A 144,179-nucleotide genomic window follows, 5' to 3' on the forward strand; every position below is an offset into this window, starting at 1 on the left:
GCGAGAGAAGCTTGTGTGCATTTGTCTTCAGGTCAGCTCTATAAAGGAATATACTGATGCAGCCCTCAACAAAAATGCACGGGAGAAGCTATGAGCGAGAGAGAGCAGGAGCAAGTCCTAACTTTGTTCCCATCATGTGGTTTTCTGGAAATGAAAAGGCTGGGCACTGCTCTTCTGCTCTTTCACCAGAGGACTGGCTGTGCTCCAGTATTTATGTGGAGCGCTGGACTGGATCCTTCCACTCAGAGACAGGGAGTGTGACCACAGCCCGGCTGGAGGGACATTTGGAAAACAAAACCAGGTTCCAAAACCCTGTTCCCACCTGCCCCAGAACCTTGGGATGCCCTGGTTAAGTCAAGGACATTAAGCCAAACCTGTTAGAGCCGTCCACATAGAATGAGGTGAGAAAGGACGAGAAGCTCAAGGAAATGAAGGCACCAAGGGGCACAGTGTCCTAGTGGGGCAGCAAAAGAGGTTTCTGAAATGAAGCTGGACACTTGAGTTTCCATGTACTGCTTTGTAGGAGGAAGCAAAGAAATTCCTGCTGTCTTTCAGGTGCATTTAGCTTGAACCTGCCTATTGGGCATCAATTCCTTCAGACCTGGTCAGGATAAGACAAGAGGTCCATCCTGCAGCTCCTTGTGCATGGTCACAGAGCAGCAGTGCTCTGCTGTCCATCCCAGTGCTTATTGTGAAGCACAGAAATATTTGGGTTTCTTCAGCCAAGGGAGGATTAATTTTACCCAGTTTTAGTCCTGTAAAAGTTGAAATGTCTAAGCAAGTGCTCCATCCCTCTTGTACAGGCTGTGAGGAGAACAGGAGGAATCTCCAGAGCATGAGTCACCTCTTCTAATGTACAGTGTCTGAAGTGGGTGGGATGAGTCATTCTCCAAAGGTAACAGTCTCTTTCTGGCTTAAATGACTAGTTAAACTGAAAGCCTGACTTCGTGGTGGCAGAAGTTAGCCATCCTGTCTCACCAGCATTTGTCTCAAGTTATTTCCACAATTAGAGAGAGGTGAGGCGGCTTCCTTCTCACTTAATAGCACTTCAAAAGACTGTTTTTTTTGCTTTCTCCTGGAATCTGCACATCTTTGCCCTTCAAAAAATGGTGCTGAAACGGTTTGCTTATGTTTCATGGAGTCAGAGAAATTAAAGGCTGTTGGAAACAGAAAGTCACTTGACCCATCCCTAATCCACAGACAGAAAACTGCAGTTCAGTTTTGTTATTCTTAATGTTTTCTTCTTTCAACAATATCTCCCAACAGTCAGTAAGAAAATTTCAGTTGTTTTCAATGGGCTTTGATCCAAGCCTGCAGAGAGAGCAATAGAGGAAATTCAGCTGCAGAGGCAAATCAACAGAGGGGAAAGGTAATGGCGTGAGAGAGCTAAAAGACGTAATTGTGAGATGAGGGGAGAAAGGGGAACAAAGAGAGGTGCTTTAAAGCCTGAGCAGAGGAGGGGCACAGAGGTAGAACTCAGTGGAGAGGAGATCTGGGCACGGAGAGAGGGACAAACTCATACCCTTGAAACACACGTCTCTCCAGCACTGCAGCACTGCTTCAATTTGAAAATGCCTAACTGCTCTTCAGTTTAATCATTGCTGCACTTTTGGGTATAAGATGAATAATTAAGCCTGGGAGTAGAATACAGCAAGTGTTAATAGGGCAGAAGGTACTGCAAAGTCCTTATAAAAAGCTGTGCTTGCAGCACAAAGTGGCTGCTGCTCTCTGTGTCCCCAATCACGGAGTGAGGAGCAGCAAAGTACTAAATTTAATGAAGTGCATCTGTATCCATTCTGCTGGACTCTTTTCCCCCTGTGTTGGATACTATTTCTTGCTAAATAATACCCCATCTCTAGCAAAGGCTGAGCAGTGTAATTCTGAATTGTCCTTCCAAATCCAGCCAGGACACACATCCTGCACAGCCCTTCCTTCCATGCCTGCACCTGAGGGCTCCCACAGCCTTCTCCCTTATGTAACTCCATGTCTAAGGAAACTCTCTCTGGTGCCTTAAAGAAATAATTCAGTCTGAAGTGGCAGCGCTGTGAAATTCATCCTCTCCGAGGAGCTGGAGATTTCTTCCTGTTGCTGCCAGAAGATCAACATGAAGAAGTGAATGCCACTTCACAGTGTGAGAGACAACAATTAAACAAGGTCTGAGAGGACCTCTGGGATTACCCTGATTGAGCAGGGAGGTTGGGCCAGGTGACTTCACTGTGATCCCTTCCAGCCTGACCATTCTGTGGAGACACTGGGCCACGCACAGAGCAAGAAGAGGCACAGCCAGGAAAAGCTGCCCCTGGGATAAATACAGCCATAAATCCGTGTACAAAGGCAGTGATTGTGGTTTGCTGCTCTCTCTGCTCTGCCCTCCATCTGGAGTGCCTCCCTTTTCCTTAGCACCATCTTCCTCAGCAAAGCAGCAGCTCAAAGGACAGCAGGTCACCCAAAACTCACTGAACTACCCAGGGACAGTGTGCAGGGTTATTCAGATATTTGGATCACCCAAAACTCACTGAATTCACCGAATTGCCCGGGGACAGTGTACCCAAAACTCACTGAATCCACTGAATTACCCAGGGACAGTGTGCAGGGTGTTTCAGATATTTGGATCATTCAAAATTCACTGAATTGCCCAGGGACAGTGTGCAGGGTTAATAAGATATTTGGATCACCCAAAACTCACTGAATTCACTGAATTGCCCAGGGACAGTGTACCCAAAATTCACTGAATCCACTGAATTACCCAGGGACAGTGTGCAGGGTGTTTCAGATATCTGGATCATTCAAAATTCACTGAATTACCCAGGGACAGTGTGCAGGGTTAATCAGATATTTGTATCACCTAAAACTCACTGAATGCACTGAATTACCCAGGGACAGTGTGCAGGATGTTTTTCAGATATTTGTATCACCTAAAACTCACCGAATTCACTGAATTACCCAGGGACAGTGTGCAGGGTGATCCAGATATTTGAATTACCCAAACTCACTGAATTCACTGAATTACCCAGGGACAGTGTGCAGGGTTATTGAGATACTTGGATCACCCAAAACTCACTGAATTGCCCAGGGACCCTGTGCAGGGTGATTCAAATATTTGAATCACCCAAAACTCACTGAATCCACTGAATTAGCCAGGGACACCGTGCAGGGAGTGTTGTTCCCTCCTCTGGGAGGTCAGACCAATGATGCAATGCTCCTCTTTCAGGTCTTCATTTTCCACACACACCCAATTAAACAGAGCTGTGTACATTAATCAAATTAGGTGGGGAGGAAGAAAGGCAGATTGTTATTTTTAAATCCTTGGAAGATGTTTGGGAATGGGAGGTCATAAAAGTAAAGAGGGAGGTCAATAAATAGAAAGGAAGAAATTATTTTTAACCTTTGCAGATAAGGTATTTTTAGAGCAATCACCTGAAAGCTCCCTGAACTACACAGAGTGATAAGCACAGCTCAAACTGGAGCTGCAGCCTGGCTCAGACCCACCTTCCCTGGCTTCTTTAAAGTGAATTTTCAGTGTAAGAACTTTTTTCTTTCCCTTTTTCTCCTGTCTCCAATCCTTCCTGCTCTCGCTGAGGCACCTCAGAAAGTCTGGTGCTTGTATGGACATTTGAGATCTCCAGACATTGCTAAATGGATATTTCTCCTCCTCTTTGATTGGTTTTTCATCTCTTTTTTGTTGTCGTTTTTTTGTCTCCTCTCTCTTTCACAGGAGGTGGAAGGATGACAAACTGAGCTCCCCCAGGCCAGCAAGTTGGAAAAGAAACCAGAGGGGCCAGGAGGACACAGCTTTGGCTGAAACATCACAGATGGGGTGCCACATGTGGGGCAGTGGCTCCATCAGAGGCAGAAGACCCAGGCAGAGCTGCCTGAGGGGCCTGGGTGTGTTTGGAGAGGGGGACACAGATGGATTTTTAATTTTCTTTTTGCACACTCTGCCATACAGCTTCACCAATTATCCATGTCACACCTTGTCAGCGGGAGATGGGATCAATACCTTCATTTTCACAGCCTGGACAGCAGTCCAGGCAAATGTTGGTGCAGGAAAAGAGCTTTGGATCAGGATAAACTCAGGACAGACCTCACACAGACATTCCTCTCTAAAGCTGCAGACAAAAGCCTGGGATGCACTGACTACACTGCGTATAAAACACTTTTTTTTGGCTCTCTTCTCTTCTAGAAAGGGCCAGATCTTCAAAATAATTCAGCACAAACCACGCTGTGCCGTAACGTGTAAGCTGTGAATTTAAAACAGATCTTCTCAAAGGTAAGGGAAGATGTCCCAGCATCTTCCTCAACCTGAATTAGCATTTTTCCTGCCAGGATGCCAAGCTTTTGAATGTGTCAATATGTTGACATGTTGCCATAGTTTGGGAAAAACAATCATTTTTGGATCCATCTTCCCATCTGCTATGTGAATTTGATTGTCTTCCTGCATCCTGCTGGCCACTTCACTGAGAGCCACAGTGCCTCTGCCTTCATGGATTTCCAGATGAGGGCGAGAAAAAGGAATTTTCTCCCTTTCAGGGGTAAAAGTAAAGCATAGGAGATGCCGAAAGATAAATATTTGACTTTGGAACATGAAAATAAAAAGAGAAGAGGAAGAGCAGCATCATGGGAATAAATCTCTTGGGGTGTCCTGCAGTCTGGATGTACATTTGTATTGCAAAGACAGGAGCTGGGGATGTGGTGTGTAAAGATGTGGGTTTTACAAGAAAATAGAATCAGTTAGGAGACCTCTGGGAAATCACAGAATGTGTGTGCACTTTATGGTTTGTGTAAAATTAAATGCTTTTTTTTTTTTTTTCCTCCAAGATATTGATCCTTGTTCTTTTATTATTATTTATCATTATCATTTCTTTTCTTTCACTCTCCTTTGATTATCCATGTCCTGGTCTTTCTGGTGCCTTGTTTGAATTGGGCCTCTTTAGGTGAAACAGGCCTATAACTCTCATCTCTTCTCTCTTATGCTCTGAATAATTATAGGTTTCCCAGGAAATCTGGCCTTCAGTAGAAATTTTGCGGAGGTTTTGAAAGATTTTATTAGAAAACACTTGGATCCCGCACAATTATCAGCTCTGAAAGGTGCTTTGCCCACCCCCTCCCGTGGAAGGGCTATTGATCATCTCACAAAGGCAAGGCAGGTACTCACAGAGAGAGGAGTTGAGGTTTGGTTGTCTTTTCAACATCAATGATGAAATTGCATCTAATGTTCACCTCATTCACCTTAACTCCAGTGGTCTGCACTAATTAAGGTGAAGCAAGCAGTGCTGGTTAATAAAGAACACTGTAATTCAGCTTGTGCTGGGCAGTGATTGCAAAAAGAGCAAAAACTCAATAACTCATTTAAAAGATGGGCTTTGATTACCAGAAATATCTGGGGCTATTGTCCCCTGATTGCAGAGCACACACTGCAAAACCCTGCCACCCTCAATGGCTCTAATGTGACACTCAAAATACCTTCTCTGCCTTTCAAGCTGGGCTCCAACTTGTCAAATGGGGCTTTAAAATATTGTAGATGATCCTCACAATGCTGTCTTCTGTTTAGCAAAAACTGTTCTGCTTGGCCATATGTGCCACCATCCTGCTCCCAGGTCCTATATCCAGGGCCATCACATCCCACACAGTAGCCAGCTCCTTTTGGAGCAGCCACTTTGTTCCCTCCATATTGCACACTGCTGTAGTTTGCAGGAAATTCTGCTGCTAGGTCTATTTTGGATGCCCATATGTCTGCCAGGTTTGGTTCTCTCTATCCAGGACAGTTCTTTCCCCACTATCAGAACAGACTGTGCTGCTTCCTTCCCACCACGCCCAGCCATCCCTGAGATGCGTGCTCTGTGCTGGGACACAACCCTGCTACATCCACTGAGGTGAAAGATACACACATAAAATCGTTTTTAGAGCGGTGGCAAGAGCCAGTTTGGGTGAAGTGTAATGTATTGCCCTCATGGCTAATTCCCTCTCTGCAGCATTAGCCATGGAGATGTGTGATGGAGGGCAGCTTCTGCAGACTGCCCGATGATCAGGGTGGGAGTTTGTCACAGACATCTTTTATGGAAAATCCTTTCCTTAGAATTTTTCCTCCTGAGAAGCTGGGAGGCCTCAGGAACACAATGTAAACAATGATTATCTGCTGCTGTGGAATGCAACAGGTGCATCTGGGATTGGTCTCTTGTGGTTGTTTCTAATTAATGGCCAATCACAGTCAGCTGGCTCGGAGCCACAAACCTTTGTTATCATTCTTTTCTATTCTATTCTTAGCCAGCCTTCTGATGAAGCCTTTTCTTCAATTCTTTTAGTATAGTTTTAATATAATATATATCATAAAATAATAAATCAAGCCTTCTGAAACACAGAGTCAGATCCTCGTCTCTTCCCTCATTCTAAGAGCCCCTGTGAACACCGTCACAGGAGTTGGAAATACAGAAAGCAACCCCATGGGGTTTTTTACCCTCTATGCCTGTCTGGAGCTGCACATTCCAGCTGTGTAGACAGGAGACAGAGCAATCAAGGATCACTCCTTCCCCCCAAGCCTCTCAGGAGCACTAAGAAAGGTCTACATGTACTCAGCCAGGCCGAGTTTTCACACCCCATTAGGCCAGATGGGATGAACTTCACTTCTCAACTCTCTCTCTGCTGACAGAGCTGACCAATTCATTTTTCCCCAGCTGAACAGTTTTCTCTCACAGAAATGCAAATTCAGCAAAATATCATTTTTGTTGACGTTTGTAATGGGAAATTATTGAAACACTTCATTTCCAGTTTAGCATTTGGCTGGTTCTGTCTCATCTGGCATGAAGTAATCAAAACCCAGCAGAGAAGCCCTTGCCTCTTAAATCATTCACCAGACTTTCCCTTCAAGAAGCCTGTCCTGAAATCCCTGAGATGAAATAAGATGGAAGGTTGCCTTTTTACCCAAAACTTTGAGAACACTACTTTCCATTTAACTTTAGAACTTTCCTTCTTGGAATGAAACTATTGCTCCAGAAATATGCATTTTTAGGGAGAAAATGTGTCTTGCAGCAGCTGAATCACAGCAAGGATGGTTTGACTCAAGGCTTTTAAAGAATTAACAGTTGCCACAACAGGACTCCCTCTTAAGCAGCCAAGGCAGAGCAGAGAGGAGTTGGTACAGGGAGTCCTGCGTGGTTCAGGCTTTTTATAGTGACAGATTTCTTTGCATAATGTATTTTGGGTGAAGCTTCAGGTTTATTTTGTACTGATCTGATGGCAGAAAAGTATATGTTAAGTATTTTAAAGAAAAAAAAAAAAAAAAAGGGAAAGAAAGGTTTCTTAATCAGCTTATTCCAGCCTTCCATGTCTAATAAAGCACTTATATGGCTGTAAACCTGGAATCCTACAGGAGGTTGCTGTAAAGTGACAGATTCAGGTCAGAGCTGTTCGTGAGCAGCCAGATTGATTTGTGATGCATAACGATGGCAGAAATGGCATTATTGTTTTACAGAGAGTTAGAATATACCAGAGCCATTAGAACAGCTGGGTACCCTGGTCTGAAATACCTTGCCTCTGGCCAATGCCTGATATTTCAAATAAATTGGAGCTATTCCACAACTGGTGAGCTATTCCACAGCTAGTCACACAGTAGGTGTGGGTTTGGTTCCTTAGCTCCCTTCACCCTGGCAACAAAGCCTGAATTTCCCAGTTAACTGTTTCTCCTTTAGGTACAGGCTTTGAAAATCGCAGACATGGGATGGGTACAACCACAGCTGTCTGCAAGAGGTCAATTTTTAGATTTTCCTTCCTTTCCCTCTGTCACTGCCTAGCTCTGTGACCATGGGCAACTCTTTCAATATCTACTTCTGCACTCTTTCTTGTTTTAAACAAATCCTTTTTAGAGTGTGAGTTTATCCTGTGTGTGTAATATTTTATGTTATTTCTTGTTCTGAATTTGTTGGCCTTTATTTGTATTAACTGGATCCTGTAATAAATGCACAAGTAATGCTGACCTGAAGGAAATGCTGCTCACTCTATACAGATATCAGAGAGGTATAAAAACACTTTCTGAATGGAATTATACTGAAATGGTAAAAGCAATGGGTCCTGTCCAACATTTCCAGGGGCAGCAAAAAGCAGATGAAGGACTGGTCCACCTTTATGGGACTGACCCTTGAAAACCCACTGGGAACTTCAGATGGTGCCACATGCATCTTCCTCCTAATTAGTGCTCTTCTGAGAGACTTTGTGACACCAGATCTCCTTTTTCTTCCATCTCAGTGAAATGTCAGCTCCTATGGGGTCTTGGTGTGCGACTGAGGTGCCTCAGTGCTACATCAGAGATATTAATTCTCATTAAGAGATGATGCAATCAGTGCTCATTTGGACACGTGCTGTGCCCCTCGCTGGCTGCTGGGTGCACAGTGATGGTTCACCTGGGGATGGAAGGCTCTGTGCTCCTTCCTTCCATCACAGCTTCCCAGGCTCAGCTCACCCAACCAGCTGCTGAGAAGAACAAGCCAATTCAGGCTGGCAAGATGGGTTTTTGATCTTGGGACTCCTGGGCCTTTACAGCCCTGAGATCTGGGATTCTCCCTGTTACCAGTTATTGAGAACTCTGAATTCCAGTGTTGAAGATTGCAATGCAAGATGTTTCCCATTACCATCTGCATGGCAGATTACCTTTGCCAAGTGGGCAGTTTGCTTTATCTCTCTCTTGGAGTGACCACATTCACTCCTCCCTCAGGAGGGGACATTGCTGATAACAGCTATTGAATGTCCCTGCATGGCTGATAAGAACTACAGCATCCCATTGGGAGATGCCCCGCCCAGAGGGAGGAGCCAAGCATTGCTACCCAGATATAATCCAGAGGTTTTTGAGACACCAGCACGGCTTTCTGCACTGGATTCCCCAGAGGAACAGCAGCTGCCTCTCCTTCCACTGGATCTCCAGAGGAAGAATACATCCTTCTCTACAGGATCCCTGCTCCAGCAGAACCACCCCTGACACTGCAGGAGGGCTGCAGCCACATTTCCAATGGCACTGCCACCAACACCCTGACCCACAGGGTGTCAGGTTGGGTTCTGACTCTGTCAGTGTTGTTCTAGTGTACTGCATTGTTTATTTTATCCTTTTATTTTTTTATTTTCCTTATTAAATATGTTATTTCCTGCTCCCATATTTTTGCCTGAGAGCCCCTTAATTTAAAATTTATAGCAATATGGAGCGGTGGGAAGGGTTTACATTCTCCATCTCAGGGGAGGCTTCTGCCTTCCTTAGCAGACTCCTGTCTTTCCAAACCAAGACATCCAGCCAAAATATCTCTGAGGGGTTTGAGCAGTCCCTTTGACATCCATGCATCTGCCACACACATTCAGACCCTCAGTGTTGCAACTTCTTGTGCTCAGCACCTTGCAGGATTCAACCCCTCACTAATCCTCCTAAATCCAACTCTATTGACTTTCAAAGCAACCCGCCAGGGTTTCTTATCTACATTTCCTGAACAAGCTGCTTGCTTAAGCTGAGCCTTTTTGCATTAGTCTTCAACCAGAGTTGATTTTGAGCAATGAACATGATTAGATTTTCATACCAAGAGGGAATGAAAGTCTGGAGATAGTTCACAAGTATCCTGGAGTGAGGCAGGAGTGATCTACCTCAATTGAGTAGCTTGTGAAAACACAAAAGGTCAGAATTAGTGTCTAAATCCAGCTCAGGCAATATCCAGGTTTTTCTTTCTCACCCTGGAATGAATCTTAACAGAAGGCAGAGTCTAAATGTCTTAGGGAAGTTTGAGAGCCAGATCTCAGCCCTTAGATGGCTGACATTTGTAGAATAGGATCCTGTCACCACATGGCAGAATGAGATTCAGTCCTAAACTATGGCACAACCCACAAAGAGGGAGATACTGAATGAACTCAAGGAGTCTGCTCCAGAAAACAGGCTGAAATAAGGATTGCTTCATCTCCAGGAAATTTCTATTATGGGAAATTTACCCCATAATAGAAATTTCCTGGAGATGAAGTAGAATAGAAATTCACCCCAAAATCAGATGAAGACAGTCTTTCAGGCTAGACCTGAGCATTTGAGATGGCAGAAGTCTGAAACAAAACCTACATTGTGTTTGCACATCCCTGTGCATCTTTCTGAAGGTCATTGTCACTGCCTGTGTGATGGGGCACTCAGGAACTGGCTATGGAAATAAAGCACACCTGGAATAACCATTCCCACACTGACATTCTCCTCATCTTCACACAAAGGTCAGGCTTAGGCCTGAGACTCCAGAGAGACTCTGGCCACAGTTCTGTGCAGGCTTTGCCATAGCAAGTCACTCTCTGTACATTTTGGACTTCTTTTTCCCACCTCTAAAGTCAGAGCAGTCCTAAACTGACCATATCTGAGGCAACCTTGTTTTAATTCAGTGTATGCCCAGGAATAAACACAATGAGACTTGGATTGTCATGGAGCCCTCAAAATGTAGATTAATACATCAATTAATAGATCAATTAAAAGATCAATAATATACACCTATGAAAGCTTAACAAAAACCTGCATCTAGAAGCACAGAAGGTGTAATTGTGTTTCTGATGTCACAGTCAGCCTCTTGGCTCCCTCACTTGAATTCAGCAGCACCAAAATCCAGACGTTCTTTCCTCTGTTCCTGGCAGCAGCTTTGAGAACTCCTGACCTTCAGCTCCCCTTGGCACACCCTGTTTGAGGAGATGTGTGAGCATCTTGGAAAATCACCCCAGCTGAACTTCTCTTTCCTGTTCAAATCTATGTTCTAGACAACATGACTGACAGTATTAAAACACACGGCTAACTCAGATGTTCAAAAAGCAATAACCCTCCCACATTTGTCAGTCAAGAAATCTTTACCTAAAATTTCAGCCAAAATTATTCAGTTGGACAATTTTTACTGGGAGCTCTTGTGTAGTTAAAAATTAAGGTATCTCACAGAGATTTATCACTGGTAAAAACATCCCTAATAAACAAAATGAGCTGCTGTGTTTTTCCTATTTCATTTTGCTTTCTTTTTTTCAGTTTGATTTATTTGACTTTTTCAGCGTAGAAATATTATTTTAAGCTCTGCTTGCATGATGTGTGTTTTATATATCTATCTATATATATAAAATGGGCCGGCTTTGTTCATCACTGAGCCAAAACTGAAATGAGGAGGGGATGAGAGACAAGATGGGCTGGGGGAGTGGAAGGAGCCCCCCCTGAGCACTGAGGTCAATATTCCAATCTCTTTTGTGCCTGCCTGTATCTCTTCAGGGTCACCTCACCAGATTTCACTCCTCCACAGATTCTGCTGTTGTGGTGATTTTTTCCAGCTATTCCTTTTGTAGTTCTCCTGGGGAGGAACCCATGGCCTCTTTGTTTAAGGGCTTTACACAAGGTCAGATTTCCTTCTTGGCTTACAAGCAAGTGCTGGAGGTGGACAGGAGCCACCTGGAGATTGGACTGCTCTACAGATAAACACTCAGGATGGGGACACAAAGATAGGTAACAGCACCTGGGGCAGTTCCTGAAGATGCCTTTAATATCCAAGGGGCAGAGACTTGGAAAATTTGCCCTTTTTTTCTCGTTACACTGAAGGAAGGTTTGATCGAACAATGCTTTTGTACAAAGCACCCATCTCATTCCAGTTAAAAATTCAGGAGGAAGGACTGAAGTGTCCAATAAGGCTTTTATATAGTATTTAAGTCCTTGCTGATTTCCATATTTATTTAATTCACAGATGAATAGTAATTCTGGTGATATTATGAGAAGAATTAGATTAAGGCAAAGAAATTGTAAGGGTGAGATAATTGATATGTGCATTCTTGGACAAGAAGTCTATAATCTGACTGTCTCCAACAGGGTTAATCTACGATTTCAAATTTTCCAAGGCAGAAAGAACATGGAAATGCCTCTCCCATGACTTCCTTATGCCTTGTCTGCCGTGTCTCCCTTCATCCTCTCCCCAAAGCACACACCACAGATCATCCTCCTGTTCTCTGCTCTCAGACTTGCAGCACCTCCTCCTTGTGCCATTTCCTCCTTTCAACGAGGATAAATTCCTCAAGGGAAGTGTTTTAGGAGCACAGAGCTGGGACTGGCACCCAGCGTGTCTCCTGCAGCACTGGGGCTGAGCAGCCAGGCTGGGGACCTCGCTACACCCCTGTGCAGGAGGCACCATCTGCCAAATGCCCTCCTGAACCGTGCTTTAGCAAGTGGGCTAAAGAGCTGAAATGAACATCCCATCCATGGCAGCTGAAGTCCATCACAGCTTGCTTACAGGATTCTGGCTCTGAAGGGAGGCTGGGCAAGTGGCCAAGAAGCCTCTCTTACTTGCCCATGTTTCTCTTTGGGGAAAAGGGATGGATTCCTGGTTTAGCATGGCCTGAGCTGGCTTTAGGGAGCAGGATGGATTTAGGGAGCACTGGAGTTCCCTCATCCCAGGTGCAGCCCACCCAAGAGGATGCAAACTCCATTAATTGGATTTGCCAGGGCCTTGGGGCTGCTCTTGATGTCTTCAAGGTGACTGGCATGAGCCTTGTCAGCTCAAAAAGCAGCAGATCTCTTGTGTTCTTCTATGCAAGAGCAGCCAGGTGGGAAGGGAAGGGAAGGGAAGGGAAGGGAAGGGAAGGGAAGGGAAGGGAAGGGAAGGGAAGGGAAGGGAAGGGAAGGGAAGGGAAGGGAAGGGAAGGGAAGGGAAGGGAAGGGAAGGGAAGGGAAGGGAAGGGAAGGGAAGGGAAGGGAAGGGAAGGGAAGGGAAGGGAAGGGAAGGGAAGGGAAGGGAAGGGAAGGGAAGGGAAGGGAAGGGAAGGGAAGGGAAGGGAAGGGAAGGGAAGGGAAGGGAAGGGAAGGGGCAAGAAAAAGGGGAAATTATCTCCATGCTTTATCTCTGCTTGTTGCCCCCTCCCCTTTCTCATCCACCTACTTCTCATCCCTTCAAGAGGTGGTTTCTGCTCCAGGCTGTTCCTGGAGCTGTGCAGGGGTCACTGGGGGGGTCTCTGGGGCTGTGCCCTTTGCCCCTGAGGAGGCCAAAGCTGCTGAGGTCCAGATTCTTCCTGATGATTCCATGTGATAGCTAATTAATGGCCTCCCCCCACGTTTCCATGGCAACTTCATGCTGTGCTCTTAGCCCTGATCCAAATGGACATTCTGCACACTCCTGAAGCCATAGCATCAGCATGTTAATAAGACTTGCTGACGTCTCTTGCTTTCTGCCACACCGGCTGGTGGGTCTAAATTTGAATAATTTGAAAAGAGCAGATTTCTTAGGATGCTCCCAATTTCTGTCATGTGACTGGAGGGAAATGGTCCCAGAAGTCTTCTGCATCTGAAGGGAAGCAGGATTCTGCCCTATGTGCTGCTTTTTCCTTGCTTTAGCTTTGAGACATCTGGAATTGGCTTTTCTTTTTTTTTTTTTTTTTTCTCTGGGTTATTTGGAAGCTCCAAGCTTTCATGTAGTGCCTAATTTAATGACAGCAAGGGACAAGTATCTGTCCTGTATTGGTAGGAGCCTCTCTCTATTACCTGAGTTGGACAGTCTGATGGATTGCTCCTTAGCTCCTTCTCGAGCCAAGAAGGGAAGCTGGGTTTTGTTCTCATACAGTCAGAGGATGGTTAGTCTGACTTTAGAGTCTGAACATCCCTTTTATCATTAAACTCTGCTACAATGCCCACTGATCATGCAGGTTAGTGGGTTGAGTTTTGTGGTGAAGGGGTTCTCTGGGTCCCAGCCTAATTCTGCTCTGTTAATTGCCCTCCATTCCAGTCATTGTCTTGTCAAACACATTTTTATGGCCATCCTTTTTTCAGGAGCCCATTAACCCCACTGGAGCCCTGCTGTGGCCCCTCTGTGGGTCTGAACTGCTTGTTCTTGCTGAAGCAGATGTCAGATGCCTCCACATCTCCTCTTGCCTGCAGAACAAATTCCCTAAACCAAACCTAGGGGATGTTTCTGGATCTGTCTGTCACAGACTGCCCCTTGCCTGGGGAAGGGCTTTTGGGACTGAGCAGTGGAAGCAGAGCATGTGCCCTGTTTAATTTATTTCCTACCATCAAAAACAATCATCCACATTTGATTGGCTCGTTTGGGTTATTTCCCATTTTCTCAGTGAGCCCAAAATGGTGGTTGAGCCCAATAACTTCATCTTCCCTACCTTGAAGGACATGTGAGTTCCTTCTTGACATTTTCGCTGCGTTCCTTCACAAAATTTGATGTAGCCATGTTGGAACGTGGCCCCACTTTGTGGTGTTGATGTGCCACCATTTCCAGGTGCACCATCAGGTACTCCCAAGGTGAGTTCCATATGCTGACAGCATGGCTGTGCCAAAACTCCTTCCCTCTCCCTGCACTGCTTCCCCTTTCCCATGGGGAAATGTTCCCTCACGTGCCTCTCTCAGCATCCACTTGGTGTTAACTCCAGCCAGGATTTAATGTTGTGTTGGCACCCAAAACTTTTCTTAAGGTTTATGGAGCTGCCCCCATTGCTGAAGGCAGTAAATGCTGGGGGCTGCTCATCCCAAGGCATCATTAAAGATACATGAGGGCAATTGATTTGATCCCTACCAGGCGAGATTTAGGTAATGTGCTGCTAGTTACCCACGAGATCTGAGATTTAATTGCAGCTTCTTTGGCTTCCACTCACTAGACCTGGATTCTTATCTCAAAGGAAAGAATTTATCGAATTAATTTCACTCTGTGTTGGCACAGCCACTATTCCCAGCCATGAGCAAATCCCATCATTGCATGCAGGCTGCAGTCAGTATTTTTAGAGCTATAACCATAGTTCTTTCAAGTGTCAGCTCTTTGGGTCATACATGTAATTTAAACAGTACATTTCTATTCCCTGCTTAGATGGATGTAACTGTCAGGAACATTATTTCTACTGATAATTACAAATTTGACATTCATTTCCCATGAATACTCTCTACTATTTGCTTAAAACTCACCTCCATGCATACGATTGCTGCCAAATGTTCTCTTATCAGAAAGCTGAGGCAGAAATGTCACATCTATAAAGAACATTCTTGGAATGGTGAGGTCTAATATGATTTTCTGCTACACAAAGCAAAGACCAAGCAAATGAAAAACAAACACTGGGAAAAATGGGCAGCCCAAGGCCTCTTGTGTGGACTGACCAGGTGAGAGAGAGATCTTGATACAAGGTAGGGAAAAAAGCTCCCACTAAAGGAAATATCCTAAAAAACATCCTTGCTGTTTAATTCACCCAGCTCTTCTTCTGATATCAGACTTTGGTGACTAATCCCCCTTTTTGGAGTTTTACTGATTATCCAAATTACTTTTCTTATGCCCTCAACTGGTAGCTCAGCAGAAGAGTTCAGTGAATGTATATTTTCCTTAAGGTATCCAGTTCCTTCTCAGGAAATTTGGATGAGAACAAACCAAATCACACAAATTAAACCTGAAACCTGCCTTAATTGCCCAAGCCCCTGGCATCACATGGCCAACACCACAATGCATGAAGTGATGCTGCTCTCAGAATCTCAGCCAAAGTCTTCAAATAAAGTCAAAATTCCTACAAGACAATTTTGAACTCTGTTGAGTAAACATGCTAAATCTTGAGCTAGACCTGAATCTGGGTCTTTGGATCAGGACTGTGCCCCTTGCTCAGACCTGTTTTCCCCAGGATGCTCCTCCACCTCTGGAAGCCATCAGGATCAGAGATTTATTTCTCCCTTTCTGGAGGGCAGGAATTCCAGTCTCTCACTAGCACTTCTCAATCAACTTCAGCTAAAAAAACCAGTGAAATTAAGAGAAACACCTCACTACTCACCTCCCACAGTGTTCAGACTTCATCACCCAGCTCAGATGATCCTTCATTCACACACTCCATTCAACATCCTACTTTTTGTTTAAATCCAAACACATGTCCCCACACATTCAAAAAAATTTTACCCACCTTTTGGTTATTTTAGTATTTTTTTTGATAACTCAATTCTTTTTAATTTGGCTTTATCCTTGCAAACTCAGGGTAGGTTTGGTTGTTGTGCTCTTCCCTCCCACCCCTCCCTTTTACTAATTTTGCATATATTTTAATAAAATGTTCTCATATATTTGCTGTATTTTTTTTTTTGTGGACAAAGTGTAAGTGAGACAAGGATATTATTCACAGCCACACAAACATAAGAAAGTAAAAAGGATTTTTTCCTTTCCCAGTGAACAGAAATTACCTATGTACCCTTCAGTGTCTCCAGGTTTCCTTGGAAATGTATTCTCTTGCATTGTGCTTTAGTTTTTGTGGTGATGAGAGCTACTGGAAAACCCAGCACCTGAGGCAGAAAGACAAACTCAGCTTTGCCTTTATGATTTTGGCTTTCTCTGCTTTAGGGACTGTGTAGAAGGGCCTGAAAGATGAGTGAGTGAAGATTTACAGGTGCTGCTCCTCCTCTGGCACAACCGAAGGCAGCACCAGCCCAGGGCAGGGCACAAACTGCAGGTCAAGCTAAACAACCCAACACATCCCATTTTCCAGCATCTGCTGAGCCTCTACCTCTGGTGAGATGTCTTCCAAGATGGAAATCCCAAAAGGAGGAACACCTGAGCCCTGAACCCACCCTCCACCTGTCTCACCAAGGAGGTGAGAAAACTCATCAGTTGTAGTCCCCAAGGGCTGCCATCCCCTCCTGTCCTCCAGCAAAGCTCAGCACAGGCTGCAGGAATAACTCAACATAAAGCTGGCATAAATCTCAACAGAAGAAATATCTTTTATCTTTAACCATTTACTCCCACTATAGGAATAATGGTAGCTCTTTTACATTTACATATAACTCTTGTTTGTTTGTTTGTTTGCTTTGATTTTTTTTTCTGTATGTCTCTTTGTCTTGGCACCTGCATAGCAGAAAACTTGACAGTTCAGTACAGAAGTTTGCCCCTCTCTCTGCTCCTCCCTTTATTTCCTCTGCTGCCCCTGAGGACTCGCAAGCAACACCCCCAAGGTCAAGAGAGAGTACGGTGTTACCCTTTTATGACGGATTATAGAAATAACAAACATGCCTGACAGTCTTATACAGCGGCTAGAACGGGTTTAGTTTTCAACAAATGAAGAATTTCCTCTTTTCTTTTTTCCTCTTTTGTATATTAATTACATTTTACAAATCTTATTTTCCCCTTTTCTTTCCCCCCACTTTTACTTCTTCCTTTTTTACTTTTTTTTCCTCTTTCTCTTTTTTTCTTTTTTTTTTTCTTTTTTTTTTTTGTGGGTTTTTAGTTCGCTTGTTTGTTTTATTTTTCTTTTTTTTTTTTTTTTTTTTTTATACAGCAAAAGGATCAATCACCAAAGTGTCCATTGCTAAGTCCGGGGGTTAGCAGAGTTTGGCTGTCATCTGGTCGGACTGTTTGAGGATCTCGGTGTTGTACAGGTCCAGGGCGTGGTTCACGCGGATGATCTCGCTGTTGGTGAGCTTCAGGCGGTGCTTGAGCATACACGAGAAAAGATCCAGCTGCGGCTTCCCCGGGGCCACCGGAGGCGCCAGGCGGTTGATTCGGTCCCGAATATCCAGCAGCAAGAGCATGACGGAGGAGGAGGAGTAGAACTGCCCGCCCTGCGTGTAGGACTGGTTGACCTGCTGCACCGCGCTGCGCAGGAGGTCCGCGTTGAAGCGCAGGCTGTAGCCGTAGACCTGCACGTCTGAGATCTTGATGTAGAACTGGCGCTTGGTGGGGTCGGAAAGGTCCACGGGCCCTTGGCCAGTCTCGTTGCGCAGGAGGGAGGGCAGCCGAGTCCGGCTGCGTAGGTAGATGTGGACGGTCTCAAAAAAGGTTTTCCACCGGTTGCCCAGCAGCAGGGTCCAGTTGTAGCACTGGCTGTTTTGGAGGCGGATTTTCTCCCAGCGCGGGTAGCCGTACTCCCCGAAGGGCATGTTCCAGCCCTCCGAGTGGCTCCCGCTGAAGGGGTTGACGTAGACAAAGAACATGGGGTCCAGGCTGCTGTTGCGCATCTGGCAGATGCGCATGGAGATCCCGATCACCATGTGGATGAAGTCCATCCGGTTCTTGTTGCTCTTCAAGGTGAGGGACATGCGCTTGCGCCACCGCGGGTCGAAGAAGGTGTCCAGGCGGATCTCGTTGCTGATGAAAGTGGTGTGCACGTACAGGCGGGAGTCCATCTTCTGCAGCAGGTACTTCAGCTCCAGGTCCTGGAAGTCCAAGTCCGTCTCAAAGCTGATGAACTGCTCGCTCCGCTCCGAGTCCACGTTCTGGGGCTCGCAGCGGCCTCGGTAAAGCTTGTAGCCCTTGTTGCACGAGCCGCAGAGGGAGATGTTGGCAAGGCTGCACATGGCACAGCTGTTGTTGCCCCCGATGATGCAGGGGATGGGGCGCTGGCACAGACTGGTGCCACCGTGGCAAACGCAGCTCCGCTGGCTTTCCAGAAACGTCCCCCAGAACCCATTCTCATTGCAGTAGAGCAGGGACTGGACTCGGGTAAGCCATTCCTGTATCGTCCTGCAGGTGAGGAGAAGGGAGAATTAGCATTGTAAGGCCTCACAGGGAATCAGTGTTGGCATCTTGCTGGAGCTACAGTGTTTTCAGGGATATGTCTGAGGCAGAGCTCTCGGAACATCGGTACCCTGCCGTGGCATCTGGGAGCTATTCCAGTCTATTTCTAGACTGAATCTTTCATCTGCTGTTTACTCCTCTGGTGATGAGAAAAATCCTTCTAAGAAATTGCTACCAGTTAGAAATGCTCACCTGAGCGCTCTATCTTCACTCTGCACCAGGAGCCAAGACAGGCACTGTGTCCTGCCAAGGATCCCAGCAGCGCCACAGTGACATGGGAACGGAGCTGATAAAGCCATGCCAGAGACTGTGGGGCTATCAGGACATCACAAGGGCAGCAGAACTCCCAGGCTAGCAGGAGAAAACTGCTCTTCAGGTTACTGGCAATTGGCCCCACCCTCTATAAAGCAGACCCATAACAGGACAAGGCAAGCAAGCAGCAACCTCTGCTTATGAGCTCAGAACAGTAGAAAAGAGGGTGGAAGCCAGGATGCATAGAGACAAAGCTGCTAAAACTATTCCTCCCTAAAAAAAACCCCCAAAGTCTTCTGCTAATTAATCACTTCTTGAAGTCTCTTCCTTAAAATCAGCCCCGCTCACCCACCTCTGAGCCCCACCACTCCCACAGCTGCTGGATCAGCACTTTCAACCCCACATCCTGCAGCCCTGGAACGGCTCCTAGAAAATGACACTGCAGCCCACGTTCACTTTTTTTGCTCAACCCACTTGCCACGTTGCCTCGTTTCCCCCTTTTCCCCCTTCCCAGTGCCCCAGGAAAGCTGGGTACAGGGACTCCTTTCTCAGCAGCCCTAAGCAGAGCCCTGTGTGCAGCCGCTGCTCCCTCCCCTCCACCTCCCCCCTGGCTAATGAATACTTCATTGTCTCCTCTGGGCAAAAAGTTCTTGGTAGTGCTGCAGTGAGAGGACTGGCTAATGACAAATTAGGATTCAGCCCCTGTAGAACAGGAGGAGTGATTATGGACAGAGGCTCTCAGAGCTGGATTAGTGAAATTCATGGCACCTGCATCGCCTGACCTCCGAATAATCATTAAGCTGTGGGCTGTATCAAAGAAGGCATTAAATGATACAGCAGCAAAGAACAGCAAGATGATTAGGGGGAGGGAGCCAGTGGAGGGATGAGAGTGTAAAACAGAGGAAAGCACTGGAAGGAAAGAAATAATCAAGGAGCAGAAGCAGAAAGATTGGGAAAGAAAGAGAGGAAAATGTGCAGGTAAAAGGAAAAATGAGAGAGATAAACAGTGGGCAGGGTGGAGAAAGGGAAAAACTGCAACAGCAACAACTGAAAGAGAACAGGCAGGAATAAGAGTAGGAAGAAAAGGAGTAAAAGAAGGACAAGGAAAAAAGGAAGGGCATTAGAAGGAAAATTCTGAAGTGCTGGATATGGGAACAGACAATTTTTCATATTTTTTTCTGTGATACAGAGCTGCCAGGGTCTCTTCCCCCCTATTTCCAGCCAAGAGGAGCTCTTCTGCTGGTGGAAAGGACAAGGCTGGCTGGGGAGCTTGGGAGCAAGGCAGTGACCTCCATAAATATCTGCTGTAGAGGCAGACAGTCACACCCCTGGTCCCCAAAAAATGCACAGGGCTCCTCTTAATCCCTGGGACAGCTCAGCCTCAGAGGGGTGGGACTGCACAGCACAGTGTGGCTGTAAAACACAGCCACAAGCTGACAGCAACAAGCATTTCCAAACCATCCCAGGGGGCTGAGGCTGTCTTCTGCTCACAGGAGAATTTTTGCTCACTTTTCAGCAATACAAATATGTTTCCACCCTTCTGAATCTTTGTACATCCTGTTTGGAAAGCCAGTCGAATGCACCTGGATTTGTGCAGTGCTGGACTGAAGCTTTACACAGGTTTTAGGTGTTGATAATGCCCCTGAGTTGTTGAACCAAGGACTGCCAGGCCATAGGAATGGAATGAATTAGAGTCAGGTGATCACATTTTGTCCATTTTGGGTGTGTTCTGTCTTAGGAAAAAAAAAATCACTGGATAGTTCTGTCCTTCTTTATACTAACAGCCAGCAGAACAAAATGGGAAAGAAGCCTCAGCTGACATCTTACAATGGATACCAGTAAATTTCCTGTTCTCCAGATGAACTTTGTGGAGGATGGATGGGAGGTTGTTTGTTAACGTGTGTGTATGTCTTAGCTTTCAGCAAAGATAGAAGTAGGACTAAAAAAACCAAGAAGAAAATGAAACAGGAGACTACCCACCATCTGCTGATGGCAGCAATAAAGGATGTAATTAAATAAAAATGCAGAATCCAGGGCAGAGCTGGGCATCAGCTACAAACACGACAATGGGGAGTGTGAGAGAGCGAGAGAGAAGCAAAGTGGTATAAATTCCACCATTTTTTCTTGCAACTGGGACAGGTTAAGAATATACACAGGCCCAGTCGAAGCCCTTCAGCTGACAGGAGGTAACTTTTTAAAACACACCCCCCCGATGGCTCAGGCTCATGGCATTGTACCTAAGAGGTGTCAGAGCAAGAGGATGCTGGAAAAATCCACTGTTCAAGAGCTGGAAACCAGTACCAGAGTAGCCACTGATCTTCATTTAAAATATTCCCAGGGAGGTGCTGGAATCCCCACCCCTGGAGGTGTCCAAGGAGCGCCTGGATGTGGCACTCACTGCTCTGGCTGGGGTGACAAAACGGGCATCAAGCCCAGGCTGGACTCACTGATCTTGGAGGCCTTTTCCAACCTCAATGATTCCATGATTCTAAAGTGATAATAAATACGACCTGCAGGTCAAGCTCTGGGTGAGAATTACTTTGCAGTGTTCTCCGAATATTGCTCACTGGACATGTGGCTCCCTGGCAATGCTGGGAACAGGCAGCCAGAGAGATTTTGGTTTTTATTTGCAGGAAAAAAGGCAGGGACTTAAATAATTTCCTTTGTAAACTCACCTTTCACTTTCCAACCAGCACTAGCTGCTCTGGGGGTACTTTTGGGTTTTCTGTACAGAAGAGTGAAGTAAAAAATGCTACGTTTTTTCCTCAGCAGCTGTGAGATGTATTTTGGCTGCAAGCCAGAACATGTATAACCCTTCTCTCCATTGGATGTTATTTCTATTTTACATCCAGTGCTTTAAAATAAAACTACAGGTGATCATTCGACATCAAAGTTTTATTAACTGAGGAGTGGTCTCCTTTTTAAACCAACAGATTTGCCTCTGTTTTAAACCTGTAAACTTTCCTGGGTTTGGACAAAAGAAGTAGAGACCAAATATATCGGTATCTATATATCTATATTGATATATTTATATATTGATATATTTTTATATTTGTATATTTATATATATTTATCTATATTATATATTGATATATCTATATCTTTTTCTATATTTATATAGATAAAATATAGATATAAAGATATACAGAATTGTAGATATATAGATATATAGATATATAGATATATAGATATATAGATATATAGATATATAGATATATAGATATAGATATTTCTGTCTCCTTAGCCATTGCAAAGGGTCATGGAGAATCAGCCTAATTGCCAGAATCTCTACTCTTCTTTTCTTATTTTCCTTTTGGAAGCACCTATTCCTTTCCCTGAGGACAATCAACTGCAATCTATTTTTTTTTTTTAACATTGCCTTTGAATGTATAATGCAGACTTACAATTATGTGTATTAGAGAGAGAGAGGCTTGCTCTTAATAGAACCAAGCCATCCTTTCAAAGCCACTGGCATGCTTGATAAGCCTCTGTCATTCTGTACAGCAACAATTAGAAAATGAGAGTATTTCCCAGCTCTGTGAGGAGAAAGATGGGCTTCACCTCTTCCACTACACAGCTCCTACCACACTGCTCCCCTGCCTAGCTGCAGATGCAGAATGACAAACAAGAAAAGAAATTATAATATGCCTGCTGATGTTGACTTAAACAAATCAAGCACATCAGTCAGTTAAAAACCCATCTGCCATCATCCATTCCACCCTCCTTCCCCCACATTTCATTGTAGTACTTGGAGGCTCCCTTTCTGCTTGGCTGGGTTTTTAAAATAGATGATAAATGCCGAAGACATATTTGGTCTGAATCTTTTGGAGTAACATGGTTGGATGGAGATTTCCTCGCTGCTGCTTCATTTTGTTGTTGTTGTTGTTGTTGTTAAAAATTCAAAAACAACTCAAAATTCCAACTTGGACATGCCTGTGGCTCCTCCAGCACTCAGCGTGGTCAGAACAGCTCAGCCACTTGGCAGGGATGGGCCAGGTTTAGGAAGCTCTCCAAAGACTTTATTTCATAATCTCTTACATTTAATAGATATTTCTCCTCATCCCTAGTAAGTCCATCAAATTTTTGTCTAGAAACATGAGATTTCTTGGTAATTAAAGAGGTGTTAAGCCCTGGAAGAGTTTTCTGAGCTGAACAGTGATGAAATGAAAAGTCAGCGTGTTCAGGTGCCAGGGAGCTGGATGAGAGCTGTAGACAGCAGTCAATCTGTCCATTTTGTCTTGAAACAGAATATTTAGGTAATGAAGGAAATGGACAAACAGTTTCTCTTCAAATATTAACTTGGCCTGGCCCTTCCAAGAGAAGCATGGAAGAAAAGGCACTCAGACTCATTTTTCCCCCAAGATTTTCCATATTGCTTCTGTCCAGACAATGTAGAAGAACACAGCAAGAGATATTTATGAAAACATAGAAATGCAAGTCTCCAAAAATGACTTTAAGCAACTCAGCTACAGGTTAGGGCTGAAAGGAGCCAGCAGGAGGGGATTATTAGATATCAATAATTGCTGTAGCAGTGGAAAATGCTCTCTCCCCCTATAATAAATGGAAAATCTGCTTTCTCCACCTATAATAACCCTGCCAGGCTTCTGCTCAGTGAGGTTTTACAGGTTCACACTGAATCTCACAGCAAAAATGTGATGTATTCAAGTGAAACTAAAGCTTCTCCTTTCACTCTGGAGATATTGAGGAGCACAATCCAAGACTGGCTCTTGGACTTTGTGCTCCACATGTCTCTTTGAACAGCAAGTGGAAGCTGAAAGCTCAGCTGTGGATCTTGAGGGAAAACCACAAAAAAAGCAGAACAGACTGAAGATATTCTTGCAGAACTTAAAGAACAAGTGATGCCCTTCCCCTGGGTAGGTAAAACCACACAGAAGGGATATGAATGTGATCAGGGATGTGACAAAAGTTACCTACACCTCCAGGAACTTCCAGATTTTACCGTTTCCCCCAAACATCCGCGCCAACACCCCCTACATTCGAACACATCCTGCTGGGATTAATCCCAAAGCCAAGCCCAGCTCCACCAGCCCCTGAGCCCAGCTCCCCCATGCCTGAGGAAGGAAGGAGGTACCTTTCCCTAGGCAGCTGGTGGTTTGGATTGTGCCGACACCGGACACTGAGGCCAAAGATAGAAGCACCTTGTGCTCCACATGTCTCTTTGAGCAGCAAGAGGAGGCTGAAAGCTCAGCTGTGGATCTTGAGGGAAAACCACAAAAAAAGCAGAACGGACTGAAGGTATTCTTGCAGAACTTAAAGAATAAGTGATGCCCTTCCCCTGGGTAGGTAAAGCCACACAGAAGGGATATGAATGTAATCAAGAATGTGACAAAAGTTACCTACACCTCCAGGAACTTCCAGATTTTACCGTTTTCCCCAAACATCCACGCCAGCACCCCCCACAACCAAACACAGCCTGCTGGGATTAATCCCAAAGCCAAGCCCAGCTCCACCAGCCCCTGAGCCCAGCTCCCCCATGCCTGAGGAAGGATGGAGGTACCTTTCCCTAGGCAGCTGGTGGTTTGGATTGTGCCGACACCGGACACTGAGGCCAAAGAGTTTGCGGGCGGTGCGCTGGATCTTCTGGCGCTGGGCTTCCAGCGAGCTCTGCAGCAGCTTGTAGCGGTTCTGCAGGTCCCAGTCGTTCCCCCAGTGCTGGTGGATGCTCCCAATGGTCAGGAAGTGGTTGCTAGGTAGCCTTTTCATGAAGGATTTGAACTCATCTGGAACACAGACACGCACAAAAGAAATGGGGAGAAATGCGGAGGTTTCTGAGCTGTGACAAAGGTTTTGTTGGTAGGGTTGAGAAAGAGTGGTGGTGATGATGATGATGAGGCCATCAGCTCTGCCAGGGGAAGGTGATGTCCATTAACTCACTGCTCTCTCACTCTGCCCCAGGAAGTGACTAATCCCATTGCTGTTGCTGCACCCATATAGAAAAAAAAAACCCTATAGTGAATATCAAGGTGTAACAACACACTTAAAATGTACATGGTGGAAAAAAAACCCCAAAACCACAGAAATTCCCTGGAACATGGGGTTATAGTGTAAGGGTTATAAACAAAAAGCTGGGAGTTGTAATCATTTTCACTTAAAATGTTCTCATTTACATTGTTTTTCAGCTGGTCCTGAAATGCTGTTTGTTGTTGAAGGCAAAGTATTTTGCTGTGTAATTAAAAAAATAAAGGGGGAAAAACAAAGCTTTAAAAATTCCCCAGAGGAAAGGTTTGGATGCTGTTAAAATGTCCTGCTTTTGCATTTTTTAAAAAAGAACATTTTGATTCTTACCTCTCATTTAACTCCATTTGAAGATAAATGGGTTGCATTTTGTAATGAGGAAAATAAAAATAGTTTGCAGGGCTTGGGTGAGAATAAAAGGTGTCAATTTTAGACAAAGGAACAAATCCAATTGATCGAAAAATATATTTTTCAGTGCTGCTGTTTATTGTGTTTGTTGTTTTTTGATCACTTTATTTCCATTTTATTTTGTTTGATAATGAAAAAAAAACCACTGTTATGCAGGGTTTGTTTGAGGGTTTTTTTTTCATCACAATCAGAAATTCTGATGCTGTTTCTGATCAGCCCCTCCTTCCTACCCGGGAAGGGTGGTTTGCTCAGACTCTGATTACCAGGCTGGGACATCCTCAGATGAGGAAAAACCAGATGGTTCCAACTTTCTCAGGGGAAAATAACTCAATTTTTGATGCTAGAAAACCATATTTGACACAGTGAGACCTTGAGAAATGCAATGAGTGGGACAATAAGAACTCCATCAAATGTGATAACAACAACAGCAGTGTTTTGTACCAGGAGAGGAAAAACCCCAGGTGTCAGCACAGGCTTGGGAGGAAGGTCCTGGCGGCTGAGGTGGGTCAATATCCTGTTCTCACTGGAAAAAAAACTTCATATTGGGCTGAATCCTGCTTGGGGGAGTTGATATTCACCTTTTCTTGGCACTGCTACACCTGGGGCACCCACCTGAAAGGGATGGACAGGGACTGGGAGGGCAGAGCTGAGGGACACCGAGGTGCTCTGAGCTCTGCAAAGTCAGGTGTGGGGAGCTGCACTGGTCTCACTTGATAAAGAGGAGGCCAAGGGATATTTAATTACAGCAAAAGGTACTCACAGATATGAGCAAAACTCCTCTTTTGAGAGACACTCGCTATAACAAGGAGCAATACGCAGTTTGCAGCTTGAGAGATTAAAATGATTTACTGAAAAACTTCATCACTTGGAGGTAATGCAGTGCTGGAACATGATCAGAGATGTATAAAAATCTCTCATTTTACACTCTGCTAGGCAAAACCAAGGCTGACCTGACCTAGTGCTGGCTTTGGTCCTGCTTCTAGAGGGAAGCTGGACTAGGACCCTGCCATAAACTTCCCAAACAAGCCAACAAGAAGTATAGCCATCTTTTCCTCTACATTATCTACATTATTTCTGATCCTTTCCCAATCTTTTTTTTTTTTAATTCCTTCATCCTATTTTCAGAAGGAAAAGGAGAGTTCATAAAGCTGACATATTTTCAAATAAAAAAAGAAATAATCCATAGAATTAGCGAAAAAAAAAATCAGATAATTTAAATCCTATTGTACAAAGTCTAAGATATTTGCATAACAGATTTCCTATGCAGGAAATCTCCTACTTGCAGCTCCTGCTTAGCTGCCCAACAGAGGATATTTGTACATCAGTCAGTCCCATCCTGACATGGATGGTAAGTGGAAGTTCACATCCTACTCATAAAAATAATCATCATCATTGCACTACCAACATCCCTGGGACATGTGCTGGTCTCCTTTCTCCCCCAAAGACAACCAAGAGATTGTTTTTAGCCATCTCTCAGGTTTTCACTGTGTTTTTAGTGCTGCTGCCAGTGCCCTTCTCCTCCCCAACCCTGCCTGTGTGCCTCTGGAACCACCATCAGGTATAATTGCTTCTGTTGACCATGCTGATTACTCCGGGTACCTTTCAGCAGTAAAAGCCTTGCATTTGCTTCCCGCCCCTTATAAATCAATTTCCTCAAAAGCCTTTTTGTGCAGGAGCCCAGGCTCTTTTCCCTCTGATGATGAATGTGGTACATTTTTCATCGAGACGGGCGAGGCAGGAATTTCGGTGCAGTGTGCACATTTTGCTACCGCAGTGCAACGTCGGGGGAAAAACAAATGAGCAGCAAATCTGGCAAAATAAAAGCTGGATGGGGTTGTTTTAAAATTAGGGTGATGAAGAAAAAGAAAAGTACTTTAAAACCAACATAGTTTCTTCATTATTTATATTAATTTATAACTCTGCCTGAAAGCCAGTGGTATGCATGGGGATATTCCCTGTTTCTGGGAATGCTTCATTCTTAACCCTGAGAATTTCCAATTAATTAACATGTCTGTTTGCATTTGTGGTTATTTGATTCCTCTGCACAGCAAACCTTGCTGGTGGCTGGAACTACACCTCCCGTGATGCAGCTTGGCCCTCTTTCTGCTGAGTCACCCCATCCATCCCCAAGGCAGTCCCATGGCAGTGACTCAGCATCACAAGTGGCACCACGGGGAATTGACAGGTCAGACATCTCTTTCACAGAGGAAATTTTCCTTCTGCCAGTGTTAAAAAAAAAAAAAAAACAACAAACCCATTTACATCAGAAACCAATAGCCTTGACAAACAAACAAATTAACTCCACCAAATGACTTAATTAAAAGTTGGCATTTTTTTTTAATCCGCAATCACCGATTTTTTTGACCAGCCATTCTAAAATACCAAGAATGAGACAGTATTATTTTTCTCAATTTACCCACAAGCAGTGAAGCACAGGGAAAAAAATCTCCTGAGCTGATTCAAAGCAGCTTCAGTTCACTGCAGCCTCCTTGACTTTGAAGATACTATTCCAAATCACAGCAACTCTTGATTCGCCCTGCACAATTTTTTCAAATTAACAGAGGATCCAACACAGACCAGAAGCAGAATACAAATGTTTTGGGCTTTCAGTGGCTTCCTGTGCAAAATGGTATTTGCTTTCAGAGCACTCCTGTGCCTTTCAGTCCACTTTATTGGAAAAGCCTTCAGATGTCATCAGAGATTTCTCCTCTGCTGTTCATAATGAAGAAAATCCTCCAGTTATTGGGAATATTTATTAAAACAAAGAAGCAAAACACTAATACTGCAGTCTTTTGTGATAGCAACTTCTATCTCAGAGGATAAGTTCACGCATGATGCATCAAAGTGATGAATCAGATGCAGCAGCTTTAGACATAAAGATAATCACTCCATCTAGCCCTGAAAAGCCTCCAGCCCTGGGTGGAATATGGCAGAAATTGCACTGCAATATGTCACTTTAACATGGCAAATGAAAAACACCTTCCCCCATTCAAATCTCAAGGGGAGGGAGCCTGAATATAATTATCTACCCTGGTCTGTGCTAGGATTGAGTGCAGCAAGGACAGAATGTGGGACTGGAACCCCTCTTTCCACGGGGCTCCCACCTTCTCAGGGCTGGGTTAGAGCCCCTGGGATGGGAAGGGGTTTGCTGAGACCAACCTGAGGCTCTCGAGCCCCTTTTGTGAAGATGCTGTGACAGAGCTAACAACAGCTAACACACAACCAGTGACTGTGCTGGCAGGCACTGCCAGTAATACTTGAAAGCTTGTGTGGTACTGAGCTGGGAAAAGCTCCTGAAATCCACATTTCTGGTTTGCCCTGGGGTTACCCAGCCTGTCACCATGATATTTTCTGAAAAATCCCTTCGCCAGGATTTCTTCTCCCAGCAAGATGAGAAGCCTCAGCTTCTCCATGTTTTGCTGCTCTGGAATGTGGCCTGGATATTGTTTATCCAAACATGTGAATTGTGTTTTATTAATAACCAATCACAGCCAGCTGTGTCAGACTCTGAGGAGTCAGTCACAACCTTTCATTATCATTCTTGTTTAGCCATATGATGTATCCTTTCTCTTTGGTATAGTTTTAGTATAGCATTCTTTTAATATAATATAACATCATAAAATTATAAATCAGCCTTCTGAGAACATGGAGTCATTCATATTGTGGAAGTTTCTCCGTAGAACTATTAAAAGAGAGATTTGTAGATGGTTTGGTCTGAAAAATCAGATTTTTAACCAAACACATACTTCCATGGAAAATATCCCTGTACACATAATTCCATGTGTGGTGTGTGTTCCTGTCTGTGTGTTTAATAGAGGAAAAAAGAGTAAGACTTTCAAGACTAAGATCCTGGGTTTGGGTTAAAATCTTCTATTTTTTAGCCAAACTAGATCATTATACTGAGGGAATAAGAGATTTCTACCAAGTTGAAACTGCCACAAATTGAAAAAGCAAGTTTTTCTCAGTTACCTGAATTCTCCAGATCTTTGTAGGCTTCTGTCCAGGTCTTGGCCATGTTTGCCAGGGTGTACTCCATGATCTGGATGTCGGTGATGGGGCAGTTGCACTGGGGGAACTCCTCGGAGCACTGGCAGCCACACTGGCTGTCCCTGCAGATGTACTCGCCCTCGCCATTGCACATGATGTAACTCAAGGCAGACTGGACAAACTTCTCTTGTAAATACTGAGGGAAGATGATCTGGAGGCCTGGAGAGACAACAACAGGGTTATGGATGAAAAAAAAAAAAAAGTAAATTAAAAAGCAATTTCAGGTATTTGTTCCTCTTTTCAAAGTTATGGTGAAGAATTAAAAGCTGTCATGAATAAAGAAAGTACCAGTTGCATTCCTTAGGGCAAGTAGTGATTTAGCTGAGAACAGAGCCCATCTCCTCTGCAGGAGAAGGGTGACAAGAAACTTCCCCTTCCCCAAAACCCTTTCATCCCATTCCCAGATCCCAGCACAAGGCTCTGAATGCAAAGCCTCCCTTATTCCCAGATATGATGTTTTTTGTGTCCTGAAACTAAGTGCTAGTTCAGAAGCAATGCTGCTCTGACCTGTTTTGAGAGATACTAAATGGGTTTGGTTCTACAGAAAAAAGGAAAATGCACACTGAAAGGGAAAATAAGAAGCAACAGAAAACAGAAGAAAGGAAAATACCACGAGAGGGGATTTATAAAAGTCCCTTGCAGAGTTAAGTGCCCAGCTCCCACAGCATAAATACAGGAGCTGGGTACCTGAGCCTTCACAGCTTGCTCCCTGCTAGGAAGGCTACTTGCCAAATCCTATAAAAGTGCAAATGGATTTAGTGCCGATGATTTCAGTGTTGCTTGGCAGACTTACATTAGCAGGGAGATCTATCCCCTTGTCCCTTTCTGCATGGCAAGTGTTTGTGTATGCATCCATCTGTGCAGGCAGCACTGTAAGTGCCTCCTTGCTCAGGTACCCGAGGATGCAATAACAGTTTCAGTGTTTGCCCTGTGCACAGTGTACGTGGTTTTCCATCCCAGCCTCCCTGTGGATCTCCCTGAGGATTCCCAGCTGTTTGCTCCTACCTGCCCAGCGCTGCCTGTCAGCCCCTGTCAGTGTCTGCGGAGCACGAGGCAGGGGACAACAACTCCAAGCCTTTCAGGGACCTCTCGGGTTTCTGTGGTTGAGATGACCCCCAAGGTATTAAAAAGTCTTTTTTTCCCAGCCTTGCGACCAAAGAAGAAGTCGAGATTCCTTGGTTCTGCTTTTCAAGGTTGTTTATTTTCCCTTATCTATCACATTCTTTCTCTGACCTGCTGAGATCTGTCCAGCAGGTCGGGTTGTGGCACAGTCCCTGCCCTTGGGGTGGTGTTAGCTTTTTATACTAAGAACTACATGTACTTTATTTACAATAATTTTCCAATACCTATCACCTATGTTGGACAGCCTGTCTCTACATTAAACCAATCCAAAAGTGCCACCACCACAGCAGAAGATGGAGGAAAAGAAGAAGGGGAAGAAGAACAGGACATGCCCAGATTCCTCCATCTTGCCTCTTCTAAAAGGCAAAGATGCCCAAATTCCTCCATCTTGCCCACTCTAAAAACCCCAAAATTCTACTTTTTCACCCTGTGACAAATTCATTATCATTCTACTCAAATTCTTGTGGCTTGTAACTCCTCACACAAAGTTGGTTATTTTTTCCATGGGCTAAAATCAAAGGCACAGGTGTTTTTGACTCTGTGCCAAGGTCTCTGAGCCCCTTGCCAGGGTGTCAAATCACCCAGAGCAGCCAGGGGAATGTCCTGGATCCAACAGGGACCTCCCTTGGAAGAGGGCAGAGATGGAGTGGCAGTGTGAGGGGTTTGTGGCAGTGTGAGGGGTTTGTGGCAGTGTGAGCAGGTTATGGCAGTCCTGAGCTGCACTGTAATGAAGGCACGTGGGTCAATCACCCATCTGTTTGTGCTTCTGCTGCGCTGCATTACCAGAGCCATGCCTGACAGCTCACTGGAGTGGAATGAAAATCAGACAATAATTCAGAGGATGAGAGCGTGCGGGAATGCCAAAAAGGGTTGTGACCCCTCTCAGGAGTGCAGGCCCGTCTCTGATGGGTTGTGTTCACCTCAGACAAGAGAAAAACAGCAGGTGGTGACCCTGGGACCCCCATTACCCTTTTGCATTTGGATCCAGAGAAGCACCTCGGCCTTAATGAGGTCCCTCTGGAGGAGCAGGTGTGGGGGCTCAGGGGGCTCTGGGAGGCACAGGGAGCCCTGGTTCCTCTGCCCTGCTCCAGGTGAGCAGCAAGCTGCCCCTCTGCCTGACCCCACTGGCAGCCTCCAGGCAGGATGGGCTTGGAGCACCCTCCAGCTGGGAATGTGTTTGTGACACTGGCACAGGGAAGGATTTCCAGCCCAGGGACACTTCTGCATAGATCCTGCTGCCTTTTCTGCATTGCTGTTGGGGACTGGAAGGAACACACAAAGAGCTGGCCAGGACAGCATCCCTGCAAACACATCAAAACTGGCCTGCAGAGGATCATTATTCTGAGACCCCTTTGAGGTCTTTTCTGAGATATGTCTCAATAAGAAGCTCAGATTTCTTTCTGCTGTCTTCAGGAAGTCCTGAAGCTCAGCCTCTTCCAGGGATTGTAATGATAGGACGTGGGAGAGTGACTTAAACAGAAAGAGAGTAGGTTTAGATTTGATATTAGGAAGGAATTTTCCCCTGTGAGGGTTCTGAGGCCCTGGCACAGGGTGCCCAGAGCAGCTGTGGCTGCCCCTGGATCCCTGGCAGTGCCCAAGGCCAGGCTGGACAGGGCTGGGAGCAGCCTGGGACAGTGGGAGGTGTCCCTGCCATGGCAGGGGTGGGATGGGATAAGCTTTAAGGTCCCTTCCAATCCCACTCTGGAATTCTATGATTTATCTGAAACAACCACTACAGAGGGATGGCTCCTTGCCAAATCCTCACACTGATATTAGTGATCCCAAACCTTCCTTCAGGATGGAATCAGAGTGCAGTGCTGTGGGAGAACTGATCCACAAAGGGGACCAGAGAGCCTGAAGGCAGCTGCACTCACTGAGCTTTCAAGCTCACATGAGAGCAGAGCTGGACTTCTTGATGTGCACTGACTCTTCATTCATGGTCCAAGTCCCACGAACACATTTTCCACTCTGCTTCATGGAGGAGCAACCTGCTCTGGCTCTTTGAATATGATCAAATTACCTCAGGCTCTTCAGTTCTCCATAGTTTCTCTTTGAATTTGAATTTGGATAAAGCACAACAAGCTGCTTGGTACCAGCTACAAATGATCCTGGCTTTAGAGATTTTAATTTTTTTTTTTTTTTCTGGAGGGAATGGGGGTGAAAAAGCAGCTAAGTCTCAAGGAAAGCACCTCCCATTGCAAGGAGCATTCCAGCAGATGCAGAAGTGTGAATACTCTGTAATCTCCAAAACACATCGTATTTTAACACTGCAGTGCTTCACATGGATACTTGCTTTTTGCCCATAAAACTCATGGTTTCTGGAAAAAAAAAAATTCCAGGAAAATATCCTCTTGTAAGAAAGAATATCATGTTTAAGGGGCAATCAGACTGTACACTTAGCACCAACTCAACAAAACACTTTTATAAATATTTAACTTCATCAGAAAAGCAGTTTTGCTGGAACTCACCAGTTGCCTGAAGCATTTGACAAGAAGCCCACACTGAGAGCTGTGTTTGCACAAGTGCCACCCAAATCCAGCCACTCCAAACACAACCCCTGACTTCAAACAGGTTGCTGGGATTACAGGTGACTCACATCTTCCAGCCAGGAATTGCCTTTTGGAAGAAACCAATGTTTCTGGTTTCTTCCAGAAGAAACCAGAAACTTCATAGCTGAAATTTCTGGTGCTCAACCAGAAATTTCACAGCTGAAATACAGCTCTGCCTGTTTCCGCAGGAGTATTTTTTATATGTACATGTAAATAGTCACGGATTCTTCATCATCCCCAGACAAGGGCATGTCAATTTTTTTCATATCAATTACATTTATATCAATTTATTCATTTGAATTTTTTTTGCTTTAGTTCTGGGCATCTCTGTAATTGGATATCAGCAAGAGATTTTACAAGCTCTGTGCCAGCAGCAACACCTCATCCTGGCATCCTCTCCTTCATGTGTAGCTCTATCCTGTGCCCAGGGACTAAATATTTCTGGAATTCAGTGGGTTATGGTTGTCAGTAAACCACAAGTGGCATCAATCTTTTGAGACCACTGCTCTGGGTGCTTCTGTTGCTACCTGTAAAGCAGGAAAGCTGTAATCCCAAGAAATATTACAGCTGTAATCTCAAGGAATATAACAGCACCACTGAGCAGTTTGTGCTAGCAGGGAAAGCCCTGCTGCCAGTCACAACCCTAATAAAATACCCCAAATGCTGTGTTTGCTGTGTTTTTCTCTAAGAAATTTATTTGGACATTAAAAACATCCAAAAATCCACACACACATATATATATATATATATATATATATATATATATATATATATATATGTATTCAATATTTCACTGCTGTCTACTGATGAAACAACATCATGTCAACAGCCAAGAAGAAAGGCAAACTGGTCTTAAAATCTGGGATTTTGGATCATTTCCATGGGGAGAATCCCTCAGTCCAAGCCAGGGGGCACAAGGAAGGGGCTCATCCCCAACAGCAGCCTCAGGAGCTGATAATAGATGTATAATGGAAGTTTGCTGCTGATTGGATATGTTAGTTTTGAAGGTAATTGATTGATTAGAGGGGGAATTTTGCCACTTTGTAAAGCATGAAGTTCCTCTTTAAAAATGAAGAGCAGCACAGATTTGGTATAGGTTTGTCTTAGATAACTACAGGCAGAATATGAAGTGTCTGACAAGGGAACATGTCCTTAATTCACCCAGAAAAACTATTAGAGATAGATGTTTGGCTTTAGACTGTATATAAAAGGCTTCCTGCATTAAAAGAGGTAAATTTTCCCAGCTCTAAATTAGAGCTATTTGAAACATTTTCCACAGAAGAGTTCTCTGTTGAAAATGCAGTTCCATTGAAGCATTTTCCAAGAGCATGTTGACTCCAAAAGCACTTTTGACTTTCTAAATGTATTTTTTCATACTCCCTCATTTCACTGCAGTGAAAAGCTGAAATGTTTTGTGTTGCCATTACTGTTCTTTCTATCTTGGAAAAAGCTTTAATAGTAATTGTAATGTAAATTCTAATGTTATGCTATCATATATGCTATGCAGGTATATAATACATCTCTTTATGTAGTTATAGATGTATAATATATAAGGGTATTTACACATATATGACAATATAATATTACATATTGAAATTTAATATATTTAATATAAGTATTGTATACAACATGCATTATGTATAGAATATAATATATGACCACATTTGATGTAGAAAATGACCTGATATGCAACATTTGCTGTTTATTGTTGCACAGTTTGGAACAGCACAGAAGGATTGTACCTCATTGAAATATTGCAATGCTCTATTGACATATACTGTCAGTAACAGTATTGATACAACAAGCCATGCCTCTGAAATTTGGAGTTCCTGAAATTCTTCAAAATGTTGCTTTTAGTCAAATTTTCCAATTTCTGCCCAGGACACTTGGCCAGGGAACACAAATCCCCTTTTCTCAACAGGTTGCTGTAGAGCTGCTGGTAACCTGCCCTGCATCACCACAGAGATATTGCTCCAGGGAGGGCTGGGAAAAAAGGAGACCTTCTGTGATAAATATTATGCATATATATATATATATATGTATATATGCATATATATATACATACCTCAGAGCATGTCATGGATGCTGGGCCCACAAGGATACTGGTTTATAACTAGTATCTAGTTATAAATTATATATCAATTATAAATTATGTATATAACTAGTTTATAAATTAGTGATTATTTTTTGTCCCAAGTGCAGCACCAGACACCCTGCACCATCCTCCCCCAAAATCAACCTGCCCAAACCCAACGTGGGTTCATGGAATGATTTAGCTGGAAAAGACCACCATGATCACTGAGTCCTCCCCCAGAACCAACATTCCCAAACCCTACGTGGGTTCATGGAATCATTTAGGCTGGAAAAGACCACCAAGATCATCAAGTCCAGCTTTTGGCTGATCACCACCTTGCCAACTCAGTGCCACATTCCATCCCCTGTCTCTCCTGAAAGGCACAGCTTTGAAACCCCAAGTCCCAGGGCTGGGAGGCAGCAAGTTCAGACAGAGAAATTCTCCCTGTCACGAAGAAGCTGCTCTTTTATTGAGCCAGGCTCAGAGCTGGAGTGACACAAAGGCAGGAACATGGATTTCTGTCAGCAGCTCATGCTCGGCTGCTAATCAGATCAGGGGAGACTTGGTCACGATCCATTACCTGCTGCAGCCCTGTGACTAATTCGTAATGAGGCCTCTTAGAGCAGAGGAAGGATCCTGGGTAATTATCCCAAGAACCACACTCCAGATTAGGTGGAAAACTCAGGTGGAGCTTTAGAGGTCACTTTGTTCTATTAGGAAGAGCTCCTGCCTTCCTCCCTTCCCTCGCTGCCTCTTTGCCTTGGCTCCAGCCTCCCCCTGCACTCGGAGCTCCATGAAACCCATGTGTGGTTGGCCCCCAAGGTTCTCTGTCTATTCTCATCAGAGATCACAGCCTCATCCCCTCTCTCTCAATTTTTTCCCTTTTCCTCCACCTCCTTCCCCCTCCCTTGGTTTATCTCCTCTCTTGTAGGATCAGATAACCAATAGCACTCTATTGATTTACCCACTTGTCTGCCTATAACCTGAGCTGCCTACTGATTTAGCTGCTTCCCCACTTATCTCATGTGTCATCCTTGGGTTTTCATTACCAGCAGCTACCATCACAGTGTAAAACCCTCTCAAACTGCTTATTGTTAATTAGGTAAGAACCAGAACTCAGTGATTTGGATAATCACTGCCATAGTGAAAACAACCTGCATATTATTTTTAAAGGCAAATAATAACAACAATAATATTATATCCACAACATTACTTGGTAAATGAAACCCAGTTTCTGTGAAACCAAAGATTAAAACAGCACTTGCCAAATTATACTCAAAGCGGAAGATGTAATGTAGCCCATTCATCTGAAAAATTAAAATTTGTGCAAGTACAAGGATTTGAGAAATAAAACCATCTGGGCAAATTAGCAATTAAATCCCACATTTCCTTATTTTGTCAAAAAACTTGGGAATAACCTTCATGAATTACATGCCCAGTGAATTTCCTCCTTCTACTGAAGTTGACTTCTTGCTAACCAGCATGTATTTATTTATTAATTCAGCCATGACCTCTATCTGTTGACTTTTGGACTAGCTCCCCATCTGGGACTGAAGCCATGGCTTCTAGCATCCAAATAAAACCTCTGTGACTTTTCCCAAAGATTACGGCCATTAGAGAGCCCCGAAAGCTGATCTGCAAACCTCTTACACAAATCAGCAGTTTGGGAGGGACGGAGAGACGTGGGCAGAATTCTCCTTCAAAAGTGATGGAAGAGGTCACTTTTTTTTTTTAATGTTGGTGTGTGTATCATGCACAGAAGTCCATCAAAATTCAGTGGCAGAGAGGCATTTCATTGGGGTCAGCCCTAGCTCTGCTCAGCTGAGCCTTGTGTGCAGGGGGCTTCCAGACACAGCAGAATCACAGAAAAGAGAAGAGGGGGAAAGGCTCAGACAAAGGGCACTCCTGTCCCGTTTCCACCCCCTCCCTGGTCCCTGGGCCCTACCTTGCAGGTGGAGTTTGCTCTCAGTGCTTTGCAGAAGGACAGAACTCACAGAGTCCAGATTGTCATAGCTGTTACAGCCCAGGGGGCCGGTCCGAGTTTCTGTTACCTACAGAGGATGTAGAAAAGAGAGAATGTTCCCTTTGACTGCAGCACCGCACCTTCCCCAAGCTTTTTAAATCTTTTAATTCAAGGACTCCTTGTCACAAGCTGATATAACCCAAAACACGTCCTCCCTAGTTGGGAAAGAATGCCCCACCCTGCACAGACACTGCTAATGCTTGGTGCAGTCTCAAGCTAAAAAATCAGAAGGAATTGTGGCTGCTTTCTTTAGGGTACCTCAGGTTTGGCAATGGGGTCCTGCAGATTGATGTTTCTCACAGAGGATCTCCATTGGAGAGCATCAGAAGCCTGTAGAGGAATTATTCCCTGGCTTCTCTTATTGGAAAGCAAGAAACAGAGATGGATTGCCAGCCCACAGTGGTGCCTGGTGCTCCCACAGCAGATGTGAACAGCAGCCCTGTGCTGAGGATGGATGGAGGCACAGATGACCTGCAGTGCTGCTGCTGTTGGTTCCTGCCCTCCTGGAATTCACCACGGGTGATTATCTGCTGTCACTGTTTCAATATCTCAATACAATTTCCCATCCAGAAGGGAACAGCCTCAGCCATGAGACAGCACAGAACAATAACGAGAGCTGAAACCTTTCAGAAATGGCTAACAATGACGACTCCATCCACATCACCTTCCCTGGAGTGAACTCAGCAACAATAAAATCCCTGCCCAGTGTAGGATGATTGCTTTCAGAGAAGGCAGCCTTTGCAGAGCCATTTTCCCTGTTTTGTATTCTCTGAGCAGCTTCCCTTCCTTCCTGCTGCAACCCCCAAGCTGTCTCTCAGTCCGTTTCATTCCAGAAGCCTCAGTAATGCCACACTGAGTTTTTCACCATTTCTTGTTGCAAATTCAGCTGAGAGAGGTTTTGCAGCCTTACAGCCCCAGGAGACAAACACTCCTAGGTGGCACAGAGTTAATTTCCCAGACCTGCCTTTCCCTTCCAACCTCCATCACTGATCTGGCTCCTCTGCCCCCTCTCTCCCTTCCAGAAGTCACTGTCACACTTAGTGAAAGTCTCCTGTCCTACACAACCACCACGCTGAATGCCCACCTCTTTCCAGACATTAGTGACCCTGGGGAAATCAATTCTTCAACTGAATAAGAGCAAACCTAACCCTGGGAACAAAACAACTTGTGCTCAAAGAAGACATCAGTCTGGCAAAGCCTTGCCCCAAATCCCTAGAGAATCCATGGAAGGAAGCCAATCCTTTCCCTCTTCCTAAGGCAGGATGTGGTACCTTGATTGCTCCGGTAGAGATCTGGATCTCGTGGAGTCTCCTCATGGTGCCATCACGATCTACAAAGTAGGAGGAGGCGAGCTGGTGCAAGGCTTCAACGCTCTGGGTGGCGTTTCCTGACTTTCTGTCGAGGCGGCTTTTGTCCATGTACATGGTCAAGGCCTCCTCTCCTGCAGCGGGGAGAAAAGGAGATTTCAGGCTGCAAGCAGGGAGAAAATGGCGTCATCCACTGCACCTAAAGGAAGAAAAGTCCCACACCTAGAGCACTCTTGGAGGAATCCACCCTTCCACACCAGCACCATAGGAGGACATAGAGAAACCTCCTCCTCTATTCAGACAGCAAGGCCGAGTCCACCAGACAAGTAAAGCAGCTCCACTGAATTGACTAGACAACATTTTGGATATTTTTCAAGCCAGCAGAGCTTTGCCCATCTGTCCCACCTGAGGCAGGTTCTCTAGAATGATGCACACCTGTCAGGAGAAGATCTCACTTTGTGCAAGTCCCTGTCTGACCTGACTTCTAGAAGGGATGGACGATGACTGCACGTAGAACACAGTGTGCAGGTAGGTACAGTGGATAAACAAATGTTCCTTGGACCTCTTCAGCTCCCGGTGGCATTGCAAAAGGGGAGGGGAAAGGGGATGAGTAAAGGAAATTAATCAGAGGAAAGCACAAATAAGAAAATTTGAACTAACCCCCCTTGCTGCCTTCTTTCCTCCCAGAGAGCCTCATCCAGGTAATATAAGTAGAGAGTGAAAATACCATACAAGATAAGGGACAAAAGCAGGTGATTTTGAAATGGTAAGCTCAGAGAATCTGGGAGAGAAGTGGTTAAGAACCGACAAACATCAGCAGAGACCTTAATGTAACAAAACAGGTCTCTGCTGCTGAGAAGGACTATTTACCTAATAATTCAATTTGTGCTGGGTGAGACACATTAAAATCCAGGCCATTCTTTACAAAAGGCTGGCATTGTGAGAGGTCTTAAAAGGTGGAATGCCATCCTGCATCCTTAACACGTGAAACTTGGATTTAATAAATGAAGAGTAGACACAACTAGAGGAGGAATGTGCCATTTCTACAAAACTCTCTTAATGAGAAGAATGGTGCTTGTTCTTGTTTGATAGATGAACCACTGATGAATGCACTGCCTCTGGCAGTGATAGCATGGTCCAAAAATATGTACCACTGCTTTCAAGGCCAAAAAATGTTTCACTTTTCATCATCTTTGCATAATATTTTTTACGAGAACAAGGACTTACTTTTCTTTAAAATTCTTATTAGCTAAAACAATTTGATTCATCCAAATTATTTCTTTTATTGCATATATGAAAAAAATAACCCAAAATCGCAGTAAGCCCTCCCCCTCACTTTCCCTGGAAATTTTCCAGCTTTTATCTGAAAGCCAAATGCCTGAAAACAAACCAAAAATATTCTGGCGGAAAATCAAAATATTTTTATTAGATTTCAGTTTTTCAAGCAATAGTTATGTTGAGTATTCAGCCTTTGGCTTTGAGATGAAAAATTCCCTTTTTTTTTTTTCTTTTTTTGTGGAAAGAAGGTACTTTTCATCAAAAGAATTGATCAGTTGAAATCTTTTAATTAGTTTTGCAGGACCTAAGTGGAGAAGTTAGGCATGTAAAACTTTGTCTTTAATATTTTGTTAAAAATAACAGACTAGCCTTCCACCGCTTATCAAAGCTGTGGTGGTAACAATGTCATCATTGTTGCCTCTCACAAAAGCACTTTCCCTGGAAAATGACCAGCTTTGATTTCCTTTATCACCATTACCATTTTTTTATGTGTTGAGCTCGTGAGGAGACCTTGGCAGGGATCAAGGCTCTGCCACACCAGGCTCTGTCCACACAAACAAAGCCAATCCATTTTCCAGAGGATTGAACCCCCTGTATCCGATGAGGCACAACAGGTGAATACAGCAAACAGCCAAAGGCACAGGGGATAAATAAAATGTCTGTGATTACTGTGAGGAGCAGTGGTCACTGCACTGACCACTCAATGCAATTTTGAGTTTCATCTCTTTGTGTTTTTCAGGGAGATTTGAAGGAAATTTTATAAAAACTTTCAGTTTTTATGAATCAACTCATTTGCCACTGAAGAGGCTGGATCAGTGAGAAAGTGTATTTTGAGCCAGAATTTCTGGATCTCTCATGTAACAGAAGCATTTAACTTCAAGGAGATGCAGCAGAGAAAAATGAGAAATTATGTTTCGCCACCATTTTGTGAGGCTGTGGCAGGAGAAGGAAGATCTGGGATAATTTTCCCCTTAGCTATAACGCACAGTCATCAACTCTTCATCAATTGCACCAATAACTGGGAAAAAAACAAATTTCTTGGGAAAAAAGTCATGCCTTATATTAACAGCCAGGGCATAAAAATCAGGAGAGAGGAGAAGGAGAAGGAGAAGGAGAAGAAGGAGAAGGAGAAGGAGAAGGAGAAGAAGGAGAAGGAGAAGGAGAAGGAGAAGGAGAAGGAGAAGGAGAAGGAGAAGGAGAAGGAGAAGGAGAAGGAGAAGGAGAAGGAGAAGGAGAAGGAGAAGGAGAAGGAGAAGGAGAAGGAGAAGGAGAAGGAGAAGGAGAAGGAGAAGGAGAAGGAGAAGGAAAAGGAGAAGGAGAAGGAGAAGGAGAAGGAGAAGGAGAAGGAGAAGGAGAAGGAGAAGGAGAAGGAGAGAGAGAAGAGAAATCTGTTCTCTGGAGCAGTGAGGATTAGTGATTCCCCCACAGAAATTGTCAATTTTTTTCCTCCAAAGCAAGAAAACAGAGAAGTCCATGAGTGATGATGCTTTTTCCTGAAGGAGCAGTGCTGTCCCTAGGATTGAGGGGTGCTGAGCAGGAACACTGCTGCTGGAAACCTGTTTTGTGTAGCTCTGTGCAGAGCTGGAAAAGCACAGCATCCCCATGGAGGGGTCACATGGAGAAGCAACTCCTGGATCAAGAGAGGTTAACAGAATTTTCCTGCATTATTAAGCCTTAATTTCTCCTTTAATTAAGTGAATGATATGTTCAAAGTTGTTTTTCCTTGAGGGATTTTCCTGAAAATTGGCTCTCAGCTCTGTGCGCTCCATCCCAGAGCGTGGATGCCCTCAAAGCGACCCTTCACCAGTGCCTTTGTGTCAGAAGCAGGCTGGAGCAGAGCTGGGGTTTTTTTTTCTGGCTGCTCTGCAGGTTTGAAAGGCACCAGAGCTGTTCCTCCTGTGTCCAGGTGTGAAAATTGCAGCGTTCAGGTGCTGCTCCATGTCCCACCCTCGTGGGGACCAAGCAGCAGCTGGCATTTCAAAGCCAGCCAATTTCCTGCATTATTGTCACTCTCTGCCACCTCCTCGGGCACCAGGCTGAGCCACAAACGGCCACAACCCAGGGCAGAGCTGCCTGGAGCTCTGCTGGGGACACCCCAGCTCCTGGGAGAGCCAGGGCACTGCTCCGTCAGGAAAAAGCATCATCACTCACGGACTTCTCTGTTTTCTTCCTTTGGAGGAAAAAAAAAAAGACAATTTTTGTAGGGAAATCACTGATCCCCACTGCCCCAGAGCACAGGTTTTTCTTCTTTGCTGAGTTTCTTAGTGCCTGGTTGGTGCTGTGTAGGGACCAAATCCAAGAGGAGATCTGCTGGTGACCTGACAGCAGATGCTGATTCCACCCAGGCTTCCTGCCTGCCCTCTGGCCAAGGATTCCAGCCTCAGCATTCCTCTAGTGAAAATGAGCCAGGCTGGAATGAAAAAGTCCTGATTTTTGTGCCTTGGTTGTTAATATAAAGCATGATTTATTTTTTTTTAATTTTTTTTTTTTATGTCCCAGAGCTCTTGTTTAGCCCCCAGAATACAATTAGAACGTGTCCTCCATGCATGATGCATGCCCAGCTTCATCCACACTTTCCCTGGGACTGCCATTGCCAAGATAAATCCTCTTTTTCTCCCCACCATTGCTCACCATGCTCAGGGTTTGTGGGGTGTTTAGTTCCAACACCAGTTCTCATTACAAGTCTCTGCATATTTAAAGTTGTTGTGTTGTAAAATCAGGGGAAGAAACAAGCCCCCGTGAATAATTTACAACCTCAGCCAGGCAAAATTAAAAATATATTTTACCATCAAAGGTCTTTCTTATTTTGAGTTTTCAGGGATGTGAGTGGCAAGGAAAAGAGGAACGTCAATGGGAAAAAAGTAAACCAGCAGAAAAAAAATAAAATCTCTACTTGGCTGTCTTGGACTCTGTAAAACACAGTCTTGAAAAGTGAATTCCTCAATAAAAGGCAGTTTATCTTCACCCAGACTTCATTAAGGCCTGAAGAAAGCAGTCACATGTGCTCTTCAATGCTTGGAAACCTCCTTTATTTCACATTTCTTGCTGATGGGATGGACTTGTTTGGGTGCCTGGACTGGAAGAGCAGCCCAAGGATCTTTGAAGGACATCACCACACCAGAGGCCACTGGACTTCAGGGGAACTGTGCCAATTTATCTACCTGCCTAATTTGTGCATGAACCACATGCACACATGTAATCTCATGCCAGCGTCTGCAGAATGCTCTGGGAACAGACAGATGGCCAGAAATTCCTCAAAGTTCACTACAAACACAGCAATGTGGCAAGGCTGGAGGTGAGGTACGGTAGAAGAAGCAACCACAACAAATTTTGAAGTAAAATTGAGCCTTTACCACTGCAGAATCCTTCTCACAGATAGTCGTTCTTGGAAGAAAAGCATTTAAATGAAAGAAAGGCACACCCCAAAGGGGGAAAAGAGCCATGAAAATAATACAGAGTGGAAAAAAGAACCAGGAGTAAACATCAATAGGAGCTGCTGGTTTTCACCCCTCCAAATGTTCCTGCAGCACCACCAGCAGCGCCTGCTCAGGAGTTCATGGCCCTACAGGGCTCTCTCTGATGTCATCCCTGACACATTCTGTGCACACACAGACCTCTCTGCAGCCCTTGCATACACATTTTGAATTTTACTGAACTGCTGTTTTTCCAGAAGTCTGCTCCATGTTAATGCATTCAGCCTTCCGGCCATCTCTTCCCCTCTGTTCACGCTCCCTGCCCAACTCCTTGAACTCCCTTTTCCTGGAGCTCTTTAAAATTCCTCCAGTTCCAGCAAGAAAGGATGCTTTTCCCCCTCTGCATTTGTTTTCATCCTGTGAGAAAGAGGGATGGGCAGGTTCTGTTGTGAAGCTGAGGGCAGTGGTGCAGGGCTGGCAGGACAGGGACGTGTTTCTCCTGACAAACACATTTGGTCAGAGCAGCACAGGGGCACAGCTCCCACCTCACACTCTGAATTCATTTGCAAAGGCTCTTTGGGAGGGTGTGATGGTGTTCACAGGGGTTCTTGGATGAGGGAAGGCATGAGGATCTGACCCCATGTTTCAGAAGGCTTGATTTATTATTTTATGATATATTTTACATTAAAACTATACTAAAAGAATAGAAGAAAAAGTTTCATCAGAAGGCTAGCTAAGAACAGAATAGGAAAGAATTATAACAAAAGCTTCTGTCTCAGACTGTGAGATTGTGATTGACCATTAATTAGAAACAACCACATGAGACCAATCCCAGATGCACCTGTTGCATTCCACAGCAGCAGATAACCATTGTTTGCATTTTGTTCCTGAGGCCTTTCAGCTTCTCAGGAGGAAAAATCCTAAGGAAAGGATTTTTCATAAAAGATGTTTGTGACAGGAGGGGGAGCTGCAGCCTGGCCTGTGCCCCCACTGCTTTCAGAGCCTCAGGGTGGCTCAGACTGGAAAGGACCACACTGGGGCATTTGGTTCAGCCTCCCTGCTCTGTGGGTGATCCCAGAGCACATGGCACAGGACTGCATCCAGCTGGTTCTGGAATATCTTCTGTGAGGAGACCCCCCCCACCCTCCTTGGGCAATTTGTTCCAATATTCCCAAGAAATTCTTCCTCACGTTCAGCTGGAACTTCCAGGGCATCACTTTCTGCCTGTTCCTCTTGTCCTTGTGGCTGGCACCACCAAGATGAGCCTGATCCATGCTCTGGGGACCCCCTCTTTAGCCAGTCAAAAGTGTCTCTGGGGTGAAACACCACGATTTGGTTCAGCAGCAAGGGCCAGACAAGCTCAGGCACATCCCATCAGGTTATATTGGTATTTTTCCAACACCACCCCCCCATCACCAGCCCCAGGTGCCACCTACCTCCCAGGGTGGCAGAGATGAGCAGGTGGGTGCCGTACTTTTTGATGATGGTGTCAATGAACTGCTGCGTGGTGGGTCTCCTGCCCAGCAGGCGGATGCTCCTCTGGAACTCGGGCATCAGGGGCAGCGGGTTGTGGAGCAGGTCCCTCCTCTCGATGGCTGTGTTCCTCACCTTCCAACGGGCAAACTCCCTGCGCCACAACACAGGAAAACACAGCAGGGGTCAGGCTCCCGGTCTGCAGGGGCAGGGGGAGTCGCTGGGGTGGAGAAGGGGCCAGTGCTGTTGGACATCCCCATGTGGATGCACACATGAGGTCATGAGGTTGGATGGAGGGGAAGGGCAGGAGAAGAGGAAAAGTGAGACATTACTGAACAACAGCCATACACTACAAGGGTCAGGCTGGTGAGGAGGTGCCCTTGGCGTCTTCAGAGGTGTCTGTCAGAGAGCTGGACTGCCCTAAAATAAAAGCAGGCTGGTGTTTTCACCCTCCCACACTTTGAGGTCTTTCACTTCTCCATAAATTCTGGTCTCTGTCAGCAAATGGTCTCGATCACAGATCTAGCCCAAGCTGATCATTGCTATATCTCTAATGCCCACAAGCCTTCCTGGCACACTTTAGCAAAGCAAAGCTGAAGAAAATACATTTTCTCCAAACATCTTCATCTTTCAGCACTGTGAGTATGGCAAAAGAGCATTTTTGGAAAACAGTTTTTGAGATAAACAATGTAAGAGGATGGATTCAGATATAAGCAGAGTCCAGGATGAAAGTGGAGGTTTTGTTCATATTTTAGAAAAAAAAAAAACAACCAAGAAAGTGATTCTCAAATCCATGCTTTTAAACTGAGAGCAACTGGGAAAAAAATGAAGTTAATGTTTGCAAAAGCAGTTCTTTATTGCAGGTATCCATTTTGAAACGACACAGAGGGAAATGCCTAGAGAAAAGCTTGCACACCTGCAATCTAAAAATCAGGCCTCTGAAACATCACCAGCTGAGCACCTGAAAAATGAGAAACCTATTAATGTCTTTCAAAAAATATTGAGCAAAGCCTTCCTTAAAGGAGAGGATGTTATTTATACCCATTCTCCTACAATGCACCTGCTCCATCTTCAGCTATCTCCCAGACCATCAGCTCACAGGCTTCTCTGTTCACTTTTCATCCACCTATTCCTGTTACTTGCATTTGAGACAAATATTTTATTTAGATCATAGGTGTTGTGGTTTAATCCCAGCTGGCTTAGCCCCACAGAGCCACTCACTCCTCCTAGAGAAGAGAGTCAGAAAGGTGAAAGTGAGAGATAAAACAGTTCAGCAGATAAAGCAAAAGCTGCACAGGCAAGCAAAGCCAAGCCAGACAAGGAGTTCATTCCCCATTTCCCATCCCAGTCTGGAGTTCAGCCATCCACAGGGCTCCATCAGAGTGACTGGGGGAGACAGAATTCCTCACACTGTGTGGCCCTGGCCCTGAGGCAGCACTTCCCATCAGGGAGTGTCCTCCCAGCACACCAACCCCACCTGGCTGGCAGAGCCTGACACAGAGACACATTTAGAGGCTCAGTACAAAGCCAGGAGCACAAACCAGATTTTTTTCTGCCCAGGTTGATTCTAGACTCAGTCCACTCTGCGTGCGTTAGGTTATTTGACTTAATGTAATTATGCAGGTATTTATTTTGATTGTGCCCCTTCACAACACTCCACGCTGCCTGACAGCAGTTACATTCATCAAAACAGCAAAGTGCCAGCTATTTACCTCAAAATATCTCCTTACACCTGAGCTAATGCCCCCTCTGTAGTTCTTTGCTTTCACAAGCCAAGTGAAAATGCCAAAACAAAACACGCCTCCTACTACATTACAAGAGTCATTAGTGTCAAACCTTGCAATCTGAGGAAACATCCATCCTTCCTAGAAAAACCTCAGTCAAAAGGCAAAAAACCCCATGCAATGGGTTCTTAATACAAGGAGTGATTGAAACAGATCATTTGCTCCCAAGCTGTCTGCAGATAATAAATACATCCCCAATGCATTCCTTTTATGGAGCAGAGGGTGTTCTCTGCTGTCCCGGAATTGTGAAAAAGTTGATTTCCATGATAGATAAAACTTAAAAAGTAAAGACAAATAGTTGTTCTCTGACACCACAGAGAGGTTTCTCCAATCATCCCAGATTAGAGCTCCAATCCCAGACATTGCTCCACAAGGAAATCCCCTTTGAGGAAGGAATGGTCCCTTCAGCAGCTGCACTGCAAGGGAAGAGGCAGAGCTGGATGCTTAAAGACAGACAAGTTTTATAATAAATAAATAGATACACCCATGTTCCATCAGAATGATCACAACTAGCAAGCATAGGAACAATGCCACCTGTGCTTCCTCTCCAAAGAGACAATTTTTGCTTCCTGTAAAACTCAAGCACACATTCAGATTCCTGCTTCCTGCAGTATCCATAAAGTCAGGAGGGACCAGAGCACCCCAGAGCCAGCACGTGTTCAGAAAGGGCTGAGGGAATGTTTCATGCTCCCAATAAAGTACAGAGAGTTTGGTTTTGCTGCTTTGCAATAGATAATTTAGCAGCAAAGAGCTGAAATGTGCAGCTGGTCAGGCATTGATCCCTGCTCTCCTTCAGGGAAGCTGTGGCTGCCCCTGGATCCCTGGAAGTGCCCATGGACAGGGCTGGGAGCAGCCTGGGACAGTGGGAGGTGTCCCTGCCATGGCAGGGGTGGGACGGGATGAGCTGTAAGGTCCCTTCTGACTCAAACCACTCCAGGATTCCATCATATATCAGATCCAGTGTGTCTCCATTCAGGGCAAACTGGGAAGTGATGGGCAAGGAAGGCAGGAAAGGAGAATAACATTTGGATAAACAATGTGTCCAAAGGGAAAGGGGGTTCATTCTCTACATCAGGTCCAACATCACCCCTTGGCACCCCTGGCAGGAAGCAAAAACAGGAGTTTAGAAGGAATCACTGTCATATCTCCAGCCTTTCCTGCTGCCGAGGGACAATCCCAGTCCCCATTAATGCAGTAGAAGAGCCCTGAGCAGAATCTACATCTAAAGCATGACAGTTGTCAGGAGCCAGAACATCCCTCTGGCTGTCCTGAGCAGCCCAGACCCCTGCCAGGGGGCTCAGAGACCCTGGCACAGAGCCCAAAACACCTGTGGGTTTGATTATGACCTGTGGAACACCAACCTTAGATGAAGATCAGCAAGCCACAACAGTTTAAGTAGAATATTAGTGAAGTTATAACGGGGTGGAAAAATAGATTTTGGGGTTTTTAGAATGGGGATTTAGGGGGTAAGATGGAGGGAACTGGGTGTGCCCAGCCTTTCTCCTTCTTCTTCTTGGCCTCCATCTTCTGCTGTGATGGTGGCACTTTTGGATTGGTTTAGAGTAGAAGCTCACTGTCTAACATAGGTGATGGGTATTGGGAAGTAATTGTAAACATTGTACATGTAGTTTTTAGTATAAAGACATAACACCACCCTGGGGGCAGGCAGAGTGCCTGGAACTGTCCTGCTGGATGGACCTCAGTGGGGCAGGAGAAAGAATTTTATAGATAAGGAACAATAAACGTCCTTGAGAGTGAGAAATGAAGAGCTCTGACTCCTTCTTCAAGCACTGGGCTGGGAAAAGAGACTTTCCAATTTTTCTTGGGGTCACTGACCAGCAGAGATCCCAACAACGGTGAAGAAGACTTTTCCACCCAACTGTTATTGATGTCATCCCTCCCTAGGGCTCCCTGCTCCCAGGGCACATCAGCAGGTGAAAGCCCAGCTCTGCTCTGCTCTCCCTGTGCTTGGATGTGTGGCTTCCCCAGCTGACAAGAAAAGCTGAGCAAATATGTTAAGATGAATAATTTATGCAACTAAGTTAGATGTTTATCTTCTGCTCATAGAATATCCATGAACCAGTTGCAATTCCCTCTAAGTTATGCATTATTTGAATTTACTTAGTGACATTTTTCAGGCTTTTTTTATAGGTTTTACATAGCATTTGGCTGTTTTATCTCTTTGTGTGCTGTTGATGCATTGGGATTGGAAACAAAGGAAGGGAACACCAGTACGGTCATCTGCTCCAACCTCAACAGTCAAACAAATGATATGGCCTTGTTAAGCTTCCTTTTTAAAGTCCAAAAAACACAATTTAAACTTGGCTCACTGAATTCCAATATTTTACATGGAAAGCAAACTTCTAATTCCAGCAATCTTCCATGCAACCTACAGAACCCTCTGCTGCAAGACGCACCTGAGGCCAAGATTATGGTACAGTTTTGGAAAATAGACTTAACATTAATAGATATGGCTACTGAAATAATTTAGAATTATTGAGGTCATAAAAAAAAATTATATTTGCAGGGAACAGCATAGATCTGGCCTTAGGGAATGTTCCAGCCTGAAACTCCTGAAGTCTCTGAAGAAACACCTCCAAGAACAGGTTTTCTATTAGCTTTCAACTCTAGATTTAATTGCATTTTCTGCAGAAGCAGAAAATCGGCCAAAATGAATTCAGAGTGCTGGGTTAGGTAAGCAATACTCTTGTCTGTTTGTCACCACTGTATCCTTCCACCTGTGGCTCTTGGGAGGATTTACCAAGGCCTTGCATTTGTGGATAATGGGTGCAAAATGGTTTCCTCACAAAACCATCCTGGGCTGCATTTCACTCTTTATTTCTCTGAGACACCAGTGGCACCACAATCTCTGTGCCACCACCTGGGACACATAGCTGAGGCCTCTACAGCTGCTGAGACATTTTAAAAAGAGAAATATTGCCGTGTGCATCACTCGTTTTCCAGGTGAAGGAGTTGCAAAAGACTCCACTGGGATTAGGGGGCACCCCATGGTACAGCTGGGATCAGTACAGGGTTTTCTGATACTCAGGGGAAATCCCAAGAACCTGAATTTTGAACGGCTTTGGGAAGGTGAGAAAACTCTCAGCAAGGAGGAGAAGGGTCGGTATCCCTGAGGGAGATAGAATAAGGCAAAACTCTGACCCAAGGTCTGGTTAGTGGGGTGAGGCACTTGTTGGGGCTCTGTGTCAACAGGAAGCCCCAAGGGGATTTGGGCTGTGCTAGGAAATGCCCTCCAGGTCCTCAAGAGAAAACCCAGAGGAGCTTCTTTAAGGGCTGAAAGTGATGGGAGGTGCTGAAAGGGGAAGGGAGATGAGAGGGAAGAGGGATGAAGGGTGCAGTGCTGCCTCAAGGATGCACATGCACAGATTGAGGGCTTTCCTGCCTGTGCACCAGCAAGGGGACACACTTTATTTGAACAGGGCTGAGGATGAGAAAACCCTGCCCCTTCAAGCTGCATTAATGAGCCTCCATCAAGGCCAGCATGTCAGGGGCAGAAGGAGCCACTAGGAATGTCTCAGTGCTCATTAGCACTGTGACCCTCCAGGGAAACAGAAAAACGGGGGAAAAAACTACAGAAGAGGGAGGAAAAGTCAAGAGGCTGGAATAGGTACATCATGCAGGCCCACCATCAGAAAGGACAGCAGGATCCAAGGGCAGGAGCATCTCTACCCAGAGAGGGAAGTCTGAGGGAGAGGGGCCATCAGAGCAAATTAAATTCTCCATCACCACATGGCCAAGACAACTAAAGCATGTAAGTGAGGAAAGAGGTTCAACATAGACCTTGAGGGCTGGTGCTTGAAACAAAAAAAGAAATTAAATGTGTTAAATAATGAACAGGAAAGTTTTAAAAAGGAAAGAAAAATAGCAGAGTCATTGAACAAGCCTAAACAGAAGAGCCCAGCCCCTCCAGGTGCTGGATGTGCATCCTTCAGAGCATCCCACCAAGTGCACACTCAAACAGGAGCAGCCCCACCCCTCCCTGGGAACTGGGCACCAGCTCCTTTCTGCTCCATGGCTCTTTGCTTTTTTAATAAAATTTATCTTGAAAGCCACCCGTTGCTCCCAAAGGTGATGGGAGCACACTCTGCAGTAACAGCAGTACACAAACATTATTTCATGCCCTCCCCTTGGCATATTGCCCACATAATTGACTGTGATGTCACCAGGACTCCCTGATGTCGGAGAGATGTTCCCTGGGATTTTGGTGCCTCTGCCCCTGTTTTCTTTCAAGCACTTCCCCATCATTAAGGGAGACATTTTTGGACATGTCTGTGTGCGCTGCAGACAAATATTAGTAGCTGTCAGAATGAGTGTGAACCAAACCAGACAGATTTAAGCCTTGTCTGGTTCAGAAACCAGTTCTGTGTTAGCCCTAAATCTTCCAGAACCCTTCCAGATGCTCCTACAACAAAGCTCTTGGTTTGGGGGTTTTGTTTTGCTCTGCCTTTCCTTTTTCCAGCCCAATTGTCCCAGCCAGAGCCCTGATTATCTGCAGTCCTCAGGATGATGGCTCTTCCAGGTTCCTGTGAGCCCTGGATGCTGCAAACAAAGCCAAGGGACAGGGCTGAGCATGACAACAGCACCACAAAGCTTATCTTGTTCTGCCAGATCAGGCTTTGGAGGAGCCTGCGTGGGGTATCTGTGATTATGGTGGGGTCAGTGATATTTCATTTCCAGTCTGTGCCCTCAAAATGCCAGACAGCCCCAGGCTGAGCAGTGCAATATTCCTTCAGCCTCTTCCCTATCTAGGCCAGCATGAAGAAGTCACTCTTCAAAGCTGAGCTTTTCAAAGGACCTGCAAGAATTAGTTTCCTGTGAGGGTTTGGCACTCGTCCCCCCTAATCTATTTAAAAAACCTCCAGTCTGTAGATTTAAACTAGATCCAAATTAGACAGAGGCTGAAGCTCTGCCATGAGAGAGAGAAAAAAATTAAACAACAAAAAAAAAAAAAAAAAAGCTAAAAATTTCATTCCAGAGAAGTATGAAAAAGAAATCACTTAAGCTGAAAGTACAACAGCATTTTGCATAACAACCAGACAAGCAGACAGGCTCACTTATGACAGCTGGCAGGTGAATGAGATAAATAAATTGACTATTGATCTATTGATAAAAGCTGCGCTGTCTGCAGCAGCTTTATTGCTATAAGGGCATTTACCTGGGCAGGACTGAAGCAAGGGGAGGACAATCAGAGTTTGAATCCTCCTCCACCTGGTTCCAAAGGACAAAGGAAGAATCTCCTGTTGCTTTTCCCCTTGTTCTGCCCTTTGGCCATGTTCTTGGTGTTGGCTGAGGGGTCTGAAACCTCAGATATTCCCCTCCTTTTTGGCAAGAAGTTCAGCCTGCTCAAGAGTTTTGTTTTCATCTCTCTAATCATTTTCTTAAAGATATTAAATTGTTACAGAGTTGAAAGCTCTGAGGTTTATTTTTGGAGAGAGAGGGTGTGGGAGGTAAAAAAGGGGTCCAGAGCAATATGACAGTTGCAAGAATCAAAATTAAATAAATTTACTTCAAAGTTAGAGGAATTTCATGTGACCTTGAAAGCCCCTTGGTAAACAGGTTGTGCCAGCACTGAATTAAAATCCAGTCAGACAAACATGATTCCAAATGTTGTGCTTGCTCTTAGGATAGGACTGCATTTGGGTCTCTTAGGAAGCAACATGGAATTTCTGGGTGCCCAAAAGATCAATTTCTTAGAAAAAAAACTGACATAAATTGAAGACTCAAAGCAGAGTGATTCAGCATAGGTAAGAACAAGTTAAAAGATAGGTCATTAAATTTGATCATTATTAAGTTTGTTTATTATTAAATGTGATCATGGCCAGGATGGGGCTGTAATTCTTAACCCTAATTTCAAATCCAAGCACCATGAAAACACGGTAGAATGGGTTTTGACCCTTTCAGCTGCTTGGGATCACCTCTAGGTAATGCATTTCTGCATCCTCAGTAACACACAGTGACGTTTGAACTTCTTCAGCACAGCTGCCTTCCCCAGCCCTCAGTAACAGGATCTGTTACCAAACCCCACCAGACCCAGGTGCTGCAACGCTTCCACCTCACCCACCAGCTCCAGTGCAAACAGCTCGTGGACATTCATCCCCCAGCTCTCCCTGTAAGGTTATCTGTGCAGATTTCCTTGCAAAAACCCCACACCTTGAGCACTGCACAGACCCTTCCCCACGCCAGCCTCCATCAGCATCAGCCACCCCACGGATGTGCTGGTGGGCGTTCCCATTGACAGTGGAAGGTTTTAAAATCATAGAAAATTCGGAGAGTTAGAAAGAAAGTTAGGCTTGGGAAATGTTAAGGGTAGGCCCTGGGAAATGTTAGGCCTTGTGTTTGCTAGATCATGTGAAACTGCACCTGTGTAACCAGTATATGATAAATGATATGATTGGTAGATGTGACAATTATTTAGTAATTAGATGTAATTATTGTTTAGCCATGAGGAGAATCATGAGAAACCGTGTTAGGGGTTTGAGGGGGATCATGAGAAATCCATGCTTGGATGAGATCAATGTATACAATAGAAGGTTTGAGGGGGATCATGAGAAATCCATGCTTGGATGAGATCGATGTATACAATAGAACAATATAAGTTTAATAATCAATATGTAAGTTATAAAACTATAGAATATAAAACATCTTCAATCCTGGAACCATGGCGGGTCAGATTTGGGTTTGTGTCCCCTGACACCCGGAGCTCTTAATAAACCATATAACCATTCCACGATTATGTGTTCCTGAACTAACACCATGAGTGCTGACACCACCCCAGCTGTTCCACACTGGGCTGACAGCCCCTCTGAGCCCCTGCAGTTCCCATGGGCTTGATGGGAGCTGCTGGAAGCAGCAGTGACATCTCTCCAAGAGCTCGCAGCACTCTTCACGTCACCGCAGCTTAACAATCGTCATTAATAACAGCAAACGTTCTGCTCTGGAGCTGTTTGCTCCCCAAAAGCTCACCCAGACCACACATGGTTTATCAAGTTGCTGGGGAAGCTGTTCCAACAAGCTGCAGGTTTCTGTGCTGAGATGGACAGCGCAGAGACACCCAGTCCTTCACTGTGAATTAGGATAAAAATCACAGGACAGGCAGCAGAGCAGTTCTTCCACTAAAATACCTGACATAGCCTAGAGAAACTCACCTGTGAATCAGGCATTTTGAGTTCTCTGCTTGCCAAAACAATGACACAAATATCATTTTTCATAGCAGGGTCTTTTGGATTTCTGTCTCTAGAAGTTTGACCCAGAATTCACAATCAAGCTGATCCTGGAATGTCAAGGAGCTGTCAAGAAGAAGCTTTCAAAGAACGGCACTTCTGAAGCAATGGATGGAAACATCTGAGTCATTCAAGGAATCTGAGGAATTTGAAAGCTAGGATAGCTGGCATGATTGTTCTCTTCTCCACACTTCTTTCAATTCCCTTCTTTGCAAACAAATCCAGGGGGAGGAGGGCAGGGATCAGCCAACAACAGGGTGGAAGGGAAGCCAAGACACAGGATGCTGAGACAAATAAGGCTGTATAGAAACATGTGGCACAGACAGAAAAAATGTCCCAAACCATGCAGTCTGGTGCTGTACCAATTGGTTTGGGGGGCAAAGGTGGGAAAAAGAAAAAACTACAAATAACTCCAACAAAACAAAGAAAAAGCCAAACAAAACTAACACAACACGCAAACATAACCTGACAAAAAAGCCCCAAACCCCAAAACAAACAATAAATCCACAAAAAACCACCCAACAAACTAGACCTTTTCATGCTGATGTGCTTATTGGGACTGTAGTAAAGTAGAGGATTACACCCTCGATGAAGTCCCCCCCTTTGTGGCTAAGTAGTACATGACAATATTTAAATATTTTGTAACCAAGTTTGCAATGGAAGTCAGGCAAGGAAAGTTTAATTTGTAGAGCAGATAAATCACCCAGCGGTGACTGGCCCATGTGAAGCTCTGGTGAGCCCTTGTGACCCCATGGGCCCTGTCAGCAAGTGGTGCTGCCCCAAAATTCACCATGTGGGTTCAGAGCCTGCCAATGCTCCTAGGAGCACAACAGCACCAGTCAAAGGCTGTAACAAGAACACAGTTTGGAACAAATAATTTCATTAAATTGCACTTCCTTCATTTCCTGAAGATAGGAGTGTGTGTGGACCACAGGCTTTTTTCCCAATTTTAGCTGTAGCGAGCTGATAACCTCAGCCTGTGACACCACAGCCCCAAAGTTTGCTCTGTGCTTATCATGATTCACAGTTTGCTCAGATGAAAAACCTGAGAAATGGCCCCTTGAACCTTAATTCCTCACGTTGCAGTTGAGGGTACCTGGCTGCTGCACTGCCTGCAGCTTGAGCACGGCGTTTGTCAATACTGGGAAAGTAATATCAGAAATTTAGCCTTGATTGCCCTTTTTCTCAAGAAAAAGCACCAAATTTTCTCCAACACAGCATGCAGCTATGTTTCAAAACTCGAGCTGTTGTTAGAAAATGGAGCTATCACCCCTCCTCTGGTCAGTTGTGCTGCTCACTTGGCAAAGGCTCAAATTCACTGATTTAGGAGGGGGGGAAAAAAAGAACAGGAGATGATGTTTAAATACAAAGCTGCTCCTGCCTCCTGTACCCAGCTGAGCCCTGCTGGCAGAGCCACCTGGGCACAGCTGCCAGGCTTGTGGGCAGAGCAGGCAGTAATGGGAAAGTGTCCCCTGTTGCCCACCCCTGGCCCTGAGTCATCCTCAGCTGATGGAGACACCACCGAGCACTCCAGGCAGGAGCTGGGGGGAGGCTGGGATGCCTAAAGGCCACCAGTTGGCAAAGTCACCTGTTCCCACCAGGGATCCTTCACTTCAGGGCAGCTGAGGAGGGTTTTGTGCACATAAAGTGCAGTGAGGAGAGTCCAGCCCATGCCCACCCTTCATGTGGAAAGGTGTGCTCCAGGCTGTCGCAGACATCTTTTATGAAAAATCCTTTCCTTAGGATTTTTTCCTCCTGAGAAGCTGAAAGGCCTCAGGAACAAAATGTAAACAATGGTTATCTGCTGCTGTGGAATGCAACAGGTGCATCTGGGATTGATCTCATGGGGTTGTTTGTAATTAATGGCCAATCACAGTCAGCTGGCTGAGACAGAGTCCAAGCCACAAACCTTTGTTATCATTCTTTCCTATTTTATTCTTAGCCAGCCTTCTGATGAAATCCTTTCTTCTATTCTTTTAGTAAAGTTTGAATGTAATATATATCATAAAATAACAAATCAGCCTTCTGAAACATGGAGTCAGATCCTCGTCTCTTCCCCAGTCCGAAACCCCCTGTGCACACAGTCACACCAGGCTGCACAAAGGGGATCTGCAGGGAAGAAAACTTGCAACAGGACAGGCAGACTAAGCACTGCCTGCTCACAAAGATCCAACAGATGGCCACCAGGCTCAGAATGGCACAAGGGATGGGATTATCCCATAGCCTCATACCCCTATATCCTCATACCCTCGTATCTCATCTCCTCATATCCTCCATCACCTCAGTCATTGCAAGGGGCCTTGCACGAAGCTTCTGGGAGTACATGGCAGAGGTAGGAGAGAGTGAACAAAAGCTGTGTTGAAGTAGTAAAATAAATCTACACCTCCCTCGTGCTTCGATCCTTGCCGCTTAATTTCTATAGTGTTGGGACATTATTTCCTCTGAGTTGGTTTAGGAGAAAACAGTGGTTCCTCCTCATGGTCCCTCAGTTCTGTGCCTTCACCCTCAGAGCTGGGGTTCAACATCCCTTTGCTTTCTAAGCTGTGCTGTTCCACTCAGGCCACTGGCCAAGGGTTGCTTTTCAATATTCAAGCAGGAATATCCACAGTGGTTGTATGCAGAGGATGCTCCCTCTCAGTATAGGATTCAGATGCTGGCTGGGTCTGAAATTACTAGCAAATAGCATAAGATAAGAGGTTAAGGGCTAAAAAAAAATTAGGCTGCAGAGTATAGCTGCAGCAAAATTCGAGTCATACATAATCAGAGACATTTGTGCTTTGCTCAAGATTAAAAAAGAAAAAAAAAACAGTCCCCAAAAGCCTATGACATTTCAGAATTACAGTAAAACTGAAGAAATTTTCTCTAGGAAAAAGGTGACCCATTTCCTCAGACTACATCCCTCTTTAGCAAAAAAACTGAACACAAGCTGTGAGAAAGCCTTGAATATTCCCTGGTTGCTCCAAAATCTCATTTCTACAAAAATCAGTTTTGATGTATTTAATTTTCATTCCTAGTCATGCCATTTCAAACTCAGGCATGTTTTGATGGAGGAAATAAAAAGACTGCAATAAAATAAAAATTCACAAACTCATGAAGAAAGGCAATCTCTTTGCATGCTGCAAAGTGGCCTGCAATGAAAAGATAACCATGCTTTTTATGCAACACTTCATAAAGAAAAAGCTTTATTTTTGTCCTGTCCTAGCTAGTGAACAGGGACTTGTGAATGCAAATGCTTTTGTTTCCTGGGATCTGTTTGTGAAGCTCTGAGGCACTTGGTTATTCAGGCACATGCTTGGCAATTTCCCCATCATGAGTCATGTTTTCTTTAGCTGTTATTTGTGACTTTGATATGTGGATCTCAAAGCACCTTTAAACAAATGTGTCACTGTAGATGGAGAAGCTAAAGCAGCAGGAGATGAACAACTTTTCCAAGAAACAGATCCAGAATATAGCCCAACCATGAAGAAAATCCACACAGATTTAGAGACATGGCAAAGTATTTCACTAGAAAGACTAAAGCAGATGGTGGGGTCATGGCTGAAGTTGCTGCTCTGTTCTGCTGCCCAGGGCTCAGTTAATCTCTGCCTCCACACCTCACTCAGGGTGCTGTTGATGTGCAAACACAGCCCCACATCAGTTACAGAGAACAGAAGCAGGGCCAGAACCACTAAATCATTACATTTGGTAAAGACCTCCAAGACGATGCAGTCCAACAAACACCCAGCAATGTGGTGGCACCACATTCACCATTAAAACTGCCATATCCACACAATTTTTGAACCTTCCAGGGACGGTAACTCCACCACTTCCCTGAGCAGCCCCTTCAATGCTGTTCAACAATTCCTAATACCTAAAACATCCTCTGGTGCAACTTGAGGCCGTTTCCTCGTGTCCTGTCAGAAGTATGGCCATTAAAAATCACCACTGCACAGGTTCCCAAATCCCAGCCCTTTATGGAGGACACAAAAGCCATGTGCAAGCATGTCACAGACACATTTTATGGAAAATCCTTTTCTTAGGAGTTTTCCTCTTGAGAAGCTGAAAGGCCTCAGGAACAAAATGTAAACAATGGTTATCTGCTGCTGTGGAATGCAACAGGTGCATCTGGGATTGGTCTCATGTGGTTGTTTGTAATTAATGGCCAATCACAGTCAGCTGGCTGGGACAGAGAGTCCGAGCCACAAGACTTTGTTATCATTCTTTCCTTTTCTATTCTTAGCTATCCTTCTGATGAAATCCTTTCTTCTATTTTAATATATATCATACAGGAATACAAATGCAGGATCCTTCTGAGGATGAAAATTCAGTCTGAGGGCATCAGATGCTGCAGAAAAGCTGAGGAGTCACCCCAATCTGTCCCTTCTTGTGGAAGAGGATTGAAACTGGGTGATCTCTAAGGGCTCTTCCAACCCAAACCATTGCTGCATTCCATGGAAAACCTCCCCTCATGGCTGTTTCAGGAGGGGAGGATTGGGCAAGGTTAAATTTTCAGTTCCTATTCTAATTCCAGATACACACACACCTGAGTTAGGGATTATGTGCTATTGCACATCTGAGCCTGTGCTCCCAAAGAATGAACTGAACCCCAGAATTTAGAAGCACATGCATATGTATATATTTATCTACTGAGCAAAACAACAATATCTGCAATGCTTTTTATTTGCCTTCTGTGTTTTGAGATTTAAAGACTTGCATTTTCTGGCTTTCCTCCGCAATCCTAAAAGACAGCCTATTCTTATTTTTTTTAATGGAAGTTGTGAGTTATACAATTATATGACTCAAGCGTGGAGTGCTTAAAGGAGACAGGAAAAAAGCAAATGTGAATCCCCCAACTCTTACAAATACCAGAGGAACAGAAAATAAAAAGCAATATCTTTGCAGTCTGGTAGAGAGCAGGTCCTGATCTTTTCTCCTACTGACTGGAAACCTCACAATCCCCAGTTTTGAGCAAGTGCCAGGAGGAAGGGGGACAGGAGTACAGATACTTCCTTGCCCTGGGCTAGGTCTTTATCCTTGGGAAACAGCTCTGCCCTCTCTGGACTAGGATAAATCCCCAGAGTAGCTGAGTGATGCTCCAGCAGTGGGATGTGTTTCAGTACTTCCCTCCACACCAAGGCATCCAGCTTCCTCCTTTTTGGTGGAGTTCCTTCCCCTCCTCATGATTCCCAGCCTTCCTTTCCATGTTTCTCTCCCCCAGCAGTGTGCAGAGCAGGGCAGACACAGTGTCCTAACACACCACATTCTTTGTCCTGCCAAAGAACCTGATACAAACTTCCCCCAACCTGGAAACCTAATGGAGGGCAGGGAGGCTCCTAAAACTGTGGGAGGAATGAATTATCCGGCTCTGTGCAAGAGCAGCACCCAGAGGCCTCCACAACAAGTGCACGTTTATCTCACCAAGATCTGTCCCTGCTCCTTCCACTGCCCCTGCCAAAGCCCAGCTGCTGCCAAATCCCATCTCCACGTACCAGGAGACACTAAAGTGTCTTAGTGCAGCTCTGATGCTGTTCCTGGTTTAACTCATCCCCAACAGGAGACAACTCTGGGCATCCCCACCTCCCCTTCCTGCCTCTCCTTGCCCCGCTTTTCCCTGTCTCTGGAAGGGCAGGTGGTGCCTGTATTTAAAGCCTCAATCTTCCTGGGCACCGGACCGTGCCCAGCGGCGCGCTCATCACCAGGGCTGAGTTTCACTGACTGATTGTTTTCTGATTCTGTTTGGCATTTTATCCTGGCTGCATAGAAAACTTATTATGAAATCGTGTTTGTGTTCCATAGATTATATCTGTGGCTCGCTGCAGCGGGAGTGCTGAGCATGGCAGGCACAGTCAGAGACCAAGGTGACAGGGACCGAGCTGCAGTGCAGTCGTGGTGCTTGCAGGGGACAAAACAGGAGCCCCTTGGTCAGCCATGGGTTATCCTGAGGGTGGGATGGGTGAGATAACTGTTAATAATTAGCAGTTGCAGTTCTCCTGGCCAGATCCGTGCCATATGCCACAAATAAATGTTCTACACACAGAATAGTTTCATGTTAAATGACTGCTACAGTCCCTGCTGCTATTAAAAATGCGTTGGTGTTTCTTCTAGATAGTCTCAGCTTAGAGCTGCTGTTTATTTGCACCTGTATAGAGTCCAACAGCCTGTGATAGAACCAGAAAAATTATTATTTATGATTTTGGTTGTTCCTTGGGGTCTGGGAGCAGTCAAGACTTGAGAGATGCAGACTGCAAAGAGAGCACCCCAGAGTCCCTGAGGTTCAGGATTTCACGGTGAGTTCAGCCAGAAGACACTTTTGGAGCTGCATTTGGCACAGAAATGGAGCAGCCATCCCTTCTAGCCATGGTTTTCCGTGTTCCTCCCAGCTCCATCCCCTGCTCACCTCCCAGCTGCACACAGAGGGTCTGACGGGTGGCATTCAACCTTCCTCCCTCAGCCTCTCTCATGGGGAGAGCTAAACACGCAGACTCATGTTTTGCCAACTGCCTGGCAAAAATGTTCCCTAAACAGGGAAGGTGCCCAGAGAGAGATCAAGGAGAAAAAGCAAGTTTTACCTCTGGAGAAACAACTAGACATGGTGTGATGGGCTTCTTGGAGAGATGGAAATGTGTTCCAGCCTCCTTCTCTCCAGAATTGTTTCTGCTCTCTAGAATATGCATTTCAGGAGGGAGCTCCTCTGTTTCCTGAGAACAAACAGGTCTGCTGGATTTTCCTGCCCACTTCAGCTAAAAACAAGAGGCACCTCCTTGTTCACAAGTTCATCACAAGATGCTGGAGGTGCCAGAGGCTCCACATCAGTGGAACTGGCCAGCTGGAACAACCCTCATGTATCTCTCCATCTCATTGACTCTTTGTTCCATTTCAGTCTCAGCTGAAATTGGATCTTTTATCTCTCCTCCCCTGCCTGTGACTGATTTTTCCCCCTCATACCATATCTGCTGCTATTTATGATTATTCCCTGTCGCTGTCCTGTTTAATGCTGCAACATGGTTGGGATGATGGTTTCTGTGGATGGGGGAAGAAAGCAGAGGGACCCTGTCCTTTACCCATCACAGAGGAACTGACTGGATGTGGTATTCACAGTCTCCTGACAGAGATAGAGAAGAGAAAACAGTTCTTATCTTCATTTGCTGCTCTTGTTTAGCACATGTGGAATGTGTTGTAGAGGTTGTTTACCCAAAGTGATTTGTTAATTGGACTTTGCTGATGGTTGTTTAGATTAATTGGCCAATTGGGCCAAAGCTGTGTCGTGACTGTCTCAGACAGTCACGGGTTTATCTTTAGTATCTTTTTAGTACAGTTTTAATATAGTATTAATGTAATATAACCTAGCTTAATAAAGCAATTGTTCAGCCTTCTGAATCATGGAGTCAGAGCACATTATTTCCCTACATTGGGGTTGCCCTGAATCAATAACTGAACATGTCCCAGCACTGTGGGAGATGGGAATCCCACAGCAGCACCTGAGCTCCTTCCTGCCCAGCACTATGAAATGTCACAGTGCCATTGAGGGACATGGTTGTCAGGAATTCTGGCTAAAGTATTGAGCCTCCAGGATGAGGGGCTCTCCTCACAGTGAGCTGGGGGCACCACCTCACTCCAAAGGGTCTGCTGTTATTTATGATTTATTCTCTGTCGATGTCTGCTGCAAAATGGTTGGGATGATGGTTCCTGTGGATGGGGGAAGAAAGCAGAGGGACCCTGTCCTTTACCCATCACAGAGGAACTGACTGAGCATGTCCCAGCACTGTGGAACACGTGAATTTCTTACTGCCCATCACTGTGAAATGGCACAGAGCCTTGGAGCCATCCATGGTTATCAGGAACCCTGATTGAAGCAAGGAGCCTCCAGGATGAGGGGCTCTCCTGACACAGAGCTGGGGTCACCACCTCACTCCAAAGGGTCTGCTGCTATTCATTATTTATTCTCTGTTGCTGTCCTATTTAATGCTGCAAAATGGTTGGGATGATGGTTCCTGTGGATGGCGGAAGAAAGCAGAGGGACCCTGCCCTTTACCCATCACAGAGGAACTGTATGAACACATCCCAGCACTGTGGGAGATGGAAATCCCACAGCAGCACCTGAATTCCTTCCTGCCCATCACTGTGAAATGGCACAGAGCCTTGGAGCCATCCGTGGTTATCAGGAACCCTGGTTGAAGCAAGGAGCCTCCAGGATGAGGGGCTCTCCTGACAGTGAGCTGGGGGCACCACCTCACTCCATAGGGACTGAATGCCTTTCTGAGAGGCAGCTGGGATGTTCCACCTGCCATTGCACAGTCTGCACCCAGGCTCTGAACGCCCCTCAGCTCTCGCCCTTTCAGGACGTGCAGGGTTCAGAGCAGCAAGACACGAGCAGTGTCTCTGGGAGGCTCCTTCCCACACTGGGATTTTTTATCACGCGAACGCCACGCTGCAGCTGGCTCTGGGAAGTCTTCTGCCCACACACTAAATAAATTCTGGTGTGGTGCTCTGCTTCTCTATGGAAACCGTACCCTGCATTTCTCTCCATAGGATTTTTCTCATTTCAGGCCCCATAATAAATTAACGAGAAGATGTTTTCTTTACACCAACCATAGGAGAGACACTTTTCTGTACTCGATTAATCTTTAGTGATCTATATTAAATATTTATCTGAAGAAACGAGGCCTGTATTGCAGCAACATTTTCTATTATGAGACTTTATCATATCAAAAGATATTTTCCTGGTGCTGACTCCTTCGTCTGTACCCAGCCAGCATTTCCAATGGAAGGGCAACTTTCTTTTTTTTTTTTTTTCCCTTTCTTTCCCAGTGACCTTTTCCCTCCATAACAAGCTGCTGATATGTTAGAATTTACTGGGTTATAAACATTTTTTATCGAGTAGGAGGGAGCTGGGTGATTTGGCACCAGCTTCCCTAATAAAACCCAGGGGAGAGGCTGCAGAGTTTGACTCCAATAAAGGCCTGGAAGGAGCTGCAACCCTCTGGGATGCTGGTCACGAATGACAAGGGGAGCTGGGCAGTGTCAGTCACGTCGCTTCACTCTGCTCAGGCACTTCTGGAAGGAGTCCAGCTCGCTGGCACAGCAGAGGGAGCTGGGAGGGTCCTGGTAAAAGGCTGCTCTGTTCTCCCCCAGTATTTCTGAAATTGTGTGATTTATCACACGGAGCAGTGAGCTGGGAGCCCTAAAGCCTCTGGTGCAGCAGCTGTGAGCTGGGGAGACACTGAACAGTTGAGATAACTCAGAAGGGATGAGGGCATTGGTGCTGGGGTCAGAAATTGTCAGATCACAGTTTATTTTTGAATAAGGGAGTGGATTTTCCTACCTGAGGTAGACTAACATTGGCTAGAGATAATCAGAATTAAGGCTGATCTATTGAGGCAGTGCCTAAAGGAAACCCAGATGCAGTATCCTGCTTTCTTCAGCTCCTGAACAAAACCACAGCAAAAAGAGATGGTCCAAGTTCGCCAAGAGCTCCCAACCTTCCACATCTCTGCCTCCCAAGGGAATGGAGCTTTAACTGGTCAATAACCAAAACACCAAAAGGCTGAATAAATCACCTCAGGACTGGAGATACACAAATTAAAAATGTTTAGTTCTGATGATATATGACTGAGCTGTTATTTTGACAAATAGCTAGTGAATAATATATCTGACGAACTGCATAATATTTTGCTAATGATTAATTTATGCATTCCAAACAAACAAACAAAGCCCAGCCTTTTCCTGCACTATCCTAAAGAACTCTAATGGCTGCAAAGAGCTTGGAGATCCCTGGATGAGCCGTGTCTGTTATTCCCCCTTTTATCATTGTGCATTTCTAGTGATTTATTACCAGGGAGAATAAATTCATGGTTTATGTTATGGATGGCATAATTTCAGAGTGCAGCAGATCTTGTTTAAAAATTCCTGATTTTTTTAAAAAATGTAAAATCTACAGGAATTTGGCACTTGGGCAGTTATCTACCCACACAATTGATTAAACACCTTTTTGAAGCCTGAGACATTCTGACTGGAGAAATGTTGTTTGAGATGCTGTCCCTAGGGTTAGTTACTGCAGGATATTTACTACAGGACAGAAGTCTGTGAGATTTAGCTGAGGATTGCCCAGGCTGTGCTTTTCCCTCTCCCTCACTCTCAATCCCATTCAGAAATACAATTTCTGGGAGTTCTCCGAGAAGATAAAGGACCAAAGAGCAAGAGCTCTTCCTCGGAGCTTCCCTGCGAGGGCGGGCTGATTGATTACGGATCAGAGCCTGCCCCAGCTTCCCTTCCTCAATGAAAAATCGAGAGCTCTTAAAAATTGAATAAAATATGCCGTTCTGAGAAGGATTTCCACTGGCACGAGCACAATAGGAGGTAGTAGTGAGTTGCTCAATATTTCTGCGCGCTCTGGCTAATCCTTTACTGCTCAGTCCCTGCGCACTCTCCCCGTGGCACCTGAGGATAACTCATCTGTAATTGGTAAGGGCTCCAGCTCCGTGTCTCCAGACAAAGCTTAAATCGCTCACGTTTGGGAGAGCTCCAGCTTCAGCTGTGGCTGGAGCTGCCCAGGAGAGGATTCCTTTTAGTAGCTGCTTTCAGGCCTGCAGAATCTGGCTTTGTTCCACGTTGGAATAATCTGGAACAGCTTGTAATGTTTTCGCTGGACAAAAATTTTGTCAAAATAGCTCGTTCCTTAGATCTCTTGCTCTCACCATAGTCACTGGTGACCAGAGCAGATAGGGTATCAAAAATATGTTGAAGCCAATTCATCAGCCTGAAACACTCTACACCTAACGAAATAAAGCATTTTGACAAAACCTTACTGTGGAGAAAATGATTTTCTGCCTCACCTTGACAATTTTATTGCACCTAAAATACAAAGACATTTCCATTCTGTTGTTTCCCTCCACCCTCGTGGAATTTCATCAGTTCTGCTCCTCTTCCAGTGCACAATCCCTAAGACTGTGAGTGAAAATCCTACTTCAGTGTTACAAGCACTTGTGAGACCTTGACTGGGAGCTGAGATTCTTCTGTGCCAGCTCACAGGCTGCCACTGTGCATAGAAATTCTTTTCCTTTGGATGCTCACTCACAATTGTGCAGGAGATGGTCACCAACAGAGCTGATCTGTTCAAGTGGGAGATAAAATACTGTCTTTTTTAAAGACCTGATCCAAATATCTCAGTTCCCCGGAGTGACAACAATAAACTTATTTTTATGACTCTTCTGCAGGAGAAAATTAAGTCCAAGTACAGTTGGCAATTATCCTGTAAGCTTATTATATAGTAGCATTCAGCCCCTTGCACAGTCTTGGTTCCTGGTTTGTTACATGCTGGAAGAGCTGGTAATTTCTGTCCCTTGTTACAGAGTCATTTCACAGGGAAGCACTCTCAGATTTCATTTAATCCACTGTGGGCTGTGCAAGATGCTGCAGACACCTCAGCAGCTGCGTGCACCTCAAACATCAGTGGTTCTGTGGGCACAGAGCCATTTCTGAGTGACCACAGAGCCCTGCTGGCTCTGCCACCTCCCCATCCTTCAGTGTGTGTGGATCCCAAACAGAATCACACAGCCTGAGTAAATCTGCATGGGGAAGGCAAGCAACAATTGATCCCTCTTCATCTTATCACATCAGCATCCCTGCTGCTGTGTCTGCAGACATTCCAGGAGTATTGCTGGGGATTCCAGATGTCTTGCAGTGCCCAAGGCCAGACTGAATGGAGCTTGGAGCAGCCTGGGACAATGGAAGGCGTCCCTGCCCATGGTAGGGTTTGGAACTGTTTAGTTTTTTTTTAAATCTCTTCCAACCCAAAGCATTGTGTGATGAATAAAGAACCCATGAGTGGTGCATATACCCATAGAAATATTGGCACAATTCATTTCAACATTCAACTTTTTTCTCCTTTCAGATCAATCTAGTTCATCTGAGGTCATCAAACAATTAGCAAAACTTCAGCTGTGGCATTGCTAACTCTGCCACAAGTGTCTGTTCCCTGTGCAATCCTGTGGTAGGATGGAAGATTCAGGAATATATTTCTCCCTGGGTTTGCAGTGCTATTGCTCTGTGGCCCGCTCTCCCTGCTTATGCATGCTGAGGAGATTTGCTGTTATGAACCGTGCCACAAAACTACCGTCAAACTCAAATTTAATAACCTAAGTATTATGAAAATCAATATTATGGCTATTCTCATTCATATGATTAACATTAATATAATTTGGGGAAATATTTATGCTGCAGCAGTGACTGGAGACCTGGATTAAGAGGAGATCCTGAGCAACTCCACAGAAGAAAAGACACCATTGTTTCCAGACGAGCACTGAAATGCAATACTCCATCTCTGAGTCTCCATGGGCTCGGATATTTTATGTAAGTTACCTAATAAGATAACAAACCAGCCTTACAATCCCTACAGCCACACTGGTGACAGTTTGAAAATCATGAGTCAAGCTCAAAAAAAGAATTAAGAGATTGCTTTTAAAATTCATGAGACTTTTAAAATCTGATAAACTTCAGGGTTTTTTCTTTCTTTCCTTTTTTTTTTTTTTTTTGCCTTCTGCTTTCTGAGTATGTAGGAGTCGTATTATCAAGTTTTCCTCTGCAATTATGAGGGCCGTAAACTTACTTTAAAAATTGAGTTGAGACATTTACATAATCACAGGACTCTGAAAGTGTGGGCTTTGAAGAGACATTAAATAGTCTTGAGATACAGTTCATCATGTGACTTGGCAACACTCGCTGCTGAACAGTACAGCACAGACTCCAAATATCAAATACTCCCAAGGAACAGAGAGGAGTCTTTTATGGGTGGGAGGGGGGAATCTGACACTTTCACAGTCTGCTCATGAATGGGGGAGAAGGGGAGGAACACAGGGGAAGCAAAACAAGGAGAACGAGGAGTGTGGGACTATTCACTTTGCTTTAATCAGAGATGGAGCTAAAAAACTCCTTGTCTTATTTCTATATTTCCTGCTTGCCCTTAACCATGCCACACACGCTTTTCCCTGTGTACCAGGCTCTCTGATTAGCCCAGCCCTGGCTGTGCACCTGCACTCCCAGGGACAGCCCCAGACATCTGAGGGGAGTTAAAAGTAATGTTCTTTCTGGGGTTTTCACTCAAGAGCTGGAAGGTAACACTGATATTTTTGATGCTGAATATCCGCTGGGTGGGTTTGCCTTTGCTGAAAAGGGAATAACCAGTATGAGAGAAAGGGGAGGGAAAGCAAAGTGAGGTTGGGTGGGGTGCAAGGGCTATGGAAACACCTTTCTGGGGTGCATGGATAATGAAAACACCTTTCAGGGGTGCACTGATAATGAAAACACCTTTCAGGGGTGCACGGATAATGAAAACAGCTTTCAGGGGTGCATGGGCCTTTTAGGGATGCATGGATAGTGAAAACACCTTTTAAGGATGCATGGATAGTGAAAACACCTTTTAGGGATGCATGGGCTATGAAAACACCTTTCTGGGATGCATGGATAGTGAAAACACCTTTCTGGGATGCATGGATAAAGAAAACTCCTTTCAGGGGTGCGTGGACAATGAAAATACCATTCAGGGGTGCATGGATAATGAAAATAAATTTGCAGGGATGCACAAGCAATAGAATTTGCCCTCCAGAGATAACACAGCTTCTCCCACCTGCAGGTTGCCATGGGGTTCAAGTGTTCCTCACTGGTCAGTGCATCCTCATCCAACCTGAATGCCCTGAGTGTTCTGTGATGTTCAGATCTCAAATCAGCACTGAAACCCAGCCCACACTGCAGCAGAGCTGCCAGTCACCAGCAGCCCATGCAACCCATGAAACCTGTGTTTGCAGCTTGCCAGGAGACACTTTGATTGCAGGAATGACAAGCTCCAAGTGTCAGGATGCTTCACTGAGTCAGAGTCCAGAGCTGGTCCCAGCTGTAAGTAGCAGGGGAACTCTTCCAGCAGCTTTTCCATGGCACTCTCACTCAGGGGAATCAGAGCTTGTTGCAATATCAGGCATTTTGGAGCCTGCAGGCCCTGGTGAGAGCACAGCCATCAAATGGGGCTCTCCTTCAGCAAGCTTTGTGTATCCCTGGGAGATGGAGAATATCCAGAGGCTTTTCCCTAACTGGCCTCTAAAATGCCTGGTTTTACCCTACCCTTGCTGAAACTGATGGCAGGAGAAAGCACAGTGCAGGGTTTGGGGCCAGTAGGTGTTGACACAAGGGGACATTAAAGGCGTCCCTTCAATTTGGGCTAAGGGAATCCAGGAGCTAAGGGAATCCAGGAATCCTCCTGCCTCAGCCCCAGAGCAGAGGATTTCCATGCTGCTGCCTAAAAAGTGCTGTGCACCATTGGCAGGTTCAGTTAGGCAACTCTCACTCCTCCAGACATTTTTCCTGTGAAACTTGTGTGAAACCTGGCCCAGAAAAGCTGCAGGACAGCCCTGAGCAACTCAGTCTCATGGGTGGCATCCCTGCCCATGGCAGGGTGTCTGGACTAGATGATCCCAAGCCTTTCTAGGCTTCCATAATTCCATTTAATTCTGCCATAGCACAGCTTTCTGGACTCTCTCTCCAAAAAAGCTCTTTCATTGCAAGCAGAAGCACAAGCTGGCTTGACCTGATTGAGGATTTGATGGAATGGCTTCCTCTCCCCGCTGCTCTCCCCTCTGCTGGGAGCCATCTGCACATTAAAGCAGATGTTGGTTGCACTCAGGTCATGTTTCCAAGCTTTCTTTCGTAGCCATAAGGACTAGAGACTCTTCCCTCCCTGCCTGCACTCATTTCTTAATTAAAGCTTAAATTCTGATGTCGTCACATGACTGCAGGAGCAGATCCCCAGGCAGGCATTTAGTGCTCTGTGTTGTCAGCAGGGCTTTGATTTAGAAGCATCACAGATCCTTTAGAGGATCCCTCCCCTCTGGAAGCCCCAGCCTGGCCCAGCTGCCACTGCCAGAGCCCAGGGCTCCCTCTCAGGCAGCTGCTGGAGCAGCCCAGAGGCTTTCCCACGCCACAGAGCGTGGGGATGGGGAGCACCTCTGTCTCCTTGGAATAATGGTTCCAGAGCCAGGCAGCTGTGAGGAGTCTGGCAGGGAGGGAGGAGGAGGAGGAGGAGGAAGAGGAGGAGGAGGAGAAGGAGGAGGAGGAGGGGGAGGCAGCAGCTGCACTGCAGCACCTCATCCCAGAGAGCTGGGTGGGTGTAAGCACCATCCCTACCCATCTCCTCTCCTCCCTCTCTCCGTGGTTTTCACTGGATGGGGTGTATTTGACCAGGAAAAAAAATCATAATTCTACAGTGAAGGAAACCTCACAGCAGCTTCCTGTAAAAACTTTGTGGTCACCATGGCAGTGCTGGAAGAGTGAAGAGCTGCAGGTGTGAAAGGGGTTCGGTCCCAAGAGCTCCCAGGCTTGGCCACCAGCAAACAGAGCCCTGGTGAACACTCCTGGCAGCCAAAGCTGCCTCCATCAGCCCCATGCCTTGGAGCAGAGCAGGTCCCTCCTGCCCAGAGCTCTCCTGAGGGAAGCTGGGCTGTGCCAGGACACCTGGGTGCTGTGTCAGCTCCTTCCTGGGCACACACGTGGGCAGCAGCACAAAGGAAGTGCTGGCTCTGCACAGGAATATTTGACATCACACTGCCTGCAGAGCAGATCCTGCACAAAGGGCTGGCCCAAACCCTGCTGCAGGCAAAGCTGAGCCCAGGCTTTCTTTGTGTCCTTGGGTTCTGTACCTGCTCTCAGCAGCTTAGCCCAGGAAATCTGCCTGGATGGCTCAGGCTGTCCTGGTGGACACTTCTTGTTCCATTTACAGAGCCTGGTGGGTAGCAATCAGCAAAAAAGAAAGGGGAAAAAAATATCCTTTCTGGAACCTGAGAAAAACATTGGAGGGATCCAGAAATATAAAAGAAAAAACCCTAAAATGCCTTCTCCCAGTGCTACTTGTGCCAGAACAAAATTATTCTGTCTATCTAACAGGATGACTTTTTTATTTTAATGTAACAGCTTCTCTGCTGAAATAAGCATCTGCCTGGTTTGAAAACAGAATTAATAAGATTATTAAAAAATAATTTTTAAAAGCAGCTAAAAATATTTTTATTAAAAAAAAAAAGAGAGTGAAAGCTTCTCTTAGCCTTGTTAGCTTTTAAAATATGTTCCCAAGCCACTGGACCATAGTGTGCTGCTCTGGAGGAATCTGAGATGAATGTGCAGAGTCATTGCTGTCACAGCATGCTGGGAGCAGCCCTGCTGGGCACAGCCTCCACTTGACATGTGGAGGGGAACACTCCCCCACCATTCAGGAGGTCTCTGAAGGGACAGCATGTGGACATCCTTGTCCAAGCCCAGCAGGATGCAGATCTCTTTGGAAAGGTTCAGTGACTAAAATATTTCTGTGCTCCTTCTGGGATTCACTGGGAGGAGGATCAAAATGTTTTGTTACGGATGGAGAAGGGGAATTTTCCTGCTGGAAGATGCAGCTCTGGAGATCTGTGCTAGCACTCGGACAATCCAGCTGAGAGCTCCCCTGGATCAGCAGGCAGGGCACTGATCTGCCTTTCCAGGCACACAGCTCACAGGAGTGCTTTTCTCCAGAGGAACTGGTGTGTCCTGACCACAGGAGGACACATCTCATCAGATGTGAACTCACCAACTGCTCTGCCTCCACACTGTTCCATAGCTGGGCGTGCGCTCCCACCTTCGGATGCAGGGCTGCCCTTCTGAGCCTGGCCAGATTTTCTGCTCCCCTATTTCAGCACCTCCAGGCATATCAAAGGCTGGTGCCATGGTGCCTGACCACAGGAGCCTCATCAGGATGTGAATTCATCTACATCTCTGCCTCCACACTGTTCCCATGGCTGGGCATGCGCTTCCACCTTCGGATGCAGGGCTGCCCTTCTCAACTTGGGCAGATTTTCTGCTCCCCTATTTCAGCACCTCCAGGCATAACAAAGGCTGGTGCCATGGTGCTTGACTATGGGAGCCTCATCAGAATGTGAACTTATCAACTGCTCATCAGAATGTGAGAATATCAACTGCTCTGTCTCCATTGCTGGGAGTGCACTCCCACCTTCAGATGCAGGGCTGCCCTTCCTGAGCCTTGACAGATTTTCTGCTCCCCTATTTCAGCAGCTCCAGGCATATCAAAGGCTGGTGCCATGGTGCCTGACCACAGGAGCCTCATCAGGATGTGAATTCATCTACTGCTCTGCCTCCACACTGTTCCCATGGCTGGGCATGCGCTCCCACCTTCGGATGCAGGGCTGCCCTTCTGAGCCTGGCCAGATTTTCTGCTCCCCTATTTCAGCACCTCCAGGCATATCAAAGGCTGGTGCCATGGTGCTTGACTATGGGAGCCTCATCAGAATGTGAACTTATCAACTGCTCATCAGAATGTGAGAATATCAACTGCTCTGCCTCCATGGCTGGGAGTGCACTCCCACCTTCAGATGCAGGGCTGCCCTTCCTGAGCCTGGATAGATTTTCTGCTCCCATATTTTAGCAGCTCCAGGCATATCAAAGGCTGGTGCCATGGTGCCTGACCATGGCAGCCTCATCAGAATGTGAACTTATCAACTGCTCATCAGAATGTGAATTCATCCACTGCTCTGCCTCCACACCGTCCCTGTGCCGCCTTCGTATGCAGGGCTGCCCTTCTGAGCCTAAGCAGATTTTCTGCTCCCATATTTCAGCGTCTCCAGGCATATCAAGACTGGTGCCACCTTTCCTTCCTCTTGCCCTCCGTTCTCAAGAATATCAGAGAAGGAGAGGTGTGTCCTTCTGTCAAGCCCTGCAGCTGCCAGGGATGCTCCCAAGCCGTCACCATCCCAATCCAAAGGCAGCCGGAGCAGCTGCTCCTCCAGCCTGGCCAGGGCCAAGCTCTGTGCCTGCTCACACACCCCAGGACAAAGCTCTGCACAGCTCAGCCCCAGCCATTCCCTGCCAGCCCCTGCTCCTGCCTTCATTCTGCTTATGCAAATCCATGGCAAGCTGCACATATGCAGGGAGCTGCATTATGCAGGGGATGTAACAGCAGCAGTCCCTGCACTGCATGTGGAATGAAGGCTGGGGCTGGAGGAGATGCTGCGTGATGGAATTGTCTGGTTCGTGCCCATCACTGAATGGTTCCTGTTTGCCAACTGCTTTTGGAGATGCTAGACAGGAATGTAAATTGTGGCTTTCGTAAAGTTGCATAAACGTGTAGTAATGTCATTTTTAGATGAGCATTTACATCGAAGACAACACCGGGAGGCTTCATTGTTTACATGCACTATGGAAATGGATTTCAGGTTTTGGTTTACACGCATTTATTTACACGGCATGTACTGATTGCAAACCAATGTACATCACTCCTTTACAGGCATAATATAAACTAGGGGGATTCTGTATTTTTGCCTGGATGAATTTCCATTGCTCATTCCACATGGAGCAGAGAACCCCCTTTCATCTCAGCTCCCTCTGTCCTTCAATTGCCGTGCTGTCTCTCCTAAAAACCCTTCCCTGTGACTGGAAAACAAAAAAAAGCTGATGTCCCTTTTAAACACATAGCATAAAACCCTAATAAGAAAACCTTGTCAGCAGAACTTCAGCACGACTAAAGAACCCTAAGCAAAGATTAAAAGGCCTAACAGTGCCCATCAATTCATACCTGAGCTAAGCACCACCTTAATGCTGTTTGAGAAGAACGTTCACGGTGCTTCCTTGGATGCTTCAGACATGCAGTCAAGTGGAACAGGGCTGAAAACCTGCCAGGCTGCGTGAGAGAGGATCTGTGGGTGCATTTTGTCACTGTCACAGCGCCTGGGTCCCAGCACCCAGCCTGGTTTTGGGAAGCACCACGAGCTTTCCCAGGCACAGCTGCGTTCCTGCTGCTCATCCTGGCTCTCACTCCTACCCAGCCACACTGGGGAAATTATTATTGCGGTTTTTTTCTTTATCCTAAGATGCTGAACCCAGAGAAAATCAAAGCTGGACCCCAGGGAATTTCAAGATTTCATAGTCACAGAGTGAAAAGGACAGTCAGTCTTTTTTTGTTTTTCAGTCCTTCCCTAACTCAAGGTTATAAAAGCTCCTTGTAAATTCAAACTGAAGAATAAACAGCTAAACACAATACACTCAAAATCAAAATGTTCCTCTTTCGACATTTTTGAAGTGGCACTGCTTGACTTCATATCTTGAGATGAACTTTAGCGCCTTAAAAATTGCAAAAAAATAAAAAAATCACTGGATTAATAAAGTGAAAATAAACAGCACGGTTTAAAACTTTCACTGAGCCTGAAATGAAATGTTTCAATGTTTTCATTTTACTGAAAAGTTGAACAAACATCCATTTCATATCAACCCATTTTTAATATGATTTTTGTTCTGTACAACCAGTGAACCACAAAATCAATTCTTTGTACTGCTCTACTGACCAGTAGATTAAATTCAATGCAATAAAGAGACAGCAAAAACAGCCAATGAGGAATGGAGAGAAGAAGGGCCAGAAAAAATGATGGAAACAGCTCTTATATATTCTGTCTGTGCCACAACTTAGCACAACCAAAACAACCTCACAACCACTTTAAAAGAACTTTCATGCACATTGCTGCAGGAAAGAGCAGCTTCACCTGTCCCCTTTGTCACCCTGCTGCCTCCATCTGCACAACCCTGTCCCTCTGCTATGCCCTGACCACAGAATGAATGAGACCAGGAAGTGATCTAGTTAAAAATTAACTTTTTATTTATTTTATATTTTATTTTATTTTATTTTATTTTATTTTATTTTATTTTATTTTATTTTATTTTATTTTATTTTATTTTATTTTATTTTATTTTATCTTATTATTTTTTTCAGCTCTCGGACCGTTTTTCTGCCAGGTGAGTTCCTCAGCTCTTTGAAATCACAGTTTTACATGAAATCTGCCCGGCAGTTCCCAGTGAGGAAAGGCCAAACTTCTGTAGATTGGAGTCAACTTTAGCCCGGAGAAAAGGAGGCTAAGGGGGGACCTTCTTGCTCTCTACAGCTCCCTGATGGGAGTGACAAGTGACAAAAGGAAATTACCTCAAGCTGAGCCAGGTGAGGACATCAGGAATTTTTTTTTTTTTTATGGAAAAATCTGCCCATGGAGGTTTGGAGTGCCCATCCCTGGAGGTGTCCCAGGAAGGGCTGGAGGTGGCACTCAGAGCTCTGGGCTGTGGACAAGGTGGGCATCAGGCACAGGTTGGACTCGAAGACTTTTCCAGCCAAAACAATTCTGTGATTCTGATATAAAACCAGCCATAAAACCCTCACAATCACTGACCAGCTTGGCCAAACCCAGTGCCTGATGTAAGAGTAACATTTTGCTTTTGCTCAGAAATTATAAAAGCTCATTTTCCTCCCAGCCAGGCCAGGCAGTCACACAAACCCTGGGGCTGTGTGTGTGCCCTGGGCAGTGCTGGGTGTTCTGGAACACATTCTCCAGCCAATAAATTGGTGAATTTACCTTGAAGTCAACAGTTTCACACATTTATGTCACAGAGAATCTGGCTCATTGTTTTTAATTTGCGGTGCCATAAAACTTTGAAAGTTTTGTGAGACAATTTTGTGAGACCAATCTTTTTTCCTCCTTCATTTTTTTTTTCCTCTAAGGGAAAATTCAAGCAGCAGAACAGCATATGCATTTCTAAGTCTGCTGTAGCCTGTGCTATGTGCACAGCAGAGATGCTGGCTTCAGGATCCTTCTCTTCCTCTTCACTGAGGGAGTGACACATTTAGGGAGCACATAGCTGCTCAGATTTGTGGGTTTTCTAGGACTAAATAAAAATCTAGTGTGGTTGAATGCATTCACCAGCGCAAATCCCTTTACGAGCACACAGTTTAGTGTCCACTCTGAACTGGAGAAAGAGGGAAATAACACAAATGCTGGTTAGATGGGACCATGGGGGTCCCTAATCCGGCCTCCCACTTGAAGCAGGACCAGCTCTTGAGCACATCAGCTGAGGCTTTGTCCTGACAAGCCTTGGAAATCACCAAGTCACTTTAACCTTGAAAGTCACGCTCACCTCTACAGCCACAACAGCCTTGCTCTCCACAATACCAGCAGTTTCACTCCTAACCTTACTAGTTCTCTCCTTACTATCCTAGAGATAGCAGTAGCGATAATCCAAGCCTATGTTTTCGTACTCCTACTGAGCCTCTACCTACAAGAAAATATCCAACTCTCAAAGGCACACCAAGCACATTCTTATCACATGGAGACACCTCTCACCTCTCCACTGACTTGTCCTAGACCTGCACTGTTTCTCCTGAGGAAACAACATTTTGGGAGAAAAAAAAAAAAAAAAATCAGCTTTTTTCCCCAGGCAGCATCCCAACCAATTTCTGTCCAGCTTGTGCAGCCAGTTTCTCCCAATCTTTCTTGTCCCACAAGCTCCTTTTCCTTTTTAACTATCTGGGACCTTGCTGTACCAAGTGTTGGTGAGTTATCAGCTCTGTCCTGTCACTCTGCAGAGGGAGGGATGGGCAGGACTGGCTGCTTTGGTGCCACCTCCCTCACTAAGTTTTGATTTAAGCAGACCTGACAGAGGTCTCAGAAGGATTCTGTATTTGCAGATTTCATGAAATTAGGCAGCCTCTAACTGGTCCCACTGCAGCAGAAGCTACAAGGTGAGCAGATCTCCTTTTTATACCCCAGGGTTTCCCTGCTCCCTTGCACAGACAGCCAGACTTCCCTGTCCCCACTGTCATTTCAGAAAATGGAATTAAACTCCCACGCACGGAAAACACGCATTCCTTCTCGCACATGCACGTTCCACTCGCAGCCCTGTGTGATCATCCATTTTATATTGCTGCTGTCCCTTATGTCCAAACATCTTGCAGCTTTTAATTAAGTCTGCCCAGCAATGCAGAGCAGGCAAGTGCTGTCATCTCCTCATCTCCCCTTCTCAGGGGGTGGGGAGGCAATTGGGGCACGCAGGAATGAGCTCACACACAGCCACAGCACAAACCTGGGGCAAAAACCCAGGTCCTGCCTGTGTCACCTCTCTGCCACTCCATCTGTGGGCTCCCCTTTCCAAAGCTCTGTGTCCTGTCCCTCTTTTCCCTAGAATTGGCAATGGCAATCTCTGCTCAGCTGGATGAGCCCATCTCACCTTGTCCCTCTTTGCCTCCCCTCTCTGACACTGAACAAAGCCTTTTATTTTTCTTTTAAGGAAAGAATTTTTCATTGTTTTTGTTTGGGGTTTTGTTGTTGTTTTGGGTTTGGTTTGTTTGTTTGTTTGTTTTTTGGTCGTTTTGTTTTTTGTTTTTTCTAGATCTTGCTTCAGCTGAGCAGCATCATCAGGGAAATTCCTGTCAGTGCCTCTGCCTGGCAATTTGCATGGAGCATTCCAGTGCTCAGCCCACTTTTTTGCTTTGCCTTATAGCTAAATAACTTCTGAGAGAAGAAGCAGAAAAAAAAAAAAAGGACAACATGACAACATACTTCAAAGCAGTGGGCTGAAGCTGTTAACTGTTCAGTGGTAACAGGGATGTTTTCTGGTCTGAGCAGGACCCCAGTCCCAAAGCCAAGCTGAGCTTCATCTGTTCCCCAGCCTTCCTGCAGTACCTCGTACCCCAGGCTCTCATGACTAGGAATAACAACAAGGATGGTGATAATGAATATTCAGACAACCCACAAACCACTCTCAGCATCTGCCATCCTATCTGCATTAGCACCAGTGTGCACAGATAATGATCAAAGCAGCATTTTCCTGCCAGAGGCCCCCCTAAACCACCCTTATTAGTATGAATCAATGCTGACTAATGTGCTTCCCTAATGCAATTGTATCCACTCCTACTGTTCATGATTTAATATAAGACATCTCCCCCTTTGCCTGCCTTCCTCCTAATGCCACATGCAAGGTGGAAGCCTTGACTGAGGGTACCAGGAAAATCAGAAAAAAAATTTTTACAAGAGACCTAAAATCCACTGAAATGAAATGCATGGAAGGAGGTAACAAGACCTTGGGGTTTTTAACAGTGAACTGTCTGCTCACTATAGGATGCTAGACCAGCATCCAGGCTTCCTATGAAAGATATCATCAGCTCTGAAGTTCTACAGCAGTTCTGCTTATGCAGAATATAAAATAGCCCTGCTCACTGCAACAGGCTCTGTGCTGGGTGCTGACATGCTCTGGACTTCACTAATGATAGAAGAAAATTCCTTCATGATTTTATGTTGCTTCCTTCCTAGCATCACCTGCAAAAGGGAGAAAATTCTGCATTTTGCCTTATGCTGCTCTCAGCACCACCAGTGGCTTTGCCTTGGTGGCTTTCCAGTGTAAATGACACGGCCCTAATGTGATGTGTCCATGTTTCCACACAGCAGGACACCAGGGAAACCACCACTAAACAGCCAACAGTGTTTCCATTAGGGCTGGGTGAAGCCCTCTGGATTGATTTCACATCCTCTCCAAACCCTTGGTCACTGTGGCTGGTTTGGGTTCTGCTGCCATCAGCCCTGGGAGAAGAGCAGGGGTCAGGCCAAACCTCCCTCAGCAAAATCACAAGGAACTGCTTGACAGAGCAACAAACTAAAAACCAGCCAACCTAAAAAAGTATGGGAGGAAAGGGGCATTGAAGGAGAAGATTGCACAGAAAATTCCCATGCTCCATATCAGCTGCTTTCCTAAGGAAAGGATTGATATCCTTAATGCAGGATGTGTGCCTCCCTTGGGCTAGCCTAGTGCAAAGAGCAATTGAGAGCCATCTTTTGGTAGGAAAGAGGCTTCTATGTTGGAATTAAACAGTTGACAAAATCCCAACAGCTTTACAGATTCTCGGAGTCAATTTAAGGAGGCCACAAAATGAGATTTTACCCCTGTGGGTTTCAGTAAAACGGAATGTTCTGCGAGAGTGTGTGCACAGTCTAGCTCTTAACTGTGAGAATTGGCTGTGGCTCCACTAATTCTCCATAGCCAGGCTGAGCCTGATATCCCTTTAAAAATGCATGGGCTCAGTTTTTAAGTGACCAGTTCTGCCAAACAGGGCCAGATATTAAAAACAAACAGCCCTGCAGCATCCAGCCAGGCTCCCACCTGATCGTGGCATCTGCTCTGCTGCAGCACGTGAGGCTTTCTCCTCTTCCTCAGCTGAGCAGGTTTGTCCCAGAGCTGGATTTCCAAGGTGCTCAGCTCCCAGCAGCTCCAAACACCACACATGAGTGGCATTCCCAAGCACTCAGCCCCCTCCTTCAGCTCAACTGTGTGGTGTTTGGCCATGAGATGCCCTTGCAGTCCTCTCTAAACTCTCTCCCCAATTACTTCCACTGGATTTTTGTCTTATTTCCAGGGTTTTTTTTGGGAATGCTCAGGTCCCAGCAGCTCCAAACACCACACATGAGTGGCATTCCCAAGCTCCCTCCTTCTGCTCAACTGTGTGGTGTTTGGCCATGAAATACCCCAGGTACCCTTGCAGTCCTCTCTAAACTCTCTCCTAACTACTTCCACTGGATTTTTGGCTTATTTCCATGGTTTTTTTTTTTTGGAATGGTGACTTCTCCAGCATGGTCATTATCTGCAAGACCCCTCTCTCAGACACCTGCCATGCACACAGAATGCTGATGCCCTTTTTCTCCCATGCTGGGAGGAGGGTGTTGTGTTCTCCACCTGCTCCACATGTCTTTCATAAATGGTTTAACAACATTAAGCAGAAACAGAAAAAACAGAACAAACAACTTCCCATACATAAAATTCATCTTGAACTGAGGTAAGACTTTAAATTCATATTAGTTTCCTACAAACCAAAAGGGAATTTGTTCCTTTCCCCCTGGCAGATAAAACAACAAACCACAGGCTTCACAGGCAAACAAACTCTTGGCTCCTTTATAAAAGTGGAGGAGGCACAGCCATGGCAAAGGCTGCTTGCTCAGGGTGTGAATCCTCCATCACAGGAGACCTCCCAGGTTCCCCACAAACCTCTGTCAGATGTGACACAGGTATGCCTGAGCCTGCCTTGGGGGAAAGGCTCAATTAAATGACCTCTCAAGGTCCTTGCAGACCCGTTTCTCCGTGATGCTCAGAGACAGGATCCCGGGCTTGATGGATCTGCGGCCTGACCCACAGTGACAGCTCGTAGCCATGTCTGAACACATCCATCGTGTGCCTCTGTGCCCCCAGCCCCTGCAGACTCTGTGCTGGCATGCTGGGCTGCACGGCTCTTTAGCAAAGGGCACAGCCAGTGCCAGAGGCGAGGAGCAGGGCAGGGATCTGCGGGCTGGGTCACTGTGTGTGTTGGCAGGCAGGGCAGGAGGGGAGCTGGGCAGAGCACAGCCAGGCAAAAAGGCTTTTGGGAAAAGGCATTTTCTCTGCTGCTCTGCGCACAGGCACCAGTGGAAGCAAGGCAGTGCAGCTTTTAGGTTTTGGGGCTGTCTTCCCCCTGAGCTGTTTTGGAGAGGACAAGCCAGGACAATATTTTTAACCTGCTGCAGGGAAAGGGGGTTCTGCACTCCCTGGAGGCTGCAGAACAAGAACATTTTTCTTCCCCACACAGAGCTGATGCCTCACAAATCTCTGTTACTCTGGCTCCGTGCCCATGGGACAACACTCCCAGCACACAGGTGATTCCCTGTAATTCCCTGTGATTCCCCCTCCCCATGTCCATGTCCATGTGCACAGTGCCACAGGCTGCTCACCAACATTTCCCTGCCCACCACTCTGCATGGCTGTGTCTTTCTGAAGCACAACAGGACCATATAATTATGTAAATACACACGTGGCCGGGAGAGTTTTTCAGTCTCTTTGGGTTTCAGCACAAATCTCCCGACACTTGCTGGCTTATTCCCCTTCACTCCAAAGTGCCTGCTGCTTCAAAAGGGCCTTCATGTGAGCACCCCAGCTTTTCAGATTAAAATGAGGAGGAAAAGGGGTGGTTCTAGATAGCACAGCTGGCAAGAAGAGTTTGAAACAAGTGACAGCTAAGGATTAAAAACCCAGAAGGCAAAATAAAATCCGAATTCTGCCTATCCTCTGTAGGTTTTTTTAACTCTCTGCAGTTTCTTAAATCAAGATCACAGTTCTTGGGCCAAGTCCAACTTACACATGGAGATAAATCCTCAAAGATCCGTGGTAGGGAGCACACAGCCAAGGCTCCTACACAGCAGTGTGAGAACTGTCACGCTGACGTGCGTGGTGACATCTTTATGTGAACCTGCAGCTACTGGCAGTTCACATGTACGAGTTTGGTACAGAGGCTCGGGCTGTCCAGAGCTCCATTGATTTGAAAAAGCTGCTTGGGAACCTGCCTGTGAACTGTCTGTCACCAGGAATGAAGAACACCCACCCCCTCAGCTCCTTTTCATCTCACTCTGTGCTGTGCACATTGCCGCGACACTGCGGCGCCTTCATCTCACTATCAGAGCGCTCCACCCCAGCCTTTGAAGCAATTTGCATTGCCAGCTGGGGGCCTGGGGGAACCAAAGCAGCGTTGCCAGGTGGAATGGGGACAGTGGTGCAGCTCTCAGCCTGCAGCCCATGGGAGCTGGCAGAGCTCCCAGCACCCAAAAACTCGTCCAAGGCACAGGAAGCAGATCGGAAATACAAGGTGACCCCGGTGGGAGGGAGGAATAACAAGGAGGACTCCATGGATATCAGAAGGCTCATAAATTGGAACACAAACCCTGTGAGGAATGTTTGAAGGAGCTGGGGCTGTTTAGCCTGGAGAAGAGGAGGCTCAGAGGTGACCTTATTGCTCTCTACACCTTCCTGAAGGGAGGCTGCAGACAGGTGGGGTTGGTCTCTGACAGAACCAGAGGACACAGTCTCCAGCTACAGCAGGGAAGGTACAGGCTGGATATCAGGAAAAAGTTTTTCACCAAAAGAATAATTACGTACTGGAATGTCCTTCCCAGGGAGGTGGTGGAATCACCATCTCTGGATGTGTTTAAAAAAAGGCTGGACATGGCACTGGGTGCTACAGTTGAGGTGTTAGGGCACAGGATGGACTCGATGATCTTAGAGGTCCCTTCCAACCTCATTATTCTGTGATTCTGTGATTCTGTAATTACCTTATTATACTATATTATTCTATTCTGTATTACACTACATCGAAACTGAATCTGCACAAGCACCCAACTCAATTCCAACTGCCCAGAACCTCATGACTGTCTGCTGACCCACAGCCTGCACACACATTTGGCCCTGACAGGCCAAGGAAACAAAACACCATCACCTTGGGTAAACAATCTCTGCATTGCATTCTGCTTTGGCACAACACAGGAGCAGCCAATGACACAAGAATCGTTTTGATCATTCTTTTCCCTGCTTCTCTCAGGTCCAGAGCATGTGAATCCCACAGAAGGCGACATACCTGTATATTTTATATCTGGTTGTAAATCCTTGACGATGTCTTTCCACAAAGGATAAGTAGCTCCGTGAGTGGTGGAAAGGCCCCCTGTCTGAAATAAGCCAATCAAACTCCTTGGAGACATGTTGGTTGGTAGCAGCTGGGTCCTGGTGGGAGGGCTGTATGAGTATATGGTCCCATATAAACAGGAGGTAGAGGAACTCAACAAGCCTCCAGTTCATGCTTTTCTGTCTGCCTTTTTCCTCTCATTCTTGCTCCATTCTGTGGAGTCCTGTTGGAAGAGAGAGGGGATAGGAGGAAGGAAAGAGAGAAAGAGAAATGGAGGGGAGGAGAGGGAGGAGGGAGAGAAAGAGAGAGATTAAAAATGCTCGGATCCTTTGACAACCTTCTCTCAGGGTGAAAACAGACGTGAAAAACCAAGTACTAAAAGACTTCAGTTTGCCTGTGTTCCACCTTAGAGTATTTGGCAGTGTTTTATTCATGTATTTAAGTGGTGCCTTTAACCTCCTGAGCATATACCACCTTTGAAATAACCAGGTCCTGACCTGAGACATCCTCACCCCAGCTCCTCCATCATTTCCCTCGTGAAGTTCTCCACAGTGCAGCAAAGGCGAGTGAAGGCCAGGCACTGGAGGTGGCTGCACCCTAGGCTACAATTACCCCTTTATTGTCCCTTTAATGCTGTGCCAGAGAAACGTGTCTCCTGCTTTCATGTCTCTCTGATGATCTCTAATCCATACTCTGTGCAACCTGAGCAATCTATAAAGACCCAGCTCTTACTTTCAAGTGCTGCCAAAAAAAGAAATAAAACAAAATAATTACCCAGGTCTGGCGACAGCACACACGGACACACAGACACACACAACGGTGAAATCCTGCCAAACTCTGACAGATAAAAATGTCCTCACCCTGCTTTCCTGCTGGGGAGGTGTGCGTGGTGCAGGGGATGGGGTCTGCTGGTGTTTCAGGTATGGAGGGACCTTGAGGCGCTCCTCAAGATCAAGGGCTCTGCAGGGTGACAGGCTGAGCATGCACATTGAGCCTGGGAGATCCTTCCCAGCACCTGGAGCAGGGCACAGTCTCACTGCTACTGTGGGAGAGCAGCAAAGCAAGGCTGAGTGTCGCAGACATCTTTTAGGAAAGATCCTTTCCTTAGGATTTTTCCTCCTGAGAAGCTGAAAGGCCTCAGGAACAAAATGTAAACAATGATTATCTGCTGCTGTGGAATGCAACAGGTGCATCTGGGATTGGCCCATGTTGAATGTTTGTAATCAATGGCCAATCACAGTCAGCTGGCCTGGACTCTGTCCAAGACACAAACCTTTGTTATCATTCTTTGCTATTCTATTCTTAGCTAGCCTTCTGATGAAATCCTTTCTTCTTTTAGTATAGTTTTAATGTAATATATATCATAAAATAATAAATCAAGCCTTCTGAAGCATGGTGTCAGATCCTCATCTCTTCCCTCATACTCAGACCCTCTGAACACCGTCACAGCTGGGGACAGCCCTGTGTGAGCCAGGCATGTGACAAGGCATATGATGAGTGGGAAGGCAATCCGGGGGCAAGGTGCCCTGCTAAAGGTTACACAGCAAGCCTTGGGTACAGCTGGAAGAGAGCCCTGCTCTCCTGACTCCCATTGCCAGCATCTCAGCCCTTGGCTCATCCTCAGCCCAGCCAGGCTGCTGGCACCCTGGCACTGCTGGCACCGTGCCCCAGATGACAGGTGTCACCTGTGACCGTGTTCATGGGGGTCTGAGGATGAGGGAAGAGATGAGGATCTCACTCCATGTTTACAAGGCTGATTTATTATTTTATTATATATATTATATTAAGACTATACTAAAAGAATAGAAGAAAGGATTTCATCAGAAGTCTGGCTAAAAATAGAAAAAGAAAGAATGATAACAAAGGTTTGTGGCTCCGACTCTCTGTCTGAGCCAGCTGACTGTGATTGGCCATTAATGATAAACAACCAACATGGGCCAATCCCAGATGCACCTGTTGCATTCCACAGCAGCAGATAAACATTGTTTGCATTTTGTTCCTGAGGCTTCTTAGCTTCTCAGGAGGAAAAAATCCTAAGGAAAGGATTTTTCATACAAAGATGTCTGTGACAGTCACCTCCCACCCAGGATGGTCCCCTCCTGCTCCCACAGCAGCAGCTCAGCCTGTTGGGCTGTGCTCCTCGCCCCTGGGAGCTGCTTGGAAAAGTCCTCTCCACGCTCACAGCTGGTTCCTGCTCCTGCCTTCTGGGTTTTGTGGAGGGAGTGCCAGCACTGTGAGCTGGCAGTGATCTTAAAGCTGCCTCCCAAATCTGGGAGCACAAATTGTGCGCAGGACAGGTGATACCCACCTGTTTCTGTAAAACACAGTGCAGAGAGACTGCAGACACTTTTTAAAGCAGGAGAAATGAGGCTACTCAGAGCTTTGTCACAGTGAGAGTTCGCATCAGGCTTCTTCGTGCATCTCCAGAAAACTTTCTGGTTTTGCGCCTGAGTCCTCTAAAAGTTTGTAACTCCCATAAAGAAAAGATTTTTCTGAGAGTGTAGGAGAGGCATGCTAGAGGTGCCAGCTGCACTCCCAGCACTGTGTGTGAGCCTTGGCTGCTGGGAGCAGCAGAGCACAGAGCAGAGGTGTTCGTGACCAGCATGGCCATCCCTCTGCTCCAGGAGCTTCCCCTGGAGCATTGCAGGGCTGCATGCCTTGGCAATGAGTGTGTGAGCTGCTGTGCAGGTGGGCTGGAGCCCTGGGTGTGCTGGGCAGCTCAGGAGCCCTCTGTGTGTGTGTGCCAGGGAGTGGGAGCCTGCACGTGGGCGCAGCATGTGCTCGAGGAGCTGCAGCACAGAACTGAGATGTGTAAGTCATAAAGATGACACTCAGCTGTGGCATTACAGGAAGAAATGGGGGGGAAAAAAGTATGAGAAAGTCAGCCAATGTTTGATTTTTCTGTTGGTCCTTTCTAATTGCAGATGGAATATTGCTGTTATTAAACCTGGTGGTACCTGCAGTTCCTGTTGTTCCTTTTCTGGAGATATGTTTTTAACATCAGCCTTCACCTCTGACTCTTATTTCAGCCCTGAACAGGGAGGTTCTCAGTGCTTAGCCCCTCACATCACACACAGAATGGTTCTGCTTTTCCTTACAAACCAGGGGAGTTTCTAGCCTTACCCTGAGGGCAACAGAGCACAGAACATCCCTGCCTCCACTCACTCCTGAGCCCAAGGTGATTTCTGGGGAATGCTCCCAACTACAGCCCCACCTTCAGCACCTCCAAATTCCAGTTCAGAAGTGGATTTCTACTGCTTCTCCACCCAGGCTCCTTCCCTGCCAGGCTGTTCTTGTCCCATCAGCTCAAACTCAGCGTGTTTGCCATGAGCTGGGTGTGCAGACAACAATCAGCTGCTCTGTACATGCTGTCCCAGCTTCCTTGGTTGTCTGCTCATTAAACTCACCCAAAGCTATTTCCCTCATCTGCCAGCCTGGATCAGTTTTCCCTTAAATATTTCACTGTCTATTGGATTTCTGTTGCAGAGAGAGGAAGGGAGCTCTTATGTACCCAAGTGGGGGAAAGCCTCCCTCCAGTTTCCAGCACAGTGCAAGTGAGAACTGAAAAATGAGAAGAGCCAAACAAAAATGGGCCTCAGAGAAATCCCAGTGTGTCCTCCTGCATGTGAATATCATACACTGGGGAAATATCAGCTGGTGAAAGAGAGGAGATGGTCCCTAATTCACCACACACCATTCTTCATCCTCTCTTCCTTTCCTTTGGGGCACAGCTGGAGTCAGGATGATTGAGGCTGTGATGCTCTCATCCAGGAGGTAAGATATGGGCAGAACATGCCTTGAGACCACTGGAGAAATGATCACATCTCCAGCCTGGAAGCTGCCTGGATGAGTTCTGAGGGCAGGGAGTGGTGCCCGAGGCAATGGAGGATGGTGGAGCGCAACTGGGTCCAGACTACTATCACACCATCAACTTTAATTTTTTAGTAGTATCTTTTTCCCCCCTGTAGCTGCTGTAGAGATGTTGTTTCACATTAAAGATTAATCCATTCCACAGGGCTGGTCCCCATGGAAGCTATAAAGCTTACTAAAGTGGGACTGTCTTGTGTCTGAGGAAATATTGTGAGGTGCACTCAATCCACCTCCTAACAAGCTTGAATCCGAAATTAATTTTTCAGGTGTCTTTATGGGACTCCACTGATGTGAAATGTGTTTTGTGGGTTTGGCAAAAGGAACCAGGCAAGAAGCAGGGTGGGAGACCCCAGGCTAAATAACTACATCTGGCACAGAAACAACCTGTGGACTAAAGAGTGGGCTTGGGGGAGCCAGACACTGGGTTTTGAGCCAAGAATCCAGTGTTTTGCTCAACTCTGCCCCAAACTCCCCCTATGACCTTGAGCAGTGCCCTTACATGTGGAGTCTTGGCCCCACTTTCCAATTGTCAGCATGGAGTCACAATGGGGTTTGTGTGACTCTTTAGACCAAGGACTTGCTGGAGAGGCCAGAACTGGGCTGTAGCATCTCCCAAAACACAAACCTGCTGTTTGCTTTGTGTCTTTCCCAAGGTGTTCCTGCCCCACAGTGAATGCCAACCATTTCAGCAAAGGGCAGCAGTTAACAACACCCAGCTCTGCAGCCCATCCCCACGAGAAAGAGAGAAGCACAGCACAGCAGGGAGGGAGCTGGGTCCTCCTGGCTCGTGTCAACAAACACCATCATGCAATCATCACATCTGTTAATAAACACGATCCGTGGGTGAGCCAGGACACGGCTCCAGTTCACAGCAAACAAGCAGTGGGAGAAGGAAATGTTGGATGTGCTGACTCTGAGTCATGGTACAGTCATTTTCCAGCTCCATCCAGCATGGAAGCTCATCCCCCAGTGCACATGGAGATCCCTCCTAAAGCCCCTTGGAGTTTGTTAGGTGGCTTAGGATGCCCTTTTCTTAATACCAATTCAGCCTGGAACATTAAATGTTCTTTATCTTATGAGTCTACAGGATTCTTGGAGGAAATATAGGCAAGTATTTTCTGTAAAGTGCAAGTTGTATTTGAATGTACACTTAATTTCTTTGTGATTGATATCTGTGTGTTAATTATATTCTATTTTCAGCAATACCTTCGCTGTCACAAGGCAGTGCCTTTTATCCAAGGAGTTCAAATTGAATTAGAGACATTAATTAAAGCTCTCAGCACTCTAGTAAGGCAGGCAAGTGCTGTTACTCCCATTGTTTCTTGAAATAAGAAGAAAAGAATAGAGCTGGATGTCTACTTAGCCACTTAAAAGGTAATTTTTATACAGTGGGAGAGCTCAGAGTGATAGATTTTGCACAAAATTATACTGCAAGGTCTGTTTCATCCAAGGGAGGCTGTGCAGCCCCAGATCCCTGCTATAAACAGGCAGACAGGATGCAGGTGCTCTGACTCTCCATCGCTTGCTGTGAACACTCCTCTGCCTCCTGGGATTTTCTACCTTTCCCCTAACCCCTGTACCTTTCATTTATCTCTTCTATTAGATCCAAATTGATCTCACGCACATCCCTTCTGTTTTCCCATGCTCGTTGTTGTGAACTATTTCCATCAGAAATGCAGACTCAGGAAAGAGAAATTACTGAACACATTATTTGCAGTACAGGAATAAGTCCCCTATCTCTTTAAGCTTCATGCACCAATAATTCTTCCTCGTGTCCCACATTTGGTTGTTGGCAGGTTGAGAGAGGTTTCTGCCTGCTGCCATTTACCAGAGGGAAGAGGCTAACAATTGATATTTGTATCTGAAACAGTTCTGCTCTTCAGCAACTTCACACACGGCTTTAGGATGCTGATAAATTAGTAAGAGACTGAAGTGTCAGGGGAGAGATGAAACAGCTTATGTTAGTTTAGAGCTCAACCCTGGAAAGTGACGAATGTCTGACCTCATTTCAGAGAACAGATTAAGTGTACCCTTAATTTTAAGTACAGGATGTGCTACTCTATCTTGTATTCAGCCATGCCTGCTTTGGGTTTGTGCACTCAGACTCATGGACAGCCAATTGCTGCCCCACACCTTTAGGATTTAACTTGTGGAGCAGTAACATTTCTGTCCTGTCCCCTAACTGAGAGATGGCCCATGAAAATATCAGAAAGACAACATCTTGTTCTTTGGAAACCCTTCCCAGCAACCCAAGCAAGCTGGGGACACCTTTCCTCTGTCAGGGCCAGAGGAACTCAGGCAATGTGGATGGAAAGGGAAGCCAGTCTGTCAGAGTTTAACTCATATGAACTGCTGAGGATAAACCTGAGCTCTGGAAAAACAGAATTTGGGCACTTGTGACCTAGATGTCTTTATAGCTCAGGCTGCAGACACTGATACCTGCCTGAGTCAGGGCTGGAGCTGCAACTCAGCACTGGCTCTGACTCTCTGGGTGACTGTGGCATACAACACCGTAAAATCCCAAATGGTTGTAAAGCTGTTTTTTCAGGGAAGTGGGATTTCACTATTTCAGGCAATGATTGGCTAATCCATCCCCAAATCTCAGTAATTCCGCTCTGATCAGTGTCTAAATTTACATTATTCTTTCACCACTCCAGTTTTAAATATGCATGAGTGGTTAGACCTGCGGGATATTCATCAGCCGAAATATTTTTGGGTGAGGAAAGGCAAGGAGAGAAGATGAGAAATATCTCTCCAAAAATTCCAACAGAGTCCACAAATTCCCTTCACTTTCACCAAATTGCTCATGCTGAAAAAAATAATGATTGGGAGATGTCAGTGTTTGGGTTGTGAGAGCTCCAAGGAGGTTTCCAAATCTCAATTTGAAACTACTGGAGCTTTTTCTCCTTTTGATTTGTCTTTCCACGCCCTTCAGATGGAACAGTGATAAAAATATCACTTTTTACCCCAAATGACTTGTAGGAGAAAAGATTTTTCTTCTTTTCAGTTTATCAACACTTTGCTCACAACTTGTCAGAATATTCTGTGAACCAAAACCGCCCCACAAACCCTCTTTTATTAACGCAGTTCAGCCAGCAGCCTAAAGGGAGCAGGTTTTGTGCAGAAACTCCAATTACTCCTTGGCTGTAAGGAGGCAAGAATTGTAATGTAACAGCTCTGTACCTACTCTTAGCTTGTTTGTCCCCACATTTCAGCTAATTATAAACTCCTGGTGTGATGATGAGGAGAATGAGAGGCGGCTTCAAACCAAGCAAGAGTAGCAGGTGACTCCACCAAGCCACAAAATCAGGTGGTGCTGGACAGAGGGAGTCCAAGCTCAAAAATCCTGATCATAAATCTGCTGTCCAACGTACCAAAGTCATTGTTCTGAATTCCAGGCTCCACAGGCACTTGGGTTAGGGCTCGGTGAGGAAAGGAGATCTGTCACAGACATCTTCTGTGAAAAAGCCTTTCCTTAAGAGTTTTCCTCCTGAGAAGCTGAAAGGCCTCAGGAACAAAATGTAAACAATGGTTATCTGCTGCTGTGGAATGCAACAGGTGCATCTGTGATTGGCCCATGTTGGTTTGTTTGTAATTAATGGCCAATCACACTCAGCTGGCTCGGACAGAGAGTCGGAGCGACAAGCCTTTTGTTATCATTCTTTGCTATTCTATTCTTAGCCAGCCTTCTGATGAAATCCTTTCTTCTTTTCTTTTAGTACAGTTTCAATGCAATACATATCACAAAATAATAAATCAGCCTTCTGAAACATGGAGTCAGATCCTCGTCTCTTCCCTCATCCTCAGACCCCTGTGAACACGGTCACAGAGATCCTTCTCACAGCGCTCCCTTGGTTGGGAAAAGAATTAAAATGAACTTCTGCTCATGCACACATGTACATGGGATAGGTTTATGGCGCAGTGTCACAGGGTTGTGAAGATGGTGAAGGGTCTAGAGGAGAAGCCATGGGAGGAGCTGCTGAGGTTTGTCCACGCTGGAGAAGAGGGGACTCAGGAGAAGTTGTGGCATTCATGTTCCACACAAGGGGAGGTGGAAGGGGAGGCATGGATCTCTTCTCTCTTTGACCGGTGATGGGATTGGAGGGAACAGCTGGATCTGGGCCAGGGCAGCTCAGGCTGGAGCTCAGGGAAAGGCTCCCCAGGGAATGGGCATGGTCCTGAGGCTGCCAGAGCTCCAGGAGCCTTTGGACAGCACTGCCAGGGGTGCCCAGGGTGGGGTTGTTGGGGTGTTTGGACATGAGCTGCACTGGACGATCCTGATGGGTCCCTTCCCACTCATAACTCTGCGATTCCGAAGCCAACCCTGCTGAATCCAAGTCTGGAGCAGTGGGTGCTGCACAGACAGCAACCAGCAAGGCGGTGCACGCCCCAAAAAGCTCAGAATCCATTTAGGAGAGCAAGGACAGCAGATGGCCGGGGACAGATGGGGGAAGGCAAGGGAACAGTGAGCTAATCCCGCTCAGCGGGCTGCGGAGCAGCGGTGTCAGCACACCAGCAGCCCAACTGTTGGCAAGAGTTTGAGAGCTATTGTCACAAATGAGAGTTAAAAATAGGGAGACTGGATAATGAGCTCGCTTTTGTAGATGTTTGTGAGGAACTCCTCTCATTTGTGAAGTGGCAGAGACAGAATGAATATAGATGATAATAATAATAATGATAAATTGCACTTTTCTGAGCTGCTTATTAAAAAAAAAAAATATGGCGGGGTGTTGAGCAGTGATTTCTATTAAGCACTGCCCTGAACTTGAAATTATTCCTACTATTATTAAAGTATTGTCCTAGTTAGTCCACTTCCCCATAATTTCTTTTTAAGTTACACAAAAAATGCAGCTCTATCTCCTGTCTTCCTCAGTATTTATACACTTCATATCAAAGTCCAGTAATCTTACAAGCATTAATAGATTTTTATCCTTGCAGCAGCTTTAGGAGATGGGGAAATGCTGCTTTTTTCCATTCAGCAGGATGGGAATTGAGACATGGGGTAGATTAATGGCTTGTCCCAGATCATTTTATGACTGCTTGAGGAATTCAACCCAAATCTCTTACGTCTCCTTGCAGTACCCTTCCCACGCACCTTCATGCTACTATTCCAGAATTAGCTGGGACTTGCCACAGAGCTGCTTAGAATTATTTTGGATTGCTCATTTCATGTCAGGAAAATGCCAATTCATAAGAGGCAAAACACTTTGTAGAAATTTGTTGATTTAAGGGGGGGAAAAAAAAAAGGCGTTTTGATAAAGTCAGCTTTTCTTCGGAACAGACTGTGTTGAGTGTTCCGTTTGGAAGGGATTGGTTCAAGATTGTGTTTTGTTTTTCATTACATGTTGAGTAACATACATTGAAAATCAAAATCAAGTGTTTTCTTAAGCTGTGTGTTTTGACTGAGCTGAAATAGATTTTGTAATTTATGCACAAGAGGAAATATCCAAATTCATTTAATACTTTTCTCACAATTTGGAAAAAGAAACACCTGCAAACCAGACACAATAAACTGAGCAAAAATCATACTATTCCCTGCAATTTTTACTGGAAATTCAGGAAAGAGTAATCTGAATCCTCAGTTTAATGAGGCCTGTGCCAGCATCCAGAAATCCTGGTTTTTGCTTTCAGAACTCTCCATCCTGGTGCCAGTCTTTCTAACATATTCCATTTCAAAAATTGGGACCTGTAACCTGAGAGGCTGAAGGAAAAAAAGTTGGTGCCAAAACTCCTCTGGAGAGCAATAATGTAATTTTCAATCCAAGAAAGTGAACTCGTGTATCACACCTGAGAGTCTGTGCAATATTTCTGTTCCAAAGTTCATTCCTGGGAAGAGACTTTGTCACCTAAGCTCACATGGAGTGATCCCACTCCACAGGGCTTGGAAAATGCAAACTACCACTTCTTCTTTCAGTAAAAGAAACTGAGATTACCTAATCCTTGTAAATGGCTTATCTTTACATTTGTCTTATCTCTCTTAAAAGGAGCTTAGCCTTTGGCCGGGTTGTTGTGTTCTAAGAGTGGAGGAGCAGAAGGGGTTAAAATCCACACTAAAATCCATTCCTTCTCCTGCTGCTTGGATAATGCCAGCCTGCCTGCCAGGATGAACGGCACCACTGGAGCTTCCTCTGGGCACCACATTTCACCGCCACTCAGCTGGATGGAGCCAAGAGAAGCAGGGGCTGGTGAAGAGGGGAGAGAAAAGGGACTCTGAGCTGTCGCTGGCAAATTCCAGCCTTGGGCAGCTCCACCTTCCTTATCCCCACCCCTGAGTGGAAGAGGAATTTGCCATAAAACTCTGTGTGCATTTAACCCCTGCCAGGGCACTCTGGAAGCAGGGTGGCACCTCCCAAGGGTGGCATGGCTCAGGCTGCTGTGGGGGAGCAGAGCTGCAGGCAGGGCCAGGGGCAGCACAGCTGGTCCCTGATGGGGGCTCCATGTCCCTGCAACTCCCTGGGGCATCACTTAGAGGTGAGTTCCACAAACCGCTGGTCGAGGTGTGCAGGGCACTGCTCTGAGGCTGGAAACACGCAGGGTCAGCCCCTTCTGCAGCCCAGCCACCTCATGGAGGAGAAATTAGATGCACTGCACATCAATTCAGGCTAGAAAAGTGAGCTAGAATGAGTGTTAGCCCCAAATAACAGCATTTCATGGGCAGCTTCTGCAGCAAAAGTCAGAAATCTGGAGCTCAAGCTCTGCCATTGCAGGTTCTTCTATTGAAGAACTTCTATTCAAAGTCTATTGAAGTCAATGAGCCTTGGGTTGGATTCTCATTGCAAAAAGATAATCAAATACCATATTAACTCTTAATTTGGAACAGCGTATTAAATTAGAAACTCACATTAACCTGGAACTGCATTTATATAATGAGAAGATTTAAAAGCTGTGTATCACGAAGGTGGGAGAACTCCTACCCAAAGCTGTTCTCAGCAGCCCTGAATCCCAGAGCCAATCTAGCTGCAGCACTGCATTTCCACCTATTCCCCAAGCCCTGAGCCTGGGATTTCCACTGGGACAGAAGGCTGTGTGGAAAATAAAGCCATCTCCTCCTTACCAGTATTAATCTGTCAAGCACAGAAGGCTGGTACCAGCCAGGCTCCAACCAAAGCCAAGAACTGGAAAATCCCAGAGGATCTTGAGGATCTGCACTGGCATCACAAACACCGTCTCCCATCAGTGCACCAGCTCTGCAGCACAGATATGCTAAAAAAATTTAAAACTGGAGGAATTCAGTCTTTTCTGGGATTAAAGTTCAACGCCATCCAGGCCTGAGCATCTCCAACATTGCAGCCCTTTGTTACCCACACTTGAGGCCACCTCTAGCTGTGAGCTTTATTTATTTCCATCTCTGAGACTGTTCTGCTCTGTGCTTAATCCATCTCCTGACCACCTGGAGCGTTTGAGAGTCTTGGCTGTGATGCTTGTCTGTTTGGATAGACTCTAAGCAGAGCTGGTCAAAAAATTTTGACAGAACAGTTTTTCGCAGGAAAACGCAGCTCCCTCAAAATCGAAATATTGCATGGGAATGTCAATTTTGACAAACTTTTTTCGCGTTTAAAGTGTCAAAACAAATCAGTTTGATTTTCTCTCTTCATTTCAGTCATGTTGAAATGTTTAATTTTGAGGAAATAAACACATTATTTTTGTATTGTTTCAATTAATTTGTTTTGACATTTCTACACATTTTGTATTGTATTGGTATATGTTTAGAATACATTATACAATGCATAAAGCTGTTTATTTTATGTATTATCATACAATGCCAAATACTTCCCACAGCATTTTAGTGCTTCAGCACTAGGGAACAGAAGATATCAATAATCTCAAATTATTATTGCTTTTAAATTTTAGGTCATAAGAGCCTTGTGGGATCATGGTTCTCCTTCACACTGAAGTTTATAAAAAGCCACCACATGTCAAAAGGCAAGAATTTCCCAAGGAAATTGTCCATTTTCCAAGCAGCTCTGTCAGCTCAATGACAGCAAAGTACAGCTCCTCTCCCTTCTGCACACCAGAAAACCAACTCCTCTACTTGTTAAAGGAAAAAAAAATAATAGAAGAACAACAAGAAGAAAATGCAGATTTTCCCAGAGTGGAATTTGTATGCAATGTTTTCCTGAGCATCAGGGATTTAAAAGTCTGAATACCATTGACCTCCTGGGACCTCCGTCTTCCAAACCACTTACGTACTTTTAAAAGATGTATTCCACCTCCTTCCTGGAAGTCTACCTGTTTTTTTTGGGTTTTTTTCTTGCTTATTTGAAACCACATTTCTGTTCCCCTGCACGTAACAGAGGGGAATCACTCCCTGTGAATTTCTGCCATGCAGGTGGTGGGAAAAGTGGGTTGAAGAGAAGGGCAAAGCAAGAGGAAAAAGGGAGGGCGAGGAGCTGAGCCTGAAACAAGGCAACTCCATCCATTCCTTTTATTCCAGCGGGAATAAAAAGAAGCATCCCCAACTTGTGGAGATTTATTTGCAGTGGAAGAGGGGGTTTTCAGTCTGCTTTTCCTCTGAGTGGGACATGCCCAGTGCGCCAGGCTCTGTGGTTGGAAATCTGAATTCCCCCACGCAGCTGCTGGGAGTGCACCTCTGAATGCAGATCTGCCTGGATGTGTCCTCGTGCTCCAGCTGGCCTGTCACTATGGATTACAGCTCTTGGCTAATAGTGAGCACTGCTGGAGTCTGAGACTTCCATTAAAAGCTGATGTTGCCACCTCCCCGCCCCACAAATGGCTCCATCCCATCCCAGCTGACGTTTCTGCGCCCGGGGCCTCATCTCTGGGGTGGGGAAGGAGCAAAGTGCCTCAATTTGTCTCTGTGTTAGGCAACAATGGAACAAGTCGAAGGCAGGAAAGGAGGTTTGAGGATGATCAATTTTGAAAACTCTGGGTAATTTACTTGAGAGCTGACCTTACCCCTTGTCACCGGCACATTTGTAGTATTGGAGCCCCATCCTTCTGACAGCAAAAGCACAACTGTGTCGCAGACATCTTTTAGGAAAAATCCTTTCCTTAGGATTTTTCCTCCCGAGAAGCTGAAAGGCCTCAGGAACAAAATGTAAACAATGGTTATCTGCTGCTGTGGAATGCAACAGGTGCATCTGTGATTGATCTCATGTGGTTGTTTCTAATTAATGGCCAATCACAGTCAGCTGGCTCGGACACAGAGCCCAAGCCACAAAACTTTGTTATCATTCTTTCCTTTCTATTCTTAGCTAGCCTTCTGAAGAAAGCTTTTCTTCTATTCTTTTAGTATAGTTTAATGTAATATATATCATAAAATAATAAATCAGCCTTCTGAAACGTGGAGTCAGATCCTCATCTCTTCCCCGATCCAAGAACCCCTGTGAACACCATCACACAACTGAGCATGGAGTTACCCCCTGGAAGAGCCCTTGAGGGAAATGCTTCATCAGACCAAGTTACACTGTGGAGTGTCTTTGGGAAGGAGGAATGCTCCTGCAGGGAGATATTGCCCATCCGTGCCAGACTCTGCCAATCACAGCGAGCCCTGCAGTGCCTGAGGGTCCGAGGGCAGCTGACAGATCCAACAGAGCTGGCATGGACACTTGACCTTTCCTCAGTGCCAGGAGGAGATCACTGACCAGGAAGAGCAGCACATGCTCAGGCAGGCTCTACAAAGGCAGGCAGGAAAGCCTGGAAGAGCCGAGAGCTGTTTGTAAAACAAACAGAGCAGTTTCAGCACAGCCTGTGCACTTGGCCGGCGTTGCCATCGCTCGTGGGCAGGCCCAGGGGTGACTCCCAGCTTGGCAAGTGCCAGGTGCCATCACAGCTCCTTCTGCTCCAAGGGAGACGTTCAGAATGAATGCCTGCAAGGCTTCCACTGGAATGCTGAGAGATTCACACCTTTGTGGGCTGGGGGAAGGACAGGGCACGCTGAGTGGCACTGCAAAGTTTCCCTGGCATGGTGTCCTGCCAAAGGGGGTGAGCAGTCCCCTCCACCAGCCTGCACACATTCTCCTGCTGGAACTCCTCATCCTGGATGGATCCTGCACGCCCCCGCAGCTTCCCAAAGTGACTTTGAAAGCAATCCAGAGCTAGTGTCACATTTGTGTCTCCGACAGCCTGACTCCCAGAAAGATCCTGTGCAATCAGCTGGCCAAATCCAAATCTGAAAAACACCTCCATGGCTGGTCATGATTAATTAATTCTGCCTTGACATTCCCCAGGGCACCTAGCAGCTAGTCAGAGCTGCCAGAGAAAGAGACACTGCTGTGGGAAAGGATAAATAGTCTTTCCTCAACTACAGACATCAAATTAGATAATAAATAGTTGGCTAGATACATAATTTTGTATGAGTGTTAAATTAAATGCAGAACAGAAATACAGCTGGCTTATCCCTGTGAAATCAAAGGTGTTGGGAAGGAGTTTCCAAAGAAAGAAGAGTCTGCTGTGCTCATGAAGACATAGCCTGAAGTTATCTATCATGGCTTATGTGACTGTTTACAATGACACACAGCTATTCTTGGACATTTTATTCCTGGTATAATATTCTCAGATCTGAGCAGCTCAAGGAAACTTCCCTCTAATTTATACTTTTGTTTTGTCCCTCCTCCTGTAGACAAGACTGTCGCAGACATCTTTTCATGAAAATCTTTACCTCAGGATTTTTTCCTCCTGGGAACCTGTGAGGCTTCAAGAACAAAATGTAAACAATGATTATCTGCTGCTGCGAAATGCAACAGGTGCATCTGTGATTGGCCTCGTGTGGCTGTTTGTAATTAATGGCCAATCACAGATCAGCTGGCTCAGACTCTCTGTCCAAGCCATAAACCTCTGTTATTCATTTCATTCTATTCTTAGCTTAGCCAGCCTTCTGAGGAAACCTTTTCTTCTATTCTTTTAGTGTAGTTTTAATGTAATATATATCATAAAATAATAAATCAAGCCTTCTGAAATATGGAGTCAGATCCTTGTCTCTTCCTTCAACATAAGACCCCTGTGAACACTGTGTTCCCACAGGAACAGAGTTTGTCCCCACCAGCTGTTGTGGGCTTATCCTGTGCTCCTCAGGGAGCTGCAGCTGCCAGCCCAAAACAGGGGCTCTCCTGTGTCCCCCTTAAACACTTCAGTCCCCTAAACCCACAGGTTCTGCCCAGATTTTCCCAGGGACCACACGGCAGAGACTGCAGTGACAAACGGGGGATCCTGCAGGAAGCTGGCAGAGGTGTGGTGATACCCTGGGCTCAGGTGGGCAGCAGATGGCTGTGGGACCCCTGCCAGCACAGGGAGCACAGCCAGCACCATCACCCCTGTCTCACTGGACGTGCACATCCACAGCTGGTGCTCCTTCAGTGCCACAAGCCCCTGTGCACAGACCCAGCCACACAGCTCAAGGGCAGGGTGCCCTGGTCTGAGCTCCTGTCACAGCACAGGGCAGGGCTCTGCTGGTTCCCTTACACATCCCCCAGTCCTGGAAGCCTTTGATTTGGCCCCTGCATCCCTGAGGAGACAAGTCCCACCCTGTAGTGGTGTTCACAGGGGTCTGAGGATGAGGGAAGAGACGAGGATCTGACTTCATGTTTCAGAAGGCTGATTTATTATTTTATGATATATATTACATTAAAACTATACTAAAAGAATAGAAGAAGGGATTTCATCAGAATGCTGGCTAAGAATAGAACAGCAAAGAATGATAACAAAGGTTTGTGGCTCGGCTCCTTGTCCGAGCCAGCTCACTGTAATTGGCCATTAATTACAAACAACCACATGAGACCAATCACAGCTGCACCTGTTGCATTCCACAGCAGCAGATAATCAATGTTTACATTTTGTTCCAGAGGCCTTTCAGCTTCTCAGGAGGAAAAATCCTGAGGAAAGATTTTTCATAAAGATGTCTGTGACAGTCACCTTGCAGACATGTTGATGTTCTCCTCCTGAGACACTCAGTTCAGACTCTGCTCCCGTTGCAAGGAGGTTTCTGAGCATGCAGGGGCTTCCTCTGCCTTCCTGCACCTCATCCAGAGCCTGAAATCAGCTCACATCATCCTGATCCTCCTTCTTTGCAGCTTTCCTTCACCCACCTCGCTCCTCCTTTCTCCATCACAGCAGGCACAGCCAAGACATGTTATTAACACTTGCCACTTCGTTAGCAATCTTCTCCAGGAGGAGCAGGGGAGAAGAGAGGAAAGCCTGCAAAAATTGGAGAGTCGGGAAAGTTGGATTAAAGGAAGAGTAGCAAAGACTTGAAGGTGTGAATGAGAAAGTGTAGGAGTAGAAGGAGTATGAGACGAATCTAATGGGTGAGAAAGAGATTTATAATTAATCCCCAGGCTGGTGAGAAAGCAGGGAATGAAGTCAAGACCATCCTCATCTCTATATGGCTCTGCTCCTGATTTACTTTGACTTCAGACAGATCTTTTTATTTTCTCCTTTTATCTCCCATCACTCTGGACCCTTTGAGTATCTGCTATTTGAGGTAGGAATTGTCTTTAGCTGTGTGCAGCAAAAAGGAAACTGCAATCATAGGCACTAAAGGATGCGAGACATTGTTTTTAGCACATCCTAAAATTAGGCTCAGAAAAGTGCTTGGGGATTGTCTGCCAATGTTTATTAATTCAGATTGAATTCATGAGATAGTTACTGTCAAAAAGTGGGGTGGGAAAAAATTAAAATAATCAAAGTACATGACTGCATTATTTCTTAATGTAAATGCTTCATGATGAGATGTCTATAAAGTGGATCCAGAAGGAAATGTTAAAAAAAAACAAAACCAGCCAAAAGTGAAATAATACGGTTATGAAAAAAAAAAAGTTATTCATTTATACAAAATTCAAGTTTTAAAATTATTTTCTACACTCTTTTCCTTTTAGTCTCAAATATAAAATCTTTTTCATTCTTCCCCTGCTACACTAATTATATTTAAATACCTAAAAGTAATTTTTCCCTTCATTTTTTCTTCCCGAGCTAAACTGATGAAAAAAAAAAAAAGAGAAATCATTATACACCTATTCCTACCAGGAATTCCAATAACTGTCTGTCAGATCTTCATAACAACATGAGGGATCTCAGCAAGGCTGAGTTTCTCTGAGTTCCTTAAGCTGGTGACTTTCAGAGTCCTTTGCTGTCTTCTAGTCTAAACCTGCACTCAACAGAGAACTTAAAATGAAATAATTAGATTTACAGCAAAATAGATGAGCAAAGCTCTGTATCAAAAATGAGTGAAAAGTTCCCAGGAAATAATCCGAGAGCTAATTTACTTTTTCCATTAGAAATTGCCATATGCTGCTGGTTTATTTTAAGACAGTGACACCATCCCTTTTCACCCTCTATTTCTCTGAAATCTTCTTTTTCACTTCTCCTGGCTTTATTTTTTTTTTTTTTTTTTTTTTTTTTTTTTTTTTTTGGGATCACCACAGAACCAAACAGGCACAAAGTCCCTACGGAAAATTGGAACATGTGATGTCCAAGTGCCTGTGATATTAAGCCAAAAAAAAAAATAAAAAATAAAAAAGCATCAGAGCTCCCTCCATCAGTCATCCCTGACTCAAACCCCTGAAGAGCACTTGGAATGAGACACAGGCACAGCCTGTTCCAGGGATTCTGCACCCATTTTTGTATCTGCTTTCTCCAGCACAGGACCCTGCTCACAGCAATCATAGTCCTGGAAGTATTCGGGGAAGCAGCACCTGCTCAGCTCCCTGCATGCAGAGGATTTAAAGAAAATTAGGTATGTGTGTAGGAATTGAGCATCTAAATATCTGTGGATGTTTCCACATTGCCAAAGATCTCAGCTCCCTGTATTAGTTTGCTCTTGGAGTTTCTCCAAGAGGAGGAAACAAGCTTCCCCTCAGAAGTAACCCGGTTCTGGGTATATTTTGCTTTATTAACAGCAGTTTTGGGCAAAATGAGCAAGCATTTGTGCTCCAGTGGTTTATTGTCATCTTCCACAGTCCTGCAGCACTGTCCCAGCAGATGCTGCATGCTTGAACACTCTTCATGTGGGGCATGGAAAATGCACCCTGAGTGTCTGAATACAAAAATTCTGCATTATTGGGCTGGGAATCAGTCCTCATGTCCCTTCAAGCGCCTGGAATTTTAAACTCACACCTAAAAATAAAATCCAGAGTGTGTCTCAGCTCTCCTGTTGATTTCCTGTGACCCTGTTCACAGGGGTTCTTGGATGAGGGAAGAGATGAGGATCTGACTCCATGTTTCAGAAGGCTTGATTTATTATTTTATGATATATATTACATTAAAACTATTCTAAAAGAATAGAAGAAAGGATTTCATCAGAAGGCTAGCTAAGAATAGAATAGGAAAGAATGATCACAAAGGTTTGTGGCTCAGCTCTCTGTCTCAGCCAGCTCACTGTGATTGGCCATTAATTAGAAACAACCACATGAGACCAATCCCAGATGCAGCTGTTGCATTCCACAGCAGCAGATAATCATTGTTTACATTTTGTTCCTGAGGCCTTTCAGCTTCTCAGGAGGAAAAATCCTAAGGAAAGGATTTTCCATAAAAGATGTCGGCGACACCTGGAATTTTAAACTTACACCTAAAAATAAAATCCAGAGTGCGTCTCAGCTCTCCTTTTGCTTTCCTTTTCCTGAGTCCTGATGGAGGTCTGGAGACCAGACCTGTGCAAGGGCAGCAGAGTGTGTTTGTCCCTAGCCCTTCCATCCACGCCTGCCACAGCACAGAGGGAAAGTCATGCCCCAGCAGCATCAAAAGTTGTCCCTCTGATGTGACACACGAGGGTTTGGGGACTGCACTTTCCTGGTATCAAGGCTTTACAGAAGAGCTGCCTCAGAGAAGCAGCAATGAGAAAAAAATAAAGTGCAGCCATGAACAAAATCTGTCTTCAAACTTAAAGTAATGAGAAGCAGTGCAGCAGGATGCATTGGTAGGAAGGAGCTATCAGCCTCTTTTGCTCTTCTATGTAATGCAGGCAGCTTTATCATTAATTGCTATTTACTGCAAATGCTGAAGTTGGGAAAAAGATGAATATGAAACAGCAGCCTTGATTCAGCATTCTTCAAAGAACAATGCACATGTCTCTGTGTGTGTGTGTGCAATTGCAAACTTCATTTTATGTACTTTGTATGTAAAATAGTCATTTCTGTGTGCAAGGGAGGCAAACAGATACAATTAGAATGTTCTTCCCTTATCTATTCCAGTAAAAGGCAAGCTCTGCCAGTGATCTTAGGCAATGAGAAGAAAGATTAATTCAGGCCAGATTTCTGAAGAAGGAGCCATTTTATTGGGGTGGAGGAGAGGGAGAGGGAAACCAGCACTGCTTTTACCCAGCGCTGGAAATGTAAAGAGTCAGCATAGCTGACTACTGCTTTTTGAGGAATTATATTTCCTGAGGATAGGGGTTGCTGAATTCTTTTAAAAATCCAGATTTTCCCTCATGCCAAACTTGGATCCAAGTTCCCTGGGCAGTTCCCATCCGCTGTGTGAGCAGGAGGCTCAGAGCTGTAGCGCTGAAGGGATTCAGCTCCTTTGCATGGAAACACATGCATTTAAAAAGCTCCTCTGCAAAGCTCCCAGCCTAAGTGACCTGCTCAAGGTCATATATAACATGTCAGTGACAGCACCATGATTGAACTATCTCACTAGAGCTCTGCTTTATTCACACAGTGCTGCTGCATCCCAAAGCAGCCACTGCTGCCTTCCTCTCCTTATCTCATCCTCCTTAGAGACACATCTGTCCTGTGCTCCGTAAACCATAATATACCTGTAGTCTTTTATTCACTATCTGTCACTGGGCAGTTTTATTACAGATCCCTGAATTATCCAGCCTAGACTACAATCTACTTATTCCTGTCAGCCATTCTCGCTCCCAACCCTCGCCTCACCTTTCAGCCTTGGCAGTGTTTTAAGGCTTTCAGGTACTTGAAATGCAGGGACAATTCTGATTCTCAGGGGAAATCCAGCAGAATTGCACCGAGGCCAGCCTGCTGGTCTCCCTCTCTTTCCTAAATGCAGATGGTTGGAAATCAGGAGCTTGCACTGGTTTCTGCAGTCTCATTTGAACCAATCCTTCAAGAATACTAACAGCTGCCATTTTAGACCTCTGATCCCCATTCTTGCTATCCATAAAATTTTATTCTCCTCCTTTCTCTGCTCGTTTCATCAGAAATCAATCTTCCAATAATGCAGGTAAATTGCAGTCCTACCTTACAGCTATTTTTTTTTTTGCATGCATCTTTCTGGTGAATTTTGCAGAACAAAAACTCCCTCATCCATCCTTCCCAGCCCAGGCCATGAGCACAGCAATCATCACATTTCCACAACACCTCACTGGCAGATTTGCACCTGCCACTCACATCTGTCTCTTTTTTACCATCCAGCAAACAAAGGACTCGTTCCTCCCCGATGTGGCAATTTGTCTGAGCATTCACACCTGCCCCAGCAGCGAACTTGGTGTTCCCAGCACCAGCTCCCACCTCCTTCCTCCCAGTCACACACCTGTCAGAACTTTATCCCATCTATTGATGTGCTTTCCTCACAGCCATCAGCTGCCCATCCTCCTGAAGGGAGCACTGTTTTATTACCTGACCATGGGAGAGCATCTCTGTTCACCCAGAGGTGCTCATGGCCAGTGCTGAAGTGGCCCTCAGCAAGTGTCACCTGCTGAAGCTGAACTTCAACAGCCTTATTTCTCTTCACCCAAATTCTGTGACCAGCAACAGGAACAGAAAGGCTGATGGGAGAGGAAAGTTATGGAGAAAGGCACATTCCTCCTTAATCCCAGCAGCAGGTGATGGTGGATGACCCTTGGACTGTGCCCAGTGCAAGGGACCCTCAGGAGGATGGGACTGTGGGGAAAATATGGGGAGAGGACCCGGCTCCATAGCTGATCTCTGTCCACCCTGTCACTCCTGCCAAGCTGCTTTGGTTAAGTCTCAGATTTTCATGCACCCACTCGTCTCTTTCACAGCATCCCTGCATCAGCTCGGGCAGATTCTTTAAGGTGACATCTTACAAACACCTTGGGGGTTGATTTTCCAAATGTTCCCCATATCCCATGGCAGTATTTAAGGTCCTGTTTTCTGTAATGTTCTGGTACCTTTTGCCACCAACTACTTTCAAAATCAGTCAAGGCACGATTGCAAACTGAAATGCTGCTACTGACAGGATTCGAATTGTTCTCCAAGCCTTGTGCTGCATCTCCTCTGAGGTGACAGCATTCCCTGTTTCTTTCCCCCCTCCTCTGTCCAGGCAGCAGGCTTCTGGGCACAGAACATGGTGCTGGGAGCCTCCAGGCCCGTCCCAGCTCTGTGCCATCCTGCAGATGCTGGTGCTGATAGAGGACACCGAGCTGTGCAGCTCAGGGTCACTGCTGCTGCCTGGAACCACCCGCTTCATGTCCCACTTCAATATCTATTCTAATCACTGAAATTACTTTTGTGGGAGTTGACACAGAAGAAGAGATTGCTGGATTGATATTCTGTCTGGCATTGATGAAAACCTTTTTATAATACCTTAATCCAGCACCCACAGAAGCAATTTGCTAATCTCTTGCTGACTTAGCTTCCAGCGGGATCGACCATAGGCAGTCACATTACCTGGCCAACCATATAATGTTCTTTTTATGCAGAGAGAAAAATGTCCTTCCTGACCCCAGAAGATGGTCATCCTCTGCTTTGAAGCCTGAGACCTGATTACCATTGTCCCAGATTGCAGGGCTGCAAATGCTATTAATTGCTACAAAGTTATGTAGCCTTTTACACTTCAAATCCATCCGGACTTTCATCTCAGCCACATCCTGCAGCAGGGAATTGTGTGCCTTCACTATACACTGAAGAAAGGACTATTTCCTTTTAATTTGCTTTAAAAGTTGCGCCCTTTAATTTTGATGTGTCCCCTTGTTCTTCTATCATCAAAGTTTTAAAATACTTCTGATCACGTTTCATTTTAACCTTCATATACCTTTGTGCTGGAACCTGAATGTCCCTCCTCACTCCCAGCTTTCCCAGACTAGATGAACTATCATTTCCAGCCTTCCCTTATTTAACTTGTTAATATTTGTAAAGCAATTTAAAATGTATTAATATGGTTCAATTATAATATCACTTCTATTTTCCATCCTTCCTTTTAATGTCTCAAGTGTCCATCTAATTTGCCATCAATCTCCATTGATTCTCCCTCTGATGATATGTTAGTCTTTATAATATCCCGGGGAATATTTCTTCTGCCTTCCTGACCAGCATTTTGGAACAAAGAAGCTGCATACTGATGAACCATAAACATGATTCACTCTGCACTCACCGTGTGTATGGATTTGCTGTTGTTGCTTAGGCTTTGGCCTTGGAAATCAGTTTCATAATGTCCATGGGGCTGTATTTAAAAATTTATCTGTGTGATTCCAATTGCAGGATCAGGCTTTTTGTGGTTCTGATTGCTCTGGGTCGGTGACAATCGAGCCCAGCTATGAAAAAGTCTGTGTTTGATAAACTTTGAGCAATATCTGAGCACTCAGTGACACATCCTGCAGCAGCATAGCCTTTGAGACAAGAGATTTCGACAACTATCCAGTCACAAAAAGGGGAGAAAATTGAGATTTGGTTATTATTTACTCCTTGTCTTTCCCATAGAAAGCTGGGAGACACCCAAGGAAATTATGTAGTACTAGATCTAAACCCCCCCTCCCCAAAAAAATACTTCCACAGATGACCTGTGACTTACTCCATTACTGCAGAATGTTATTAAAACACAAAGCATGAAAGGAATCAATAAAGAAATAGTCACACAGAGGATATTCCATCTGGCATTGCAGATGACAGTCCTCAGACAACCACTGACTTTGCATGTCCCCACACAGCTGAAAGGTTATCCCAGGAGTGACAGCACTCATCCATGTCTTTCTGATCCCTTTAGTGTCCTACTGTTGTGGTTAGAACACTTCTCAATTTTTTCCAGTCTTAACAAGGCCCAAGCCAGCTTCATCAGCAAAATATATCCCTCCTTCATCCCTCATCCTCCAGCAAATTCCCTGAGCAACACTTCCAGCTCCAATCAGTCTTTTCACCTTAACTCTTCTCCCAAAAAGCAAAAAGGACTGCTGCACATGTATCTCTAACTGAATAAAAAAGACTAGTTTAGTTTTATCTAAATATTTCTTAACTCAAATTTCCGCTCTTTGGTTACTTTAGGTAAATATTGCAGGAAAATCCTGGTTTTCGCTGGTTGACCAGATTTATCTATTCACTGGCCTAAAACATGGTCCATCATTTTCAAATACTTTACAATTCTCTTTTAGGAGAGTGGAAAAGGCAGATAAACACATTATCAGCATTCTCCAGCATAAAACAGCAAAGCCTGGAGTTGTTTTGCAGAAGCGACTCCGAATTTGGACGACATGACAATAAGCAATTCTAGAAATAGCTGCTCGTCTTAAGGCTATGTTATAGGGATCCTTGTTGCCGCTTTCTTCTCTCTGTTCACAATTTTAGCACAAACACTGTGCTTTGTTAGTCCTTCCCTTTGACTTCCTCGGTATTTCTTAGGCATTCTTTGGTCTCAGCTTGTACCTCCAAAGCTCTCGCCGCTGCCTCAAAACACGCCTTTGATTCTGACTGCAAACCTCGCTCGGCACAGAGCAGTGTGGGAAATGGCTGGGACAGCATTCCTGGTCCAGGCAGGAAGGTGGTGTGAGCCAGGAGGGACCCAGGGCCACATATGTACCCCAGCATATGTCAGAGGGCTCTGCTTACCCGCTCACCATCTGCCCCTGCCTGCAGAGCAGCCACGCGCCAAGAGCAGCCCGCGCCCTGCCCTGCTGGTGTCTGCTCCACTGAGCCCACAAGTCCAGCTAAGGATTCCCACCTGCTCATCCCGCTCCTCCTGCCTGCTCTGAATCCCCAGCCTCCTCCCTGGGGGTCACAGCTCGTTTCTGTTCATTCTTCCCCTGGTTAGTTTGAGCTGCTTTGTGATTTTCCACAAATTCCTTTTATTTATTTTTTTCCTGCTCCCGCAGCCTCACCTGAAATGTGCTGCCTGCATGAGGTGATGGTTTCAAAGCTCACCCTCCCTGTCTTCCACCCTGCTTAGCAAGTCAGCATCTGCAGCTGTGAGGATAAATTACCACAGGGGTCTCCAGTGTTAGCAATGTATCTGACAGGCACACACACAGCCAGGGCAGGGTAAAGAAATGGCTAAATGGGACCGGTTGTGCCGACTCAGGACTTCTGGCCAAAACTGCATCCAAAACCGTGATGGACACAGTGGAGTCCAGAGCACAGGCCAGGTTCTAAATCACACTCTAAATCAAAGCCTAAGAAAGAGATCCTCACTCACCACAGAGCCAGTTAACAGCCCTGGCTTCGACAGGCTGCAGTGATTTACAGCGAGAGGCTGCGAGCTTTTCACAGGAACTTGCTGTACAACATATTCCAGCTGTAATATGCAAAGATATTAAAGTCCAGGCTGTAAGAAGACCTGTCGTAGGCTTCAGGATGTATCTCCTCTAAATACCAGGGTAAAGGATGTACTTCCTATCAGGACAGCAATGGTACACGTCCCAGGTATGAAAAGACTCCAGGATCCAGAGCTACTCTATTGGAAATTGGGAGTGTGAAGAATGGATTGGAGGGAAAGCTCCCTCTATTCCTATATTCCTTTTTGATATCCAACAAAAAGTGCTGGAGCAAATCGTTGGGGTTTTGTTGGTTTTTTGGAGCTTCTCTTCTGTGTGAGAACCTCTCACATCTTGGTGTGTCAGCCGTGAGCTGACTTTGCTGTAATTCATGACTGTCTGGGAGGGAAGATGTCTCTGTGATGGAAATGCTTCACCAAATAGTGCCCACTGCTAACACACACACACACAGAGAATTGTTCTAGGGCTGCAAAGCTGTACTGGTGCTTCTGGCACATCAGTTTCTACCTCTGCCCAGCATTTCCATCAGTGAACAACAGCATGTGTCTGGCAAAGGCAATTCACTCCATCCTCCTCTGCAGGTGACCCTCTCTAGATTATTCACTCCTCCATGACTTACTGCTATTCCTATTGCCACTGGAAGAGGTGATCCATCAGCAGTGCAACTGGTTGTTTTCCTGGAACAGGAGCCAGGAATCACACATGTGAGAGTTCAAGCACTGGGGAATGCCATGTCAACACCCAGAAAAATGCCACCACCACGGGTGCCACCATGGGTCCCACTCAGCCACAGCAGCAGCTCTGTGCAGAGCTGAGCTCTGCCAGCTGCGCCGTGCAGGCAACAATAAAATGGATGTAGAACACATGATTTCAGAAGAGCAAATAGCAAAAACAAATAAGCATCTTTTTCCTGTGAAGCTGCTTGCAGGTTCTGCCTGAAGGCTGCAGGAAAACAACTCCCCAAGCAGGGGGCTGTAAATGTTGTGTTAAACTCCCCAGCCCAGGCTCAGGGGAATCCTGGGCCTGACTCTTGTTTTCCTTCCAAAATGACACGTTCATATACCCAGTTTATGCCACCTCCACTTGGGATGTGATCCAGCATTCCTGAAATAAACTTAAATCCTTCCATAGCCTTCAGCTCATGTTAATCAGCTGCTCCTCTGATTTCTGCTCTTTCTCCCATTCCTCCCTCCCGCTAGTCAGGACTTTTCCTTCCCTGGCACTGCATAGCTTAGCTCATCAAGCCAGCAACAGCTGTCCCGTGCCTACTCCAAACCCTGGGAATGTCACCTCATTTATCTGCTCCATCTCTACCCATCCTCTCTCCAGACAGAAGTACCTGCTAGATATATCCACTTTGCTTCCCCAGCTCTCTCTCCTTGATAACATTTCCCTTTCCCACACCACCTGCAGCCGCCAGCCCGCTGCAGCCCTGGCCAGATGTGCTCCAGGCCCAGCACATCAGCTGGACGTGGCCATGCAGAGGCACAGCAGGCAGGGGAAAACCTTCCCTGGCACCCAAGAACACTCTGGAGCACACACATTGCCGGGAGGAGATATTTATTTTGCCCTGACTCAGCTCAGCACCATTCCCTAATTCTGCATCCTGTTCTGGCAGCCATCTTCCAGGGAATAGGGGGAGAACAGCAGGACCAGTCCCCAGTCCATGGATCTGTTTAGAGATCTGTGTGTGTGTGTGTGTGCGGATATTCTCCCTTTCTGAAAAGCTGCTCTATGTGGCCTGGAAGGAAATGGGCCAAGGTCTTTACAGTTGTTAAAAATCTCATGATACTTTTGCAAGCAGGATGGTGTAAATCAAACAACTGGGCACAAGCTTCCTCGGTCTGGGTAATTTATATTCTGCCTCACTAAGTTCATCTCTGCACTTCCAATGCATGAAGTGATTTTTCACTTCCCCTGTAGTATTTGCTGGCACGGAAAAGCTGCTGGGCTCTGTCCCAGAAGTAGCTGCATTTCATCACCGGGTGAACGATCCCTGCTCGCACCGGGCCGCCTCCCCGCAGGCTGCGCTCGGCTCTGCCCTCCCCGCGGCTCCGGAGCGGGAGGAGCGGCCCGCACCCGCCCAGCCGCACCGGGGCTCCAGGAGCGGAGCCCCGGCGGCACCGAGCGCCCGGCCCCGGCCCCTCCGCTCCATCCGCGGCTGGGGATACGGGCGGGGGATGCGGGCAGGGATGCGGGAAGGGAGGCGGGCAGAGCTCAGGGCAGGGATGCGGGAAGGGATGCGGGAAGGGATGCGGGAAGGGATGCAGACGAGGATGATTACATGCTGAAGAATGCGGGCAGAGATTCGGACAGGGGTGCGGGCAGGGGATGTTGACGGCGAATGGAGGCAGGGATGCGGGCAGGGATGAGGGCGGGGGTGCGGGCAGGGGATGCTGCCGGGGAATGCGGGCAGGGCTGGATGGTGATGCGGGCAGGGACGGACGGTGATGCGGGCAGGGACGATGCGGGCAGGGATGGACGGTGATGCGGGCAGGGACGATGCGGGCAGGGATGGATGCTGATGCGGGCAGGGATGATGCGGGCAGGGATAGGCGCTGATGCGGGCAGGGGTGCGGGCGAGCCCCGCTCCGCTCCGCGCCTGGCGCTCCGTGGAGCCACAGCGCCCCCTCCTGGGGCCCGGCGGCACCGCCCGCCCGCCGCGCTGGCGCAGCCGGGCTGAGCCGGGCTGAACGGGGCTGAACCGGCTGAACCGGGCTGAACCGGGCTGAGCCGGGCTGAACCGGGCTGAGCCGGGCTGAATGGGGCTGAACCGGGCTGAACGGGGCTGAGCCGGGCTGAACGGGGCTGAACGGGGCTGAACGGGGCTGAACCGGGCTGAGCCGGGCTGAACGGGGCTGAACCGGGCTGAACGGGGCTGAGCCGGGCTGAACGGGGCTGAACGGGGCTGAACCGGGCTGAGCCGGGCTGAACGGGGCTGAGCCGGGCTGAGTGGGGCTGAGCTGGGGTGAATGGGGCTGAACCGGGCTGTACGGGGCTGAGCTGGGCTGAGGAAGGCTGAACAGAGCTGAACAGGGTTGAGCCAAGCTGAGCGGGGCTGAACTGGGCTGAACCGGGCTAAGCTGGGCTGAACGGATTTGAACGGGGCTGAGCCGGGCTGAACCAGGCTGAAAGGGGCTGAGCAGGGCTGAGCAGGGCTGAACAAGGCTGAGCCAGGCTGAGCAGGGCACGGGGTGTGTTCCCTTTTTGGGGCATCCCTCCCTGATTTCCCACCTCCGAACGCTGTGTCTCACAGTGCTCGGGGGTTCTTCACCCTCATTTATGTTCTTCAGCGATTTTTTCCAGCCCTCCCCAATTTTTTCCTGCTTTCTCTACATCTCTGCATCAGCTGTAAATACCAAGTCCTGGCTAAAGTCTAGAAATCCCCATCCATTCCCAGGAGCTGGGTGCAGATCTCTGGTTCTGAAGTCAGTTCCTGCCACGCTCTCCTGAGCAATGCACCTGGAGAAGCTGGTGGGGCTCCTGCCTGCACAAAGATGGGAGGATTTGGCTTTGAACTATTTCTGTCACACAGACAACAATGACTATTGTCTGCTGGCAGACCCATTCCCACGGAGTGTTTAGCATCCGCCTTACACACATACTCCCAATGTAGTAAACAGTGGTGGTTAGGAGGGAACAGAGACAAATCCCGTGCCGTTTCTTTTGGGACACATTTTACCTAAAACTAGCCAATCCACCATATGTTCCTCCTCTCCAAAGTTTTAACCCAGACTTTAGTCAGCCTCGTTAAATTCCTGCTCTTGGAGGCTTGTGTCCTCACTAGGCCCTACGGAAAGAGGGGAAGAGGAGGAAGGTCAGAAGGGGATGTTAAGTGCCTCTAACACCAGTGACATCATCCCCCTGTGCCCACTCTCATTTCTGATCAAAGGAGCATGCAAAGGGAGCATCTGTCCCCTGAGGATGGGAGGGATTTTCTGTGAACCAGGGTAAGACTGAAGTGGAGCCTTGCATTGTGTGTTTTAGCCATCGATGTGTATGTGGTTCTGCTCACACACACTCACACACATTTTAGAGCTATGTAACTCCAGCAGAGCTCTTCCCATACTCCCAGACTCCAGCTCCTGATCAGAGAAGGCATGATGAGTATGGAAATGCCAGCGCTCCCCCAGCCATTTCCCTGCTTCCCTGTCTGCTGCTCGTCTGCCTTTCCAGTACTGAAATCATTCCCGAGTCCTGGGAATCTGCAAAGAGCCATAAAACAAGCGTAGACACACCAAATGTAGAGGGTTTTCTGCTGAGTTGCAAAGGGCTTTGGAGTCAGACAAACCCCAAATCAATGCTTGGAGCCAACTACAAGAGAAGAAAGCTACACTGGAGGAACAAACCACCTACAGCGAGCCCTGCAAATACGACAGCGTGTGTGTGCGTGTGTGTGTGTGTGTGTGTGCTCATGAGAACTTCTGAAGGTTCGATTTACATAATAAGAATATCAGTGCAGCTATTTCTGCCCGTTCAGTGTGCGTGGATCCCACCTGCGTGGCTGAGCGTGCGGGAGCTGCGGGGCTGCAGAGCTTGGAGAGGGGTTTGCAGAGTGAGCCCGAGGGGCTGTGTCTGAGCCCGGGGTGGGCTGTGAGCTCCACAGCATGTGCTGCCTGTGCCTGGCTTGTACATGCTCCAGGGAGAGCACGGTGGCTTGTCTGGGGTGTGTGGGAGGGAGAGAGTCCAGGGCTGTCTGTCTGCTACTCGCAAGCAGAGCTGATCGATATTTTTCCTTTATAAGGAATTTTTTTTTTTTTTCAAAAGCCTTTCATGTTCCTTACACCAAAGCCACATCTCCTCTTTACTCGCTCCCTCCTCCTCTCTCACTGTCTTCCCAAATACTTCTCTACAACTCCTGGGAAAGCAGATTTACTGCCATGAACACATTATTATTATGCAGCCAGATGAGCAGCCAGAGTAAAGCATGAAGGACCCTTCTGTCCTGCCTAGTGCAGATGTCAATCACACGGCTAAATTCAAACACCAATTCTGCCAGCATTTCATCTGCTGCTGGGTTCCCTCCATGAACAGGAGACTGCATCCAAGTGACACCTCCTCCCTTTCCCCACTCGCAGGTACCAGCACGGGGGAACTCTCCAAAGCCAAAACACACACACCTATAACCCCCCTCCTCTCTCCAGACGGTCTCTGGGGCTCTAGACCCCGGGGATGATGCAATGGCACGGAGATGCCCTCCGTCCCGCCATTCCACAAGGACTGGGAAAAGGCAAAGTTACGTTCCACACCAGCCTCGCAAGCAGCACCGAACGGGGAAAATGAATGTGGGGAAAAGCCATCTCCAGCACCGTGGGGTGCAGCTCCCCGCCATCCCTACCCTCCCCCGGCTCTGCCGCTGCCTCCCAGCCCCGCTGGAAGTGGAGGCAATCAGCCCAGTGTGGGATTCGAGGCGACAGACTTTCCTTTTCCTCCGCGATTTGCTTGTCACTTGCGAAAGCGGAGCAGCGGATTAAGTGGAGATGACACCATCTCCTTGGGGACGGTCCCCCCCTGCTCCGGGATGTACGGATACTCCGGAATACAGATGGATCCCGGCTGCCTGCCACCCCCACGGCCAGCCCAGCCGCGCTGGGGCTGAACCCCAATCTCCGGCCATGCTCCAGGTGTGGGGGGGGGCTGCCCCAGTAAAAACCAGCGCTCCCAGTGCGCGGATCCCGGCACCACGCGTGCCGAGCGGAGCTGCGGGGCTCGGCCATCCATCCCCGCGGGCAGGGGCAGCGCAGGGGCCGCGTTACACAACGCGCGGCAGGACGGGGGAGCCGGCCCCGGGCACGGGCAGCGCCGCAGCCGCAGCGCAGCAGCGCTCGCCCGCCTTACCTGATGCTAATGTCCCTCTGTGGCGGAGATCGGCTCGCCCGTGGCTTTTATTCGGCTCGGTAGGAACTTGTGGGAGAGCTTCTCTGTCCAGCTCGCATACTGGGTGCGGGGCTGAGACTGCAGGCGTGAAAATCCTGGGGCTCTAGCAGTCCTTTTCATGCTCAGACAGAAAATCCCCTTCCTTGATCCAGATCGCGGGCATTAAGGGCAGAGGCAAGGGAAAAAAAAAATAAAATTCCGCTTCTCCCCTTCTTCCTTTTCCTTTTTCTTGCTTTTTTTTTCTTCCCCCTTCCTGTGCCCCCCCCTCTCTTCTGCTGCTCAGTTCGTAGCCATCGGGGGAAAGAGCAGAGGCAGCAGGGAGAATGGAGAGGGGGTTAGAAATAAAAATGAAAAGAGCTCCAGGAGGGAAGCGAGAGGCTGGGCTTGCCACCGGAGGAGGGGCTTGGAGAGGGCTACAGAGGATGAATGGGGAAGAGGAAAGCAAGGCGGAGCCCCGGCTTGGCCATTTTATTCTAAGAAGTGTTTTGTACATAATTAGAGAAGGGGAGGGGCCGGGGGCAAAAAGGAGGGACTTAAAGCTCCGGCCAGACGGAGCCTGGGCCGTGGGAAGGGAGGGTGAGACCGGGAAGGGCCGCGGGATGGGGATGCGGGAGGGGTCGAAACTTGTCCGAGGGGGGATCCGAAGGATTTGGGGGAGGAGGCTGCAGCGGGGCCGGTTGCCATTCCAGGAAGACCCCATCTATTTAATTTAATTTTTTTTTTTTTTTTCCCTACCGCCCCGCCTTCAGTTTTCTCCTCCCGGACCCGGAGAGCTCCAGGCTGGTGGGAGAGCAGGATGGGCAGGGTGGGCAGGATGGGCAGGATGGGCAGGATGGGCAGGATGGGCAGGGTGGGCAGGGTGGGCAGGGTGGGCAGGATGGGCAGGATGGGCAGGATGGGCAGGATGGGCAGGGTGGGCAGGGTGGGAAGGCTGGGCAGGGTGGGAAGGATGGGCAGGATGGGCAAGATGAGCAGGATGCTCCCGGCCTCGCTGCGGGGATCCCGGCTCTCCGTAGGGAGCGGGGCCGTGCCGAGCCGCTCCACAGCCCCGCCGGGCGGGAGCGGTTCAGCACCGCGGACAGCGCCGGCCGTGCCGGGACAGCCGGGCCGAGCCGGGCTGAGCCGAGCCGGGATGAGCCGGGATGAGCTGAGCCGGGTCGGGATGAGCCGAGCCAGTCGGGTCCGGGCCAGGCCGAGCCGAGCCGGGCCGAGCCGAGCCGAGATGAGCTGAACTGAGCCAGGCCAAGCTGAGCCGGGTTGAGCTGAGTTGGGATGAGCCGAGCCAGGATGACTGAGCCGGGTGGAGATGAGGGGAGCCGAGCTAAACCGGGCCGAGCTGAGCCGAGCCGGGCTGAGCTGAGCTGGATCGAGCTGAGCCGGGCCGTGCCAGGAGAGCGGAGCTGGGATGAGCTGAGCTGGGCCAAGCTGACCCAGGCCGAGCCAAGCTGAGAGCAGCTGAGCTGAGCCAAGTTGAGCTGAGCCAAGCTGAGCTGGGCTGAGCTGAGATGATCAGAACTGGGCCAAACTAACTCTGGATGCAGCCAGCTGTGCTCCCAGTCCGGCTGTGCCCTGCAGGTGAAAGTCCCTGCGCTGGGTTTGGGGATGGCTTGGGATGAGGAATGGAGATGGGGCTCATTCAGGGGAATGACCCACCCAGATAAACCTCAGCAGACCAGCAAAGGCAGCCCAGTGTATGGGCAGAGCTTAACAAAGCTGTGATGTGAGGCTTCCAGACAGGGACCCTGAGGTTTCCAGACACTACCCCGAGGCAGTGGTGGGGCTGGGCTGGGCTGGGCTGGGTGATGCTGACAGCAGGAAAAAAATCAGCCACCTTGTGCACAGTATGTGGGCCAAGGAGGGCAGTGGGACATTCCCTCCTTCCTGCAAGGACAAGCCCTTCTCCAGCATGCAAGGACACTCTGTCCTTCTCTCACCCATCCCTTGTGGCTACAGAACATTTTCTTAAGCTAAATCTTCAGCAAATCTTTCCTAAGCAGAATTAGAAGCTTTTTCGTTAGCTGCAAGCTGCTCCAACAGGGCTGAAGCTCAGCTTATGGCAGGGTGCCCAAATCTCCTGAGTTGTGCCTTTTTTCCAAGGGGCTGTTCAGCCACAAAGCACTCTTCCTGGTGAGCCACCTTGGCTTCTGTCACACTGGCTCAAACAAAGGACTGAAATGATTCTCACAGACTCCCCTGGTGCGAGGCCAGAGAAGAAACTCCACAGCAGGGAAAATTCAGGAATTGGGTCTTACACAGAACTTATAAACAAAGTCAAAGCCCTTGTTTAAACAAATAAATGGTACTTGGGGTTTTCACCGGTGTGTTTTTTCAATGATGCTCTTGGCGTTTACCAGAAGTAGAAGGGGAAGCCTTGTGTCCTACATGAGGCTGTTTGGAATTAAAGCAAAGGCTCCATGAACCTGCAGTGCAGCCACAAGGGATTTACCAACTCAACCAATGCAACAGTTCTGGGTGTCTTTCCTCACTGCACCTGAGAACGCTTCTGTGATTTGGTCTAGCAGGTTTGGAACCACCCAGAATGATATTCCATATTCCTGTGAACAGGGAGAGAGAGAAAACAAATAACGTGATACTCTTCAGGCACCCAAAGGTCTCACAGACCTAGAACATTTCATCACCCAAGGGCTGTGTCAGGGGAGGGTCAGTTTGGATATCAGGGAAAGGTTCTTGTCCCAGAGGGTGCTGGCACTGCCCAGGCTCCCCAGGGAATGGGCACAGCCCCGAGGCTGCCAGAGCTGAGGGATTGCTTGGACAACACTCAAAATGACAGGGTGGGGTTGTGGGGGTATCTGTGCACGGCCAGGAGCTGCATCGAATGATCCTGGTGGGTCCCTTGCAACTCAGGGTATGCCATAATTCTGTAATTCTGCGATACAAACTCTCTAGGAAGTAACACTTCCATCCACAAAATCCAAGTCAACCAACTCCTGGGGCACATGTCCTGCCCAGAAATAAGATTTTCTATCAATATAACAAAAACAGAAGTAGAGGAAAACATAAAACAGTGTAAAAAGAGTAGTTTTGCTTATGCTTTTCCCTGTCTGCCCCGCTCCAGTCACACATGCACTGCTGCTGCCTTGTTCCCAAAGCTGTGACTGTCTCTGTATCAAAAGAGGATTATTTGGTGCATTGAGTATTCAACATGTTCTCTTACAGTATTGTTGTGTTCAATGAGCTTTGCTCATCTGAATGGACACTCACTGCATAGTCCACTGGTTTAATTTGCTGCTTTGGAAACCTAAGCAGGTTACAGCATATTTGGCTATGTGTCTGTTCTTATGTGTCAAAGATAAGGTTTCTGGATGCCATTTTTAAAAACAAAATTATTTCACTTCAGTGGCTTTCTCTTTTCAGTGGTCTCTTCTTTTTAGTCTTGAGTATTTCAACTCACCTTCTCCCTACAATGAACAAAGCCTGTATCTTCACCCCAAATCAGCAAAGCTCCATTGAACAAGGATTTCTATTTCTTCTTCCAGTAAGGAATTTTTTTTTGGAGCTTTTAACAATTTTAGCGCATCCTATCCTCACTTTTTTCACCCTTCTTTCCACAAATATCTTAAAATAAATGTTTGGATTTCTTCAAACTATAATATTGTTCATTATGAAAATAGAAACCAGTCTATCAGAAGAACAGAAATTCACAACACATAGAGTTAAAAGAGAGAGTCTCCAATTTGCATGCACTGGGCAAGCAAAAACATATGGTAGTGATGAGGATGGGGAAACAGTAATTTGGGAAACAGTAATTTGGACTCTTTATTAGAAGTTCAGGAAGAAATCACACGGAACTGAGAGACCTAGAAAGCAGAGAAGTGCCCATGTTGATCACTCAACAGCTACCACAATGATGGACAAAGAGGTTTTCCTGGTGTGTTCCAGTTGTGCTGTGGGTGTGGGTTAACCCCAGTGTTCAGCTCAACACAGCACAGTCATCCCCTCACTGCCCTCCAGCCTGCACTCCAGGGGCCTGGGGGAAGAGGAAAGGGCAAATAAAAGCAAGAAAACTTGGAGGTCAAAAGAAAAAAATTTCAAAACTGAAGTAGTAGAAAATTATTAAAAGAAAACAGAAGAAGTGAGACAAAGGCAAGCACTCACCATGTTCCACAGGTAGACCAACACCCAGCTGGATCTCAAACAAAGATGACTAATCTAACTAAAATCCTCTTTCCCCCATTTTTTATTCTGAGCAAGATGTTCATTATCGAAATCATCAGTGTGTTAACAACAAATATTTTGGTCACAGACCTTCAACAGGATCCTTTGAGCTGCTATAGAGGAAATTCACTCTACCCCAAACAGGCCAGCATGAAGTGCCATTATTATCTCTTGCAAAAGGAGCTGTATGTGCCAGCTGCACACAGTGAATTCTTCATCTCTGTTTGTGATTCTGCAGCAAAGCTCATCCAGAGTCCCATGAGCTGGTGAAGATATTCAGACTCCACTCTGTGTTCTTCTCATGCTACAGGCAAACTTTTCTCTCCCACATATCCTGTTGTGTTGTCCTCCTTGAGGATGCACAATGTATTCTTGTCGAGGTTTCACAGACTTCATTGTTTATTACAGGCTAAAAATGGATTAAACTTGCTTTGTGAGCATTGTATTGATATTCTGGTGCTCTCCCAGTCTCTTGCGAAATATATTTCCTTTTTTCCCTCTGCAAACAATAGCACAGCAAGCAGTGATCTTACCCAGGCTGTGCTTTGTGCTGGCTGCAGAGAAATCCTGTGCACCAACCAGATTCCCATCAGCTGCTGGCATCCCTGAACAGCTGGAGGAGCGTCCCAGTGTTCCCCAAGCAGCATGGGTGACACAAAGGGCTCCACCAGGCTGCTCTAATGGATGGCACAAGAAGGCTGTGAATGGGCTCGAGGGTGAGGCCAAGAGGCAAGGAGCATGCAGAGCCTGTTTCCATCGCCCCCAAATGCAGAATTAAAGGTTTAAGTTGAGTCTTCTGCAGTGGCTGGGGAAAGGATGAAATTCCCAGCCAAGGCAAAATGCTGGCAGGTCCCAACAGAGTGGGAAGAAGCTGTTGGGAAATGTTTTGTTGTTGTTTTTGTTTTTGTTTTGTTTTTTTCTTATAGAAGTTTCTAGTTCCCTTGCATTAAACTGAATAAACCTTCTCGGTGCACTTCTTAGATACCTTAAAAATTCTGAACTCACTCATCTTTCCAAATAGGTTCCCCATCTTTGCATTGTTCCTAAATTAATATATCCCAAATTTATCCATTTGGATAAATCCCTTTCCAGGTTCAAACTAACAAAGGCAGAAATGCCACAACTTTAGAATTGAACTCCAGCTGTCCTGGGCACTCACCTTTCAGGACAATTGTTCTGAGCACCATGACCTTCTGGGGTTTCAGAATTACATTTTCAGTTTCATGAGATTCAGCTTTCTAATTAGCTTTTTTTGTATTTTTTCCTTCTGGTCTGCTTCTTAGCAGATGTCTTGTGAGAAAGAAGTAATAATAATTTGTCTTTCACTGAAATTTAAAATAAGGCAGCGACCACTCTGAGGTCAAATCTAGGAAAATAGAGTGGGCAGAAGGAGCAATGAGAATTGGTCGTTTCCCAGCTCCAAAGACTGTTTCCCCACTGTCATTGATATGACAGTTTCTGGCCAAGACTAGATGATACAAATTAATGATTTGATCCATTGGATTCATGGGGAATTATATCAGGCCAGACATTTGGTCTCAGGTATTCATCTAAACATTCTCTGCAGTTAACAGAAAGTGGTAATTTTAACTCTACAGGTGTAATCTTCCTGTTATCTTAGACAGTGTCTTTGACATGGCTTGAATTTCCTTCTGAAATTGTCTCTCTCTCTGTTGACTCTAAAGGGAACCAAATCAGTGCTTAGATGAATTCCTAAATTTTAGAAGGATGAAGCCAGAGGATTTGAATACTTTCCTTTAGAGCCTATATCTGCTGATTTTCCCATTTAGGCACAAATCCATATTCTTTATTAGCAGTCTTTCATATTCCCCATTGTTGCTATTGTGTGGGACCAAGCACAAGTCATCAGTATTCATCACCTGCAGTTTAGTTTCCTTCTGAACTTGGACTGTGACTTTCAAAAGGGAACTACTTGTAACTCCCAGCCCATCATGAGCTGCACAGAAGGCTTCAAGCCTCACTCTGCCTCTATCTGCAATCACTCAGCACTTCAGACCACTCAAAAAAAAAAAAAAAAAAAAAAAGAAAAAAAAAACTTGGCAGATGAAACCCATGTGCAGTCAAATGCAGGGACTGGAATGTTCAATTGATTTTTTTTTCTTATTCCTCACTCCAACATGTCTGTGTTCTTGTAACTGTTTCATATCTCACAGAGCCCCCATAAAATTCACAGCTAAGGAGATGGCAAAGCAAGAAGTGTGGTTATTATGAAGCAGGCATGAGAAAAAGATGGTTTAACTTGACTAAAAGAGGTGCAGAAGAGCCACTGTCATTCAGAGTCTCAGCTAATTCTGATGAGAGTGAGAGGGTCAGTGCTTCTGTTCTTGATTTCTCCATCCAGCAGGGAAGGCCCTCCATTGGATGTGAGCATGGAATAATGGTAGCACCCCCAGGAGAATTCCAGGTCCTGCCACAAACACACATCCCACTCATGATGTTCAATTGATCTGATCCATTGAAACTCTCTGGGCTGTTGTTTTCAGCCTCTGGGAGGGGTGGCTTTGCCTCTTTTTCTCCCTGGATTATAAATAACAGCCAAGTCTGTGTGGCTTTCTGCCACACAACACAGCAGGGAAATTCTGTTTCCTGGAGCCTAAGGTCCAAATCTCCAGGACAGGGAGCCCAGCATGTTACAACAGATTCATGCAACCCAAATTCACTTTTTTCAACAACAGAAGTCCAGGTCAGAGTGGACCATCACCATTATCTTTGGACCAATATACCTGGCAAACACAGGGGGAGGAATAAGCAAGTATCAAACATAGGGGGAGGAATAAGCAGTAACTTTTATTTTTTTTTCACCACTGGGTATTATTTGTTATTTATTTGGGAGAAAATCTGAATCAGTGAGGAATGCCATGTCTGAGAGCATGCTGCTACTCTGAGATAAGTGCATTTTGCCTCAGGTATGCAGTGAGTCACCAGGTTGATGGCTGGTGCATTCCAGCACCCTGAGAAGTGGAGCTGTTGTTACCTCACAGTAACCACATGCCTTGAGCAATATTATTTCTCACCTACAATGGGGACTTTTTATCTGGTTAAGACAAAGTGATGCCATCGATTTTCAGGAACTGTGTTGAAAGTGCTTCACAAAAAACTCTGCATAAACGCAGCGCCTCGGGCTAGTCTGGTTAGTGGCCAGAGCAGGAAAGGACAAATCAAAATATTCAGGAATCTATTTACAGAAAACATGGTCAGGTAAACCAAGAAGGAGCCGTGGTGTGAGTACCCCTATCCAGGTGCCTAGGACCAAGATCTTTGTGTGGAACACAGCTGTTCAGATGCAGCTTTTATGGCCCTGTTCCCCAAGCAGCATGTTAAAGAGCGAGTATAAAAACTCCAGTTCGTTTATTTTATTTGGATGCTTCCCAAAGCAAAGACTGCTACACATACTCTGTGTGTGCACACCTCTCCCTGAGCAGTCCTGAACCCAGCTGCTGCCTTTCCCTGGAAATGGGGATATTCCTCACTAGGAACTTTGCCTCAATCCTTCTCCCTTTCCCTTTCCCTTTCCCTTTCCCTTTCCCTTTCCCTTTCCCTTTCCCTTTCCCTTTCCCTTTCCCTTTCCCTTTCCCTCTCCCTCTCCCTCTCCCTCTCCCTTTTCCCTTCCCTTCCCTTCCCTTCCCTTCCCTTCCCTTCCCTTCCCTTCCCTTCCCTTCCCTTCCCTTCCCTTCCCTTCCCTTCCCTTCCCTTCCCTTCCCTTCCCTTCCCTTCCCTTCCCTTCCCTTCCCTTCCCTTCCCTTCCCTTCCCTTCCCTTCCCTTCCCTTCCCTTGTTTCAGATTTCCATACCAATCAATTCTCTATGAGTTAAACATCAGGCAGAAATTCAAGTCTGGGGAGTCCTAGAGGTTCTTTTTCCCCTCTATTTTCCCCTCTGGGTGTCCATTTGCTGGTGGCAGCTCTGAACCAGCCCAGATGTCCCCTCATTGCCATCCCCAGTGTCCCAGCAGATTCACAGCCTGAGCTCAGTCTCTGCCAGCAGTGAATTCTGCACACTCAAGGCAGCTGAAAGGGCTGTGGCTGTCAAGTGTTTCTTTTTGCCGTGCTCAGTTCTTGTTTTCAAGCTCTTCTTATGCTTGTGACACCTTCTCCAGGAATAAACATTTCTTTCCCTGTTTGTTATAGGCCAATTCCCTCCCAGCCAGTCAGCGTTTAACTCTTCCAGTGTTTCCTGAGGAAAATCACCCAGCTCACCTCTGGAGGGAGTGATCTATTGTATAAAACGTTCAGGACCAACTTGGACACCTGGGATCTATTTTTAGCTCTGCTGCTGCTGATAGACACATAATCTCAAGGGAATCACGTTACTCCTCCTCACTTCTCCTTGCATCTGTGTAACACAAGAGATAAATTACGGATCTAATACTCTTGTCAGGATTATTTGTGTTTGTGTAACTTCCACCTGGAAGCCATGCTGAGCTAACTGCAGTTGCCCACCCAGCTTTTTTGCCTATACAACATAAAGGAACAAATGCAGCCAAATATTGAGGTATTTATGGGCAATGTTACAACTGAGAGCACCATGGCTTGCAGTTATCCACACCAGCAGGATTAAACCACCGTGGGAATTCTAACTCCCTCTACCAAAGCCTCTTTGGGCTCTGTAGACCATCCTGAGGGAAGTTCTAAGGTTTTCCTCACCAACCTCAGTATGGCAACAGGTGAAGTCTAAAGGAAGCAGAACTGACCCTGTTGGTCACGAGAGGGATGTAGAAAGAACCTGTTATACAACAAAACCAGAGGCAGAACTTGGAAAAAACACAGTCCCAGAGCTCAGTTAAATGTCTTTAATCTCCAAATCATCCATCTCTACACGTGTTGACAAAAACCACTCTATAGGGGCAAAGTAATTATTTTTATTCTCTTTCTTTCCTTGCTGCTTCACCAATACTCGATCAATATTGTCATTAAAGCTCTGAGAATAGGTTCTGTTGGTTAATCTGTGCCTTGAGTACAACAGAGGGAGAAAGGAAAACAAAAACCCCTCAATCATGTCACTCTTCCACAGCCATCACCAGTCCCTTTTTTTTTGGGAAAAAGGGGCACATCCATGGATGTCTCTTTCACAAACAACAAGACACATGGTCCTGGGTTTTCAATAGGCATTTGGAGCCCAAGAGAGCTCTCTCACCAGGGGCAATTTGTAGGTAGGTCAGGTTTAGAGGATGAAGTGACTGAGGTATCCTATAAATAGCTGGCTTATTGTATATTTAGTGTATGCCTTTAACAGGCTTATGCTGCCATTAAGTCTTGTGTGGAAGAAGGGAGCCATTGTGCCACTGCAACACCGACCTAATTAGCTTTGCTGAGGATTTCTTTAACAGGTTTATTCTAACAAGTTTAAATGTCTGATAACTGATTTGTTATAAGGCCTTTTAATGAGTCTCTGTCTTCCTCTGTTGGGTTTGATTCGTGTTGCTGCTGCTCAGTAAGGTTTTGCATCTCCACAGAAGGCTGATTGTGATGTGCTCAGGCTTTGATAAGCTTTATTCTTGCAGCAGATTCCTTTCAATGTGCTGAAGGAGGTGGAGGCACGTATATTCCTGTAAATAGGAATGTGTGGAAGAATGAACTTTTTTTTTTTTTTTTGAATTGCATTTCAGAGCTGTGCCTTTCATCCAGAGAGGCCTGAGCAGTCTCACAAACTCCCGCACTCAAATTCTGCTCGCTGGAAGACTCCCATTGATTTCAAGTGGGTTTCTAATCACAGACAAAATTCCTGATTGGTGCATTCACCACCAAAATGATAAGGGGTAAATTGTGCAAAAGATAACTCCAAGCATGGTCTGAGCCTGCTGATATCTCCACAGGACCCTTGGGTGACAGAGTGAGGTGTTCCCAAGCCTTGGCCAAGGGCACCATGTAAAATATGGAGTTGTTCTGACCCTGATGCTGAAGGTGAGAGGGTTTAAAATCCTCTGACTGGGCAAAGTATCCTATTACAGCCTCTTCCAGGCTCTCAGAATGTGCAGAGATGCACACTTTTCTTTGTGCACCTCTAAACACCTCTGTTCTGGAGGCAATTAAACATAAATTTAGCTGCACTATTATGAGATGCTGTATCTGAATTACTTCAGCAGGTAGGGAAACTCAAGCAAAACCTGTGAGAGCATTAATCAGAATTGCCCCACGGATCACTGGAATAGATTTTAGCTTTCCCAGCCCAGTTCTGCAATCTCAGGCTTTGTGTTCTCCATGCAGAAATAAATATTAGCTTGTTATGGAATAAAAGAAGAAGGCACCTTTGTTGAGGCCAAAAGACATTATTGTTCTTCAGATTCAAATAATAATTATAATTGATAATTAATAGTACACAGATAGTGCTCAAATTTTAATCAAATTATGCATTATATATACATTATTAGCAATATATATATAATATATATATTAGCAATATATATAATATATTGCTATTATATATAACCATAATTAGTAAATGCAGTCAAAGGATGTTTGATTGTTACAATGTGCACCACTTGATCCATACAATGTGGACAGACAAACTCCTCTTTTGATCTCATTCACAGTCAGATTCACCCAGGCAGTGCTTGATGTCCGGTGGCAGAATTTTCTGTCATCTTTAGAACATTATTTTGCTCAGCAAATTAAAAAGAAGGTTCAGGTAGAAGCCAACATTTTTGCAATTGGGGAATCTGCTGTAAGAATGAAGTCATGTCTCTGTGGAAAAGGAGGAGGAACTGCAGGTGGATATATGTGCTCAGACAGACAGAAAGCCTCAATCTTCTAGATTTACTTCCTAACACATTTAGGATAAGGTGGAAATATTCTTATCATTTTTATAGATGAGAACCTGACAGACTGAGGGCACTTATCTGTAAAGTAACATAGAAAAGATGTGTCCAGACAGCAAATTTAGCTGTTGCTTTCAGAATATCACCCCTGTTTCCTAACCCTTGGATCAACCTTCTTCTAATGGAAGCTTTCAGTCCACAGTACCTCCAACCCCTGACTTCATATCACCAGAAATAAGTGAAGAATTAACTATCATGGCTTTCTGTATAAAGGGAGCCTGGAAGGGACCCTGGAGATAACTGCTTGTTCAATTTGCTTCACCTCAGCTCTGCCAGTGCTTTTATTTTGGGGGGTTTTTTGGGGGTTTTTTGGTGGTGTTTTTGTTTTGTTTTGTTTTGTTTTTTTTCAGGGTGTGCTAGCAAAAGTTTTACATTGTAAAGGAAAAGGAAGAATTAAAAATTATTTTCCACCAAAGTTTTACTAAAGAGTTCTATGTGGTAGGACGTATTTCCAGCATGTGATGTTCCTTCTCAGCAGCATTTCTAAACACAGAGACTCATCTCTACAGGGCAGAGATGGATGCATACTCTATATGGAATGAGATTTTATTTAAAAATATCAATATTTTGACCCCAAACTTTACATGGAAAAAAGGCTTTTATTTCAATAACACTTCTCAATCAGAGCATTCTACTTACGCTGAAAACAAAGACACAGAAACTTTCAGTCTAGCTCCTTGGGATGTGCAAGAGATCAGAGGGCTGGGACTCCAGCTGGGTCCCTGTGTGACCCTGTGGGCTCTTGGCTGCAGGGATGGCACTGCAGTGTGATTCTGTCCCAGCCCTCTGCACACTCCCACTGGCCCATGTTGGATGTTTGTAATTAAAGGCCAATCACAGTCAGCTGGCTCAGACAGAGAGCTGAGCCACAAGCCTTTGTTATCAATCTTTGCTATTCTATTCTTTGCTAGCCTTCTGATGAAATCCTTTCTTCTATTCTTTTAGTATAGTTTTAATGTAATATATCTCATAAAATAATAAATCAAGCCTTCTGAACATGGAGTCAGATCCTCATCTCTTCCCTCAACCTGAGACCCCTGTGAACATGGTCACAATCCTCACCAGTGCTCTCCAGTTCTGTGACTCACAGGGAGGATAAAAAACCATTTCAGCTTTAGCCAAAGCCTGACCTCAGTTATTAACAGCACAGGTTGTGCAGAGACTGCTGATGGAGGATTTCTTTTAGCATTTCTAAGCAAGAGCGAAACCTCATCTCCAGGACTCCCCAGTTTTTCTTGCAGCCTGTTAGCATAAATCTCTACCCTTAAAATAAAAAGCCCTTTCCCCCCATCACAGCTCCCCAAAATCCCCATTTATTCCCATCCCTGCAGCTGCAGTTTTCTGTGAGCACAGCACAGTTCCTTTGAGTGTAAATGATGAGTGTCCGAGCTGACCTCCACAGGCTCAGACCTTCTCCATCCCTGACAGCAAGGCCAGCTCCTCCCAGCCAGCTCCTCTGTGCAGGGATAATAAAAGGAGATATACCTTCCCTCCCCACCTGTTTAACACAGTTGTTTAATACAGTAATTCTGGGAGAATGTGCATGTTGGGAATGACTTACTGTTATTGTGTGCATTCAGGGCAGCCTGAAGATTCAAAAACAGAGATAAAAGTTCTATTATCCAAAGGGCCCCTGTGCCCACAGCAATGTTTATGGAAATCATTTTGTTCCCTTGCAGTTTGACTTTGTTTTATCAAACACTGAAGCATTTTAAAAGGTGCATGGAAAGGAAAAGCTTGCTGGAGCCACCTCAGCTGGATCAGGGATGACCTCTCCCATCTCTGCTGCCTTCTGACTGGATCCATGGTCCTGGAAATGAAGAGGTGGGATTTAAACAATGCAGCTGTTTTCTTGTTTCCTTCATTTGGAGAGAAAAAACTAAAGGAAAAAGAGAGAGAGAAACAGTCCATTCATAGTTCCTTACACCATCAGGAAAAAAAAAATAAAATCTATGTCTTATTTAGCACAGCACACTCCACTGCTCCAAATTCCTTTGTTATTGACTGTAAAAGTCTTGTACTCTTCAGTCATTATTGTTCCTTTGTTACTTTTAAGAACAGACTCTTCATTTTAAGACATTCTAGATTCCAGAAACTCTTCTTGCCTTTCAGACATGAAGCTCCTCAAACAAAATATGTCTTTACTTATGTGTCTGAACATCTTCTGGTACAACAGAGCCCTGATCTTTGCAGGAATTCTGAATTTCTCTTCTATTGCACTTAATGGTAGTTTTTTTTCCTGATGGAGTAATTCCATTGGTTGCTACACAAATGTGGAGAATGCTTTAATGGATATTCTTTCTGCCTTCTGAAGGTTACTCAGAGCAGGAAAAATATCAATATCTCCCCACCTGGAGTACTGGGTCCTGTCAAGCTCCCCAGCTTTGGAAGGCTGAGGCATGCAGGAACGTGTAGAAATAACATCTTTGCCATTATTCTTTTAACTAATGGTTGGTCAATGCTGATTCCAACTTCTGACTGCTGCACTTTCAGTGGTAGAGCAAAGGAGGTGAAAGGAAAATTCTGTGCATTAAATTAGAAAATAGTATGGATGACTAGAAAATATTATATCCTGCTAAAAAGAGGATGGTGATAGAGCAGGTCTGTCCAGCCTTGAGAAGGGAAAGCTCCAGGGAAAAAAATCCATTCATTTATACCACACATGTTGTTCAGTTCTGCTAAGTTAAAACACTAAAAAATTTCAGCTTTTTTCCTCTAGATTCTGTGCAAGGTATTTTGTGTAAAATACAAAATTAGCTTAGAAAGGGATATTTTGACTTCTATTTTCTGATCATTTGGAATGGTCACAAAAGATATTTTCTATTTTTTTCTCCTGCCATAAAAACTTGATTCCTAAAGCAGGCAGCTTGAAGATGAACGATTCAAATTATAATATGGCACCTGGATATGGGTCTTTTTCTGAAAGCAATTGATATTATCAGATTTATAATAACTCACTTAAAATTATATCAGTGCACATCACTGATGAAATCCTTCTTTCCATATTTTGTAAGGATGACTTGTGATAAACCTTGCACTTTTCATCTTTTATCAAGTAATACAAATTCTTAGATTTTCCTTTGCTGTTGTTCCCTCCTCCTCTCTGACTCCTTTGCCAGGCTACAAAAACTCTGTTTTCTTTGGGATAGGAATTACCAATATCCAGTGATCTTTAATTACTTCAAAATGTTGTCAGACATTTGTTCTGTGGTATCCAAACCTTTCAGCCAGAGCCAAACCCCAGTGAGTGTCTTCATCATGTGAATATGGTCACAACTTTGTCATTTCAGTAGTGAGTTGTGGAAACCCAGGGCACAGGGAATATTTCCCTGTCTGCTCTGGGGTGCCCTGACCCCCATGGGGAGCACTGACTTTGACCCTCATTCATGGAGAAGGTTTCCTAAACTCCAGAATAGACTAGAATCCACTAAAATGTGAAGTAGATTGAAGAGAGTAGTGTAGATTTATCACTTGGGTGGGAAATTTAGATTTTGGGATTTTTTTAGTATGCTGTGGATGGAAGCAAAATGGAGGGCACAGGGTGTCCTCCTGGGTTTCTTCTTCCTTCTTCTTCATGGGTTTGGGTGGCATTTTGTAATTGGGCAGAAAAGTCTCCATTGCAGCTCTTTGAGATCAGTTATTGGGTTAAAAGGAAAATAATCTAAGTGTCAGCTCTCAATTGGATAGTTTAGCTATAAAAGACCTTGTACCAAGAGATTGTTGGCCATTTTTGTGGTGCTTTTCCAGCATGCTGATGAGCCTGGTGTGGACAGCATGCAAAACTCTAGATAATATAACAATAAACAGAACCTGAAGACCAAAAGAATCCAGTGCATCTCTGTTACTTTGGTTTTTTAAGATTTTCTAAGCCTTCTGATGTTGACATTCTTCTCACACACTTTCTGTAAATAACTCATTGTTTTACATTCTTTTATGGAGAAGGAGGAAGTTGATGGACTGTTGGTTTGTCCAGTGTCATTGGAGAGGCGGCACTGCCACCCTCCAATCCGCTGCCACTTTTAGAAAACTATAAATGTTGGAGTCAGAAAATAAACTTCTCTTTTTTCTTTACTTTGAGAACAGCAGTGTGAGCTTGTGTTCTTTTGTGTCTTATAGTGACATATCTCTCTTTCCTGACACAAAACCACTCCACACCACAAAACCTGGGAAGGCCCAGCCTGAAGTCCAGAAATCAGGGAATTGGAAACAGGTACCCCAGCAGTGAATGAGCAAAAAAAATACCACAAAAGGCCAGGGAGACCTGCAAAGAAGGCGGCTGATAGCAAAAACTCTGTCCCAGGGTTTCTGGAGAGCCCCTCCCACAGAACCAGAGGCAGGAGAACAATCCAGCCCAACTGGCTCCTCCACCCGCCCGTATTTCCCAAGCCCTGATTAGACCCTGCAATCACAGATCAATTGATAATTTCATAAAACCAAGCGAGGGGCTGTCAGCGCTGCAGTCAGCCCAGGATGATGTGTATGCATTGACCTTCAATCCCCTGCCCAGGAGTGTGTGTCAGAGATAAAATGCCTGTTTGGAATGCCTCTCCCTCCCACTCTCCCCAGGCTGTTGCTCTTTATGGACTGAGTAAGCTTTTGTTTAATTGGTTACAGCAATGGGAGAAATAAATAATATCAATACTCAGCCTGCCTCCAGTGGCTGCAGAGAGTCAGGCTTTGCCTGACAGGCGGCCCTTAGGAAAAGTTTGCAAGGCTGCTCCAAGGAAAAAAAAAATACACAGAGATTTTTAGCTCCACAATAGAGGAGGTTGTTTTTCCTGTGGCTTAGTGAGAGGAGTGAAATAAAGATCATGAAAAATCATTTTTCCATAACTTTTCAAGCCATGCTCTGGAGCTGGCTGTCCTCCTTTCTCCCGTGCCTCAGTGAGCACTATGACACAGCTTAGACACAAAACCACTTCCCTTTTCTGTCCTTTTCTTTTTCCCACCCATCCCACTGGACATCCATCCTTGAACTGAGTATCCACATCAGCCAAGACACGGGATATGAAGCAGAGAAATAAATTTGCTAACAGCCACGCAGAAAAACCATCCTGAAGCCTTTTGAAAGCACCTGTGTATTTCTTATCTGCTTCTTATGTTCACCATTTTACCCCAAATAAATGCAGCAATTCCTCTTCACTCATGTTCCTATGTGAGCATCCCCAATCCTTTTTCCTGCAAGCACTCAGTTATTCTCAGAGCTTGGTGAAGAATTTATAAGCCATATATAAACTCTTTTTGCTGCTGCCAGAGTATTCCATGAATAGATTTTAATTTTCTGAAGCATCTTTGCTGTGCAAATCCATCAGTATGGCAATCCAGACTCCCATCCTCACAGATGCTCAGGAATGCTCACGAGCTGATCAATACCAGGCAGGATTGGTCACTCAGACCATAAGGTCCTGTTTGAACATGTTTCCACATTAGATGATGGCTCACAAACACTTGCAATTAGGGGCTCATAAAAAGTGAATGCAAGTTTTCATGCAACATTACATTCAGCAAAACAGGAGCGTTCAGCCTGGAAGGGAACACAATGAGAGCTGGCTCCTTAGAAATTCCAGCTGAAGTTCCCAGGATCCTTATGTTGGACAAGTGTTTCACAATGGTGTCTCTGATCATGAATAAAAATATAAATAAACCCTTTTGACTTTGGGATAAACCCGGCATGAAGTGTGAAATCAACCCATGTTGTACATCATTTGGAATGACCAGTCGCACGCAGGGTCTAAATAATTAGCAAAATAATTAATAACCTGCCAAATAATTAGCACACATAATTAGGTATTGACAAAAATGAGAGTACATGCGCTCCTGGAGTTTGGGTCATAGTGAGCAAGCTGGGAATGTCAAGGAAGCTTTCAGCCAACATTGCATAACCTGGCTGGAGACTTTGGGAACACTGCAGGGAAAAATAGGAAAAATGCAATGTGATCTAGTCAGATAAAATTACATCTCTCTCACTTCTACCCTCTCCTGTTGACTAATGCTGAGACAACCTCCCCTAACTTCTTTTTATGGCATCTCTGTCCCCAAGAATTTCTGTGGAGAGGCAGGATTTGCTTTTCTTCAAGGCCAGATCCAGCAGGCAGTGGTGGGCAGCCAGGACCCCATGGACATAGGATGTTCCCCATAGTTTTCAACAAAATATTCCCCCTCACACCTCCAGAATCACATCTTGGTCCTGCCTTTCCCTCACTGAGTTGTTTTTCTCCAGATTTTTCACCATTCAGTTTGCTTTTACACCTTGTGGCTCCTCTGGGACAAGACAGAGGGAATTTTGCAGGAAGGAACGCACTCCCTGAAGAAAATTTTTCACACCTAAAATCACAGAATGGTTTGGGTTGGAAGGGACATGAAAACTCATCTCATTCCACCCCTTCCATGGGCAGGAACATCTTCCACTATCCCAGGTGATTCCAAGACCCATCCAACCTGGCCTTGGACATTTCTAGGGATAGAAGTGTTCAATTTTTGACTTCCTTCCCCTTCTGAGAGAGCTGCACAAGAAAACACTGATCCACCAAAGCTAGAGGAAGCTGCTCATCTCCATGGCCAAGACCAGCAGCAGCAGTTATGCAGCCTAATGCCATAAGAACCCAGAGCTCCTCTCCAAATACCAGCACACAGCCAGCTGGTGGGAGGACACTTGGTACGGATTCCTCACCTCAAACATCACACAGGACAGCCAGGAGCTGTGTGCATCCCTTGGGACACCCCCAGGGGCTGTGTGCATCCCTTGGGACACCCCCAGGAGCTGTGTGCATCCCTTGGGACACTCCCAGGAGCTGTGTGCATCCCTTGGGACACCCCCAGGAGCTGTGTGCATCCCTTGGGGCACCCCCAGGAGCTGTGTGCATCCCTTGGGACACCCCCAGGAGCTGTGTGCATCCCTTGGGACACTCCCAGGAGCTGTGTGCATCCCTTGGGACACCCCCAGGAGCTGTGTGTAACTCCTTGGGACACTCCCAGGAGCTGTGTGTAACTCCTTGGGACACCCCCAGGGGCTGTGTGCATCCCTTGGGACACTCCCAGGAGCTGTGTGCATCCCTTGGGACACCCCCAGGGGCTGTGTGCATCCCTTGGGACACTCCCAGGAGCTGTGTGCATCCCTTGGGACACCCCCAGGAGCTGTGTGCATCCCTTGGGACACTCCCAGGAGCTGTGTGCATCCCTTGGGACATCCCCAGGAGCTGTGTGTAACTCCTTGGGACACCCCCAGGAGCTGTGTGCATCCCTTGGGACACTCCCAGGAGCTGTGTGCATCCCTTGGAACACTCCCAGGAGCTGTGTGCATCCCTTGGGACACTCCCAGGAGCTGTGTGCATCCCTTGGGACACCCCCAGGGGCTGTGTGCATCCCTTGGGACACCTCCAGGATCATCCATCCTCCATCCATCCCTGCAGGCAGGCACACACAGGCTGGCCAAGTGGCCCAGCGAGCGAATCCCATCTCCTGGGAGAGGAGCACTCCCTGCAGCTCCCAGCACACAGCCAGGGCTCCATCTGTGCTTGTGCTGAGCCAGACCTCCCCTGGGCCGTGGGGAGGGAGCCTTGGCTGCATTTTCCCCCCCTGGGGCTGATGTGATATATGAGGTGCAGGTGACACTTGGGTCAAGTGAGCACCTGTTCTGCCGAGGCCTCGGGGGAGTCTTACTAACATGGGAAGAATTTATTTTAACAGCGAGGAACTGGGGGAGATTAGCACAGCACATTCCCTCCCTGGGAGCTGTAAACTGCTGGAATTCACTTCTGGCCTTTGGGATGCTGCAAAGGAGAGGGGAAGGGTCTCTGCAAGGGCAGGAGGAAGGGCTTTGCGACTGAGAGCTGGTGTCTCTGTTAGCTTGAAATTTGGATTGCAATAGTCAAGAGGTGTCCTTGGTCTGCAAACAATGACAAACCCATCCCTGCAGCATGGGAGCTGCAAGGCTGAGCATGTTTTTTATGTTTTGTCCAGAGGATCTGGGATTTTTGTTAAGGCAAAACATATAAACACCATTTGGAAAGCTGGGACTAAAACCATAGTCACACACATACACATTCAATATCTCATCTAAGTACCTTTGCCTGCTGCAAGGTTAAATAAAGTATTATTATTCTTGTCAGGTAATTGAAAAGGAGAAGCCCCTTTCCCTATTTCATCTGAGCCTACAAAGTCAGAATGTAAAGCATTCCCTACCCAGTCAGTCAAAAAAAAAATAACCCACATTTCATGGTGAAGTCCAGGAAAGGGTCCTCCAGATTGTCAGTCTGGGTTCAGAGGGAAGCTGTGGCCTGTGCTGGTCACCAGCTGATGGTGTTTTCATAGTTCATGTAAAAATTAATTGCTTGTCTTAGTTCAGTTTCCCATGACTGGGTAGGAATTGCACAAACCCAGCCTGGGGTCAGCATCCTTACAAAAAAAGCCATGTCTAAGCTTTAATCCTGGAGACAGGAAAAGTGTGGTGGACATCAGGCTGAGGGAGGAGGGTAAATGAACTACTTGGTCACATCAGAACACTGCAAAGAATTTCTGATCTCTTTATAGAAACAGTAGAAAAGGGAAGCAAGAAGTAAAAAAAATTAACAAAATCCCTTTTTTCCCCCCACTTGTCTTTAAAATGTTGATTTTAGCTGTTGTTTGAAAATTACCCTCTTTCGACATTTCCTTTAATGTTGTTGTCTTACTCAAAATAGTTCCAATGGTAAAAAAAATAAGTGCAATACTTTCCCTGACCCTAAATAGAAGTCATTTTGTTGTTCTGGTTGCATTTTTTTTTTTTTTTTACTTTTCAATTTGCTAAGAAAGCTGTTATTCAACAGCCCTGCTGGAACCGCTTCTCTTCCCTCACTCCCAGTGCTGGTACTACTGGCATCAATTCAGTGGAGGAACAGAGGATTTCAGTCTTCTAAAGATGCCAGTCCCACACCTTTCAGAAATGCCAACTGCACTTTCTGTGATAGCAGGGAGCTGCTGAGCTGGTGCAGGCAGAGCTGGAGCCCATGGACAGAGCAGAATCCAGAATCCAGCCTGGGCTGCTCCATGGAAATCAATCATGGGCAGCTTGTTTGCCACAAGGGCCAGCTGAACACACCCCAGCCTGCTCTGATCCCTGATGTAAGCAAGGAGCACAAAAACAGCTTTTCCTCCTCCACAGAGGACTCAGGATTTGGGCAAAGCACGTTGCTAGACAGGAGAGGGGCTCATCCAGAGATTAATGGGAGCTTGTAGCAGCACCTCTATACTCAGGGACGGTAAAATGTTTCTCCCAGTGTGACCTCTGCCTGCCTGGCCAAGTGTGTCTTGTTCAAAGCAGCAGCACCTTCACCTTACCTGGGGCTGCTGCTCCTTCAGCAGTGCCCCTCTCTTGGCAATGCTTGGCTCTCACTATGGAAAATAAATCACTTCCAGTGAGAGACTCCTCCAGGAAGAGCCACTGTGGACAGAGGAAGGATGACACTGTCCCAGGGATTCCCTCAGCTAGTCCTCCTGTGGTCCTGACAGAAAAAAAAACCCCTACACCCACCCCAAAAAGATTTTCACAAGGCCATACAACCCCCCAACACTCCCATTCACACCCCCAGCCACCCCATTGATGCAGGGCAGGGCTGGTGTGGTAATTAAAAGGTAGCAAAGCTCCTCGTCTGCATGAATAGGGGACAAGTCAATACAGTTCAATCTGCAGCTGAATTGACTGCAATCAATTCCTCCCTCTGCCCGTCCAAGGCTGCAGACGTAAAGTGCACACACATCTGATCAATGGTGACCTTGAGAGCAATGAAGAGACAAAGCCACGCTGCAAACAGGGGCAGTGATGGAGAGGAGCCTTTGGAGCGGGCAGGAGTGACAAGGAAAGCTGGGTTTAACCTGCTGGGGCAGGCAAAGGTGGGATTGTGCCCTGTATCATCAGCAGCAATTGCTCATCCCCCTGATCAGCTGCATGACAGTGAGGAGGGGGATTAACCGAGGAGTAGGATGGTTCTTGCCCAGAAAGATTTTTGGAGTGATACTGGTGAGATATCGCTACTCCCTATCAACCTCCTCCACCCTGCAGGGAGGTCAGGATGGGGAAATCAGAGAAGCATAGAATGGACTGGGTTGAAAAGGACCTAAAGGATCACCTAACTCCAACACCCCTGCCACTAGACCAGGCTGTTAGTGAAAGGTTTCTCCTGCCCATGGCAGGGGCGTTGGAGATAGATAATCTTTACAGTCCTCAAAAACAGATGGTACCAAGCATCCAAAGCACCCCAGCATCTCCACTTGGCCTCAGGACATCTATCCACAACAGGCAACTCCTATAAAGTTGTCTGAAGACATAAACCAAGATTGTGTCTTAGCACTTTCCCCTTCTGACCAGCTTCAACCCAATCACCAGTAATGAATTAATAATTAATCAATCATTCCCCGATTTCATTTTCAGCCTGCAAGATGGAAAAAAAGAAAAAAAGAAATGGGATCTTAAAATAATGCTCTGCAATGGTTTGTGTCTGTCTCTGGCAAATGCAATTTAACTGCCTTAATGAAATGCTAATTGGTAGAAAATATATATAAAAACCATCCTGAATACTCCTCTAATTGAATTTCCTTTTTCCAGATCTACAAAGCAAAATGCTCAGTGCAGAAAGAACAGTAAACAGACTCAAAGGCTGTCCTTTCTGAGACGGGGTAAAATCACAAAGAGCTGCACAGGGGTTCATTTGGAATAGCACCATTGCTGTTCCTAATTGTGTGTGTGTGTGTGTGGTGTGTGCATGTGGCAGAGCTAAAGAAAAAATGCTGTTTATAAAGAGCTGCTCCTTTGCCTGATGGACTGGAGGCGCTGATCCGACAATTAAAGCATCATCTCAGTAATAGCCATAAATAAACAGCAGCATTAGAACAGCCTGGCAATAAAGATGGGATTAAAAGGAGAACAAAATGAGAGGCAGCACCCAATGGGAAGGGGTGAAGTGGAAGTCACATTGATCTGCTGTGTCTCACTGAGGGGGAGGAAACAATGAAATGAATGAGCACTGGGGACCCTCAGAGCTCCCCAAAGCTGCTACAAAGGAAGAGCAGCACAGGCTTCTGGCAAGGGGGGATAGGTGTGACTTTTACCCAGAAAGAGTGAAAAAGGGAATTAAGTGGATGCAATCAGGGCTGCTTAGAAAATTCACATGGAAGGTTGTACAGGAAAGCACTGCTTTGTCAAAATCCCAGCTTCTTGCAGGCCAGGGGCAGCTCTGACCCTTCTTGTACAAGTTTTGAATTGTCAGAAGTGTGACACTATCCAAATGCCAAGTTCCCAATTTCAAGTTGTAATGACTTTTCATATAGAAATTGTAAATCGCTGCACTGTAAGAGTTTAAGGGGAAAAAAATCCCCAACCCAAATCACTCAGTTTCAAACACCAAATGCCAACTGACCTGACAAAGATACCAGCCACTCCCCACAAATTACTGCCCTCACATTTCTGAAGTTGTGAGTTTTTTGTCCTCTTTTGAGAGGAAAAAAATGCTGATGCTCTGAGAACTGCCTCCCCTGACCTGAGAGAGCTCTGTCCTCTCTAGAATGGACATCCTTGACTTTGCCACTGGCAAAGCATCACCTCACTCTTCAGGTTTCTCAAGCAGGACACCAGCACTGCTGGCAGCCCCAGTCCAAGGGTCCACACAAACAGTTGATTTTCCTGTGCTCTATCAGTACTACTGCCTCTAAACCCTCCTAGAGATTTTAAATGCCTCTGCAAATAGCCCATCCAGCTGAGTATAATTGCCTTAATTAAAACCCCACCTCATCCTTCTGACTGGAAAGATTCATGTGTTTCCTTTAATGATCTCCTTAGCAGCAGGCTCAGAAAGTCCTTTGGCTCCTCTGGCAGGGAGCTGGGACCTGAATTCTTAAGGTGGGGGAAATCACAGAGGTGTCTCTGTTCCTGGGATGGGGTGATTTGGGGTCTGAGGTTTCCAGGGAATGGGTGGCTGATGGAAGTCTCTGTTCTCCTCTAAGCACCGATAATTTATTATTTTCTCCGTGGAATGGGAACCTTCCAAAGCTCCAAAGCCTGGACTTGGTTGTGTCCTGATGCCATGCCAAGGAGAGGGGATGGCATGGTTCTCTGCGCCTGGCTGAGGACAGATTGGAAGACAGCAGTGGCCATAAGGCAGCAGGAAATGCCTTTGCTACTGGTCTAGAGCAGCCAGGGATGTGTTTCCACCTCTGGTCTATAAGCAGCAATTCAGTTTTGTCTCTGCTTCCCAAGGAGCCCTTATGGCTCACAGAAAGCAGAGAACAACCGCTTTTGATGTGCATCCTACCTACCTTCTGTCCTCCTCCCAGGGCTATGTCTGTGCAGAGTTAACCCCTCAGTTTCTGTTGGGGTTGAGGATTCTTTCTTTGCTTCTTCCTCTCAGGGAACTTTTTCCCACACTGGCAGACAATAACAACCAGGTGTTTAGGAGAGACAGAAGGAGTGGCCAAGCTCAGGAGAGGAGGGCTCTTGGCTGCTCTCCTCTTAGGTGAAGGTTTCTCTCCAAGGGACAGAGATAACTGAGAATTTGGCTGGGAAAAAAAGGTGCTGAGGCATCTGCTGGCTCCTTCTTGCTCTTCAGCATTCACAGGAGAAGGAGGCTACTGTCAGACATCTTTTATGGAAAAATGTTTCCTTAGGATTTTTCCTCCTGAGAAGCTGGGAGGCCTCAAGAACAAAATGTAAACAATGATTATCTGCTGCTGTGGGATGCAACAGGTGCATCTGGGATTGGTCTCATGTGGTTGTTTGTAATTCATGGCCAATAACAGCCCAGCTGGTTCAGACAGAGTATCCCAGCCACAAGCCTTTGTTATCATTCCTTCTTTTTCTGTTCTTAGCTGGCCTTCTGATGAAATCCTTTCTTCTATTCTTTTAGTATAGTTTTAATGTAATATATATCACAAAATAATAAATCAAGCCTTCTGAAACATGGAGTCAGATCCTCATCTCTTCCCTCATCCTCAGACCCTTGTGAACACGGTCACAGGCTACAGTCAAGAATTCACCACCACCATGGGGTTGTGTCTTCTGCCGCCTTCTACAGTAGTGGAGCTCTGCTTTTAGAGCAGCCTTTGCTCTGGGACCTTTTTAACACTCTCACCCATCAAACAAAGGAGTTCCACCATCTGCTGGGTGCCTCAGAGGAAACCCCAGGACCCTTGAGAGAGGAAGGTGTGTCCTCTGCAGCCTCATGAAGAAACAGGTCTGATGACAGGTCTTGTTCTGTGTCAGTTAGTGGGATTCCTGGCCAGCAGATTGTTCTAAAAAGGCCATTCCTGCTTCTCACTCCCCAATTCTTGCTCTGCTGTTGGAGAAAATTTAATTGTCAGGTTCCTCAGTTTTTGGCTGTTAGAATGAGGCAGCAGCAAAGTCTGGCTTGAGTGGATCTGGGAGATGAAATCCTGGCTGCCTCTTCCTCTTCACTGGGTGTACAGACACCAGCACTGTTTCTATTTCTTTGCTGCCATGAAAATTGCCTTATTGAATTTTTAAATAAACTCTGCTGGTTGGAATATCTAAAGAGCCTTTGCACAGACCCTGACAGCACTCTTTTTTTTTAAATTAAAAAACTTGGCCCCAGGCAAAATGGAAATGTCTTCAGATTTGCAATCAGTGCTCATGTAACATATCTGAAATGCTGTTTATAAGCGAGTGATTTGATGGGATTTATTTCTGGGGGGTCAATGGATGGATTTGTAGAACCTGGGAGCCCAGGATGCCATGACATAAATTGCTACCAGTGACCACACCAAGGCACAAGGGGAGAATGGGAAAGAACATGCAAAGAACAATCTGAGTTGCACATGGGAGTCACATTGTCCTCTCCTGCCAGCCTCCTCTTCATCTTTGTGTTTAACCCACTGAGATGTCCAGTTTGCTCCCAAGAACATCCAGCTCTGATAGAGAGATGGGAAATTAATAATAAATACCTGCTAAATGCTGAATAGGAACTGTCACAAAGAGCCTGTTGAAAAGAAAAAGGCTTGAACTTTGTCCTGAGGCTGCTTTCCCCAGTCACTGATCTGGATCATTTCATTAGCTGAGGTCAAAGGAAAATCCTTCTGGAGGGAGGCCTGGGGAAAGGGGAAAAGCAGTGAGAAAAATACCTTCCTCTCTCAAGGATACAGCTGCAATGGCCTTAGCTAGGGATTAAATAGCTGAGCAAGTCCCTAATTACACCTGGGTTAGCTGGTAAAGAACACCAGAGGAAGGAGTGAATGAGGGAACACAGGGCTGTTTATTGAGCAGAAGAGGGGCAGAGCTGTGTGTAGGAGGAGTGGATGCTTGGGGTGATCTGCCCAGGCCTCATCCAGAGCATGCAAACACAAGCAGTGCAGAGATTCATCAGCCATTTCTCATGCAGGCTCACACAGGCTGGGAAAGCCACACATCATCATGCAGAGCTGGGCTGGAATCAGCTGCTTTGGGGATATCTGCTCTGGGATGGAGGCCCTTGGCTGCAGCTCTTCCTGCTCTGCACCTCCACACCAGGCTCCTTTGCCTCCTTACGCTGGGATATCTCTCCTGGGACAAGCATGAAAGGAACATTCACCACACTCACGCACCACAGAGGGCCCAAGTCTTGCAGCTCTTGGGGATGTGCTGTCCTCTCAGCCTGTAATTCACACCCTGGGGTGTCCCACAGCCATTTAACTCATTATGGTTAATCCAGGGGTGGCACTGATCTCTCCCAGCCCACAGGAGTTCAGTGCCCACCTTCTTCCCACACGCCACCATGTGATGATGGCTTTAGACATCACTTTATGTCTACATAAAGTGACATAAAGTGATGACACACAGCAGCACCCAGCAGGATTTGTGCTAGGAGCCACGCTGAGGGAATTTACCCATCTGAAACCAGTAACAGTGAGTGGGGTTTGGCTGAGATGGAGTTCATTTTCCCCACAGCAGCACTCACAGGGCTGGGCTGTGTATTGGTAACTGGGAAAGTGCTGGTAACACACTGGTGTGTTGGTTCTGCTGAGCCTCTCCAACAGCAGCAGGCTGGGATGGGAAAGATCTTGAGAGGGATCACAGCCAGGACAGCTGACCCAAACTGACCAAATCAATAGTCCATATTATATGATATAATATGATATGATATTTTATTGCTATATTATAACCAGTAAAAGCTTAGAGAAAGTAGAAGCAGGGGAGCATTTGCTATGATATTTGTCTTCCAGGGCATCCTCTACAAGTACTGAACCTCTACTTCCTCCTGATGGAAAGAAAACAATTAATCTTTTCTTTTTCTTTGCTGCTGCTTGGGGCATTTGCTTTTGTTTAATTAAACCACCCTTACCCTGACATGATTTTTTCCTTATTTTTCCCACTTCTCCACCCTGCTGAGAAGAGCAGTGGTAGAGAGGCTCGGTGGGCACCTGTTGACCAGCCAGGGTCAGCTCCCCTCAGAGAAGCAGAACCAAACTAAGCAGATTAATCTGTCTTTTGGAGGCTGTAGAGCCTACAAAGTCTGTCTCCAAAGGTTTGCAGCCTCAAGGCAAAATCATTTCTTCACAGCTGAGTTTTGCCTGAGGCTGATGCAGCATTGCTGAGCTGGAGCAGAAGGAGGAACAGGCTGGTGGGCTGATTGTGCAATGCTGAGGAGGTCAAAAGGATAGAAGTGCTGGGTTGTTAGGGCTGAGCTGTGGGGCAGGGACAGGAATGTGCTGTAGGGTTCAGAAGCTGCTCCCTGCTCTGGGAAAGGGGGCAGGTTGGTGCAGAGCCAGGCTCCACAGCCTGGGACAGGCCTGGGAAACATTGATGTTTTTCTCTGTTTCTCCCCCAAAATGGTAAATGATGCTTATCCATCATTATTATGTCACCCAGCACGGGGATGGCCCAAAGGCTCTGCGGAGGTCAGTGGGCTGATCCATTAAAAGGCACCCAAAGATGAGCTCACTTCTTTCACATGGAAAAGGAGTGGGGGAAATCTTTAAATCTCTGGAGTCAGAAACAGTTTGGAGTCTTGATAGCTTGAAACTCCGGTTTTCGGTATCCATCTTTCTTGTAAATGCAACTGACTCCATCTCTCCCTGCCAAGTGCTATTTCAGGGCTGTTCATTCCTCCCTAGGACGTGTCCTTATGAAATATCTTGTTTCTTGGTTGAACCCAGAAACAGGTTGTGTCTGAACAGCAACCCAGTGGCAAAATCCCTTGTGGCTCATTTAAAGGTACCATAAGTGGACAAATCCCATTATTATTTCAGAAATTACCTTAAACTATCCATGTCACTCACAACTGGACAGGATCCCATGAACTTCAGGACCATCCTGAACTAACCAGGACTCATCTCTGACTTCCATGAGAAGTGAGGACACCCAGCACCAGCCTGGAGAGGACTTTTTCTGGAGGGAGGAAGAGAGCAAAGGTAAATAGTGTAAGAGAGAGAGGGACAGAAGGAATGAAAGGGAGAACAACTATTGGAGAGGTTCATCATCTCCCTGTCTAGAAGATATTTCTCCATTGACTCTATTTAAAGTCAGCCTCAGGCTTGTGGGCTTGGAGAGCTTTTAGCAGATGAAAGAACTCACTCATCAGGCAGAAGTTTTTGATTTTTTTTTCCCCTCTCCCCAGCTCTCCCAGGTCTGTTTTAAAGCCATTTCAGCAATTGTTGAAAACTGTCAGATGCCTTTGACAGATCAGTACTTTACCGTGGAATCCGCATGGCCTGTTAGCCAATCAAAATGCAAATTTGGGATACATTTAAAACACAAGCCCCCAATTTGTCTTCCAAATGCTGCTGGAAAGTCATGAAAGCAATTTAGCTGTCCCTGGGACTGCACCTTCTCCTCAGTTCTGGCAGAGCTGCCGGGTTTTGCCAGGAGGGAATGTGTGCGTGTCGGAGTGGGGTGTGCGCGAACGCTGCGGGCGGCGTTCCCAGGCTCAGAGCATCAATCTTCCCCTCTGACTGAGTGAGATTTATGGCTCAGCCACGGGGCTCCCGGCTCCTCCCAGCACAGCACTGCTCCTCCACATCCAGACAGGCTCAGGGATGAGGTCTGGGAGGAGCACGGCGCTCCATGCCATGGTTTTGTTGAGGTGTTTGGGCATGGGTTGATGGGTTGGATCTTGATGGTCTCTTCCCACCCAGAAGAAGAAGGATGGACACCCAGGTTGTCCTTCCTTCCTTCCTTCCTTCCTTCCTTCCTTCCTTCCTTCCTTCCTTCCTTCCTTCCTTCCTTCCTTCCTTCCTTCCTTCCTTCCTTCCTTCCTTCCTTCCTTCCTTCCTTCCTTCCTTCCTTCCTTCCTTCCTTCCTTCCTTCCTTCCTTCCTTCCTTCCTTCCTTCCTTCCTTCCTTCCTTCCTTCCTTCCTTCCTTCCTTCCTTCCTTCCTTCCTTCCTTCCTTCCTTCCTTCCTTCCTTCCTTCCTTCCTTCCTTCCGCCACTTCCTTCCGCCACTTCCTTCCGCCACTTCCTTCCGCCACTTCCTTCCGCCACTTCCTTCCGCCACTTCCTTCCTTCCGCCACTTCCTTCCGCCACTTCCTTCCTTCCGCCACTTCCTTCCGCCACTTCCTTCCGCCACTTCCTTCCTTCCTTCCGCCACTTCCTTCCGCCACTTCCTTCCTTCCTTCCTTCCTTCCTTCCTTCCTTCCTTCCTTCCTTCCTTCCTTCCTTCCTTCCTTCCTTCCTTCCTTCCTTCCTTCCTTCCTTCCTTCCTTCCTTCCTTCCTTCCTTCCTTCCTTCCTTCCTTCCTTCCTTCCTTCCTTCCTTCCTTCCTTCCTTCCTTCCTTCCTTCCTTCCTTCCTTCCTTCCTTCCGCCACTTCCTTCCTTCCGCCACTTCCTTCCTTCCGCCACTTCCTTCCTTCCGCCACTTCCTTCCTTCCTTCCGCCACTTCCTTCCGCCACTTCCTTCCTTCCGCCACTTCCTTCCTTCCTTCCGCCACTTCCTTCCTTCCGCCACTTCCTTCCGCCACTTCCTTCCGCCACTTCCTTCCTTCCTTCCGCCACTTCCTTCCGCCACTTCCTTCCGCCACTTCCTTCCTTCCGCCACTTCCTTCCTTCCGCCACTTCCTTCCTTCCTTCCGCCACTTCCTTCCGCCACTTCCTTCCTTCCTTCCTTCCTTCCTTCCTTCCTTCCTTCCTTCCTTCCTTCCTTCCTTCCTTCCTTCCTTCCTTCCTTCCTTCCTTCCTTCCTTCCTTCCTTCCTTCCTTCCGCCACTTCCGCCACTTCCGCCACTTCCTTCCGCCACTTCCTTCCGCCACTTCCTTCCGCCACTTCCTTCCGCCACTTCCTTCCGCCACTTCCTTCCGCCACTTCCTTCCGCCACTTCCTTCCTTCCGCCACTTCCTTCCTTCCGCCACTTCCTTCCTTCCTTCCTTCCTTCCTTCCTTCCTTCCTTCCTTCCTTCCTTCCTTCCTTCCTTCCTTCCTTCCTTCCTTCCTTCCTTCCTTCCTTCCTTCCTTCCTTCCTTCCTTCCTTCCTTCCTTCCTTCCTTCCTTCCTTCCTTCCGCCACTTCCTTCCGCCACTTCCTTCCGCCACTTCCTTCCGCCACTTCCTTCCGCCACTTCCTTCCGCCACTTCCTTCCTTCCTTCCGCCACTTCCTTCCTTCCGCCACTTCCTTCCGCCACTTCCTTCCGCCACTTCCTTCCTTCCTTCCGCCACTTCCTTCCGCCACTTCCTTCCGCCACTTCCTTCCTTCCTTCCGCCACTTCCTTCCTTCCGCCACTTCCTTCCTTCCTTCCGCCACTTCCTTCCGCCACTTTCTTCCGCCACTTCCTTCCTTCCGCCACTTCCTTCCTTCCGCCACTTCCTTCCTTCCTTCCGCCACTTCCTTCCGCCACTTCCTTCCGCCACTTCCTTCCTTCCTTCCTTCCTTCCTTCCTTCCTTCCTTCCTTCCTTCCTTCCTTCCTTCCTTCCTTCCTTCCTTCCTTCCTTCCTTCCTTCCTTCCTTCCTTCCTTCCTTCCTTCCTTCCTTCCTTCCTTCCTTCCTTCCTTCCTTCCTTCCGCCACTTCCTTCCGCCACTTCCTTCCGCCACTTCCTTCCGCCACTTCCTTCCGCCACTTCCTTCCGCCACTTCCTTCCGCCACTTCCTTCCGCCACTTCCTTCCGCCACTTCCTTCCGCCACTTCCTTCCTTCCGCCACTTCCTTCCTTCCTTCCTTCCTTCCTTCCTTCCTTCCTTCCTTCCTTCCTTCCTTCCTTCCTTCCTTCCTTCCTTCCTTCCTTCCGCCACTTCCGCCACTTCCGCCACTTCCGCCACTTCCGCCACTTCCTTCCGCCACTTCCTTCCTTCCTTCCGCCACTTCCTTCCGCCACTTCCTTCCGCCACTTCCTTCCGCCACTTCCTTCCGCCACTTCCCCAGATGGCAGTGAGGTGGGTGACAGTGCCAACAGCTCACCCTGGGCAATAATGAGAGCCATTTAATGGAGCCTGAGTCAACAGGAACATGCTTCTCTTTCAACAAACAAACACTGTTATTCCCTCTCCTTGCTCTTCCCACTAGGAGCTTTCTGCTGAGGGAAATGATGCCTTAAGATTTTAGCTTTTGTAGTTTTCATATATTTGTAATCCTGCAATCCTTTAGTGCATAACTCCAAACTCCACACACAGTGTGAGCTGCTGTTTTCCCATTTTGGGCAGACACAACAATTCCACTCCAGGCCTGGCAATCAAGGACACCTCACTGCCTCAGGGCCTGAGAGATGGAAACAAATTGAGTTGGGGGGAGCAAACTTGGGGTCAATGACTTCATTACCTGAAGCTGGAATTAGAAGATTAACCCCCAATATGCAAATGGACCAAACTTATAAAGTGTGAAACCCATGACCCATCATCAATTTTGAGTGTAGCCCCTAGGGGGCTTTGTTTGCCCAAAATGTACCTGAATGCCCTTCATTAAAAATACCTCCTTTTTATTCCCTAATTTTGTCTGGCCTCTGTTTTTAGGTAGCCCCAAAAAGGTGTCAGGAATGGGTGAATCAGCATCTCAACAGAGAAGCATCTTTGATTTACCTCCTGATTAGGTACAATTGGCATAGTGGTGACACCAGCTCTTTCTGTCCCTCAGTCCTAACCCTGATCCCCATTCCCAGTCAAAGCATTATCCATCCATTCCAGTCTGAGAACCCAGTCTGAGCCAGCTGAACTAGTTTTCTTTATTTTTCTACCAGAAAACTGTTTTTCCCTGCTCTTTTTAAACTATCTGAAAGTAAAACCTACTGGACAAAGACACCACTTTATTTAAAAATAATTTATTTCCCCTGAAAATACCCCTTTCCCCATAATAATCCTTCAGTTCTGATTTAAAACCACCTTGCAAAGGTGAGGGGTTTTGTTTTTAATAAGAGCTAGAACTGCTGTACACAAGACAAAAAGCCTGTCCAGCTCATTCTTTAGCTGGAAATGTCATTGTTTCATGCAGACTCATGCATAAAAATTAACCCATACACTTTTTAAATGGGTCTGGGGGAAAAAGGCTCAGTTGTCTCTTATCTACCAGTGGAGTTCCCTATTTATATCAGTTGAACTGAGCCCGCTGCCATCCCATTATGATGCATTTCTTACCCCCAGAGGCCCAGAGCTGGGAATCTGTAGATTCTGGCACACAGGACATTCTCTGGCATTACTCAAAGCTGGGAACAATCTTCCATGGAGCTGAGTTCACGCCAAAGAAAATTCTGTCCCGCTTATCAGATTTGCTTAATAACACGGGCAAACCTTTACTGCAAGATTATTTGGAGCGATTTTTAAACATTCCTCCTCTGCAAATGGCTGGGTTTATGCTCCCCTCGTTCTGTTCAGGTCTGGATTCTCCCTTTGCCTGCAGTCTGCCTCTTGTCTGGCTCACTGAAGCAGCCAGATGGTGTAATTTGCAGGTACCTCCACAGCACTTACTTGTCTGACATGCCTGAACTGATTGAAACATGCACAGAAACCTTTGAAACCTCGTTGAAGTGGCCTGGAGAAAGCCCTGGAATGTGATAGATCTGGGAGGCAGAGCAGGTACATTCGCTGCTGGAGACTGCACAGCACAGAGCTGCAGGGGAAGGAGTTTGTGCCTGCACAGGTGGGCAGGGGATGAGGCTCTGTGGGTGCTGGGGATCTTTACAGGGCCACTTGGCAGTAAATAATTATGGTCTGGCTGCTCATGTAGTGTCTGTCCCTGCATTTATATGTAGATGTGTGTGTAGGTGTGTGTGTGTGCTAGTGAGTACATGATTCTATAGTTCTGTGATTATTTTGTGACTCCCCCATTCTTCTGTGTCTCCATGCTTTGTGTGTGGTTGTTGTTCATATATTTAGTCAAAAATCACAGAATTACAGAATGGTTTGGGCTGGGAGGGACCTTAAAGACCATCTAGGCCCACCCCTGACCCTTTCAGGGGCATTTTCACTGTGCCAGTTTTCTCCAAGCCCTGTCCAGCCTGGATTTGGATATTCCAGGGATCCAGGGGCAGCCACAGCCTCTCTGGGCTCCTGTGCCAGGGCCTCAGCATCCTCACAGGGAAGAAAATTTTTAAAAATATTTGCTCTCTTCTTGGGCTTCTCTTGCTTCTTTCTTTAGGAGTGTGCTGTCAGATGCCAGACAGTTCGGGGAAGGGGTCAGTGAGCTGGGACCAGTGGGTGATGAGACCCCTGGGAAGAGAATTTGGGAGTGGAACTTGCTGGAGACAGTTATGAAGAGCAGGGTGTAGAGAGAACTGGTCTAAAATGCCTCCTAACCCAAGGACAGCTGGCCCTCAATATCTGCACCAGCACTTTCCAGTGGAAGACATCTGCTGCCACTGAACAAAACCTCCCTTGGATCTATGTCCACGAGCAACAATATCTTTGCAGTCAGGGATTTGAGAAAATTAAACAAACACCTGCCAGGAACAGAACTGAATCAAGCACTGATTTAAATATGACAAGAAGAAGGGGGGAAAAAAGGCATTTTATTGATGGACTGAAAGAAAAATATCAAAACACAAAACCACCTTCACTTGGGGGTAGGAGGGGATGAGGAAGGGGACAAGAGGTGGGGAAAGAGAAGTGGCTGAGCTCTGTTGGTGTACAGGCAAGAGCCTGTCAGCACTTTGCAAGAAGGAGCTCCATCTTTCTTTCTTACGTGGCCTGACAGCTTTTCACAAGAGATTTATACAGGGACAGATCAGAATATCTGTCATAGCAAACCACCGTGGCCAAGAGAAATGAGGCCCTGTGAGCTGGGATCTCACACTTCTCAGGGCACAGAGATGCTGTCCTGGGCAGGGGACAACGGGGACAGTGGTGGGTGCTGAGGGTGCCTGGGCTGCACCAGCACCAGGAATGTGCTCTGGGGTTCACCTGGCCCTGTGCAGGTATGTGGAGCTCCCAGGGCTGTGTCCCTGCAGGCTGGGGAGCCTCCCCTGGTGATCAAAGCACAGAACCTGTCACTTCCAGGGTTCAAT

At 46.2% G+C, this 144,179-nt stretch overlaps 1 protein-coding gene across 1 annotated transcript; it reads right to left on the bottom strand.

Moving 5' to 3' along the window:
* Positions 1 to 16,657: 16,657 nt before the first annotated feature.
* On the bottom strand, positions 16,658 to 111,191 carry BRINP1 (BMP/retinoic acid inducible neural specific 1). The gene is made up of 8 exons (XM_063175065.1): positions 110,756 to 111,191; positions 80,653 to 80,920; positions 44,359 to 44,549; positions 38,196 to 38,365; positions 36,847 to 36,952; positions 29,079 to 29,315; positions 24,244 to 24,466; positions 16,658 to 18,419 (listed from the first exon to the last, which is right to left on the bottom strand). Exons 2-8 carry the CDS (start codon positions 80,868 to 80,870, stop codon positions 17,279 to 17,281), a joined length of 2,286 nt encoding a protein of 761 aa, XP_063031135.1. The 5' UTR covers positions 80,871 to 80,920; positions 110,756 to 111,191; the 3' UTR covers positions 16,658 to 17,278.
* Between the last annotated feature and the right edge of the window lie 32,988 nt (positions 111,192 to 144,179).

This window comes from Melospiza melodia, chromosome 22 (genome assembly GCF_035770615.1).
Source record: "Melospiza melodia melodia isolate bMelMel2 chromosome 22, bMelMel2.pri, whole genome shotgun sequence".
In the NCBI taxonomy this organism is placed as follows: Eukaryota; Metazoa; Chordata; class Aves; order Passeriformes; family Passerellidae; genus Melospiza; species Melospiza melodia.

Excerpts from the sequence above, each read along its gene's own strand:
- BRINP1 (XM_063175065.1), bottom strand. The coding sequence starts at position 80,870 with ATGAACTGGAGGCTTGTTGAGTTCCTCTACCTCCTGTTTATATGGGAC. Across the intron at positions 44,550-80,652 it reads ACCAGATATAAAATATACAG|GGAGTTTGCCCGTTGGAAGG; the intron begins GTATGTCGCCTT and ends GTTGTGGCGCAG. Across the intron at positions 38,366-44,358 it reads CATCTCTGCCACCCTGGGAG|GAGAGGAGGCCTTGACCATG; the intron begins GTAGGTGGCACC and ends TCCCCGCTGCAG.